This window comes from Hemiscyllium ocellatum, chromosome 4 (genome assembly GCF_020745735.1).
Source record: "Hemiscyllium ocellatum isolate sHemOce1 chromosome 4, sHemOce1.pat.X.cur, whole genome shotgun sequence".
NCBI classification, from domain to species: Eukaryota; Metazoa; Chordata; class Chondrichthyes; order Orectolobiformes; family Hemiscylliidae; genus Hemiscyllium; species Hemiscyllium ocellatum.
The window spans coordinates 140,747,437-140,891,615 of NC_083404.1; the positions used below are offsets into that span (position 1 = coordinate 140,747,437).

Sequence of the window (144,179 nt, forward strand, 5' to 3'; positions counted from 1 at the left end):
CCACTGCAACTGACAGCTGGAACTGACAACCAGAAGGGGCAGATACAAACCACTACAAATGCTGGAGGAAAGATCACAGAAGCGCTTCACAGGAGGCTCTCAAGCACTGAGAATGTCACCTAGACAGGGGACAAAACGTCTGCAACACAAATTCCCAACTCGACGAACAGAACCACAACAATGAGCACCCGAGCTACAAATCTTCTCACAAACTTGGAAACAGATCTTCTGGGTATTTCTCAGATGGATTGTGGCAGGTCAGCACCTTACAATTAGAATCATAGAGATGTACAGCATGGAAACAGACCCTTCAGTGCAACGCGTCCATGCCGACCAGATATCCCAACCCAATCTAGTCCCATCTGCCAGCACCCGGCCCATATCCCTCCAAACCCTTCCTATTCATATATCCATCAAATGCCTCTTAAATGTTGCAATTGTACCAGCCTCCACCACTTCCTCTGGCAGCTCATTCCATACACGCACCACCCTCTGCATAAAAAAGTTGCCCCTTAGGTCTCTTTTATATCTTACTCCTCTCACGCTAAACCTATGCCCTCCAGTTCTAGACTCCCTGCCCCCAGGGAAAACACTTCATCTATTTATCTTATCCTATCCATGCCCCTCATAATTTTGTAAACCTCTATAAGGTCACCCCTCAGCCTCCGCCGCTCGAGAGAAATCAGCCCCAGCCTGTTCAACCTCTCCCTGTAGCTCAGATCCTCCAACCCTGCCAACATCCTTGTAAATCTTTTCTGAACCCTTTCAAGTTTCACAACATCTTTCTGATAGAAAGGAGACCAGAATTGCACGCAATATTCCAACAGTGGCCTAACCAATGTCCTCTACAGCCACAACATGACCTCCCAACTCCTGTACTCAATACTCTGACCAATGAATGTGTTGCTGGTCAAAGCACAGCAGGTTAGGCAGCATCTCAGGAATAGAGAATTCGACGTTTCGAGCATAAGCCCTTCATCAGGAATGAAGGGCTTATGCTCGAAACGTCGAATTCTCTATTCCTGAGATGCTGCCTAACCTGCTGTGCTTTGACCAGCAACACATTTGCAGCTGTGATCTCCAGCATCTGCAGACCTCATTTTTTACTCTGACCAATAAAGGAAAGCATACCAAATGCCTTCTTCACTATCCTATCTACCTGCGACTCCACTTTCAAGGAGCTATGAACCTGCATTCCAAGGTCTCTTTGTTCAGCAACACTCCCTAGGACCTTACCATTAAGTGTATATGTCCTGCTAAGATTTGCTCTCCCAAAATGCAGCACCGCGCATTTATCTGAATTAAACTCCATCTGCCGTTTCTCAGCCCATTGGCCCATCTGGTCCAGATCCTGTTGTAATCTATGGTAACCCTCTTCGCTGTCCACTACATCTCCAATTTGGTGTCATCTGCAAACTTACTAACTGTACTTCTTATGCTCACATCCAAATCATTTATGTAAACGACAAAAACTAGAGGGCCCAGCACCGATCCTTGTAGCACTCCACCGGTCACAGGCCTCCAGTCTGAAAAACAACCCTCCACCACCACCCTCTGTCTTCTACCTTTGAGCCAGTTCTGTATCCAAATGGCTAGTTCTCCCTGTATTCCATGAGATCTAACCTTGCTAATCAGTGTCCCATGGGGAACCTTGTCGAACGCCTTACTGAAGTCCATATAGATTCTAGATTAGAGTGGTGCTAGAAAAGCACAGCAGTTCAGGCAGCATCCGAGGAGCAGGAAAATCAACGGTTCGGGCAAAAGCTCTTCATCAGGAATAGAGGATGAAGGGCTTTTGCCCGAAACGTTGATTTTCCTGCTCCTCGGATGTTGCCTGAACTGCTGCGCTTTTCCAGCACCACACTAATCTAGAATCTGGTTTCCAGCTTCTACAGTCCTTGTTTTTACCTGAATTCCATATAGATCACATCTACAGTTCTGCCCTCATCAATCTTCTTTGTTACTTCTTCAAAAACCTCAATCAAGTTTGTGAGACATGATTTCCCATGCACAACGCCATGTTGACTATCCTGAATCAGTCCTTGCCTTTCCACATACATGTACATCCTGTCCCTCAAGATTCCCTCCAACAACTTGCCCACCACTGAGGTCAGGCTCACCGGTCTATAGTTCCCTGTCCTTACCGCCCTTCTTAAACAGTGGCACCACGTTTGCCAACCTTCAGTCTTCCGGCACCTCACCTGAGATTATCGATGATACAAATATCTCAGCAAAAGGCCCAGCAATCACTTCTCTAGCTTCCCGCAGAGTTCTCGGGTACACCTGATCAGGTCCTGGGGATTTATCCACTTTTAGCCGTTTCAAGACATCCAGCACTTCCTCCTCTGTAATCTGGACATTTTGCAAGATGTCACCATCTGTTTCCCTACAGTCTATATCTTCCATATTCTTTTCCACAGTAAATACTGATGCAAAATATTCATTTAATATCTCCCCCATTTTCTGCGGCTCCACACAAAGGCCGCCTTGCTGATCTTTGAGGGGCCCTATTCTCTCCCTACTTGCCCTTTTGTCCTTAATATATTTGTAAAAACCCTTTGGATTCTCCTTCATTCTATTTGCCAAAGCTATCTCATGTCCCCGTTTTGCCCTCCTGATTTCCATCTTAAGTATACAACTATTTCCTTTATACTCTAAGGATTCACTCGATCTTTACCTGACATATGCTTCCTTCTTTTTCTTAACCAAACCCTCAATTTCTTTAGTCATCCAGCATTCCCTATCACCCTGACAGGAATATACTTTCTCTGGATTCTTGTTATCTCATTTCTGAAGGCTTCCCATTTTCCAGCCGTCCCTTTACCTGCGAACATCTGCCTCCAGTCAGCTTTTGAACGTTCTTGCCTAATACCATCAAAATTGGCCCTTCTCCAATTTAGAACTTCAACTTTTAGATCTGGTCTATCCTTTTCCACCACTATTTTAAAACAAATAGAATTATGGTCGCTGGCCCCAAAGTGCTCCCCCACTGACACCTCAGTCACCTGCCCTGCCTTATTTCCCAAGAGTAGGTTTAGTTTTACACTTTCTCTAGTAGGTACATCCACATACTGAATCAGAAAATTATCTTGTACACACTTAAGAAATTCCTCTCCAGCTAAACCTTTAACACTATGGCAGTCCCAGTCTATGTTTGGAAAGTTAAAATCCCCTACCATGGGCGGCACGGTGGTACAGTGGTTAGCACTGCTGCCTCACAGCGCCAGAGACCCGGGTTCAATTCCCGCCTCAGGCGACTGCCTGTGTGGAGTTTGCACGTTCTCCCCATGTCTGCGTGGGTTTCCTCCCACAGTCCAAAGATGTGCAGGTTAGGTGAATTGACCATGCTAAATTGCCCGTAGTGTTAGGTGAAGGGGTAAACGTAGGGGAATGGTTTGGTTGGGTCGCACTTCAGTGGATTGGTGTGGACTTGTTGGGCCAAAGTAAGTAATCTAATCTAATCATAACTACCCTATTATTCTTACAGATAGGTGAGATCTCCTTGCAAGTTTGTTCCTCAATTTCCTTCTGCCCATTGGGGGGTCTATAATACAATCTCAATAAGGTGATCATCCCTTTCTTATTTCTCAGTTACACCCAAATAACCTCCCTGGATGTATTTCCGAGAATATCTTCCCTCAGCACAGCTGTAATGCTATCCCTCCTCTCTTGCCTCCCTTTCTATCCTTCCTGTAGCATTTGTATCCTGGAACATTAAGCTGCCCATCCCTGAGCCATGTTTCTGTAATTGCTATGATATCCTAGTCCCATGTTCCTAACCATGCCCTGAGTTCATCTGCCTTCCCTGTTAGTCCCCTTGCATTGAAATAAATGCAGTTTAAATTTATTTGTCCTACCTTGTCCCTGCCTGCCCTGACTGTTTGACTCGCTTCTGTTCTCAGCTCGATCTCTTTCCTCACTATCTTCCTGGGTCCCACCCTCCACCTTACTAGTTTAAATCCTCCCAAGCAGTTCTAGCAAATCTCCCTGCCAGTATATTAGTCCCCTTCCAATTTAGGTGCAATCAGTCCTTCTTGTACACTTCTACCCCAAAATGTGAATCCTTCTCCTATACACTAGCTCCTCAGCCATGCATTCATCTGCTCTATCCTCCTATTCCTCCCCTCACTAGCTCATAGTAAATGGTGACAGGAGCAGCAGTAGGCCATTCAGCCCCTTGAGCCTCTTCCACCCTTCTATGAGATTATGCTTGATCCAAAGCTTAATTGCATATACCAGCTTTTGGTCCATAATCCTTAAAATATTTACTTTATAAAAAAAAACCTCAAGTTTAAAGCTAATGACTGAATACGAGGACATTTGTGGAAGGAAGGGATTTTCAAACCTCTATCACCCTTTGTGTGTAGAAGTGCTTCTTTACTTCCCTTCTGAGTGATCTGGTCCTAATTTTCAGACTATACCTGCAGTTCTAGAATCTTCAGCAAGTGAAAATACGTATCTTCGCCTGGTAATATATTTATCAATCACCCCTTTACCTTCTAAATTCTAAAAACCACAGACTTAATTTGAATATCTCATAACTTAACCCCTGCTGAGGTTAGGGTTACCCATGACCACACATTTGATTTGGGGAAATTAGTTAAGTTAAAGGATAAGTTTACAGTGAGAACAAACTCAACCAGGTGGAGGGTGGTGATGGATGGGGCACGTGCAGACCTCTTTTCAAGGAGTACGTGGAGAGATTCAGTCAATCCTAATGGAGGATTGATGTGATTTTTGAGAAGATTTGTAGTACAGGTTAAGCCTCTGGTTGTAAGTTTGCTCACTGAGCTGGAAGTTTTGTTTTCAGACATTTCGTCACCATACTAGGTAATACCATCAGTAGCCTCCAGTGGAGCATAGAAAAAGAACCAGAAATGATATCACCCACCTTAAGACTGGCATTCAAACCAGAACTCCATCAATAAACACTTCGATTTGGTCTCCGTCTACCATCTTCCGAGAAAAAAAACAGAAATGATATCACCCACCTTAAGAAACCAAGACACAAATAGAAAACAGGACATAACACCAGCGCTTCACCAGAGGCTCACTGAAGATGTCACCTAGTATGGTGATGAATTGTCTGAAAACAAACCTTCCAGCTCAGTGAGCAAACTTACAACCAAGAGGATTGATGCGTAGACAGATTGTACATCCAAAGTGAAGGTAGCTAGAACCAGAAAACTGGAAATTATGGAACACAAAGAATCCTGGTCTCCGATGTTCTTGAAAGTTTTGAAGAACGACTGGTGATCTCATTGAAATTTACAAAATATTTAAAGACACAGTAGATGCAGTTGTGGTGTTTTCAATGGTCGAGGACTTTAGAACTGATGATGCAACATATAAATAAGGAGGATGCCATTTAGGTACGAGACTCTTTTTACTTATTGTGGCAATTATTTAGAATTCTCAACTCCAGTGCTTGGAAGCACAGCTTATGGATATGTTTGGAGATTTGCTGGTTTGTTTATTCAACAATAATAAAGACACATGGGATAGTTTGGGAAAAAAAGCACTGAAATGGATGACCAGCAATTAAATGACAAGCTTGTTGGACTGAATGGCCTACTCCTACATCACTGTCACAGAGCTTTCTTTTGTCCTTGTCCTAATCACCAATCAAAATCGGTTGCATATTGGTTCAGGCGTTGATGCAGGGTGATCAATCTGAAACACTTAGTTTTTGTCTCAACAGACACTGCCAGTCAGTATTTTATTTCAGATTTCTAGTGTCTGCAGCAATTTGCATATTTTGTAAATTTATAAATTCTTTCCAGTGTTACAGGGAAAGGACAGCGAGATGACCATTACACTGGGGGGTATAATCAGAGCCCAACTGCACACGGTGGGAGCACAGAAAAAGACATATAGTGATAGGAGACTGCAAAGTGAGGGGTACAGATAGGAGTTTGAGGCTGCAGATGTGACTCCAAGACAATATGTTGCCTCCCTGGGGCCAGGATGTCAGTGAATAGCTGCAGCTGAAGGGGGAAGGTAAGCATTCCTGGTTCATTTTAGTACCAATGACATAGGCAGAAAAATGGAATCATAGAAACAAAAGAAAATAGCTGCAGGAGTAGACCCATTTACCTTCAAGCCTGCAACACCATTCTGTACGATGGTGGCTGATCATGCAATCTCAGCATCCCGCTTTCGTTCCTTACCCATTGATCCCATTAGCTGCAAAGGCCACGTCCAGCTCCCTCTTGAATGTCTAATGAACTGGCCCGAACAACTTCCTTTGGAGAGAATTCCACAGGTTCACACCTCTGAGTGAAGGAATTTTCCCTTACCTCAGTCCTGAATGGCCTACCCCTTATTCTTAGATTGCGACCCCTAGTTCTGGACTTCTCCAACATCAGGAACATTCTTCTCAATCTAGCCTATCCAGTCCCATCAGAATTTTATATGTTTCTATGAGAAACCCCCTCATTCTTCTAAACTCTAGCAAGTACAAGTCCAGTCGATCCCGGTCTTCTCTCACATCAGTTCTGCCATCCGGAGAATCAGTCTGGTGAACCTTTGCTGGACTCCTTCAATAACAAGACTGTCCCTCCTCAGACTGGGAGACCAAAACCACACACAACACTCAAGTGTGGCCTCACCTATGTTCTGTTTAACTGCAGTAAAACATCCTTACTTAGATACTTACATCCTCTTGCTATGAAGGTTTCCTCATTGCCTTCTGCAACTGCATGACAACCTTCAGCAACTTTCACCTTTTCCTAAACTGCCACCATTCATATAATAATCTGCCTCCTTGTTTTTCTGACCAAACTGGATAACCTCACATTTATCCCATCATATTACATCTGCCAAGTAATGTGAACATTCAGCCAATCTGTTCAAGTCATCCTGCAGCCTCTTAGCATGCTCCTCACAGCACACACTGCCACCCAGCTTCGTGTCATCTGCAAATGGCCTGTAACTAGGACAACCAACTCGGAGTTTAGTTGCAGATTGACAAGCTGGACCTCCAAGGTTGTAATCTATGGATTATTCCTTGTGCCATGTACCAAAGCAGGAAAGTGGTTTTGAAGATTATCAGATCAGACATAGTCTCATTGAACAGGAGGTGGCATGGTGGCTCAGTGGTTAGGACTGCTGCCTCACAGCACCAGGGACCCAGGTTCGATTCCAGCCTCGGGCAACTGTCTGCATGTTCTCCCAGTGTCTGCCTGGGTTTCTTCACACAATCCAAAGATGTGCAGGTTAGGTGAATTGGCTAAATTGTCCTTCGTGTCACAGGGATGTGTAGGTGAGGGGGAATGTAGGGGAATGAGTCTGGGTGGGTTACTCTTCAGAGGGTTGGTGTGAACTAGTTGGGCCAGATGGCTTGTTCCCACACACTATGGATTCTAGGATAAAGGCTGACTTTATTTCTGTTCCTAAGTCAGATGGTCTTGTTGTATTATAATTAATGGAACAATAGTATGTAGTTTCAAATTCATTTTAAACTGAATTAAAAGGCGTGTCAGCTTTGCTTCATATGACCTTCTATTGCCCTCAGTTTGTAAAGTCTCAGTGAATCTGGTTGAAACAAGTTGTACCAGGTGTTACATTGCTAGTTGCCCCTTTCACAACCCAAAGTGGCCAGTTAAAAAAAACAAACAGTAAATGTGTGCATTACACTCACTCCATTTCAATGTGAAATTTAAAACATGCAACAATTTGTAATTACACTAAACGACATTATAGATTTTACTCAAAATAAAGTTTAAAGTTGGTGTGTTATTTATTTGATTAGAAACTTTGCTAACACGAGAGAATCAGTCACAGCTCCCAGCTCAACACAGACAGTGTTGGGAGAAGGAACTGCAGCAGCATCTTCAACATTGTCACACCAGTCTCATTCCTGTCACAAATATCAATGATACAAATCTATTGATACTCTAACTTTAAATCAAATTAAATTGCACAAATTTCCATTGGTGTCAAATTACAGCTTGCAAAAAATATTTAAAAAGCATTCCTTCTTCAATTCTCTTTTGGACCATCACATTCATAGGCCATCTGCACACGCTTCCCCATCTGTCGGACATGGTCTTCATTGATTTTTTCCAAAGCTTCAATCTAGATGTTTTTGTTTGAGAAAGGCAAATACGTTTTTAGCACAAGATATATTAAACTCAATGGTTCTGCTAATCTGATTTTAAATTGTATATTTTGAAGAATTGCACCTTAGCTTTCTCAACTGAAAATTTCAAAGCCAGAATCTCTGTCTCTAGTACAACAGCTAGGATATATTCACTCATAAGTAAATATTAGATTAGATTACTTACAGTGTGGAAACAGGCCCTTCAGCCCAACAAGTCCACGCCGACCCGTCAAAGTGCAACCCACCCATACCCCTACACTTAACACTACAGGCAATTTAGAATGGCCAATTCACCTGACCCGCACATCTTTGGACTGTGGGAGGAAACTGGAGCACCCGGAGGAAACCCACACAGACACGGGGAGAATGTGCAAACTTCACACAGACAGTCGCCTGAGGCGGGAATTGAACCCGGATCTCTGGCGCTGTGAGGCAGCAGTGCTAACCACTGTGCCACCGTGCCGTCCCCAAGAGAAATAATTTCTCAACTAATCAGGATTTTACAAAACTGGGGAAAAATGGTTAAGTAACTTAATTATATTCCCCACTTTTGGAGAATACGGCAAGTTATTGGTTTATACAGTGGGATATTTACAAAGGTTAGTCATTAAAAAAGAATTTATTTGTAAATATAAAAGCAAAGTACTGTGGATGCTGGTGAAACTCAGGAGGCCTGGAAACATCTGAAAAGAGATATGGAGTTAATGTTTCACAATCAATCTGACTTCCTCTGAAATAAAGAGGGGCTGGAAAAGCAATGGTTTTTGTATTGTTAACAAAGGGAGAGGAGGAGTGAGTGGAACAGATGCTGACGGCACCCACAGCAAAAGACAGAGGAAATGCTCATGCTATATAGCTGAGATGTAGATGAAGAATAAGTCAACCAAACACATCTTCCCATCCTAACATCCCACAATTCCCATTCCATCTATGACACCCTGATCCACTCCTCAGTCACCTGTTTGCAAATACTCCTTTCCTGCCATCCTAACACACTAACACACACACACACTAACACACACACACACACACTAACACACACACACCCCTGCAGAGGTGTAACACTTGCCCTGTCACCTCAGTCCTCCATAATGTCCAAGGCCCAGAACACACATTCCAAACAAATTGAGTTCACTGTATTTGCTGCTCACATTGCAGTCTCCTCTGAATTGGCAAGACCAAATGCAGCCTGGGTGACTGCTTTTTGCCCAATCGATAAGAATGGCCCCCAATCTTCCAGTCGCTTGCCATTTCAATAAACCTTGTTCTCATGCTAGGCCTGTCACAGTGTTTCAGCAAAGCCCAGCATAAGCTGGAGAAACAACACTCATTTTCTACATAAGCACATTGTATCCAACAACTTCAGACCATGAACACTGCTCCATTTTGATTCCATCCCTCCTCTCCCCCAGCATTTTGTTTGTACTCAGCACGGCAGACCCAATTTTCTGCTATTAACAATTATTCTTCATCTCAATCTCCTCTCCTCCGTAACCATTAATACTCTTTGCTTTTTGTTCTCAGCATTTTCACCCTCAGTTCCACTCACTTCCAATCCCTCATTATCAACGGTATAAAAATTTCATTTTCTAGAGTCCTTTACATTCTGAAGGAGTTAAATCATACTTGAAACATAAACCTGATTTCTCTCTCTCTCTCTCTCTATACAGATGTTGCCAGACCTGCTGAGTTCATCCAGCACTTGCAGTTTTATTGAGTGTTCACAATTCCTTTAACATAGAAACACTGCTTAAACACTGAAAAGCCACACTTTATTCCATGAAAAGAGTTTACCTCAACAAGGAAGTCCACTTCATTATCTGCCTTAATATTTAAACCAGAGACAGCATTGAAAAGCTCCCTTTCGCCCATTGCATCAGAAACTCCTGACTTCTGGAAGAACTGCAAGAAGGGAAGCAGTATTAAGATGACTGTACATAATATTAGAAAGCCATAAATTTAACCACATAACAATTCTAATAGAATTAATTTCAAAATGTGAAACATTCATTTTGATATTTTAATATAAAAAAACACTACAGCCAGTTTCCACACACCAAGTTCCTACAGACAGTGCTGTGTTAATGACCAGACAATCTGTTTTAGTGATAAGTTAAAAATCACACAACACCAGGTTCTAGTCCAACAGGTTTAATTGGAAGCACACTAGCTTTCGGAGCAACGCTCCTTCATCAGGTGATAGACTATCACCTGATGAAGGAGTGTCACTCCGAAAGCTTGTGTGCTTCCAATTAAACCTGTTGGACTATAACCTGGTATTGTGAGATTTTTAACTTTGTACACCCCAGTCCAACACCAGCATCTCCAAATCATGTTTTAGTGATGTTGTTGAAGGATAAATATTGGGCATCAAGACACTGCATTTTGAGCAGAGCTATGAGCATGTAAATAAGGGGACCGACAGAACCTCAGTTTTATTACTTTTATTTTAAAGAACTTGAATTCAAACTGAAGATATTTTAAACTTTCACAGAACTTTGGTTATACCACACTTTGAATACTGTGAATTGTTCTAGTTTCCAAAGAACTCAAAAGATGTAAAGATACTGCAAATGGACAAGAGACTTAGGAGGATAATTTTAGAACAGGAACAAATGATAAATACTGGGAAGGCCAGAGAATTTCTGCAGAAAAGAGAAGGCTGAGGAACGTTCTGATAAAGGTCTTTAAAATTAGGAAGAGGTTTGTTAGGGCAGATGTAGAAAAGACATTTATAAATCAGAGAAATCAGCAGAAATGTTTATCCAAGACACTGCTCAAATGTAGAACTCTCAACTATCAGGAATGATTGACGTAAATTGTATTAATTCATAATCGGGGGAAGTTAAACACCATAAGTTACAGTGGAGACACCAACTCTGTCAATAGAACAACCCCAATTTACCAGCTCAAAATATCATGTGTTTGTACATACCTAGTGTAAAAGTCAACATCACCAGCATACCCCTTGCATTAGCCGTCAGACTCAATTTTTCTGCCACAAATTTATGTTTTATTTCCTGGTATCTTTTAACAAGACGCAAGGGATAAAGCAGGCAATATGGGCTATGTTGCAAATGGAGTTGGAAATTTAAGACATGGCCACTCTACTTTGGGATGCCTGAGACATTGCAAAATGGCAAGCCACACTTTTACTCTCAGTTTATAAGGTGACTGTTTTTGGATGGGATTTTGAGACTTCAAAATGTCAACTTACGTGTTGACATCTACAGTAATTACATACGGAAAAAAAGAATGGAGATGGTGAAATGGGAAAAGATTAAAATAGGTGTATGGTAGAGAACATCAGCACTAGCCTAAAACTGTTGGACCCTTAGGACCAAATAGCCTGTGTCTGGGCTGTAAATTAATATTATACATAAAAATACACAAATTCATTATAGCTAAACCAACTGAATAACGTAGCTCTGATACCTGAGAAACATTTTTACAATCCCTGAAGAGAAACTTGAGCCCATGAGGGTGAGTAGGTTCCACAGACTGACTGACATCAATCAACCAAACCTGTAAAGAAACAATAAAAAAGGGAAGGTTGTAATCATAACAACGTGGGAAAAAATAGCAGGTCTGCTCTCTATCCTACCAGAATTCCAGTTGGTGTGGTGGGAAGGGTCATCAACATGTCTATGAACATTGATTTCATAATTCATGCTATCATCTACACTGTATGGGCTTACAGTGGCATAGTGATAATGACATTGAACTGGTAATCCAGAGCCACAGGGACATGGGTTCAAATCCCACTATGGCAGGTAGTTAAACCAGAATTAAAAATCTGGAATTAAAGAAATAGTCTAATTGTGGCCATGTAAAAAGGTAAGGTCACCATAATCCTACCATATCACTGGGCTGCTCTCCTATTACAGAGAGATAACAGGGATGGTTTAAACTGAGGGTCACCACCATGAAGAACAGTTCTTCCAGGTAACCTCAGCTGTAAGGGAATTGAACTCATGCTATTGGCAATGCAAACTAGCCAGCCAGCTAACTGAGCTCACTGGCCCCAATGTAACCACTGTTGACTGTCACTAAAGCCCACCTGGTTCAGTGATGTCCTTTAGGAAAGGAAATCTGCCTACCTTACCCAGTCTGGCCTATATGTGACTCCAGAACCACAGCAATATGGTTGGCTTTTCACTGTCCTCTGGTAACTAGTGATCAGTAATATTTGCTGGTCCAGCCAGCAATACCTACATCCAAAGAACAAAGAGAGAAAGGATATCTGCTGACACCCCTAAAGCATACTCAGTTCACTTGTACAAAACACACCAGTGCTGCTAGTGACGTCAGTCCATTCCTTTCACTCATATTTATGACGACTATTTGGACACCACCATGTTTTATACTGTTAGAGCATGTCATAAAATCTGCCTTCAGAGAACATTCTGCATGAGCAATATGAACCTTTCAGGGTAAGGGAACACATCCAAAAACAAAAATCTAATAAGCTCAAGGGGCCCAGACTAATGCTCTGATGACTTGCGGAATTAAATTCAATTAATCGAAAGAAATTAGGAATTTAAACTTAGGCTCAGTAGTGACGAAAATGAATCTGGGTCAAATAAATATGTTAAAACTGTAATCACAAATCTTTGTTGGACATCATAGTTTGAAACAAGGTGGATAATCCCTACAGTATGGAAACAGGCCATTTGGCCCAACAAGTCCACACTAACCCTCTGAAGAGTATGCCATCCTGACCCATTCCACTACCCTGTTACCCTACATTTCCCCTGACTAATGCACCCAACCTACAATTCATAGACACTATGGGGCAATTTAGCATGGCCAGTTCACCTAACTTGCACATCTTTGGACTGTGGGAGGAAACCGGAGCACCGAGAGGAAACCCACGCAGACACAGGGGAGAATGTGCAATCTCCACAAACAGACAGTTGCCTGAGTTTGGAATCGAACCCGGGTCCCTGGCGCTAACCACTGAACCATTATGCCACTCCAAAAGGAGGTTAAAATACAGATCAGCCATGAACTAACTGAATGACAGAATGGGCTCAAGAGGCCGAATGGCTTCATCTCCCACATTCCTAATATGATATAAATGATGATTGTCGTTTAAGGAAATTAATTTAAAATCATACTAATTTTGAGTTTAAAATAGTTGAACTTACCTGCAGCCTTCTGAGAGACAATCTATGACTTCTTCCATGTGGAAGGACAAGGACAGCAAATACATGGGAACACCGCCCCTGCAAGTTTCCCTCCAAGCCACTCACTATCCTGACTTGGAAATATATCGCTGTTCCTTCACTGCCGCTGGGTCAAAATACTGGAATTTCCTTCCTAAGTACATTGTGGGTCTACCTACAGCACATGGAATGCAGCAGTTCAAGGAGGCAGCTCACCCCCACCTTCTCAACAGGCAACTAGGGACGGACAATAAATGCTGGCTCCCAGTGCAATAAAGTTAGGACTTTGCACTCCATTCCATTAAGTAATCTAATCTAAAAGGTAATCTTACAGTGTGGAAACAGGCCCTTCAGCCCAACAAGTCCACACCGACCCCCCCGAAGCGCAACCCACCCATTCCCCTACAGTTACCCCTTCACCTAACACTACGGGCAATTTAGCATGGCCAATTCACCTGACCTGCACATCTTTGGACTGTGGGAGGAAATCAGAGCACCCGGAGGAAACCCACGCAGACACGGGGAGAAAGTGTAAACTCCACACAGACAGTTGCCTGAGACAGGAATTTAACCCGGGTCTCTGATGCTGTGAGGCAGCAGTGCTAACCACTGTGCCACTAATGTCTGGTTATCTAGTTGTCGGTTTCTATTCCATCCTCAGCAACATTTCCAAACTTTCTTACCTCCTGCAAATGCAAAAGTATTCTCACCTTTCCCATGTGCCACAACATGTTGTATGCACTCAGATCAGCATGAACAAGCTTACATTCAGTGTACAGCTGCTGCATCATCTGCAAGAGAAGACAGACCATAACACATCACACAAAGAAACCTTTTGCCAAAAAACATTAACCAAGAGGAGGTGATCTGATGAAGGTTCTGGAAATAATGAAAGGCAGAGTTGATGTAGAGACAATGGAAATGTGTTTGTGTTGTAAACAGACAAGAACCCTACCAATGCCTGTGCAAAAAAAAAATCACTTACATCTAAAACCTGGTAGTAAGCCCGCTTCATATCTTCAGAGCTGAGTATAGCGTCCTTTAATTTAGGAGCTGGCACGTGGTCCTGGCCAATGAAGGACATCACCAGAATGTGCTTCTTGAGTACAACGACCTCTGGACAACAAATTCCAGCTTCTTGCATTCTGCAGAAAAACAAATCAGTAGAATTCATAACTGCCATTTCAACAACTGACATTCATATAGCACCTTTAGCAAAAGAAATACCCCCAGAAAGAGTTTCACAGGAGCAAAACAGAGCCACACGTACACTTGTGTCCTCAGCACCATACTGCTCAATTCGTTCACTGTCTCAAAACTTTCAAATATCCAATGTCCAGTAAAAGCTAATTACTGCAGATGCCGGAAATCTGAAACAAGCACAGAAAATGCTGAAGAAACTCAGCAGGTCTGGCAGCATCTATGGAGAGAGAAACAGTTAACATATCAAATCCAGTATGACTGTTGTTTAGAATGAGAATGTGGTCAGACAGAGAAGCAGGAATTTCTTCTCTCAGCGGGTAATGAATCTGTTGAATTCTTTACCACAAAGGGCTGTCAGCGCTGGGCTGTTAAATATATTCCGAGGCTGAGAGAAGAGTTTTAATCAGGAAGGAAATTATGAGTCATGGACAAAAGGCAGCTCGGTGAAGTGAGAATGATCAGATTAGCCATGATCTCATTGAATGGCAGAGCAGACATGATGGGATGAATGGCCAAATCTTAGATCTCATGGGTCTTAACATCTGTACAAAGCAATGCTCATCATCACAGCTACTCATTTCCCCCAACTCCCAGGCCAGGACCCACACCCCAAGTCCTCCCTGTCAGGAAGGTACTACAACAAGCAAGCTTCTGGAGAAAGACTTTTCCAGTCTAAGCTCGCCCTTGATGATCTCCTCAGTCAAACAGCAGTGCACCTTCCCTCATGCCACCCACATGATTAAAGCCACCATATCAAGGAGTAACAGCTGCAGACCAGCGGTAGGAAGACTGGCAAGGCAACATCCATCCAAAACCATGTTTCTCATCAATGACCGCACTGATTCTGGACTTGCCAACATCACTAATGGAGCCAAAAACCATCCAATTGCATCTGCAGTTAAATATGAACAATGCCTCACATTGTCAAGCAGTATTCACTGACTAAGCCTGCCTTCAAGCTTAACAAACACCACCATGAAGCTGGATCAGAGCGGTGCTGGAAAAGCACAGCAGGTCAGGCAGCATCCGAGCAGGAAAATCAACGTTTCGGGCAAAAGCCCTTCACATTAGGAAGGGAGGCAGGGAGCCTCCGGGGTGGAGAGATAAATGTGAGGGGGGTTACAACATAGGGTACACCCTCCTGCTAATTTAAACCTGTAACACAGAAAAGATTTACCCTGTGTGATAATCTGTAAACATTCAAAAGGCCAAGAACTATCCCAAGAGTAAAACTTAACAACAACTTTATTTCTTAAAGTATAACATGAAGCCACTCACAAGGCTCTTACATGACCACACACTAAATAACAAAAACTCAGCCAATTCCTGGGTTAAAAACGTCATCTGATGAGAAGGTGACAAGCAGGTAGGACCAATGCTCACTTCACTGGAGTTCAGAATATCGAGGGGTAGCCTTTTGAAATGTACAATTCTGACGGGACTTAACAGATTGAATATTGAAAAGATGTTTCATCTTGTGCAGGAGCCTAAACTGTGGAGGCATAGTTTAAAAATAAGGAGTCTCCTATATAATATTATGGTGCAGGTGTATGTTAGACCCAAACTACAATCAGTCTGGGTATCCCAGACATGAGCCAGACCTACATCCAGCCAGTCCACTGAGCTAACTGTGGATTCATCTCTCAAACCGTGGCCACTACTCTATACCACTGCAATTTTCTCCTGTAATAAACAAACAGAATTTTCAAATAAATATGCAACAGCATATACAAAATGAAAATACACAAGACATTCTGGCATCTCAAAATTAATGTAATAATTCAATTCAAAGGAAGAGATGATACCTGATCAAATTGTGCATTTCTTTCTCAGCCCACATGCGAATGATTTTTCGAGGATTCAAATGGCTAAAGCGGTCTTTGAATCTGTAATCGTCCTTGATGTACTTATCCCGGTTTTTGAATTCATTAAGCGTCGTCTTAAAAACTTTAAGGGCACACTCTGCGGGGACCATTTTATCATCCATGCTTCAGAAAGAGAGACAGAGAAACCACAACAAATTTGTTCAAATATTAATTCCAGCTTCCCAATTTAGTTAGCATGAATCAACTTGATTGTTTGGAATGTAATAGAAAGAACTGAAGTAGTTAAGTAATTCTATTGATTGTTAACAAAATAACCAGTGGTCAACATACACTTCCCAAATTTACAGACCTTCAGCAGATCGGAGGGAACTCACGTGTACCTCCACCTAAGGAACTAAACAAGGGGAGGCAACAGTGTGGTGGTGATGTCACTAGATGGTAATCCTGAGTCCCTAATTCTTCGAGGACATGGCAGCAGATGGTAATTAGTCCAAATGATTGATGATCAACTGTCAGGTGAACCCACCCTATTCAGGAGTGTCCTCTAGGGAAGGAAATCTCCCCAGCACACAATGCCTCATCTTCACCATGGATATCCAATCCCTCTACACCTCCATCCGCCATGACCAGGGCCTCCAAGCCCTCTGTTTTTTCCTCTCCAGACGTCCCCAACAGTCCCCTTCCACTGACACTCTCATTCGTTTGGCCGAACTGGTCCTCACCCTTAACAATTTCTCCTTTGAATCCTCCCACTTCCTCCAGACCAAAGGGGTAGCCATGGGCACCCCATGGGCCCCAGCTCTGCCTGTCTCTTTGTTGGCTACGTAGAACAGTCCATCTTCCGTAATTACACCGGCACCACTCCTCACCTCTTCCTCCGCTACACTGATGACTGCATTGGTGCCACCTCGTGCTCCCGCGAGGAGGTTGAGCAATTCATCAACTTCACCAACACATTCCACCCTGACCTTAAATTTACCTGGATCATCTCTGACACCTCCTTCCCCTTCCTGGACCTCTCCATCTCCATTAATGACGACCGACTTGACACTGACATTTTTTACAAACTCACCGACTCCCACAGCTACCTGGATTACACCTCTTCCCACCCTATCTCTTGCAAAAATGCCATCCCGTATTCCCAATTCCTCTGCCTCCGCCGTATCTGCTCCCAGGAGGACCAGTTCCACCATAGAACACACCAGATGGCCTCCTTCTTTAGATACCGCAATTTCCCTTCCCACGTGGTTAAAGATGCCCTCCAACGCATCTCGTCCACATCCCGCACCTCTGCCCTCAGACCACACACCTCCAACCGTAACAAGGACAGAACGCCTCTGGTGCTCACCTTCCACCCTACCAACCTTCGCATAAACCAAATCATCCACCGACATTTCCACCACCTCCAAAAAGACCCCACCACCAGGGATATATTTCCCTCCCCACCCCTTTCCGCCTTCCGCAAAGACCGTTCTCTCCGTGACTACCTGGTCAGGTCCACGCCCCCCTACGACCCACCCTCCCATCCTGGCACTTTCCCCTGCCACCACAGGAACTGTAAAACCTGTGCCCATACCTCCTCCCTCACCTCTATCCAAGGCCCTAAAGGAGCCTTCCACATCCAAAGTTTTACCTGCACATCCACTAATATCATTTATTGTATCCGTTGCTCCCGACGCGTTCTCCTCTACATTGGGGAGACTGGGCACCTCCTAGCAGAGCGCTTTAGGGAACATCTCCGAGATACCCGCACCAATCAACCACACCGCCCCCGGCCCAACATTTCAACTCCCCCTCCCACTCTGCCGAGGACATGGAGGTCCTGGGCCTCCTTCACCACCAGACGCCTGGAGGAAGAACGCCTCATCTTCCGCCTCGGAACACTTCAACCCCAGGGCATCAATGTGGACTTCAACAGCTTCCTCATTTCCCCTTCTCCCACCTCATCCTAGTTTCAAACTTCCAGCTCAGCACTGTCACCATGACTTGTCCGGACTTGTCCGACCTGCCTATCTTCTTTTCCACCTATCCACTCCACCCTCTCCTCCCTGACCTATCACCTTCATCCCCTCCCCCACTCACCCATTGTACTCTATGCTACTTTCTCCCCACCCCACCTTCTTCTAGCTTATTTCTCCACGCTTCCAGCTCACTGCCTTTATTCCTGATGAAGGGCTTTTGCCTGAAACGTCGATTTCGCTGCTCGTTGGATGCTGCCTGAACTGCTGTGCTCTTCCAACACCACTGATCCAGAATCTGGTTTCCAGCATCTGCAGTCATTGTTTTTACCAAGGAAATCTGCCAGCCTTACTCTGCCTGGCCTACATGTGATTCCAGACCCACAGCCACGTGGTTGATTCTTAATTGGTCCTCTAAAATGGCCGAGCGAGGCATTCAGTTCAACAGCAATAATGAATGGGCAAACAAATGCTGGCTTCGCCAGGGATTTCCACATCCCACAAAAGGATAAAATCAACCATTCCCTATGACAGCTAGTTCCATAGTCTCACTGTTCTCTGGTTAAAGGGATTTCTATTGGAATTTATTACAGATCATTTTACATTTATAGCCCCCAGACTCCCAACATAATCAGAAATTACTATTTATTAGGAGCTGCCCACTTACCCTCAAGCCTTTTCTTTCATTCGACGAAACCAAGACTGATCTGATAATGGTCTGAACTCTATAATACTGCACTATCGTACACCTCCATAATTTTAAAGATCTTGACCCGCTCTCAGTCTTCCCTTTTCTAATTCAGTTTCTGATAGGTGCAATTGCCAGTGGGGTGCTGGCCAGGGATGGGAGAAGCTTTATCTTTGGATGGATGGATGGATGGATACATACCTTCCGCCATTAGCATGGAAGATCACAGATTCTTTGCCTGTACTGATGCAACCATTGATGCTTTCCAACACCCCAGCATTCACCATTTTGTACAGAAGCAAGCGAGTTTTCGAATCTATGGCTTGATCCTGAAACAGTAAGAAAGAGGAAAGAATTTATCCAGTCACTGGCAAGCAAAAATAAAGATACTTATGTTTGTCACAAACAGAATGCTGTAGAAACTCAGCTTGGTCTAGCAGCATTTGTGCAGAGAGAAATGGAGTTAATGCTTTGGAGTCTGGGATGACTTTTTCAGAACTGAAGCAGGTTGGGAAATGGTGGTTTTTATACTTTTGACAGAGTCAGATGATGAGTCTTGGGAGGAGATGGTGCTGAGTGTAAATGATAGTGGCCAATTATGTTGAAAGCAAATAGAGTAAATAGGTGTAAACTAAGGTATGAAAGGGTAAAAATGAAATTTCTCAGCTGAAAGCAAATTGAACAAGGTACATATAAGTCTAGTCTGGGTTTGGGTATGGGGGTGGGGGGGGTGGGGAGGAAATGGAAGGAGACAATAAACATCATGGGCTCTGGCCTCGAAGTTGTCTTCTTAAACACCGAGTCCATCAGACCCCACCTCCAGAGTAGACCTATCACGTTTCTTTATTTACTCTCAGTCCTTTCCCACCATTGTCTCTGGATGCCCTTAACATTTGTTCCACATGCTCCTACCCCTCTATCACAAGCATTAAAACCATAACTTTCCAATCCTTTCAGTTCCGAAGAGGAGTCATAACAGACTTAAAACATTAACTGTCTCTCAGTTGCTGCCAGACCTGCTGAAACTAGGCAGAAGTGGGTACAGCAGATGATGGAGATTAGAGTGGTGCTGGAAAAGCACAGCAGGTCAGGCAGCATCCAAGAAGCAGGAAAATCAACGTTTCGAGCAAAAGACCTTCATCAGGAATGAGGCCTCGAAGAGCTTCAGGGCAGAGGAGATGGCTTGTAGGTTGCAGTGAGAGAGAGTCTCACTGAGATCCTTGTAGAGAGAGGAGAAGAACTTCTTTGAGGTAGGTATCCTTGGAAGAGGATTCGCAGTGAAGTTAAAAGCAGAAGTGAGTACTGCTGATGCTGGAGATCAGAGTCAAGATTAGAGTTGGCCTGGAAAAGCACAGCAGGTCAGGCAGCATCCGAGGAGCAGGAAAATCAACGTTTCAGGCAAAAGCCCTTCATCAGGAACGAGGCCTCATTCCTGATGAAGGGCTTTTGCCCGAAACATCAATTTTCCTGCTCCTTGGATGCTGCCAGATCTGCTGAAACTGTCCAGCGCTGTTTTTATTTCAGATCTCCAGCAACCACAGTACTTTGTTTTTATTATAAAATTACTAGCTGCTGATTTTAAACGAATTTCAAGAACTAGTCGTTTCAACAAACACCAGGTATGAGCGAGAGAATATCAACATTTCCATCGTATCCACACCAGTCATTTTGATTTCCTAATAGCTTCTCCTCAATTACTCTACTCCCAGAGACAGGAGGATGCAAAACTGGAGGGTCATCACTCCAGTGATAGGGACGAGAAGCAGATTGAACAGTAACTTTCAAAATTGGTAAATACTGGAAGAGGAAAAACTCTCAAAGTTATAGAGAAAGGAGGAGGGTGGTAGGACAAACTGGAAAGCTCTTTTCACAACCTTGCATGGTTGTGATGAACTGTGGCCTCCTGCTACATTATATCACTAAGTATAAGGGCAGAGTTAACAAAGTGCGACGTACAGAAGTAGAATGCTCTTTTTTTTCATGAATTCTAGCACTGCGCCGCTGTTCGGAATAAGAATACTGCTTCAGTTCATTGAAGACACGATTAGATAGCTTCAAGTCCATCCCGATCCCATCGCCCACTTGGAACTCTGGAGCAAACTGTGAACACAAACACATTTTATCATTCGTTCCTGTGAGATGAGTATCTATGTTAGTATTTATTGCTACCAAGAATCACCCTTATATTTATCCAGCACTACCTAGAGCATTCCTTCAGCACAATACCCATGTATCTTGATTCCTTTAGTTTAAATAAATGGAAAATTCCCTTTTCCAAAAGGATAAGCAAGTGGTGAATCCTTAATACTATTTTTCACAGCACATTTCTTAATATCCATTATTCAAAGGTAGAAAAAGCAATTAAACAAAGGTAGACACCACCACTCCTACCTGATCCCCAATATAAATTTATGATGACACTTCAGATAGGGCAGCATGGTGGCTCAGTGGTTAGCACTGCTACCTCACAGTTTAGATTAGAGTGGTGCTGGAAAAGTACAGCAGATCAGGCAGCATCTGAGGAGCAGGAAAATCAATGTTTCGGGCAAAAGGAATAAAGGCAGGAAGCCTCCAGGGCAGAGAGATAAATGAGAGGGGGGTGGGGGTGGGGAGAAGGTAGCAAAGAGTACAATAGGTGAATGGGGGAGGGGATGAAGGTGACAGGTCAGAAAGGAGGGTGGAGTGGATAGGTGGAAAGGAAGATAGGCAGGTAGGACAGGTCATGGGAACGGTGCTGAGTTGGAAGGTTGGAACTGGGGTGAGGTGGGGGAAGGGGAAATGAGGAAACTGATGAAGTCGACATTGATGCCCTGGGGTTGAAGTGTTCCGAGGCAGAAGATGAGGCGTTCTTCCTCCAGGCGTTGGATGGTGAGGGAGCGACGGAGGCAGCGGCCCAGGACCTGCATGTCCTCGGCAGAGTGGGAGGGGGAATTGAAATGTTGGACCACAGGGCGGTGTGGTTGATTGGTGCAAGTGTCCCAGAGATGTTCCCTGAAGCGCTCTGCGAGGTGGGGTCCAGTCTCCTCAATGTAGAGGAGGATGCATCAAGAGCAACGGATACAATAAATGACATTGGTGGATGTGCAGGTGAAACTTTGATGGATGTGGAAGGCCCCTTTGGGGCCTTGGATAGAGGTGAGGGAGGAGGTCCAAAGATGTGCAGATTAGATGGATTGGCCATTGTGTCTGGGCATATGTAGGCTAGGGGCATTAACCATGGAAATGTAAGGTTACAGGAATAGGGCAGGAGGGTGGGTGTGGGTGGAATGCTCTTTGGAGGATCAGTGTGGACTCGATGGGCCAAATGGCCTGCTTCCACACTGTCGGGAATTCTATAGGGAAATACTTACATTTTCCATTCGTGCAGTATTTCTTCTGCCACATGTCACCTCATCGTGCTTGGTAGTAATCTCCTTGCCCTTTCCCACAAATCCTCGCTTTGCATTTGGTGAAGGTTTATCTGCCAACATACACATTTTGAGACCTCATTTACGTTATTTAAGAAAATAAAGATACACAAGAAAAAGTCTTAATTAAAATGTAAAAAACAAAACTCATTTTAGGCTCTTGCATCAAAATTGAAACACATCTAACATGTAGCAACATGACAACATATGGTGCCTAGGTTTAATGTTTTCTCTGTATTGCTGCTGCACTCAAACCAAGGAATAGGACCTCACCCAGACTCAGGCAGCAGACCCATCCTCTAAGACACAGCTGACCCCCTCAGCCAGTGAAGTCTTTTGAAAAGGAATTAGATTCATAGATTTATGATTTTTTTTTGTAAAGGAATATTTGACACACACAGAATGAGAAGTCAGCCATTTCAAACAGCTAGCACAGCCACGATTTAAAAAACCCAAATCATTCTTGAGATGTGGGAATTGCTAAGACGACCAACAATTACCCTAAAACCGATGGCCACTTCAGAGAACAATTAAGAACAGTTAATAGCTGACCCCACATATTAATACGTGGGCTGAAAATGTGGGATTCCTGAAGAAGGGCTCATGCCCGAAACGTCGACTCTCCTGCTCCTTGGATGCTGCCTGACCTGCTGCGCTTTCCCAGCAACACATTTTTCAGCTCTGATCTCCAGGATCTGCAGTCCTCACTTTTTCCTAGAAGATTTTAACCTACTACGAATCCTCTTGCAAGGATGCCTTCCTTGAAGAAGCTCTCTTCCGCCCTCTACAAGGATTTCAGTGAGTCTCTCTCTCACTGCACACCCCCGGTCATCTCCTCTGCACAGAAGCTCTTCAGCCACGTTCTCAAACAGACTCGTTACCACAGCCACATCTCCTTCCTCAGCACCTGCCTACGGAACCAACTAATCCTGCACGGACTCCGGACTACATTCCTGAAGAAGGGCTCATGCCCGAAACGTCAACTCTCCCGCTCCTTGGATGCTGCCTGAGCTGCTGCGCTTGTCCAGCAACACACTTTCAGCCCACATATTAATATGGGACTAATGAAATGCTGGCCTTTATATCTACAGTACTGGAGTATGAGAATGTAGAAGTTATGCTTCAAACACACAAATCCCTGGTTAGACCCGTCTGTTTTCTCGAGAGTTTAGAAGGTTAAACGGTAATTTGATCATATATATTAACAGAAAAACGAGGGAAAATAAAGATAACCTATTTCCATAGGTTAGGGATTCTAGAGTGAGGGGGCATAATCAGAGAATTACAGCTAGACCATTCAGGAAAGATGTTAGGAAGCACTTCTACACACAAAGCATGGTAGATGCTTGGAACTCTCTTCCACAAACAGCAGTGGGTGCTCGTTCCGTTTTTAGTTTTAGATCTGAGAAAGATAACATGTTTGTTAAGCAAAGGTATTAAGGGATGTGGACCAAAGGCAGGTGCATAGAGTGAAGGTACAGATTAGCCGTAATCTACTGAGTGGTGGACCAGGCTCGAGGGCCTGAGTAGCTACTCCTGTTCCTAGGAGATAGGAACAGGCACAGGCAGCAGAGTAACAGCAAGATTCCTTCAGTAATAACACAAGTCAACTAACTGGATTAACAACATCCATAGATGCTTTCACTGAAAAGATTAAAAGGTGAACTCAAAAAGCGCTGCTGCAAAGTATTTTCTCTCACTTTGTGGGCAACATCAGACAATTATGATTTCTTACAGGATTTCTCAAATAGCAAAGGAGAAATGACTTCAGGTAATCTCTTTGAATCAATATCATGCGCCACATAAAAAGCGCAGAGGTTCAGGACCAGTTAATCTAGTTGGAAACATCAAGAAAGCTCTGTCACATTAAGTGAGACATTACCAGGTCCGTAGGGATCATGCCGTGTATCCTGCCAATCAACTTCATCGTCTGAGCTTTCACTGTCTTCATAAGGATGAACCATTCGATAATTCTCAAATGAAATAGATACTGAACAAGAGAGAGCAATAAACCTTAGATTTTCTACACAAACACCATAATCCCTTCCATTGATCACACCTACCGACACAATACTGTAAATGGAATTAAGTTTACAAGTCATTTCTATACATTACGATGTTTCATTATTGAGGCTAAGGAAATAAGCCTGATCAATTAAGAGACTATGCTGTGATTGTGAAGAGGAGTTCAGTTTGCTGTAGTTTAGAGAATGTGTTTAAATAAACTCTTGCTTATGATTCCTGCTGTTAGGTGCATCCACTCCAATGCTGAGGATTGATGCCTGTCAGGCAGTGACATTTTAGAAAAGATACATTGAATTATTTAGTATTCATATTGTTACACGTTTACAGAAGATTTCTTCTTTACAGGGGCAATGGCACACTACAGGAGTATTTTGACACCCTAAGGAATTACTGCACTGAACCATTTTATGAATCTCAAAGCCCAGTGTTTCCTAAATAATGAGGAGCTTAGTGCTTAATTACAGAACATCCTAAGGTTCAACTGTTATCCCAGTCTATCATCTCAGGGAGAATAAAAATAGCTTACAACTATTGGAATAAACGGTCTCAATTTCTTTGCAATACAGCAACAATTTTTTTCATTCATGGGATATGGGGATTGCTGGTCTAATTGCCATGGAGAACAAGATGGTTAGCCACTTCCTGGAAACAACTGGAAGGTGTAGGGTCAGCAACAATACCCTCAGGGAGAGAATTCCAGGTGATTAACCCAGTGACATTAAAGGAACAGTAATATATTTCCAAAGCTGGACGGTGTGGCCTGGAGGGGAACTTCCTGGTGGTAGTGTTCCCCTGTATCTGCTACTATTTTCTATCCAGATAGCGGAGGCTGTACACTTGGAAGGTGTTGTCACGGGAGTCTCAGACAGTACTTCCTAAAACAATATTAATACTGAATTATAATAAATCACATTCCTCCAGTAAACCAAAGATATTGAAACCTGAATTGGGGCAGTTCACTTTCTAAAAATGGCAGATTTTGCGTTCACCTTTGCTGTCACCATTAAATTTATTTTCTTCACGGCGAAGTTGAGCATCATATTCCCGATCAAACTCCATCTGCAACATCTGTGCTAGCAGGAGGTCACTGTCAGTATCAGCCCCCTCTCCGATCAGAGCTGTTGTATCAAGACTGAACACAAGAGAAGGGATTAATTTTTTACCCACAAATTATGAAAATTGAAATGAAAACTTTAAAAATTTTCCTATATGGAAATGTTCAATGTGCTGAAACAGGAACATAATTAGACAAATCCAGATAGTGAGCCAAACAGAAGTTTTAGGATTATAACGCTGTCTGAATCAGGTGCCACCAACAATGCAGCAAAGGGAGCAGTTTTAGGTTTCCTGGTGCTGCTCCTGGCATTCCCTTCACTGAGCCAGGATTGATCCCCTGGCTTGACGGGAATGATTGAGTGGAGGATATGCCAGACCATGAGGTTACAGATACTCTCATGGGTGACAAATCCCTCCCAGATCGTCTCAAAGCCTTCCATGCTCGCTTTGGGCAAATTTTGGCAGAGAGGCAACACCTATTCCGACAAGTCCTGGTGAACCAACAGTCACTGCATCAGAGGTCAGATCAGTTTTCCTTCATGTGAATCCAAGGAAAGCAATGGGACCAGATGGAGTACCAGGCCGTGCACTCAGAGCATGCGCGGATCAACTGGCAGAGATCTTCTCAGACACCTTCAACCTCTCCCTGCAGCAGGCCACTGTCCCTGCCTGTTTCAAGAGGACCAACATCATCCCTGTGCCTAAGAAGGCTCATGCAGCATGTCTCAACGACTACCGCCCAGTCGCCCTACCTTCAGTGGTCATGAAGTGCTTTGAAAGGCTGGTCATGGCATTAATCAACTCCAGCCTCCCCACTACTCTTAACCCACTCCAATTTGCCTATCGGACCAACAGATCCACGTCTGATGCATATCACTTACCCTTCGCTCCTCCCTAGAACATCTTGACACCAAGAATAGCTACGTAAGAATCCTACTCATTGACCAGAGTTCAGCCTTCAACATTATTTTCCCCTCGAGACTGATTACTAAACTTAGTAATCTCGGATTAAGCTCCACTCTCTGCAACTGGATCCTCAGTTACCTGACCCACGGCCACAACCAGTGAAGACTGGGTACAGTATTGCATCACCACTAACACTCAACACTAGATCCCTCAGGGGTGCGTACTCAGCCCCCTACTGTACTCACTGTATATCCATGACTGCAGTACCAAATACCAGACTAATGCCGTTTACAAATTCACTGACGACACCACCATAGTTGGTGGAATCTCAGATGGCAACAAAACAGATACAGATGGGAGATGGAAGACCTGGAAAAATGGTGCACTGAGAACAACCTAGCTCTCAATGCCAGCAAAACCAAGGAACTCATTATTGATTTTCAGCGGGATATTACTCATGTCCCCCTACACATTAACAGCACAGAGGTGGAACAAATGGAGAGTGTCAAGTTCCTGGGAGTGGTCATCCACAACAAGCTTTCTTGGACTCTTCATGTGGATGCACTGGTTACAAAGGCCCAACAATGTCTCCTCTTCCTCAGGCAGCTGAGGAAATTTAGCATGACAGCAAATACCCTTACCAACTTTTATAGGTGCACCATCGAGAGCATTCTGTCTGGATGTATCACTACCTGGTATGGCAACTGTACCATTCAAGATCGGAGACGGTTACAGAGAGTGGTGAACTCAGCCCAGACAATCACAAAGGTCAATCTCCCATCTATAGGATCCACCTACCAGGCCCATATCTAGGAAAGGCCGCCAGCATTCTCAAAGATCCATCCCACCCTGGCAATGTTTTTCTACAACCTCTATCATCGGGGAGAAGGTTCAGAAGCCAGGACACATGCACCAGCCGGTTTCGAAACAGTTTCTACCCTACTTTGTTAGAATACTGAATGGATTCTCAAACTCTTATCTATACTATTTAACTGTGATCTGCCCGTATTGCTCACAAGACAAAACTTTTCACTGTGCCCCAGTACACACAATAAATTAAATCCTAATGGAGAGATGCATCTGCATCCTACAGATTGGGAAGGATGAGGTCAAGTATTTTCAAGCTGACTATGATCACAGTTGCACAGGATCTCATGTGTGGCAGAGAGTAATCGAGCCCCTAACCAAATTACATTCTCTCCTCCTCCCCCTTTCTCCACCCTGCTCCCAACGCTAGCATTTTAAAAAAGCTGTCACATACCTAATGGCATGAGGGAATGCCGCACTCTCCTCTTGTTGCTGCAGTTCTTTGGCAAGCTCCTCACTCATTACGTCAGAAAGGGAACAGGGAGTAACGGTGGAAGGTACTGACACCCAAGGACACTGTGAACAACATCAAAAAAATGTTACAGAGAGAGGAATGACATCTCAATCACAACCAATGACACAAAGGGAGCACTCCTTCCCCTCACAACATTTATTGTGACCCATCACACAGTTGGGTGTGATTCTTTTAATGCACCACACGCTGTTATGATCCTGTTTTTTTGCTGCAATTTCGACAAAATTCTACTCTGTAGCCATATTGAGATTTGGGGAAAGAAGCTCCAAGTGCAATGTACATTGGTCTCTCAGGTTTGTAACAATTTGCAGATAACCTTCTTCCTGAATGCACTAGTAGCTTCAGGAGTATTGCACAGATCAGACATTGTATGAGTTTAATGTCCTGAAGCTGCCCTCTTTAAACAGAAAGGCTTTTCGGAAAATTCTCTGGTTTTCCAGTTCTCAGGATGACACAAAAAATTAATTGTTACACAACAGTGGGGATGTACAGGATGAGATTCAGAGCTTACTTCTCCTTCAATGGCAATGTATGAACCTTTGTACATTTCGAAACAAATTCCCATTTTACAAATTTCCAGCATTAAGCTTCACTAAGTTGCAGATTATTATAAAAGTCGTTGGCACTGGGTTCTTTCTATCTTTCATGTCATGGCTTAGAGTGCTTCCCAGCCTTTGCAGCTGTGACCCTATTCTGAAACTGAAAATTATGACCCTTCAATGACAAGACAGAAAGCAGATGTTTTTATATCTGTGCATATTTGTGATGAGAGAGAGAGATCGAGAGAAGTTGTTATGGAGCAGGAGTACCAGCGGTTATAGCTCAGTCAGAGATCCTCACTGTTGTCTGCTCGGATTTGGGACTGCAGCATGATCCCATTTGAGATTCTGATGTCCATCATGGAAGTTCTCAACTTCAGAAAACTGTTACAAAAATGCAGCTTTAATTCAGTTTGAACTTCCTGTGCTGAAGGTCTTAGATTGTATCATCAACTACATTGAGAGAAAGGTTGTGCTCTATTGAAAAGCAGAAAAGGCCCCTCTACCCTATGTTCCGTGCCCAAGCACAGAATCTGTAGTGACTATGGCTACAGGGATCTCCCCAATTTTTAAAGTATATCCTACAAAAGCTTAGATCATTCTCAGCTGAGCAAGTAGACCAGTATTAAATAGAAGGAATATGCCAAAGCTAATGCCTCTCTTTGTAAAATAATCAAATATTGCAACGTATTAAATAAAATCTGATATTCAAAACGGTGTCAGCTTTAATCAGTTTGAAGAGATTTGAATGTTATCACAGTAGCTTTAAAAACAGGAGAAACAGGAGTAACTGGAGCTCCACAAGTGGCGAGAGGGCGAACAGCATGCCCCCACCCACATCAGAATTACAAAACATCAGCTGACAGCCAGTGAGTCATGCAAAAAAAACGTTTGTAGGACTGCAGAGAATTATCGGGAGAGTAGGCCGCTCAGCCACTGCCTCTTAAATGTTGCAATTGTACCAGCCTCCACCACTTCCTCTGGCAGCTCATTCCATACACGTACCACCCTCTGTGTGAAAATGTTGCCCCTTAGGTCTCTTTTATATCTTTCCCCTCTCACCCTAAACCTATGCCCTCTAGTTCTGGACTTCCCGACTCCAGGGTCTATTTATCCTATCCATACCCCTCATGATTTTATAAACTTCTATAAGGTCACCCCTCAGCCTCCGATGCTCCAGGGAAAACAGCCCCAGCCTATTCAACCTCTCTCTATAACAAATCCTCCAACCCTGGCAACATCCTTGTAAATCTTTTCTGAACCCTTTCAAGTTTCACAATATCCTTACGATAGGAAGGAGACCAGAATTGCACCCAATATTCCAACAGTGGTCTAACCAACGTCCTGTACAGCTGGAACATGACTTCCCAATTCTAACTGTCAATGCTCTGACCAATAAAGGAAAGCATATCAAATGCCTTCTTCACTATCCTATCTACCTGCGATTCCACTTTCAAGGAGCTATGAACCTGCACTTCAAGGTCTCTTTGTTCAGCAACACTCCCTAGGACCTTACCATTAAATGTATAAGTCCTACTAAGGTTTGCTTTCCCACAATAACACCACACGTTTATTGAAGTTAAACTCCATCTGCCACTCCTCATCTGACCAGGATCCCATTGTAATCTGAGGTAACCTTCTTCACTGTCCACTACATCTCCAATTTTGGTGTCATCTGCAAACTTACTAGCTATATCTCCTATGTTCACATCCAAATCATTTATATAAATGACGAAACGTAGTGGACCCAGTACCAATCCAAGTGGCACTCCATTGGTCACAGGCCTCCAGTCTGAAAATCAACCCTCCACCATCCTCTATCTTCTACCTTTGAGCCAGTTTTGTATCCAAATGGCTAGTTCTCCCTGTATTCCATGAGATCTAACCTTGCTAACCAGTCTCTCATGGGGAACCCTGTTGAACACCTTACTGAAGTCGATATAGATCACATCTACTGCTCTGCCTTCAACAATCCTCTTTGTTACTTCTTCAAAAAACTCAAACAAGTTTGTGAGACATGTTTCCCACACACAAAGCCATGTTGACTATCCCTAATCAGTCCTTGCCTTTCCAAGTATGTGTAAATCCTATTCCTCACGATTCCCTCCAACAACTTGCCCACCAACATCAAGATCACCAATCTATTGTTCCCTGGCTTGTCCTTACCACTTTTTAAAAATAGTGGCAACACGTTAGCCAATCTCCAGTCTTCCGGCACCTCACCTGTGACTATCGATGATACAAATATCTCAGCAAGGGACCCAGCAATCACTTCCCTAGCTTCCCAGAGTTCTTGGATACACCTGATCAAGTCCTGGGGATTTATCCACTTTTATGTGTTTCAAAATATCTAGCACTTCCTCCTCTGTAATATGGACATTTTGCAAGATGTCACCATCCATTTCTCTACATTCTATACCTTCCATGTCCTTCTCCACAGTAAACAATGATGCAAAATACTCATTTAGTATCCCCCCGCATCTCCTGTGGCTCCACAAAGGCCGCCTTGCTAATCTTTGAGGGGCCTTATTCTTTCCCTCATTACCCTTTTGTCCTAATGTATTTGTAAAAACCCTCTAAATACTCCTTAACCCTAATTGCCAAAGGATCTCATGTCCCCTTTTTGCCCTTGATTTCCCTCTTAAATATACTCCTCCTGTCTTTATACTCTAAGGATTCACTTGATCCATCCTGTCTATACCTTACATATGCTTCCTTCTTTTTCTTAACCAAACCCTCAATTTCTTTAGTCAAGCAGCATTCCCTATACCTACCAGCCTTTCCTTTCACCCCAACAGGAATATATCGTCTCTGGACTCCCGTAATCTCATTTCTGAAGGCTTCCCATTTTCCAGATATCCCTTTACCTGTGAACATCTGCCCCCAATCAGCTTTTGAAAGTTCTTGCCTCATACTGTCAAAATTAGCCTTTCTCCAATTTAGAACTTCAACTTTTAGATCTGGTCTATCCCTTTCCATGACTATTTTAAAACGAATAGAATTATGGTCGCTAGCCCCAAAGTGCTCCCCCACTGACACCTCAGTCACCTGCCCTGCCTTATTTCCCAAGAGTAGGTCAAGTTTTGCACCTTCTCTTGTAGGTTCATCCACATACTGAATCAGAAAATTTTCTTACCCACACAAATTCCTCTCCATCCAAACCCTTAACACTATGGCAGTCCCAGTCAATGTTTGGAAAGTTAAAACCCCCTACCATAACCACCCTGTTATTCTTACAGATAGCTAAGATTTCCTTACAAGTTAGTTTCTCAATTTCCTGCTGACTATTAGAGGGTCTATAATACAAACCCAATAAGGTGATCATCCCTTTCTTATTTCTCAGTTCCACCCAAATAACTTCCCTGGATATATGGCTGTGAATATCCTCCCCGAGTACAGCTGTAATGCTATCCCTTATCAAAAACACCACTCCCCCTCCTCTCTTGCCTCCCTTTATATCCTTCCTATAGCATTTGTATCCTAGAACATTAAGCTGTCAGTCCTGCCCATCCCTGAGTGATGTTTCCGTAATTGCTATGACATCCCAGTCCCATGTTCCTAACCATGCCCTGAGTTCATCTATCTTCCTTGTTCGGCCTCTTGCACTGAAATAAATGCAGCTTAATTTATCAGGACATCTCCCTGGGTCCCACACTCCCACCTTACTAGTTTAAGTCCTCCTAAGCAGCTTGAGCAAATCTCCCTGCCAGTATATTAGACTCCTTCCAATTCAGTTGCAATCCAGCCTTCTTGTACAGGTCACTTCTACCCTAGAAGAGATTCCAACGATCCAAAAATATGAATCCTTCTCCCATACACCAGCTCCTCAGCCATGCATTCATCTGTTCTATCCTCCTATTCCTACCCTCACTAGCTCGTAGCACCAGGAGTAATCCAGATACTACTATCCTCAGAGACCACCTTTTTAAATTCCTGCCTAACTTTCAATATTCTCGCTTCAGAATCTCATCCTTTTCCCTTCCTATGTCGTTGGTTCCAATGTGTACAACGACCTCTTGCTGGTCCCTCTCCCTTTTCAGAACATTCTGCACCCTCTCTAAGACATCCTTGATCCTGGCACCAGGGAGGCAATACACAATTCTGATTGTTCGCTGCTGGCCTCAGAAATGGCTGTCTGTGCTGCTGACTAGAGACTCCCCTAACAAAATTGATTGCTTGGATCCCAACGTACCCCTCATTACATTAGAGCCAGTCTCAATATTGGAAACTTTGCTGTTCGTGCAACATTCCCCTGAGAGTCCATCACCCCCTACATTTCCCAAAACAGTATACTTATTTGAAATGGGGATAGTCACAGAAGACTCCTGCACTACCTGCCTACCCCTCCTACCTTTCCTGGTGGCAACCCATCTACCTGACTCCAGACTCCAGGTCTCCAGCTTTTCTGCCTTCCTATAATGCTATTTATCACACCACCTAGTTCCTGTAAATTCTTCATCACCCCGTCACGCGAACCAACCCATGTGATCTGATAGGATTCACAACCAAAGACACTTTGTGCAGACATAATCATCAGTAACACGGAAACTCTCCCTCGACTTCCACATTTGACAGGAAGAGCATATTGCTCTACTAAAGGCCATTGTTGCTCCTTCACAATCTACAGACCTAGAAAACAAAAGCATCATCTTTTTGCTCTAAACTACTGTGTTCCAAGCTAGCTTAGTACTTATGGCTTATACTTTTAAAATTTAATCAAGGGACAGATCTCAATAAAACATATAATCAAGAAAGAACCCACTCTACTCACTATTGCAGACTCACAGCAAGATTTCACGTTAAAACCTATGCACTTATCTGTTCCTGTGCCTTGAGCTCTCCCACACAGGTTCCTCCAAGGTCATCTGTGAATTTCGCTGTTCGTTAATTTTTCCTAAATGCACTCCAACGTCCAGAGATACATGAATTCAAACAGCCAAAGGCAGTAACGGTGTAGATTCACTGCTGCGTCAGTTAGCAGGGTAGGTTTCTCAGCCTCCCCCACTGACCATGTGGTCACTGCCCTTTACCTGTCTTTCTCCTTTAAAAGTGTCGTTGTTTTGATCTTTTTCCCCTCCAAAGTTCCCAAATAATGAAACAGCAAATAAAACAGCGATTGCTGCTTCTGGAATTCAAGAAAATCACCTCCAACAGCTAAAATACCTCAAAAAAGGAGCAGTTCTTACAGCCACAACTTTTTCCTGTCCTCCATCTTGAATTAATGCAGTGCACACTCAATGTATTCTTTCAAGGAAGTACATTCTGTAATGAAACTTCCAAAAACATTCCGTGTTTGTTGCTGGAACATTTAATTTTTCAAATCATGTCATTCCATTTCAAATAAGTTTCATTCAAGGTACAGTTTGTTTCAACTAAAATATCTGATATTTTGTAAACATTTTGACAAATGGGTTTACACAGGATCCAGCCCCTCAATGTAGAATGACAGGACGGAACCAAATTGTGGCCGTTCCCCATCATTATGCAGCAATAAATGTGCAATTCCAACAGTGATATCCATATAATTGGGACTGAATGGCCCCATACTGATTTGGATGATCCTGTTTATAGGGTATCACTCCTTATTTGTTGGTCCAGGATCAAAGAACAAAGAAAATGACAGCACAGCAACAGGCCCTTCAGCCCTCCTAGTCTGCACCAATCCAGATCCTCTATCTAAACCAGTTGCCTATTTTCTAAGGGTCTGTATCCCTCTGCTCCCTGCCCATTCATGTATCAGTCTAGATACATCTTAAATAACACTACCACGCCCACCTCTACCACCTCCAATGGCAACGCATTCCAAGCACCCATCACCCTGAGTAAAGAATTTTCCATGCACATCTCCCTTAAACTTTTCCCCTCTCACCCTGAATTCATGACCCCTAGTAATTGAGTCCCCCACTCTGGGAAAAAGCTTCTTGCTATCCACCCTGTCTATACCTCTCATGATTTTGTAGACCTCAACCAGGTTCCCCCATCAACCTCTGTCTTTCTAATGAAAATATTCCTAATCTACTTAATCTCTCTTCATAACTAGCGCACTCCATGCCAGGCAACATCCTGGTGAATCTCCTCTGCACTCTACCAAAAGGATGTGGATGCTTTGGAGAATGTGGCAACCAGAACTGTAGGCAGAATTCCAAACGTGGCCGAATCAAAGTCCTATACAACTGTAACGGGACCTGCCAACTCTTCTACTCGATGCCCTGTCCGACGATGGAAAGTATGCTGTATGCCTTCTTGACCACTTCCATCAACCTGCGTTGTCACCTTCAGGATACAAGGGACATGAACACCCAGGTCACCCTGTACATCAATTTTCTCCACAGCTTTTCCATTTCCCGTATAATTCACTCTACAATTGGATCTTACAAAATGCATCACCTCGCATTTGCCCAAATTGAACTCCATTGCCATTTCTCTGTCCAACTCCCCAATCTATCTATATTCTGCTGCATTCTCTGACAGTCCCCTTCACTATCTGCTACTCCACCAATCTTAGTGTTATCTGCAAACTTGCTAATCAGACCACCTATACCTTCGTTCAGATCATTTATGTATATCACAAACAAGTGGTCCAAACATGGAACACCATTGGTCACAGTTCTTCATTTTGAGAAACTCCCTTCAACTACTATGTCTCCTGCTGCCCAGCTAGGTCTCTAACCATCTAGCTAATACACTCTAGACCCCGTCTGACTTCACTTTCTCCAACAGCTTACTATGGGGAACCTTATCAAACGCTTTACTGAAGTCCATGTATATGACATTGACAACCCATCCATCAATCAACTTTGTCACTTCCTCAAAGAATTCTACCAAGTTGGTAAAACACACCCTTTCCTGTACAAAATCATGTTGCGTGCCACTGATAAGCCCATTTTCTTCCAAATGTAAATAGATCCTATCCCTCAGTATCTTCTCCAGTAGCTTCCCTACCACTGATGTCAGGTTCACCGGTGTATAATTACCTGGATCATCCCTTCTTAAACAAGGGCACAACAGTAGCAATTCTCCAATCCTCCAGGAACCTCACCAATGTTCAAGGATGCTGTAAAAATATCTGTTAAGGCCCCAGTTATTTCCTCCCTCGCTTCCCTCAGTAACCTGGGAGAGATCCCATCTGAACCTGGGGACTTGTCCACTTAATGCCTTTTATAATACCTAACACTTCCTCCCTCCTCCTGCTGACTTGACCAAAGCTAATTAAAGACCTATCCTTAACCTCAACATCCATCATGCTCCTGTCCTCAGTGAATACCAATGCAAAGTACTCATTAAGAATCTCTCCTATTTTCTTTGACTCCACGCATGGCTTTCCTCCTTTGTCCTTGAGTGGACCCACCCTTTTTCTCATCACCCTCTTGCTTTGGGATTTTCCTTAACCACGTTTGCTAAAGATATTTCATGACCCCTTTTAGCTCTCTTAATTCCTCATTTCAGATTGTAAGAATATCACGAAAGTTGGACCAAAACTGCTCTCTCTCATTCTGCGTAGATCAATTGCAGCCAGTCCATTCTATCCATCAACCATTTTCTCCTCTGCTTAACTCTCTTTGGTCAATACCATCTGCTCTAATAATGTGACAGAAGTATTACACTGTGAAATTTGATACTAATTTCCTCTAACCTCCAGTAACGTGAAGCAGTTCCTCACTAAACTCTCAGTATAGAATTTTCAGAACATTCTTCTATATATCCACATCACTTATCATTTTTAAGTGGTGTCAAAAACACTGACACTAAAACAAATCAGTACATCTATCAAATCCCTTTTAGAACAATCCAAATTATCATCAGTCTGCAACAGCATTTTTGTGGCCAGACAGAATTATAAAATGATGGCCAGAACCTCTCATTTCTTCCCTTAATATCCTGTCTAATTCAAGGCTTCTATAATTGAGACTCCAATGCTCTCAGAAGAATAGAATTCCAAGCACCAACAACCCTCAGAGAAGAAATTTCTCCTCATCCTGTCTTCATGGAAGACTCAAGATTAGAGTGGCGCTGGAAATGCAAGCAGGTCAGGCAGCATCCGAGGAGCAGGAAAATCAGGATGAAGGCTTTCCTGATGAAGGGCTGTGCCCGGAACATCGATTTTCCTCCTCCTCAGATACTGCCTGACTTGCTGTGCATTTCCAGCAGCATCTAACCTTGACTCTAATCTCCAGCATCTGCAGTCCTCACTTTTGCCTTCATGGAAGACTCACTCACTTTTAAACTACCTCCCTACTTCTAAACTCCCCACAAGGGGGGGGGGGGGGCATCTTCTCGCATTCTCACTGTCCAGGCATCTCCAGACCTACATTCTTCAGTAAACTCACCACTCATTCTTTAACACTTCAATGAAAACAGAAGCAGACTTCACATCAAGAATCAACGAACCTGCCCTAAACCGTCTCCAAGACAATGGTAAATATTTTAACATCACTCTTCACCATCTACACAACATCTCACGTTCTGATCATATGCATAGGGACAGGTTGAAGGGGAAGGAAATGGGGGTGGGGGTGAGAGGAGATGGGGGAGACAACGGTTGGGAGACAACGGTTGGGAGTCGGCGGTGGGGGGGGGAGAGACGGGGGTGGGGGGGGGAGAGACGGGGGTGGGGGGGGGAGAGACGGGGGTGGGGGGGGGAGAGACGGGGGGGGGGGGGGAGAGACGGGGGTGGGGGGGGAGAGACGGGGGTGGGGGGGGAGAGACGGGGGAGGACAGAGGCGGGGGAGACAGGGGAGGTGAGAGAGGGAGGGGGAGAGGGGGAGGAGGAGAGGGGGAGGGGGAGAGGGGGAGGAGGAGAGGGGGAGGAGGAGAGGGGGGAGGAGGGGGAGGGGGGAGGAGGGGGGAGGAGGAGGAGGGGGGGGAAGGGGAAGGGGGAGGAGGAGGAGGAGGAGGTGGGAGGGGGGGGAAGGAGGAGGTGGGAGGGGGGAAGGGGGAGGAGGTGGGAGGGGGGAAGGGGGAGGGGGGGAAGGGGGAGGGGGGAAGGGGGAGGGGGGGAAGGGGGAGGGGGGGAAGGGGGAGGGGGGAAGGGGGAAGGGGGGAAGGGGGGGAAGGGGGAGGGGGGAAGGGGGAGGGGGGAAGGGGGAGGGGGGAAGGGGGAGGGGGGAAGGGGGAGGGGGGAAGGGGGAGGGGGGAAGGAGGAGGTGGGAGGGGGGAAGGAGGAGGTGGGAGGGGGGAAGGGGGAGGAGGTGGGAGGGGGGAAGGGGGAGGGGGGGAAGGGGGAGGGGGGGAAGGGGGAGGGGGGGAAGGGGGAGGGGGGGAAGGGGGGGGGAGGGGGGGAAGGGGGGGGGGAGGGGGGGAAGGGGGGAGGGGGGGAAGGGGGGAGGGGGGGAGGGGGGAGGGGGGGGAAGTGGGAGGGGGGGAAGGAGGAGGTGGGAGGGGGGAAGGGGAGGAGGTGGGAGGGGGGAAGGGGAGGAGGTGGGAGGGGGGAAGGGGGAGGGGGGAAGGGGGAGGGGGGAAGGGGGAGGGGGGGAAGGGGGAGGGGGGGAAGGGGGAGGGGGGGAAGGGGGAGGGGGGGAAGGGGGAGGGGGGGAGGGGGGGAAGGGGGAGGGGGGGAGGGGGGGAAGGGGGGGGGGGAGGGGGGGAAGGGGGGAAGCGGGAGGGGGGAAGGGGGGAAGCGGGAGGGGGTGGGGGGAAGCGGGAGGGGGTGGGGGGAAGCGGGAGGGGGTGGGGGGAAGCGGGAGGGGGTGGGGGGAAGCGGGAGGGGGGAGGGGGGAAGCGGGAGGGGGGAGGGGGGAAGCGGGAGGGGGGAGGGGGGGGGAAGCGGGAGGGGGGAAGCGGGAGGGGGGAAGCGGGAGGGGGGAGGGGGGAAGCGGGAGGGGGGAAGGGGAGGGGGGGAGGGGGGAGGGGAGGAGGGGGGGGGGGGGGGAAGGGGGAGGGGGGTGGGGGGAAGGGGGAGGCGGGGGAGGGGGGAGGGGGGAGGGAGGGGGGGGGGGAGGGAGGGGGGGAGGGAGGGGGGGAGGGGGGGCGGAGGAGGGGAGGGGGGGAGGAGGAGGAGGAGGAGGTGGGAGGGGGGGAAGGGGGAAGGGGGAGGGGGGGGAAGGGGGGAGGGGGGGGAAGGGGGAGGGGGGGAGGGGGGGAGGGGGGGTGGGGGTGGGGGGGGGGGGGGGGGAAGCGGGAGGGGGTGGGGAAGCGGGAGGGGGGGGAGGGGGGAAGGGGGGGGGGGGGGGGGAGGGGGGGAGGGGGGGGGGGGGGGGGGGGGAGGGGGGGAGGAGGGGGGGGAGGAGGGGGGGGAGGAGGGGGGGGAGGAGGGGGGGGGGGGGGGGGGGGGGGGGGGGGGGGGGGGGAGGAGGAGGAGGAGGGAGGAGGGGGGGAGGGGGGGGAGGAGAGGGGGGGGAGAGGGGAGATGAGGTGGGGACTGGGGATGGGAATGATGGGTAAAGGGGATGGGGAAGAAGGTGACGTATGTGATGACGTGGAGGGAGGGCGGTCCGGGGGGCGGGGTCTGTAGAGATAATATGTCGGGTCCCGTGACCCAGCCTCCGGTACCTGGTTTCTCCAGGGCTGGGGTCCGGCGGCCGGATTCGGGGCCGCTACCGGCTCCATCCTCCCGGTTGACGGTGGAGATGGGGGCCGGGGCCTCGGGCTCAGGCTCGGGGCCGAGTGTCCGGGAGAATCGGGAACTTCACTCCGAGCGGAGCCACCGCTCCCGACGCAAATGTCGGCGACCGGAACCAGAAACCGGGGCGGGCCCGGTGTCAGAGGTTAAACGATCCCGTCATCCGCATAGGGGACTTTCTCATGACGTCAGAGGGGGGTGCAAGGGTCCGCCATTGTCACCTCCTTTCCCTCAGTCTCTCAGGGAGAGGAAGAGTCAAAAGGAGATTGGGAAAGCAGGATTTAGGATTTTTGGCAGGATCCTGAGATTGCCTTGCCTGGTTTAATCTAACCAAATACATCACCTGGTGTTTATCTGATTAATTGCCATTTGCCCATCTGACCAGCTGTATAGTTTTAGATTACAGAAGCTAGTCAAATAGTCTGATCAGTGGCAAATGGCATTTAAGGAAAAAACCCTTATCGCCCAAAGGGTGATGAAAATCTGGAGCTCACTACCTGAAAGATTGGAAGAGGTAGGAAACTCTCGTGGCAATTAAGAAGTTTAGTTTGAGATTGTGTTCAGCATAGACGGGTTGGACCAAAGGGTCTTTTTCCGTGCAGTATGACTTTAGATGTGCACTTGTGACATCAAATTGTACAAAGCAATGAACCCAGTGCTGAAAAATTGGATTAGAATGGTTTCCAGCATCTGCAGTCATTGTTTTTACCTAGTTAGGCTGAAGGGTCTATTTTTGTACTGTAGACCTTTATGACTCTGTGACTGGGGTCTGGTGCATTACGAGGCCATTCAGCCCATCATATCTGCAATGGCTTTGCCAATTATCATCTCATTTGATGCTGTTGCCTTCTCATCTGCCCGTAACCCTACATGCTTGTTGTGGTTCTGTTCACCGAGCTGGGAGTTTTTGTTGCAAACGTTTCATCCCCTTTCTAGGTGACATCCTCAGTGCTTGGGAGCCTCCTGTGAAGCGCTTCTGTCATGTTTCCTTTGGTATTTATAGTGGCTTGTCTCTGCCGCTTCCGGTTGTCAGTTGCTGTCCGCTGCAGTGGCCGGTATATTGGGTCCAGGTCGATGTGTTTGTTGATAGAATCAGTGGATGAATGCCATGCCTCTAGGAATTCCCTGGCTGTTCTCTGTTTGGTTTGCACTATAATATTAATGTTGTCCCAGTCGAATTCATGTTGTTTGTCATCTGTGTGTGTGGCTACTAAGGTTCGCTGGTTGTGTCGTTTCGTGGCTAGTTGGTGTTCGTGGATGTGGGTTGTTAGCTGTCTTCCTGTTTGTCCTATGTAGTGTTTTGTGCAGTCCTTGCATGGGATTTTGTACACGACGTTGATTTTGCTCATGCTGGGTATCGGGTCCTTTGTCCTGGTGAGTTGTTGTCTGAGAGTGGCTGTTGGTTTGTGTGCTGTCAGTTCGGAAATGCTCCTGATGTATGGTAGTGAGGTTAGTCCTTTGGGTTGCGGCATGTCCTCGTTTCGTTAACTTTCCCTTAGGCATCTGTTGATGAAATTGTGTGGGTATCCGTTTTTGGTGAATCAATCTGTTTTCACCAAAAACGGATACCCGCGCAATTTCATCAACAGATGCTAAGGGAAAGACAACGGAACGAGGACATGCCGCAACCCAAAGGACTAACCACACTACCATACATCAGGAGCATTTCCAAACTGACAGCCAGACTGCTGCGACCACTAGGACTCATAACAGCACACAAACCAACGGCCACTCTCAGACAACAACTCACCAGGACAAAGGACCCGATACCCAGCATGAGCAAAATCAACGTCGTGTACAAAATCCCATGCAAGGACTGCACAAAACACTACATAGGACAAACAGGAAGACAGCTAACAACCCGCATCCATGAACACCAACTAGCCACGAAACGACACGACCAGCTATCCTTAGTAGCCACACACACAGATGACAAACAACATGAGTTCGACTGGGACAACACTACTATTATAGGGCAAACCAAACAGAGAACAGCCAGGGAATTCCTAGAGGCATGGCACTCATCCACTGATTCTATCAACAAACACACCGACCTGGACCCAATATACCGGCCACTGCAGCGGACAGCAACTGACAACCAGAAGCAGCAGAGACAAGCCACTATAAATACCGAAGGAAACGTGACAGAAGCGCTTCACAGGAGGCTCCCAAGCACTGAGGATGTCACCTAGAAAGGGGATGAAACGTTTGCAACAAAAACTCCCAGCTCGGTGAACAGAACCACAACAACGAGCACCCGAGTTACAAATCTCCTCCCAAACTTTGAACCCTACTGCATTTTTTCCTTCTCAAACAATCTTGAATTCTTCAATTGAACCACTCCCCCGACCCCACTCCGAACTCTCAGGTACTGAAATCCAGACCCTAACTGCACACTGAAGTCTTTTCCTTGTGTAGCATTTCATTCTTTTATCAACTGTTTTAAATCTATGCCCACTGTTCATGATTCTTTGATGAGTAAGATCATTTCTCCTTACCTACTCTGTCCAGACTCGAGAAATCTCTGCACACTCCTATGTTATGTTCTCTCATCTCTGTCCAAAGAGGAATATAGTCTAAATTTCTCTCCTTTCCTCACTAGTTTTCATTCCTGGAACCATTCCAGCAAACTGACTCCAGGACTTTCACATCGTTCTGTAAAGATTTTGTTTTTAGTTTCTGTGTTTTAGATTGTAGACTAACATGGAAAATAACTTTTAAATTAAGTTACTTGCTGGGTGGCACAGTGGCTCAGTGGTTAGCACTGCTGCCTCACAGCACCAGGGTCCCAGGTTCGATTTCAGGCTTGGGCAACTGTCGGTGTGGAGTTTGCACTTTCTCACTGTGCCTGTGTAGGTTTCCTCCAGGTGCTCTGGCTTCCTCTCACAGTCCAAAGATGTGCAGGCCAGGTGAACTGGCTGTGCTAAATTGCCCACAGTGTCTGGGTGGGTTACTTTTCGGAGGGTCGGTGTGGACTGGTTGGGCTGAAGGGCCTGTTTCCACACTGTAGGGAATCTAATCTATGAAGGTGTGGGTGTGCTGTACCTTTAAGAGAGTTAAAAGCTAGCAGTGACAGCACCGTGTGTTCCCGATAAGAAACAATATAACTTTTGGTTCAGAACAGATACCACTGGCTGCGTTGCTATGAGACAAAAAACAGAATTGAACTGAGCCAATCAGTTTAAGTTACACCTTGAAAATACAAAATTCCAATCAAGTTTGAATTGAGTATACTGACAATCCTTAAAAGCCAATGACACAATTCGATGCTTTGGGGTTATAAGACCAGGGAAAATTGAACAGTTGAGAGGAGAACTGCCATCTACCAGCAGGTAAAGGCTGTCTGAAAAATAGCTCTCTTAAAAAGTATCTTTATCAATCAGTAACCTGTGAAGCAGAATCCCCAAGTAGAAGAAAAGAAGACAGGGATACAGAGAAAACTGAAAGCTGCCTAGTTTTGAGATAAGAAGTGTTGTTTTGTAAATCCATAATTGGGAGTTTTATTGACTAGTATTATAAAAGGACAGGTAAAAGATATGTTTAGAGAGGAGCTGTAAATAGTCATTAGTTAATTATTCTCTGTTCTACTTTTTGAAATAAAATGGTTAATTTTTATTTCAAATAGTTCTTGGCCTTTAGAATTTTCACAGATTACTGCATGAGATGTTGCTGGTTTACAGTAAGCAGGAAAGTTTACCCCATGTTGTAACATAAAATGCATTTCAGTATGTTATAGATGTTGCTGTTTTGTTCAAACAGAGGGGTTAGTCTGTAGATAGTCCCCCCCCAAGGGGATTTGTGCAGAGTGAGATTCACCTGGCAACAAGTAGCTCATCAATTTGTGCAGTTTTGAACCATCATTGATACCAGAAGTCATCTGCCTGATGACCACTCTCTGATGGGATGCTGGTTGGCTGATCAGTTTGATGGCATGAGTTTTCAGACTGCTTGAAGGGACAGATTGCATGTTTTCACTTCTGCAGTAAAAAAAAGCTTGAAGAAAGTTATTTGTCTTCTTTCTGTTGCTGTAAGCTGTTGCCTTTGACAGTGATTAAGAGACTTTGCAGTTAGTGCACTAATTGCCTCATTCCTCCTGCAAAGAAGTGAAGGGACTTGGGAACAGAAAATCCTGACAATGCAAAAGGAACATCTCAGCATGGTGCTATTGAACTGTGGTTCCCAGATTTCTTCCCACCATTTTTTTTGTTTGTTTTTATACCTGTACCTGTGCATAAGGGTTTTAAAAGAGCATTGGAGTTTTAACCTAGCACCGGATGCTGATAGTTCATAGCTGTTTGCTTGTGATTACAATTTACTAAATTACAGTAAGTAGCAAAGACAGGGAGAACTGATTAAATAGATACTTTGGTTCCATCTTCAGAAGGTGGATGAACACAATGGTCTTATGGTGCAGAAATATTCGGGATCACAGGATCTAGTGAGGGGGAGGTACTGAAGGAAATCAGCATAATAGGGAAATGGATTTGGCGAAATTGATGGGATTGAAGGCCAATAAATTCACAAGGCCTTGCCAGATGTAGTAGATGTATTGGTAAGGCCCAAGATATAGTAGATGTATTGGTGGTCATCTTTCAAAATTCCTTGCACACCAGCCAGTGAAGGTAAACATGCACTGTGGAAGGTAAGGTAAATATGAGAAAATACAGGCCCAGTCAAACCAATCCCTCCTTATAACAACACTCCTGCCATCTGTGCTATCAATCTAGTGAACCTTTGCTGCACCCCATCTATGGTACGTATATTCTTTCTTAGGTCAGGAGACCAAATTTGCACAGAATGTTCCAGGTGTGGTCTCACTAAAGCCCTGTGCAGTAAGACTTTTCAATTTCTGAACTCCAATCCTCTTGCAATGAAGGCCAATATTCCATTTGCTTTCCGAATGCTCACTGCACCTACCTGAATACGTTCATTACCTGCCATTTAGAAAAAGACTGATTTATTCCTAGTGATCCCAGTCAACCAGTTCTCAATCAATGCCAGTATATTACCCCACCCCATGTACCTTAACTTTACTCAATTGTTCCGCTCACACAGGCATCTGTGGCAATGAGTTCCTAAGGCTCAAACCCTCTGAGAGAAGAAATTCCTCCTCATCTCAGTTTTATCCTGTCTTTTGTAACAGATTCTGTCATTTTCCCCACTACCAATGCTAAACTAACTGGTCCGTCATGTGAAATCTCCTGATTCAATGATTATTGTCCGTGAGGAGGCAGGGAGGCTGCAGAAGGATTTGGACAGTTTAGGAAAGTGGGCAAAGAAGTGGCAGATGGAGTATAATGTGGGAAAGTGTGCGGTAGGAAGAATAGAGGCATGGACTATTTTCTAAATGGGGAGAAAATTCAGAAATCTGAAGTGCAAAGAGACTTGGGAGTTCCAGTCCAGGATTCTCTCAAGGTTAACTTGCAGATTGAGTCAGTCGTTAGGAAGGCAGATACAATGATGGCATTTATTTTATATAAAATATAAAAGCAGGGATATATTTCTGAGGCTCTATAAAGTTCTGGTCAGACCACATTTGGAGTATCGTATGCTGTTTTGAGTAGCATATCTCAGGAAGGATATACTGGTCCTGGAGGAGGTTCATGAGAATTGTCCCAGGAATGAAAAGCCGAACATTTGAGGAACATTTGAGGACACTGGGTCAACCCTTGATTGAGTTTCAAAGGATATGGGGAGATCTAATTGAAACATACAGAATACTGAATGGCCTGGATAGAGTAGATGTTTGGAAGGTGTTTCCATTTGTAGGAAAGACTAGGACTCGAGGGCACAGCCTTAGAGTAAAGGGAAGACCTTTTAGAACAGAAATAAGGAGAAACGTCTTCAGCCAGAGAGTGGGGAGTCTATCAAATTCACTGCCACAGAAGGCTGCAGAGGCCAGGTCATTGAGTATATTTAGAATAGTAATAGATAGAAAGGTTCTTGAGGATCAAGGGTTGCAGGGAGAATGATGTTCAGAAACTTATCAGCTGTAATTGAGTGGCAGAGCAGACTCGATGGGCTGAATGGCCTAATTTCTGCTCCTATATCTTAGTCTTAAATGCTTTCCTACTGACACCTCATTCCCAAGGACCAGGCCAGAAGCAGTGCCTCCTCTCATGATCAACTGGACACATTGGAAGGTCTCCTGAACACAAGCTAGCTTCTGACTAAAAAGGAAATTGCTAGAGAAACTCAGCAGGTCTGGCAGCATTTGTGGGAAGAAAACAGAGTTACAGTTTCAAGGCTGGTGACTCTTCACCAGAACAGAAAGCAGCTAAGGCTGGCATTTATGGTGAAGATGAGGTTGGTGGGGGAGGAAGGGTGAGACAAAACACAGACTAGGTGACCACTTTGCAGAACACCCACAGTCTGTCTGTATAAATAACCCAGAACTTCCAGTTGCCTGTCACTTTCACCACACCGATGTATTCCCACGCTAGCATTTCTGTCTCGGGGCTGTGCAATAATCCAGCAAGCCTCAGCTCGAGCTTGAAGAAGTAATGAAGAAGATTGGTGAAAGCAGAGCAGTGAACATTGTCTCTATGGATGTCAACAAGATTCCACATGGTAGACTTGTTAACAAGGTTAGATGATGTGGAATACAGGGAGAGGTAGCCATTTGGAAACAAAACTGGCTCGAAGACGGTGGTGGTGGAGGGTTGCTTTTCAGACTGAAGGCCTGTGATCAATGGTGTGCCACAAGGATCAGTGCTGCGTGTGCTGCTTTTTGTCATTTATATAAATGATTTGGATGTGATTAAAGAAGGTATAGTTAGTAAATTTGCAGATGACACTAAAATTGGAAGTGTAGTGGACAGCAAAGAAGGTTACCTCAGACTACGACAGGACCTCGAACAAATGGGCCAGTGGGCTGAGTTGTGGCAGATTGACTTTAATTTAGATAAATGTGAATTTTGGGAAGGCAAATCAGAACAGGACTTATACACTTAATGGGAAGGTCCTGGGGTTGTTGCTGAACAGAGATGTTGGAGTGCAGGTTCATACTTCATTGAAAAAGTGGAGTCAGAAGTAGACAGGGTAATGAAGAAGGTATTTGGTATGCTTGCCTTTATTGGTCAGTGCATTAAGAATAGGAGTTGGAAGGTCATGTTGTGGCTGTACAGAACATTGGTTAGGCCATTATTGGAACACTGCATTCAATTCTGGTATGGGAAAGATATTGTGAAACTTGAAAGGTTCAGAAAAGATTCACAAGGATATTGCCAGGGTTGGAGGATTTGAGCTATTTTCCCTGGAGTGTTGGAGGTTGAGGGGTGACTTTAAAGAAGTTTATAAAACCCATGAGGGGCATGGATAGGGTGAATAGCCAGGATCTTATTCCCAGGGTAGAACATAGAACAGTACAGCACAGAACAGGCCCTTCAGCCCACGATGTTGTGCCGATCACTGATCCTCATGTATACAGCCTCACATTTCTGTGATCATATACATGTCCAGTAGTCTCTTAAATGTCCCCAGTGACCTTGCCTCCACAACTGTTGCTGGTAACGCATTCCATGCTCCCACGACTCTCTGTGTAAAGAACCCGCCTCTGACATCCCCTCTATACTTTCCTCCAACCAGCTTAAAACTATGATCCCTCATGTTAGTCATTGTTGCCCTGGGAAATAGTCTCTGGCTATCGACTCTATCTATGCCTCTCATTATCTTGTATACCTCAATTAGGTCCCCTCTCCTCCTCCTTTTCTCCAATGAAAAAAGTCCGAGCTCAGTCAACCTCTGTTCATAAGATAAGCACTCCAGTCCAGGCAGCATCCTGGTAAACCTCCTCCGAACCCTCATGACTCTTAAACTCAATCCCCCTGTTAATGAAAGCCAAAACACCATCTGCTTTCTTAATAACCCTGTCCACTTGGGTGGCCATTTTAGGGGATCTATGTACCTGCACACCAAGATCCCTCTGTTCCTCCACACTGCCAAGAATCCTATCCTTAATCCTGTACTCAGCTTTCAAATTCGACCTTCCAAAATGCATCACCTCGCATTTATCCAGGTTGAACCCATCTGCCACCTCTCAGCCCATCTCTGCATCCTGTCAATGTCCCGCTGCAGCCTACAACAGCCCTCTATACTGTCAATGACACCTCCAACCTTTGTATCGTCTGCAAACTTGCTGACCCATCCTTCAATTCCCTCATCCAAGTCATTAATAAAAATTACAAACAGTAGAGGCCCAAGGACAGAGCCCTGTGGAACACCACTCACCACTGACTTCCAGGCAGAATATTTTCCTTCTATTACCACTCACTGTCTTCTGTTGGCCAGCCATACAGCTGAGTTCCCCTGTATCCCATTCCTCCTGACCTTCTGAATGAGCCTACCATGGAGAACCTTATCAAATGCCTTGCTGATGTCCATATACGCCACATCCACAGCTCGACCCTCATCAACTTTTCTAGTCACATCCTCAAAGAACTCGATAAGGTTTGTGAGGCATGACCTGCCCTTCACAAAGCCGTGTTGACTGCATTTAATCAAGCCATGCTCTTCCAGATGGTCATAAATCCTATCCCTCAGAATCCTTTCTAACACCTTGCAGATGACAGACGTGAGACTGACTGGTCTGTAATTGCCGGGGATTTCTCTATTTCCTTCCTTGAAGAGAGGAATTACATTTGTCTCTCTCCAGTCCTTGGGTACAACTCCAGTGGAGAGCGAGGATGCAAAGATCTTCACAAGTGGTGAAGCAATTACATTTCTCGTTTCCCAGAGCAGCCGAGGACAAATCTGGTCCGGGCCTGGCGACTTGTCAATCTTAATGTTTGACAAAATTTTCAGCACATCAGCTTCCTCTATCTCTATCCATTTCAGCATGCACACCTGCTCTTCAAAGGTTTCATTCACTACAAAGTTCGTTTCTTTCATAAAGACAGAAGCAAAAAATTCATTTAGGGCTTCCCCTACCTCCTGAGACTCCACACACAAATTCCCTATGCTATCCCTGATCAGCCCAACTCTTTCGGGGAGTCTAAAACTAGACAGCATTGGTTTAAGGTGAGAAGGAAAAGATATAAAAGGGACCTAAGAGGCAACTTTTTCACACAGAAGGTGGTGTTTGTTTGGAATAAACTGCCAGAGGAAGTGCTAGATGTAGATGTAATGACAACATTCAAAACACATCTGGATGGGTACGTGAAGAGGAAGGGTTTAGAGGGATATGGGCCAAATGCTGGCAAATGGGACAAGATTAATTTAGGATAGTTGGCAGGGTCTGTTTCTATGCTGTACGTCCCTATGACTCTATAACAATATTTTATTTTCTGCTGGAAACCCAGGAGCCTCTGGAACTAAGTAACAGTTGGACTAAGTTCAACTAAGTTCAACTCAGAATCGAGTTCATTAACTTTAGAGCCTGATCCCATCTTTTTTTACAAATCCTCACACTCAGACCTGTGATGACATGAGTTAATTCTAGCACAGATAACCCATTCTCTCCTACTCTCTGCTCTTATTACCATTTATTCAGTTTCTCTTCTGTTCTGGCCTGCTTTCAATACTTCCCTGGTCTACCTACCTCTTTCATCTTATCTATCTCTCTCTCTCTCTCTCTCTCTCTCGGCTCCACCTCCACCAAACTGTTTACTCCTCCCCACCCCCACCACATCACGCCCCTTGTGGGGCAGCTGATGGTCGGAGTTGCCACAAGATCACTGCCTGTGGATTTTTAGTTGGCACAAATATGGCGAAGAACATTTTTAGCAGTAACGGAAGCAATGGCCTGTTTGGTTCAGCATTCGGATGAGATCATAAATTAGAACAATGGTAGCTTTGAAAATAGAATAAACCCAGGGTAACCAGGTCTGGGCAGAACAAAGAATCTTACAAATTATAATCTAAGGAGTTTTTGTACAGCCCACAGCTGCAGATGTTTGTAATAGACAGACTGATAAGATGTCTGGGAACAGAGCAGCCAACCTGAAGTTTGTAGTTGAGCAAAATTAAAAAGAAAGTGTGATCCTACAATAATAGGTGATGGAGTATTGAGGTAGTCAGCAAAGAAATCAACACCCCGCCTGAAGAAATGTGGCTGAATTCCTTTAAACAAAGAGCTATAGGTTGGAGAGAGGAGTCCCCACCCGGTAAGTGAAGGAGAACGGCCAACAGGGAAATATAGATCCACAAAAGGACACCGGCTCAACCTCAAAAGAATAAACAATAGCAGCTTCACAGCTGAAATAATAACAATCGAGACAGCTCAAATGAAGTCATTCATCCAGGGGTCAAAGGAGAAAGGCCGGGGACAAATGATCAGCTGAAAGGAAAACAAGAATATATTTTGTAAAACCTTAGGAGTTTGGGCAAGTGATTGAGTTTCAATTTTATTAATGGAATTTGAATTGATGGTGTAAAATAATTAATAAGTAAAAGAGTTAGTATGGAAACATTTAGAGTAGGGACAGTAAATTTGATCTAAGAAGCAATCTCCTGTTTAAAATACACTTACAGACAGCACGTGAATAGAAGGAGTCATAGTTGCATCTGCAAGATAGACGAACCTGACCCTCCAAGGTCAAGTCGGACAGAAACTGCTGGCAACCCATTGGTTAAAGAATTCTAACATTAAGAATAATCATGTAACTTTATATAGTCATTGGGGATTCAGTTGTAAGGGGGAGTAGATAGGCAGTTCTGTGGTCGAAAACGAGACTCCCGAATGGTATGTTGCCTTGGTGTCCGTGGGTCAGGGATGTCTCAGATTGGCTGCAGAACATTCTGAAGGTGGAGGGTGATAATCCAGTTGACGTGGTGTATATAGAAATAGAACGTTACAGTACAGGCCCTTCGACCCTCAAGGTTGCACCGACGTGAAAATAATCTGATGCCCACCTAACCTATACCATTCCATTATTATCCATATGTATGCCCAGTGCCCATTTAAATGCCCTTAATGTTGGTGAGTCTACTACTGATGCAGTCAGGCCATTCTACGCCCCTACTATTCTGAGTGAAGAAACTACCCCTAATGTCTGTCCTAAATCTACCACCCTCAACTTAAAGTTACGTCACCTCATGTTAGCCTTCACCATCCAATGAAAAGGGCTCTCACTCTCCACCCTATCCAACCCTCTGATTATCTTGTATGTCTCAATTAAGTCACCTCTCAACCTTCTTCTAGCTGAGGAAAACAGCCTCAGTTCCCTCAGCCTTTCCTCATAAGACCTTCCCTCCATACCAGGCAACATCCCAATAAATCTCCTCTGAACCCTTTCCAAAGCTTCCACGTCCTATAATGCGGTGACCAGAACTGCATGCAATACTCCAAGTGCAGCCGCAACAGTGCCCTGTACGGCTAAAGCATGACCTTGTGGATCTGAAACTCAATCCCTCTACTAATAAACGCCAACACACCATGTGCCTTCTTAACAACCCTATCAACATGGGTCGCAACTTTCAGGGATTTATGCACCTAGACACCGAGATCTCTGTGTTCACCTACACTGCAAAGATTTTCACCATTAGCCCAGTACCCTGCATTCCTGTTATTTCTTCTGAAGTGAACTACTCACACTTTTCCGCACTAAACTCCATTTGCCACTTCTCAGCCCAGCTCTGCATCTTATCTATATCCTTCTGTAACCCACAACATCCTTCGGGACTATCCACATCGCTGCCGACCTCAGTGTCATCCGCAAATTTACTAACCCATCCTTTTATGTCCTCCTCCAGATCGTTTATTAAAAATGACAAACAGCAATGGCTCCAAAATAGGTGCTTGTGGTACCCCACTAGTAACTGAGCAGCAGGTCAAGCAGCATCAAAGGAGCAGGAGAATCGACGTTTTGGGCATAAGCCCTTCTTCAGGAATGAGGAGAGTGTGCCAAGCAGGGTAAGATAAAAGGTAGGGGGGAGGGATTTGGGGGAGGGGCATTGGGAATGCAATAGGTGGAAGGAGGTTAAGGTGAGGGTGATAGGCCGGAGAGGGGGTGGGGGCGGAGAGGTTGGGAAGAAGATTGCAGGTCAAGAAGGCGGTGCTGAGTCCGAGGGTTGGGACTGAGATAAGGTGGGGGGAGGGGAAATGAGGAAGGTGGAGAAATCTGCATGCATCCCTTGTGGTTGGAGGGTTCCTAGGCGAAAGATGAGGCGCTCTTCCTCCAGGCATCGTGTTGTTATGATCTGGCAATGGAGGAGGCCAAAGACCTGCATGTCCTTGGCAGAGTGGGAGGGGGAGTTAGTGTTCAGCCATGGGGCGGTTGGGTTGGTTGGTGCGGGTGTCCCAGAGGTGTTCTCTGAAATGTTCTGCAAGTAGGCGGCCTGTCTCCCCCAATGTATAGGAGCCAGACCATGGCAACATGATGCCTGGAGGAAGAGCACCTCATCTTCCGCTTAGGAACCCTCCAACCCCAAGGGATGAATGCAGATTTCTCCAGCTTCCTCATTTCCCCTCCCCCCACCTTATCTCAGTCCCAACCCTCAGACTCAGCACCACCTTCTTGACCTGCAATCTTCTTCCCGACCTCTCTGCCTCCAATCCCTCTCCGGCCTATCACCCTTAACTTAACCTCCTTCCACCTATCGCATTCCCAACGCCCCTCCCCCAAAACCCTCCTCCCTATCTTTTATCTTAGCCTGCTTGGCACACTCTCCTCATTCCTGAAGAAGGGCTTATGCCTGAAACGTCGATTCTCCTGCTCCTTTGCTGCCTGACCTGCTGCGCTTTTCCAGCAACACATTTTTCAGCTCTAATCTTACTCTAGTCATTCTTTTATTCCTGATATATTTATAGAAGGCCTCAGGGTTTTCCTTGATCCTATCCACCAACATCTTCTCATGTCCCCTCCTGGCTCTTCTTAGTCCTCTCTTTAGATCTTTTCTGGCTAACTTATAACTCTCAAGCCCCCTAACTGAGCCTTCATGCTTCATCATCACATGAGCCTTCTTCTTCCTTGTGACAAGAGTTTCAACTTCTTCAGTAAACCATAGCTCCCTCCCTTGTCAATTACCTCCCTGCCTGATAGGTAGACCGCAGCAGCTGTTCCTTGAATAAGCTCCACATTTCAAGTGTGTCCATCCTCTGCAGTTTCTTTCCCCAGCCTACGCATCCTAAGTCTTGCCTAATTGCATCCTAGGAGAAAGTGAGGACTGCAGATGCTGGAGATCAGAGCTGAAAATGTGTTGCTGGAAAAGCGCAGCAGGTCAGGTAGCATCCCAGGAATGCTGGAAAAGCGCAGCAGGTCAGGCAGCATCGCAAGATGCTTTTCCAGTAATCGCATCATAACTGCCTTTCACCCAGTTATACCTCTTTCCCTGCGGTATATACCTATCCCTGCCCATTGCTATTGTAAACATAACAGAATTGTGATCACTATCACCAAAGTGCTCACCTATCTCCAAATCTTAACATCTGACGGTGTTCATTCCCCAGTATCAAATTCAATATGGCATCACCCCGATTGGCCTGTACACATATTGCGTCAGAAAACTCTCCTGATCCATCTAAACTACTTGAACTATAGTATTCCCAGTCAATATTGAGGAAATTAAGGCCCTCATAACTACTACTGTTACTCTCATTCCTATCGAGAATCATCTTTGCTATCCTTTCCTCTACATCCCTGGAATAATTCGGAGGCCTATAGAAAACTCCCAACAGGGTGACCTCTCCTGTTTCTAACCTCAGCCCAAACTACCTCAGTAGATGAGTCCTCACATGTTATCTCAGCTGCTGTAATACTACCCTCGAGTAACAATGCCACACAAACCCCCCACCCCCATCCTCCCGCTTCAACTTTTACCATCTTCTATGTCCTTACTGAAACCTCTAAATCCCAGAAGTTGCAACAACCATTCCTGTCCCTGCTCTAGCCATGTCTCTGAAATGGCCACAACATTGAAATCCCAGGTGCCAACCCATGCTGCAAGTTCACCCACCTTATTCCGGATGCTCCTTCCATTGAAGTAAACACATTTCAAACCAACATCCCAATTGCTGGTGCCCTCTTGCGACCATGTAAACCTATCCCTGACCTCACTACCCTCAACCTCCTGTACACTGGAACTGCAATTCAGGTTCCTATCCCCCTGCTGCATTAGTTTAAACCCCACCCGCTCATCCCCAAAGAACATTAGCAAATTCCACCCCCCCAGGATATTGGTACCCCTCTGGTTCAGGTGAAGACCATCCTGTCTGTAGAAGTCCCACCTTCCCCAGAAAGAGCTTGAATTATCCAAGAATCCAAAACCCTCCCTCCTGCACCATCCCTGCAGCCACGTGTTCAGCTCTGCTCTCTCCCTGTTCCTCACTTCACTAGCACGTGGCATGGGAAACAAACCAGACATAACAAGTCTATTTGTTCTAGCTCTAAGCTTCCAACCTAGCTCCAATTGTATTGGCACCAATGATACAGGTAAAAAACGGGATATGGTTCTACAAGCAGAATTTAGGGAGTTAGGAGCCAAGTTTAAAAAGTAGGACCTCAGGTAGTAATCTCAGGATAGCTACCAGTGCCATGTGCTAGTCAGAGTAGAAATGAAACAGTAGGCAGGATGAAGGTGCAGTGTGAGATGGTGCAGAGAGAGGGGTTCAGACATTTGGATCAGTTCTGGGAGAGGTAGGACTGTTACAAATTGGACAGTCTACTTCTGGGCAGGACTGGAACCAATGTCCTTGGGGGTGCTTTTGCTAATGCTGTTGGGGAGGGTCTAAACTAATGTGGCAGGGGGATGGGAACCAAACGAGGAGGTTAGTGGACAGTAAGGAGGCAGTAACTAAAGCCTGTAAGGAACTAGATCATGAAGTCAGCGTGACTAAGGGGAAGAGTAGGCAGGGAGGAGATGATGAACACAAAGGGACAGCTGGTCTCAGATGTATTAGTTTTAATGTGAGAAGTGTAGTCGGTATGGCAGATGAACTTAGGGGTTGGATTAGTATCTGGGAGTATGATGTTATTGCTATTACTGAGGCATGGTTGAGGGAAAGGCATGATTGGCAACTAAATATCCCAGGATATAGATACTTCAGGTGGGATAGAAAGGGAGGTAAAAGGAGTGGAGGAGTTGCAATACTGGTCAGAGAGACTATCACAGCTGTGCTGAAGGAGGGCACTATGGAGGACTCGAGCAGTGAGGCAATATGGGCAGAACTCAGAAATAGGAAGGGTGCGGTAACAATGTTGGGGCTATACTACAGACCTCCCAATAGCGAGCGTGAACAGAGGTACAAATTTGTAAACAGATTGTGGAAAGATGTAGGAACAGCAGGGTGGTGGTGATAGGAGATTTTAATTTTCCCAACATTGACTCATTGTTAGAGGTCTAGATGGAGCAGAATTTGTAAGGAGCATCCAGGAGGGCTTTCTACAACAGTATGTAAATAGTCCAACTCGGGAAGGGGCCATACCGGACCTGGTGTTAGGGAATGAGCCAGTTAGGTGGTTGAAATTTCAGTAGGTGCTTACTTCGGGAATAGTGACCACAATTCCATAAGTTTTAGCATATTCATGGACAAAGGTGAAAGTGGTCCTAAAGGAAGAGCTAAATTGGGGGAAGGCCAACGATACCAAAATTAGGCAGGAGCTGAGAAATGTGGATTTGGAGGGAAATCTACATTCGATGTGTGGGAGACTTTTAAAGAGAGATTTATTAGAATACAGGACAGACATGTTGCTCTGAAATTGAGGGACAGAAATGGCAAGATTAGGGAACCATGGATGACAGGTGAAATTGTGAGACTAGCTAAGAGGAAAAAGGAAGTGTACGTAAGGTCTAGGTGACTGAAGACAGACGAAGCTTTGGACGAATATCGGGAAAGTAGGACCAATCTGAAATGAGGAATTAAGAGGGCTAAAAGGAGTCATGAGATATCTTTAGCAAACAGGGTTAAGGAAAATCCCAAAACCTTTAATTCGTATTTAAGGAGCAATAGGGTAACAAGAGAAAGGGTTGGCCCACTCAACAGAGGAAAGTTATGCGTGGAGTCAGAGAGAATGGGGGAGATTTGTAACCAGTACTTTGCATCAGTATTCACAGAGGAGAGGGTCATGATAGACATTAAGGTTAGGGATAGATATTTGATTAGTCTAGGTCAAAGAGGCATAAGGAGTGAGGAAGTGTTGGGTATTCTGAAAGGCATCAAGGTGGACAAGTCCCCAGGTCTGGATGGGATCTGTCCCAGGTTACTGAGGGAAATGAGAGAGGAAATAGCTGGGTCCTTAACAGATATCTATGCAGCATCCTTGAACATGTGTGACGTCCCAAAGGACTGGAGAATTGCTTATGTTGTCCCTTGTTTAAGAAGGGTAACCGGGATGATCCAGGTAATTGTAGAGTGCTGAGCCTGGTATCAGTGGTAGGGAAGCTGCTGGAGAAAATACTGAGTGATAGGATCTATTTACAGTTGGAAGAAAATGGACTTATCAGTGATAGGCAACATAGTTTTGTGCAGGACATGTCATGTTTACCAACTTAATAGAATTCTTTGAGGAAGTGACAAAGTTGTTTGATGAGGGAAGTGCTGTAGATGTCATATACATGGACTTCAGATTGGCATCTGATAAGGTTCCCCCTGGTAGGCTGATGGAGAAAGTGAAGTCACATGGAGTCCAGGGTGTCCTAATTAGATAGAGAACTGGCTGGGCAGCGGGAGACAGAGTAGTAGTGGAAAGGAGTTTCCCAACATAGAGACCTGTGCCCAGTGGTGTTCCACAGGGATCCGTGCTGGGACCACTGTTGTTTATGATACACATAAATGATCTGGAGGAAGGTATAGGTGGTCAGATTAGTATGTTTTCAGATACACTAAGATTGGTGGAGTAGCAGATAGTGAAGGGGTCTGTCAGAATGCAGCAGAATATAGATAGATTGGAGAGTTGGGCAGAGAAATGGCAGATGGAGCTCAATCCGGGCAAATGCGAGATGATACATTTTGGAAGATCCAATTCAAGAGCAAACTGTACGGTAAATGGAAAAGCCCTGGGGAAAATTGATGTACAGATGGGTGTTCAGGTCCATTGTACCCTGAAGGTGGTAATACATGTCAATAGAACAGTTAAGAAGGCATACAGCAGGCTTTCCTTCATCAGACAGGATATTGAGTACAAGAGTTACCTCCACACTCACTTCCCTCCAAGGCCCCAAGGGATCCTTCCATATCCGCCACAAGTTCACCTGTACCTCCACACACATCATCTATTGCATCCGCTGCACCCGATGTGGCCTCCTCTATATTGGTGAGACAGGCCGCTTACTTGCGGAACGCTTCAGAGAACACCTCTGGGCCGCCCGAACCAACCAACCCAATCACCCCGTGGCTCAACACTTTAACTCCCCCTCCCACTCCACCGAGGACATGCAGGTCCTTGGACTCCTCCACCGGCAGAACACAACTACACGACGGCTGGAGGAGGAGCGCCTCATCTTCCGCCTGGGAACCCTCCAACCACAAGGTATGAATTCAGATTTCTCCAGCTTCCTCATTTCCCCTCCCCCCACCTTGTCTCAGTCGGTTCCCTCAACTCAGCACCGCCCTCCTAACCTGCAATCCTCTTCCTGACCTCTCCGCCCCCACCCCACTCCGGCCTATCACCCTCACCTTGACCTCCTTCCACCTATCCCACCTCCATCGCCCCTCCCCTAGTCCCTCCTCCCTACCTTTTATCTCAGCCGGCTTGGCTCTCTCTCTCTTATTCCTGATGAAGGGCTTATGCTCGAAACGTCGAATTCTCTATTCCTGAGATGCTGCCTAACCTGCTGTGCTTTGACCAGCAACACATTTGCAGCTGTACAAGAGTTGGCAGGTCATGTTATAGTTGTATAAGACTTTGGTTCAGCCACATTTGGAATACTGCGTACAGTTCTGGTCACCACGTTACCAAAAGGATGTGGATGCTTTGTAGAGGGTGCAGAGGAGGTTCACCAGGATGTTGCCTGGTATGGAGGGTGCTAGCTATGAAGAGAGATTGAGTAGGTTAGGATTATTTTCATTAGGAAGATAAAGGTTAAAGGGGCATCTAATTGAGGTCTACAAAATCATGGGGGTATAGATAGGGTGGGTTATGACATAGGGTAAACCCTCCGCTCAATTTAACCCAGCAACACAGAAAAGATTTATCCCATGCAGTAATCTGTGAAAATTCGAGAGGCCAAAAACTATTTAAAGTAAAAATTAACAACTTTATTTCTTAAAGTAGAACAGTGAAGAATTGACTAGCAACTATTTACAACTCCTTCCTCTAACCTATCTTTTATACAATAAAACCCTCCGATTATGATTTACAAAACAGAACATCTTATCTCAAACCCAGGCAGCTTTCAGTTTTCTCTGTATTCCTGTCTTCTTTTCTTCTTCTTGGAGATTCTGCTTCACAAGTTACTGATCGATAAAGATACCTTGAAGAGAGCTATTTTTGAGGCAGTGTTTTTATATGCTGGGATCTTGACAGTTCTCCTCTCAACTGTTCAATTTTCCCCGGTCTTATACTCCCCAAGCATCGGATTGTGTCATTGGCTTTGAAGATTGTCAATATATTCAGTTCAAACTAGATGGAGTTTGGTATTTTTTGGGGAGTATAATTTAAACTGGCCTAATTCAAATCTATTTTTGTCTCCAGGCAACTAGCTACACCAGTAGCTGGAGCACGTTACATTGTATTTTATTGAGAACACTTGGTGCTGTTACTGCTAGCTTTTAACTCTCTTGAAGGTACAGTACACGCACATCTTCATAACACCTCCCCCCTTATGAAAAAAATGAGCCATCATAATGAAAAGATGGCTTCATTTTTTCTATATTTTTAAACACATTACCTGAACATACCCAAAACATTAAATACAAATCTCATCTAAACTCTATCAGTTAAATCCGCAATAACACATCTGCGATTACATTCTTACAACCTGTAACATGTACAATTTTTAAATTAAAACTCTGTGGCATAAGACTTCAATGAAATAGTCTCATATTCTTGTCTTTAAAGCATTTTAAGACTATAAGCAGATTGTAATCAGTGTACACAACTGTCTCTGACACATTTTTCGGGACATACACATCAAAATGCTATAAGGCCGGGACCAAACTCAACAGTTCCTTTTCGATGGTGGAGTATTTCCTCTGGTGGATGTTGATCGTCTTCAAAAAGTAACCAACTGGCAGTTCAACTCTACCCTCACCTTCCTGTAGGAGGACAGCTCCAACTCCTACGTCACTAGCATCGATGGCGACTTTATAAGATTTTGAAAGGCGACGTATAGTTAAAACTGGTTTGGTGGTTGATATTGATTCTAAATGGTCGAATGTCTCCTGGAATGGTTTTGTCCACCAAAACGTTGTGTTTGTCTCCAGCCAATCGGTTACTGGTGCCACTACCCCGCTGAAATTTGGAACAAACTTCTGATAGAATCCGCTGAGTCCTAAGAATCGATGCACCTCTTTCCTCGAGGTTAGTTGTAGAAATTCCGCGATAGCCTTCGTCTTTGTGTTCCATGGGATCAATCTTCCGTGTCCCAAGAACGTCACCTCTGCTTTCACACATTCTGTTTTATTTAAGTTTATCATCAATTTTGCTTCCCATAGTCATTCAAAGAGCTCTGCCAACTGTACCATGTGATCTTTCCAGAACTTACTAAAGATCACTACATCGTCCAAATAGACTGCACAGTTTGTTAACCCAGCCTCAATTCTGTTCATGAGGCTTTGGAATGTGGCCGGTGTGTTCTTCATTCCAGACAGCATCACTTTAAACTGATATCGTCCATTTGGGGTTACAAACGCAGACATTTCTTTCACTGTCTCTGATAAAGGTACCTGCCAGTTACCACGCAGTAAGTTCAACTTGGTGATGTAACTGGTTTGTCTCACTTTCTCAATACAGTCCTCCAATCTTGGAATTGATTATGAGTCCAATTTTGTGACAGTGTTAACCTTCCGATAATCCATACAGAATCATCGAATTCCGTCCGGTTTGGGAACTAAGACGATTGGTGAACCCCACTCGCTTTGGTTGGTTTAATGATGTTCTCGTTGAGCATGGCCTCCACCTCCACCTGGACCTGTCTGGCTTTGAGAGGATTAAGCCGATAGGGGTGTTGTTTTATCAGGAGCAGTATTCCCGATGTCTACTTCATGGACAATAGTGTTAGTCCTCCCCATCTGATTCTCACATATATCCTTGTACTGCAATAACAAATCTTTCAACTCCATTCTATGCTCCTAAGACAGATAACTTCCTAACCCATTCCACTCTTTATTTTTTAATCTATTTTGAGACATCTCAAAATCCATATCATCTGGATTTGATTCCTCACTCTGCAGGGCAGGAACTAACACCTGTTTCTCCAGTTCTTTCTCTCTAATGTAATATGGTTTCAGCATGTTCACATGATGAATATCTGATATCTCTTTTTCCTATCTGGCATCTTCACTAAATAGTTCACCTGACTCCACTTTTTCTCAATTTGATAAGGACCACTAAACCTGGCTTTGAAGGGACCTCCTATCACTGGTAACAGTACTAACATGTCATCCCCTCAGGAAAATGTCCGAGTCTCAGAGCGTTTATCTGCCACCTGCTTCATTCTACACTGTGCCCTCTTTAGATGCTGTTTAGCTAACTCACCTCCTTGATTAAGTGTGAGATCTCCGACTTCAGTCCTGTCAATTTTTCTTTAATTAATTTCAAAGGGCCTCTCACTGCATGACCGAATATTAACTTGAAGGGAGTGAACTGAGTAGATTAATTTCTAATGGCAAACAATACGAATGTGGTACCTTTATCCCAATCATTCAGGTAGTCTTGACAGTACACTCTCAACATGGTGTTCAGGGTCTGATACCACCTTTCTAAAGCTCCCTGGGATTCAGGACGATACACACTGGGTTTAAATCGCTGTATACCTAATCTATCCGTAACCTCCTTAAACCGCCCAGCAGTAAAATGTGACCCTTGGTCTGACTGAGGCTCTCTGGGTAGCCCACACTGTGTGAAGAAAGATACTAACTCCTCTACCACCCTTTTTGCCGTGATACTCCGGAATGGATTGCCTCCGGAAATCTGGGAGACACATCCGTAATGGTTAACATGTACTGGTTCCCACTTTTAGTTCTTGGGCGGGGACCTACCCGATCAATTATAACCCGTGTGAAAGGCCCTTCAAATGTGGGAGTTGGTAACTAAGGGGCTGGGTTTATTACAGCCTGAGGCCTACCCACCATTTGGCATGTATGACACGTACAGCAAAAGGTTAACCACATCCTTGTGCGTTCCAGGCCAATAAAAATGTTTTTGTACCTCAGCGTGAATCTTTCATACCCTGAGGTGACCTCCTACAGGTAGTTCATGTGCTCCCCATAATCCCTCCTGTCTGTGTGCTACCGGCAACACAATCTGGTGCACTTCGGCCCGTTCCTCCTCTGCACTAACCTGCTGTGGTCTCCCTTTTCCGTCTGAGGATTCTATCTTTCAGATATTAACCCTCCGGAATATTCTCTGCCTCCTTTTCGGAATACACATCCACATATATGTCTTTTATCGTCTTGTCTTGCTGTTGTACGTCCCTTAGCCTTTCAGGACTAAACACTTCTGTCTGACCCTCTGCCTGTTTAGACTTTTCCTGCACCATTACGTCAAACAAGGTCTCCGCTAACTGAACCTCAACTCCTTCATCTTTCTCTTTACTTTTCACTTCGTGTTGTGATTTATGATAATGGGATCTGGTTACCACACAGGCTGGGAAAATACCAGGATATTTCTGTTTTAACTCCTCAGTTTCTTGGTCTTCCTTAGGCTTCTCCACAAGGGGTGTCACTCCCACCTTGGATCCTGCCAAATTATTCCCAAGAACAAACTGAATTCCGGGAACTGACACTCACTCCCACTGTAACTTCCCCAGTCTTGAGTTGACACTCCAACTGAGTGATTCTGAGGGATAGGATTTATGACCATCTGGAAGATCATGGCTTGATTAAATGCAGTCAACATGGCTTTGTGAGGGGCAGGTCATGCCTCACAAACCTTATCGAGTTCTTTGAGGATGTGACTAGAAAAGCTGATGAGGGTCGAGCTGTGGATGTGGTGTATGTGGACTTCAGCAAGGCATTTGATAAGGTTCCCCATGGTAGGCTCATTCAGAAGGTCAGGAGGGATGGGATACAGGGGAACTTAGCTGCCTGGATACAGAATTGGCTGGCCAATGGAAGACAGTGAGTGGTAGTAGAAGGAAAATATTCTGGCTGGAAGTCTGTGGTGAGTGGTGTTCCACAGGGCTCTGTCCTTGGGCCTCTACTGTTTGTCATTTTTATTAATGACTTGGATGAGGGGATTGAAGGATGGATCAGCAAGTTTGCAGATGACACAAAGGTTGGAGGTGTCGTTGACAGTATAGAGGGCTGTTGTAGGCTGCAGCGGGACATTGACAGGATGCAGAGATGGGCTGAGAGGTGGCAGATGGTGTTCAACCTGGATAAATGCGAGGTGATGCATTTTGGAAGGTCGAATTTGAAAGTTGAGTACAGGATTAAGGAGAGGATTCTTGGCAGTGTCGAGGAACAGAGGGATCTTGGGGTGCAGGTACATAGATCCCTTAAAATGGCCACCCAAGTGGACAGATTGTTAAGAAAGCATATGGTGTTTTGGCTTTCATTAACAGGGGGATTGAGTTTAAGAGTCGTGAGATCTTGTTGCAGCTCTATAAAACTTTGGTTAGACCGCACTTGGAATATTGCGTCCAGTTCTGGTCGCCTTATTATAGGAAAGATGTGGATGCTTTGGAGAGGGTTCAGAGGAGGTTTACCAGGATGCTGCCTGGACTGGAGTGCTTATCTTATGAGGAGAGGTTGACTGAGCTTGGACTTTTTACATTGGAGAAAAGGAAGAGGAGAGGGGACCTAATTGAGTATACAAGATAATGAGAGGCATAGATAGTCTCTGGCTATTGACTCTATGTCCTGGGGCAGAAATGACTAACACGAGGGATCATAGTTATAAGCTGGTTGGAGGAAAGTATAGAGGGGATGTCAGAGGCGGGTTCTTTACACAGAGAGTTGTGAGAGCATGGAATGTGTTGCCAGCAGCAGTTGTGGAAGTGAAGTCATTGGGGACATTTAAGAGACTACTGGACATGCATATGGGCACAGAAATGTGAGGGTGCATACAGGAGGATCAGTGGTTGGCACAACATCGTGGGCTGAAGGGCCTGTTCTGTGCTGTACTGTTCTATGTTCTATGTTAACCTGATCTTACACAGGGGAATGCTAAATTTCTGTCCGTCTATCCCACAAATTACCACACTGTCGGGTAACAGATCAGAAAAAGTACATATTTGCTCATCCCTTACTATCAGCGACAGGTTAGACCCTGTATCTCTCAAAATTATAACTTCTTGTCCATCTCCACCTGTTTTTTCTGAGTAAACTTTGCCCACGGAGGGGAATTGTTTACAGAGATCAGGTACTAACACCATACCCAGCCCCAGCCTGGGCTGTGCACTTTCCTGCAGCTCCTCAGCCCTTCTTGAGATTTCCTTTATTATCTTCACTAGTGCCACTGGCTCAGCTTCTCTCACCACAGCTTTTCCCGCAGTGCCTTTAATGACCAGCACTGTTTCTGTACGTGTGCCACCTTCTGGCAGTGAAAACACCTTTTCCCAGTGCCCTTCTGAAACCATGGCACTGTCATTTTCTGTGTCCCACACCATTACAGTGATAACACCTGAGGCCTTTCACCTCCTGTCCTCCCTCTGGGACTTCTTTTTAATCCTGTAGTAAATTTTTACCAGTGCTCTCCACTCTTGGTTTCGTAGTGTAGGACCTCCCCTTCTCCCAACTTCTATCCCTCACAGGATGAAATTCTGGCCGTAAGCTTGTCTTATGCACCAACATGAGCTCATCTGCTAATCCTGCTGCCCCTTCTCACTTCCTGAACTTTCTGTTCCTTCGTGTGAATTCTTATCATCTCTGGAAATGAGTTTTTAAACTCCTCCTGCAGAATAATCTCTCTTAAAGCCTCTAAGGTTCGATCTAGTTTCAAAGCACGCACCCATCAATTAAAATGATTATGTTTAATTCTTTCCAACTCAGCATAAGTCAGACCTGGTTCCATCTTCTGTTGCTGAATCGCTGTCTACGTGCTTCTGGTACAACACACACAAAACAGCCTGTTTAACCTCTTCATAATCTCTTGACCCCTCATCTGACAGCACGACAAATACCTCACTAGCTCTGCCTGTCAGCTTAGTCTGAACAGACATTACCCATCAATCCTTAGACCACTCCCTCTGCCTAGCCAATTTTTCAAATGAAATAAAGAAGGCTTCAATATCTTTCTCATCAAAATGTGGGAGAGTTTTGACATATTTATATACATCACCACCTTCTCTTTTAATCTCCATCCTATTAACTTGACTTTGCTGACTAAGTCACAACTTCTCAAGTTCAAATTCTCTGTCTTTTTGGTCAGATAAGAACTTTCTCTCTCTTTTTCCTCTCTCTTCTCTCTGTTTCCCTCTCCCTTTGTTCTCTCTCTCTTTGCTCAGCCAAGAACCTGCTCTCTCTTTTGTCCCTTTCTCCTTCTCTCTTTCCTCTCTCTCTGTTTATCTTCTAACTCCATTTTCCTCAATTGTAATTTAAGTTTTTCCACCTCTACTGCACTTGTCTGTTTTTCTGACACACCTAAGTGTTTCAGTAGCTCCCTTACAATTTCAGCTTTACTTTTGTCCTCGGTTAAACCCAAATTTAATTTCTTTGCTAATTCCAGAAGTCTGGCCTTTTTCTTTCCTTCTAAACTTTCTTGGCAAATCTGAGAATCATCTTCAAATCCCAGAAACTCTTTAGCAATTTTAACAGCCATTTCTCTCACTTCTAATTTAATCAATCACAAGTCACCGAAATTAAACAAATTGTCTCACCTTCAGTTTATTTAAACATCTAGGACACTAACCTGCAGGTGTTTAAATCTGCCGGGCCTTTTCGTATCCCCAAATCTATTCAAATCTGTCTAAACCAGTTTAAATCCCAGACCCGAGCCCCCAAATTATGACACAGGGTAAACCCTCACCCAGCAACACAGAAAAGATTTAACCCGTGCAGTAATCTGTGAAAATTCAAGAGGCCAAGAACTGGGCGGCACGGTGGGTCAGTGGTTAGCACTGCTGCCTCACAGCACCAGGGTCCCAGGTTCAATTCAAACCTTGGGCGACTCTCTGTGTGGAGTTTGCACGTTCTCCCTGTGTTTGTGTTGGTTTGCTCCGGTTTCCTCCCACAGTCCAAACCTGTGCAGGTCAGGTGAATTGGCCGTGCTAAAATTGCCTATAGTGTGAGGTGTGTTAGTCAGAGGGAAATGGGTCTGGGTGGGTTACTCTTTGGTGGGTCGGTGTGGGCTGGTTGAGCCAAAGGATAGGGAATCTAATCTAACTATTTAAAGTAAAAATTAACAATTTTATTTCTTAAAGTATAACAGAGAATAATTAACAACTATTAACAACTTCCTCTAACCTATCTTTTACATTTCCCTTCTACAATACTAGTCTAATAACCCCCCAATTAAAGATTTACAAAACAAAACGTCTTATCTCAAAACCAGGCAGCTTTTGGTTTTCTCTGTCTTCCTGTCTTCTGTTCTACTTGGGGATTTTACTTCACAGGTTACTGATCGATAAAGGTACCTTTAAGAGAGCTATTTTTGGGCTGTGTTTTTATATGCTGGGAGCTTGGTAGTTCTCCTCCAAACTATTCAATTTTCTATTGGATTTTAAGATTATCAAACTGGATTGGAATTTGGTATTTTTCAGGGTATAATTTAACTGATTGGCCTAATTCCAATCTGTTTTGTCATTTCCAGGCAACCAGCTACCCGAGCTACGTCAGTAGCTGGAGCACATGTTACATTGTATCTTTTTCAGGACACTTGGTGCTGTCGCTGCTTGCTTTTAGCTCTCTTAATGTTAGAGTATACCCACACCTTCATAACAAAAGCAAGAAGCTTTTTTTCCCAGAGTGGGGGACTCAATTACTAAGGGTCACGAGTTCCAGGTGAGCGGGGAAAAGTCTAAGGGAGATATGTGTGGAAAGTTCTTTACGCAGAGGGTGGTGGGTGCCTTTTACACGTTGCCAGCGGAGGTGGTAGAGAAAGACACAATTGTGTCATTTAAGATATATCTAGACAGATACATGAATGGGCAGGGAGCAGAGGGATACAGATCCTTAGAAAGGTTTAGATAGAGGATCTGGATCGGCACAGGCTTGGAGGGCTGAAGGGCCTGTTCCTGTGCTGTCATTTTCTTTGTTCTTTATATATGACTAACTTTATTTTAGATCTGATCTTATGAATTTTATTGCAGTTATAGAGTCTCAAGTCATAGAGATGTACAATATGGAAACAGAACCTTCAGTCCAACTTGTCTATGTCAACCACACATCCTAACCTAATCTAGTCCCATTTGCCAGCACTTTTCTTTCCAAACCCTTCCTATTCATATACCCATTCAGCTGCCTTTTAGATGTTGTAATTGTACCAGCCTCCACCACTTCCTCTGGCAGCTCATTCCATACACATACCACCCTCTGTGTGAAAAAATTTCCCTCTATGTCTCTTTTATATCTTTCCCCTCTCACCCTAAACCTATGCCCTCTAGTTCTGGACTCCCCGACCCCAGGGAAAAGACTTTGACTGTTTATCCTATCCAAGTCCCTCATGATTTTATAAACCTCTATAAGGTCACCCCTCAGCCTCCGACGCTCCAGGGAAAACAGCCCCAGCCTGTTCAACATCTCCCTATAGCTCAGATCCTCCAACCCTGGCAACGTCCTTGTAAATCTTTTCTGAACCTTTTCAAGTTTCACAACATCCTTCCGATAAAAAGGAGACCAGAATTGCATGCAATATTCCAACAGTGGCCTAACCAATGTCCTGTACAGCCGCAACATGACTTCCTAACTCCTATATTCAATGCACTGACCAATAAAGAAATGCATACCAAACGCCTTCTTCATTACCCTGTCTACCTCTTCACTATCCTATCTACCTACGATTCCACCTTCAAGGAACTTTCTTTGAACAGATGACAAAACAGGTAGATGAAAGTAAAGTGGTTGATGTGGTGTATATGGACTTCAGTAAGGTGTTTGATAAGGTTCCACACGAGAGGCTATTGCACAAAATATGGAGCTTCGGGATTGAAGGTGATTTAGCAATTTGGATCAGAAATTGGCTTGCTGAAAGAAGACTGAGGGTGGTGGTTGATGGGAAATGTTCTGTTTTGAGGCCACTGCTGTTTGTCATTTTCATAAATGATCTGGATGTGGGTGTAGAAGGATGGGTTAGTAAATTTGCGAATGACACTGAGGCAGGCAGAGTTGTGGATAGTGCTGAAGGATGTAGTAGGTTACAGAGGGACATGGATAAGATGCAGAACTGGGCTGAGAGGAGGCAAATGGAGTTTAAAGTGGAAAAGTGTGAGTTCACTTTGGAAGAAGTAACAGGAATGCAGGATACTGGGCTAATGGTAAAATTCTTGGCAGTGTAGGTGAACAGAGAGATCTTGGTGTCCAGGTGCATAAATCCCTGAAAGTTGCCACCCAGGCTGATAGGGTTGTTAAGAAGGCACATGGTGTGTTGGCGTTTATTGGTAGGGGGATTGAGTTTCAGATCCACGAGGTCATGCTTCAGCTGTACAAGGCACTGATTTGATTAAATGTTTGAAGAAGTTATAAGCAGGATGCAGAGTATAGTGAAGTCGATGTGGTGTCGATGGGTTTTAGAAAGGCTTTTGACAAGGTCTCATATGGAAGACTGGTGAAAAAATGCTCCTATGAATGCAGGATATAGGAGCAAACGGGGAACAGATTGGCAGAACATAGAGGGTAATTGTTAGATATTCTTGTGCCTGGAATTTTGTTTCTCAAGGTGGTCTACAGATCTCAGTACCAGGTTCCTGTTTGTGGTATATGTTAATAATTTGGATGTAAATATGAGAGCATGATCAACACATTTACAAATGACACAAAAACTGTGCACATGGGTAAAAGTGAAGAGGGAGGCTGTACACCGTGGGAAGATATCAATGGACTGGGTCAGCTGAACAAACAAGCGGCAAATGGAATTTAACCTGGAGAAGTGTGAGGTGATGCATTTGGGAAGATATTCCCAAAACCAGTTGAGGTTGGAGGATGATTGAAAGTTTGAAGATTGAAATTAATAATTTATTTTCAACAGAGTTAGTCAGGTTAGGGAGTCAGATTTTAGAATCCCTACAGTGTGGAAACAGGCCCTTCAGCCCAACTAGTTCACACCGACCCTCCAAAGAGTAACCCATCCAGTCCCATTCCTCTACATTTAACCCCTGACTAATGCACCCAATCTACACATCCCTGAACACTACAATTTCCAATGGCCAATTCACCTGACCCGCACATCTTTGGACTGTGGGAGGAAACTGGAGCACCCGGAGGAACCCACGCAGACACGGGGAGAATGTGCAAACTCCACACAGACAGTCGTCCGAGGCTGGAATTGAACCTGGGACCCTGCTGCTGTGAGGTAAAAGGAACCTCGGATGCTGCCTGACCTGCTGTGCTTTTCCAGCACCACTCTAATCTAGACTCTGATTTCCAGCATCTGCAGTCCTCACTTTTGCCAAAAGGAATGAAGAAATATGTCAGCCACAACCACACTGAATGATGCAGAAAAACACAAGGACCTCCTTCTGCTCCTACCTGTTTGTCAGAGTTACCAAATCACACCAACACAGCAGCTAACCCTGATTCAGACAAACATCAGCGAAACACTTAAACTAGCTACTTATCTGATCTTTCTTACCCATTTGGTGAAATGAACTGAAAACGGAGAGAATGATTATTTCATAAAGAAAGTACTTCAGCACAAGTTGGGAAACTGGAATACTATAGTGAGTAACTCACCTCCTGACTCCCCAGAGCCTGTTCACCATCTACAAGGAGAAAGTGAGGACTGCAGATGCTGGAGATCAGAGCTGAAAATGTGTTGCTGGAAAAGCGCAGCAGGTCAGGCATCATCCAAGGAGCAGGAGAATCGACGTTTCTGAAGAAGGGCTCATGCCCGAAATGTCGATTCTCCTGCGCCTTTCCAGCAACATATCTTCAGCACCATCTACAAGGCATAAGTCAGGCGTGTGATGGAACACTCCCCACTTGCCTGGGCGTGTGCAGCCCCTACAACACTCAAGAAGCTTGTGACACCATCCAGGGCAAAGCAAAGGCATCATACCCTTCAATATTCACTCCCCCTCCTCCCCCCCAGCAATGGTCAGTAGCAGCAGTGTGTATAATCTACACGATGTACTGCAGAACGTCACTAAGGCAAGAACCTTTCAAACTCATGACCACTTCTATCTAGAAGGTCAAAGGCAGCAGATACAGGAAACACGACCCCCTGCAGGTTCCCCTCCAACCCCATCCTGACTTGGAAATATATCGCCATTCCTTCACTGTCGCTGGGTCAAAATCCTGGAATTCCCTCCCTAAGGGCATTGTGGGTCTACCTACAGCAGATGGACTGCAGCGGTTCAAGAAGGCAGCTCACCCCCACCTTCTCAAAGGGGCAACTAGGGACGGGGAATAAATGCTGGACCAGTCAGTGACACTGACATCGCATGAATTAACTTTTTTTAAAAAAATCAAATTCAACAGAGATTTACTTTTGGCCTTAATCTGTAAAAGATCACCATTCTTAGGAAAACAGGCTGTGTCAACAACTGACTGACAATGATTGCAAGATCATTAACCTCATGAACAAACATGCCCCAGAAAACAAATTTCTGCAATGTTGTGGACAGGCAGAAGGGAGTTGTTCAGAAGGGGTTTGCAGGACAGAGCTTACTGGTGAGTATTGGTGTGTTTAATTTGGAATAGTTTTATCAAATGCATTCATGTCTGATCTACAGGAAGAGAGAGGAAATAATTTTATCTGTAATCCATTGGGGACATCAATTAAGTTGGATCGAGTCTTTTTTTTCATTTTTAATGTTCAATACAGGTAAGAAGTAAAATTGCCATAGTTGTACCACACCATAGGGCTGTTCTCAGGAGAAAGGAATAACTGGTGATGGGTTAACCTGAGGGTCATCACACCTCAGTCCAGGGCACACCTTGAGAAAGACAAGCTTTGCAATAACCTCAGCTGGAATCAAACCCACTCTGCATCACAAACCAGCTGTCCAGCCAACTGACCCATCTCCGTACATCAGTGTGAGCAGTTCATTAAGTTGTTCATTTCAATAGCACCTTTCACAATGTCAGGCCAAGCATAAAGCCTTTCACAGCCAATGAAGAACTCTGGAAGTCTAGTTACCGTTGTAAGGTAGGAATCTGTACACAGCAAACTCCCACAACCTGGAAAGTGACACTTTGTTAGTTTTTGTGATGTTGCTGAGCATAAAACTGTGGGGAGAACTCCCCTCCTCTCCTTCAAATTTACTTCACATTCAACTGATACTTCAATTCTCAAATGTTGTTAGGAAAGCCTTTGATTAGAATCCTCATTCCAACATTTCTCCAATCATATCTGCAACTTCCAATTAAACACATTTCTGAATATGTCTAAGATCCATCAGTTTTCTGTGCCTTTGTCACATTTTCAGAAGATTAATTGATCAGGGTGTCTGGGAAGGAACATGTAGAGGGTGACGTAGAAAGGACTTAGTGTCGATGTTGTTTGTTATTCTAACATAGTCATCAAAATGCCTAACTTCACTGTCAGGGGTAATTGGAAAAGCCTTGTGCTGACAAAGGGAGGTGCTGAGAAGCAACTGAGGAGGACTCAGGGAGGAGTTGGCTCAGTCACCGTGACAACCCAGGAGTAAAACAAGGAAGGCAGGCTCGAGCAGAGCGGCCATTTTTGGAACGGCCATTTTGAGAAGGACTGCTTTGTGGTTAGAGAGCTGCTGGAGGTTTAAGTGTGAGCTTTGGTGAATACCAGGCTTCAGTGAGGAGGGCGATCAGCAACGAGGCAAGGGTAATATTTTCTTATTTGTCTTAGTGTAAAAGGGGCAGTGATGAAAGTTTGGGCAGTGGTATACTCATCCTACCAGATGTGGGAGACCAGGGAGCAGTCTGATGTCCCTGGGGACTGTGTCTGCAGGAAGTGTGACTGGCTGCAGACTGCGTGGTTCATTTGGAGCAGCAGTTGGACACACTGAGGAGCAGACAGGGGCAGAGAGTGTGACAGACAATAGTTATAGGGAGGTGGTCACACCACAGGTTCAGGCATGTAGATGGGTGACTGACAGGAGAAGCAGGTGGTGCAGGAATCTCCTGTGACTATTCCCTTCTCTAACAGTTATATTCTTTTGGATACTGTTGTAGGGATAGCCCCTCAGGAGAATATAACAGCAGCAGCTGGGCCTATAGCACCACAACTGGCTCTGCCATAGAGATGGGGTGGGCAACATCCAAGTGACCGATGCTCGGAGACTCACTAGTTGGAGCAAGGACAGGCCTTTCTGTGGCTATGTTGGACACTCCAGGATGGTGTGTTGCCTCCCCTGGTGCCAGGCTGAAGAACATCTCTGAGCGGATGCTTGATATTCTGGTGAGCAGTCGGAGATCATTGTACACAGTTGGTAGGAAAAGGGATAAGGTCCTGAAGCGTGATTATAGGGAGTTAGGCAGAAGGTCAAAGTGCAGGACATCAAAGAAAGTAATTTCTGGACTACTTCCAGTGCCACGTGTTAGTGAGGGTAAGAATAGGAGGATTTGGCAGATGAACACATGGATTGAGAGCTGGCGCAGGGGGCAGGGTTTCAGATTCTTGGATCCTTGGGATCTCTTCTGGGGTAGAGGTGACCTGTACAAGAGGGAAGGGTTTCTCCTAAACTGGAGGGGAACCAATGTCCTGGTGGGGGCATTTGGTAGAGTCAATCACCAGGGTTGAACTAATCTGGGGAGGAGGCTGGGGGGGTGTGGGAAGATCTAAAGTGGAGACGAAAGAGAGCTTGAGGATAGCAGAGCAAGGCAGTGCGGGTAATCCTAGCAGTAGACAGGAAGCATGGGAAGTCTAAGTTACACTGCATTTATTTCAATGTAAGAAGCCTGACAGGTAAGGGAAATTAACAGGAGTATGGGACTGGGATATCATAGCTATTACAGAGACATGGCTGAGGGAGCGACAGGGTATAGATGCTATAGGAAGGATAGAGGAGAGGCAAGAGAGGAGGGAGAATTGTGTTTTTGATTTGGGAGAACATCATAGCAATACGAAAAGAGAATATTCTTGAGGGTTACATTCACTGAGTCGATATGGTGGAACTGAAAAATAAGAAGGAAGAAATCCCTGATAGCATTGTACTTTAGGCCCCCCAGTTGTCAGCAGGAGATTGAGGAGCAAATTGGTAGGGAGATCACAGAGAGCTGCAAGAATAATACAGTTGCAATAGTAGGGGATTTTAGCTTTCCAAAACCCAGACTGGGACTGGTGTAGTGTTAAGGGCTTGGATGGGGATAAATTTGTTGAGTGTGTTCAGGAAGAATTTCTGATATAACATGTAGATGGTCCGACTATAGAAGGGGCAAAACCTGACCTCCTCTTGATAAATAAGGCAGGGCAAGTGACTGATGTGTTAGTAAGGGAGCACTTTGGGACCAGTGACCATAATTCCTTTAGTTTTAAAGTAGCTATGGAAAAGGATAGGTTTGGTCCACAAGTTAAAGTTCTAAATTGGGGCAAAGCCAATTTTGATGGTCTTAGAGAGGAACTTCCAGAAGTTGACTGGGAGGGGGGGGCTGTTTGCAGGCAAAGGGACTTATGGGAAGTGGGAGGCATTTAAAAGTGAGTTAATGAGAGTTCAAAGCCAACACATTCCTGTTAAAGTGAAGGGTAAGGCAGGCAGGAGTGGGGAAGCCTGAAGGACTAGAGGTATGGAGGCCCTGGTCAAGAAAAAGAAGGAGACATGTGTCAGGTAGAGATAGCTGGGATCAAATGAATCCCTTGAGAAGTATACAGGGTTTTGAAGTACACTTCAGAGAGAAATCAGGAGGGCTAAAAGGGGACACAAGATGGCTTTGAAGATAGGGTAAAGGAAAATCCAAAGGAATTCTACAAATGCATGAAGAGCAAAAGAGTAACTAAGGAGAGAATAGGGCCCCTTAAAGATCAACAAGGTCATCTATGTGCCGAGTGTTCTAGGTGAGATCCTAAATGAATATTTCTTGTCAGTATTTACCATCATGAATACTGGGGACCTTGGGGAAACTAATGATGTTGTCTTGAAGAAAGTCCATATTCCAGAGGAGGAGGTGCTGGAAGTCTTTAAAACTCATTATGGTGGATCAATCCACAGGAATCTAATGAAGTGTATCCCAGGACTTGGTGGGAAGCTAGGGAGGGAATTGTGGGGCCCCTAGAGGAGATATTTGTATCATCGATAGCCATGGGTGAAGTGCCCGAAGCTTAGAGGGTGGCAAATGTTGTGCCACTATTTAAGAAAGGCTGCAGGGAAATGCCTGGGAACTGCAGACCAGTGAGCCCAAAGTTTGTGGTGGGTAAGTTGTTAGAGAGGATTCTGAGAGACAGCATTGACACGCATTGGAGAGGCAAGGACTTTTTGGGATAGTCAGCATGGCTTTGTGCATGAGAAATTATTTCTCATGAATTTGATTGAGCTTTTTGAAGGGGTGACCAAGGAAGCAGATGAGGGCAGTGTGGTAGACATGGACTGTAGCAAGGCCTTTCACAAGGTACCGCATGGTGGGGTGTTGAGTAAAATTAAATCTCATGGGCTTCAGAGAGAGCTAGCCAATTAGATACAAAATTGGCTTGAAAGGATAACATGATGGGGAGGTGCCAGTGTTGGACTGGCTGGACAAGGTCAGAGGTCATTTGACACCATGCTATTTAAAATCACAAGCTATCGGAACGCTGCTCCTTCATCAAGTGACCAGTGTGACTTATGACCTTGAAAAGAGAAAGCAGAAGGTGGTGGTAGAGGGTTGTTTTTCAGATAGGAAGCCTGTGACCAGCAGTGTGTCACAGGAATTGGTGCTGGGTTCACTGTCATTCATCATTTATATAAATGATTTGGATGAGAATTTAGGAGGTATGTTTAGTAAGGTGGTATATGACAACAAGATTGGTGGTATAGTGGAAAGTGAAGAAGGTTATTTAAGATTGCAAAGGGATCTTGATCAACTGGGTCAATTAGCCAGGGAATTGCAGATGGAGTTTAATTTGGAAAAATGCAAGGTGTTGCATTTTGGTAAAGCAAACTAGGACAGGCCTTACACAGTCAGTGAGAGTGGTTCAGAGTGCGGTGCTGGAAAAGCACAGCAGGTCAGGCAGTATCTGAGGAGCAGGAGAATCAATGTTTCATCAGGAATCAGTGGTAGAGCCCTGGGAGAGTTAAAGAACAAAGAAATCAAGGTGTATTGGTTCATAGCGCCTTGAAAATTGAGTCACAGGGGTTGGACAGGGTGGTGAAGGTGACATTGCTTTCATCGGTGACAGCATTGAGTCTAGGTTCAAAGCTTGGGAGAGGATTTGTAGCTCGGGTGCTCGTTGTTGTGGTTCTGTTCGCTGAGCTGGGAATTTGTGTTGCAGACGTTTCGTCCCCTGTCGAGGTGACATCCTCAGTGCTTGGGAGCCTCCTGTGAAGCTTCACTGAGGATGTCACCTAGACAGGGGACGAAACGTCTGCAACACAAATTCCCAGCTCGGCAAACAGAACCACAACATTGAGTCCCGGAGTTGGGATGTCTTATTGCAGCTGGATAAGACACCAGTGAGGCCACATTTAGCATACTGTGTGCAGTTCTGCACATTCTACCATGTAAGGATAATATTAAACTAGAAAGATGCAGAGATGATTTATGAGGATGTTACCTGGACCGGAAGGTCTGAGTTATAAGGAGAAGCTGAATAGACTGGGATTTTTTTATCCCCCTGGAGCATAGGAGACCTTACAGAGGTCTATAAAATCCTGACCGGCATCAATAAGGTAGATAGCCAACAGCTTTTCCCCATGTTTGGGGAGTCTGAAACTACAGGGCACAGGTTGAAGATGAGAGGAAAGAGGTACAAAAGGGTCCAAAGGGACATTTTTTTTCACACAGAGAGTGGTGCGTATCTGGAACAGGCTGCCAGCAGTAGTGGTGGAGGTCACTGAGAAACATTTGAACAGATCCATGGATGGGTAGGTGTGGAGGGATGTGGACCAAACGCAGGCAAATGGGACTCGATGTGCAAACTGGCGACATGGACAGTTGGGTCAAAGGGCCTGTTTGCCCATGCTGTAAACCGCTATGACCCTATGACACATGTAGATCAGTGCCATCATGATTTCCTCACTTTCACTACTAGCAGTGTAATTCCATCTTGGGGACACCATCCTGTCGAAACGGTTCTTTCACGTAGTTTGTTAGATCCAGAGCAGAGTTCCATGCCATCAGTGAATGTGAAATCTTTGTGGAGGACAACTCCAATGTCCTGTGGCCAATGTTTATCCCTGAACCAGGATGACCCAGAACAGATTATCTATTCATTGAGCACTGTGCCATTGATGGGAGCGTGCTGTCACAGCTACAGTGACACATCATTGGTGTGAAATGTCTTGGAACATCTTGAGACTGAGTAAGGCTCGGTATGAATGCAGGTGGTTGAATTTTGTTTTGTTTGTCTGAAGGGGTTAAGCACTGAAGGATAATTTCCATCCAACTGGGAGTTTGCGAGGATGCAGCCACAAAACTAATGAGATATGGGGTGGAATATTAATTCTGAAATTGAATATTAATTCTGTTTCTCTCCTCTCTCAGGTGCTGTCAGACTTGCTGAGTTTCTCCAGCAATAGTTGTTTTATTTCAGATTTCCAACATCTGCAGTTTTTGCTTTTGTAAGATATGGGTGAAAATTAAATGCCATCACATGTTTCCTGGAAGCTGCCTGGCAATAACTGAGCTTCACCTCTCCACTGTAGGCACCATGGGGAGAATCCTAGAGTTGCTGGTTGTTCTCATTGGGTCTGGGGCTCTCTCTGCCTGTCCGGAGAAATGTTTTTGCCATTTAAAACTTGTCGATTGTCGAGACACTGCCCTGCAGAGCATCCCAGTGGACATCAATCCCAGCACACAGACATTATTCCTGGATGGTAACTCTCTGACTGGAATCCCTCTCAATTCCTTCAGCAACTTGGGACAGCTGAACTATCTCGGTTTATCTGATAACCGTCTCATCCTTCAGAATGACATCTTTGATCCTCTTCCAAGACTGCAGGCTCTGGATCTCTCTGCAAACCACCTATCAGAACTCCCAGCGGATCTATTTGAAAACCTCTCCAATCTCACTTGGTTAAATCTAGCCAACAATAACTTATGCAGCATTCACCTAGAGAAGTCACTCACTAAACTGACCTACCTGGATCTGTCCAACAATAACCTCACAGTGCTCCGAGAAACATTTGAACATTTTCCTCAACTCAACACGCTGTATCTTAAGAGTAACCAACTCAAGACACTCCCAGAGACAGGTTTTAGTCAACTGCTTCTCCTCAAAGTCCTTGACTTGTCAAACAACGAACTTACCTCCCTACCTCCCCAGTTCCTCAGTCACCATCACAAACTGACCGACCTGCGATTAGATCACAACCAGTTCACAAACCTCACAGCAACTCTATTCTCTGAGCTGCATCATCTCCAGCATCTGACCATCTCGGGAAATGTCATCAGTAATTTTCCACCTGAGGTGTTCGCGAACTTAACAAAACTATTGAAGCTCGACCTGTCCAACAACTCATTAACATTTCTCCCACTGAACTTCCTTTCCAATCTCAGAGAGCTGCAACTGTTAAAACTGTCTGACAATTTCATTGACACCCTGGCAGCTGACGCATTCAAATATAACCCGAAACTCCTTTATCTGTATTTAGATAGCAACAACCTGAGGTACGTGCCGGTATTTGATGGACTTTCACAGTTAGAAGAGTTGATCCTTTCCTTTAACAGCCTGCAGGGTTTTCCAAAGGGATTTGCTGATAACCTGGTAAAGCTGAACTGCCTTCAGGTCACTGACAACCTCATCGGGCAATGGGACATCAGAGAGTTTGCAAATGTGTACTCTGTGCTCCTGAGGAACAATCCAATCTGCACAGCCAAGGGCTCAGGAGGACAACCCTCCAACGTCGACTGTACAAAGACACAATGCTAATCAGCTTGAAAATGATTTTGAAAAGAATCCCCTTTCAGTTTTACATATTAAAATATCTGCTGATTTACACAAAAGCCTCCTGGCAGTGTGAGAACTTGGGTATTGCTAAATAGAGAAACATTTTCAAAACCGGAGCTACTTGCTGAGCAGCTGTTTCACATTGCTGTATGCTGAAGCCCCACTTGTAGGATGTAGCTATCAGGTCACATGGGAGCAAGGTCCCCACATGATGTCAGGGTCACGCGCCATAGACTGTCGGTGATTGGCTGATCGAATCAAACAGGAGTTTCCTCCACAGCAAGGTCTGACCCAATCAGAGCCAACTTGTCAACCAATCAGCAGCTTTTTGTCCTGCAGTGTAAGTTGTTGTGATGGTTTGAAATTTGGTATTCTTGCACTGGTCCTGATGAGGACAAAGCAAGAAGCTCAGAAACACACTTGTCTTTTCAATAATATCGACTATTAGAAGGAAGCAACTGAATTTGACTATCTATGAGTACATTGCATTATTTTAATAAACGCTGTTATTTCCAGATCAAAGTCTTGGCATATTAGCCCCTGCATTCTCATCTTCAATTTATACAGTTAATGCGAACTCTGTAAATACCCCATAAATGATTGTCCCTAATGTGGCCTTAGTCTATTTTCCCCAATCAACCTTCTCTAGATCAATTAGGAGTGGGTAATAAATACTGACCCAGCTAATGGCACCCACATCCCTTTAACAAAAAAAGAGATTTGTTTATTCTGAAGAATGAAATATACAGAAAAATGTGTAATCATGGTGTTTGCATCCCTAAGAAGTCCCTGAGATGAGGGGAAATATTGGGGAGCCTGTGGAACTCTCCGCCACAGGAAGTGGTTGAGGCCAAAACATTGAATGTTTTCAGGAATGAGTTAGATATAGTTATTGATGCCAAAGGGATTACAGGTTAGGGGGAGAAATTGGGAACGGGACTGAGGCAGATGGTCAGCCATGATTGTATTGAAGGGAGGATAGGCTCGAAGGGCCGAATGGCTACCTGCTGCTCCTATTTTTCATGCTGCACAGCAGCTTACAGCTAACAAAGTACTTTTGAGTTCAGTTCCCTGTTGGAATAAAAGAAGCATAAGGCACTGATAGGCACACAGCAAAATCCCCAGAAGCAGCAATGTGATTTCTTTAATAATCTGTTACATTTATGTGCTGCAGAAGCAATTTCAAGTCAAGTAGCTTCCAGTTATCATCTGAGAAAGTGCAACACATTCAGCCCCTCATAAGAATCCTTGCTATTGGGGGGTTATATGTTAGCATTAATAGAGGATTGGCTAACTGATGGAAGACATAGTTAGGATAAGGATACATTTTCAGGATGGCAACCTGTAACTAGTGGAGTATCACAGGGATCAATGCTTGACCCACAATTATTTTCAATATATATTGATGTCTAATGAGCTTCGGTGCATTTCTGATTACAAGCCAACGGCACTATCACTTCACCACGCTCCCCCCTCCCCCACCACCCCCCACCCCCGAGGACTGGTCTTGAAGGCCACATGTGACCAAATATGAAGGAGCCCAATCAAAACTGGAGCCAATGGGAATCATGTGCAAACCTATCCAGTGGATGGAGTCAGATCTGACACACAGGAAGATGGTTGAGTAGAAACAAAACCAGAAATTCCTGATGAAACTTGGCAGATCTAACAGCATCTGTGCAGAGGGAAACAGAGTTAATGTTTTCAGTGGAGTGACCTTTCCGCAGAACGTTCGGAACTGAACTGAAGGATTAATGGACTCATGAAGGATGAATGTTAATTCTGTACAGTTTTCACAAATGCTCCTTGATCTGCTGAGCTTCTCCAGCAATTGCTGCTTTCGCTTGTTTTAGATCTCCAGCACATGCAAGTGTTTTGTTTTATTTTAACATGGTCGCGGATGTTGGAGGTCAGTCCTGTCAGCTCCAGGACATCTCTGCAGGAGTTCCTCAGGGGAGTGTCCTAGGCCCAACCATCTTCAGCTGCTTCATCAATAACTTTCCCTCCATTATAAGGTCAGCAGTTTGCCGATGATTACACAATGTTCAGCACCATTCACGACTCCTCAGATACTGAAGCAGTCCGTGTTCAAATGCAATAAGACCTGGACACTATCCCGGTTTGGGCCAAACACAACTGAACCACACAAGTGCCAGGGAATGACCATCACGTGTAAGAGAGATTCCAACCATCTCCCCTTCGCGTTTCATCACAATCCCCAACTATCAACATTCTGGGGGTTACCATTGATCAAAACAACAGTGCCTACAAGGACAGGTCAGCGGGGAGGAATATTGCAGCACATAACTCACCTCTTAACTCCCCAAAGCCTGTCCATCATCAGCAAGAATCTGAAATGTGACGGAAATACTCCCAACTTGCCTGGATGGGGGCAGCTCCAACAAGAAGCTGCACACCATCCAAGACAACTAATTAGATTAGATTACTTACAGATTAGATTACTTACAGTGTGGAAACAGGACCTTCGGCCCAACAAGTCCACACCGACCCACCAAAGTGCAACCCACCCATACCCCTACATTTACCCCTTACCTAACACTATGGGCAATTTAGCATGGCCAATTCACCTGACCCGCACATCTTTGGACTGTGGGAGGAAACCAGAGCACCCGGAGGAAACCCACGCAGACACGGGGAGAACATGCAAACTCCACACAGTCAGTCGCCTGAGTCGGGAATTGAACCCGGGTCTCAGGCGCTGTGAGGCAGCAGTGCAGCACTGTGCCACCGTGCCGCCCACAAAGCAGTCCCCACTTGATTAGCATCCACAATATCAACTCCCTTCACCCCCGACACTCAGTAGCAGCAGTGTGTACCATCTACAAGATGCACTGCAGATATTCACCAAAGATCCTCAGACAGCACCTTTCAATCCCATGACAACTTACATCTAGAAGGACAAGGGCAGCAGATACATGGGAACACCACTCCCTTCCAGTTCCCCTCCGAGCCATTTATGTTCCTAACTTGGAAATATATCGCCGGTCCTTCAGTGTCACTGGGTCAAAGCCCTGGAATTCCCTCCCTAAGGGCATTGTGGGTTTATCTACAGCACATGGACTGCAGTGGTTCAAGAAGGCAGCTCACCCCCACTTTCTCAAGGGGCAACTAGGGACGGGGTAATAAATGGTGGCCAATGAGCCATACCCCATGAATGAACTTTAAAAAAAAATGACTTGGGTGAGGGAAGTGAATGCACGGCAGCTACGTTTACCAATGACACAAAAATCGTTGGGAGGCAAGTGATGAAAGTGAAACGAAGAGTCTACAGAGGGATATAGATAGGTTCAGGAGCGCACACCAACTTAGAGGTAGAATATAATGTGGGGAAATATGAGGTTATGCACTTTGGCAGGAAGAAGAGAAGCTGAATATTACTTAAATGGAGAGAGTCTGCAGAAAGCTATGGAACAGAGAGAATAGGGAGTTCCTGCATTGGCACTGAAGATTATAGGGAAAGTAAATTGAATGTTGTTCTTTATTTCAAAGGGAATGGAATATAATAGAGGGAGAATTTGCTAAAACAATCCAAGGCAGTAGTCAGACTGCAGCTGGAATACTGGGAACAGTTTGGGAACCCTTACCTAAGAAAAGATTGGATGTAATCTAGAGAAAGTTCACTTGGCTGGGGGAGGGACTGTCTAATGAGGAAAGAATGAGTCCGTTGGGCCTATATTCATTGGAGTTTATGAGAATGAGAGGTAACTGTATTGAAACATATAAGGTTCTAAGGGGGCTGGACAGAGAACATTTGGAGAGTTTATTTCCTCATGTGAGAGAGTCTACTATCAGAGTTCTTATGTAGAGGGCACAATTTCAGAATAGCAGGTCACCTAGTTAAGACAGATGGGGATTTCTTTTCTCTCAGTGGGGAGTGAATCTGTGGGATTATTTACCAGAGGGCTGTCGAGGCTGGGACGTCAAGTATATTCAAGGCTGAGATAAACAGATTTTTCATCAGGAAGAGAATCAAGTGTAATGGGGAAAAGTGTTGAGGATTATCAGATTAGACATGATCTCATTGAATGGTACAACAGACTCGATGGGCTGAATTGCCTCCTTCGGTTGTATGTCTTAATTGTGTAACTGCAAGTTGTAGGTTGAGCTGTGAACTAAAACAATGTGAGCTTTACAAGTAAACTGAATCCCATGCTGACCATGGCAAGAAAATACATCAGCCGATGAGAAATTGTATACAATACTGGCTTAGCCGCATTTTCACACTTTTGAAAGGATATGAACATGTCAGAGAGAAAGTTGACATGAATGGTTTTGGGAATGATCAATCATTGTTGGAAGGGTCAACAAAACAACAACCCGACTTAGAGATTTAAGTCAATTTCTCAAAGAAACAACCGTGAGACGAAGAGAAGGTGGTAACGGTCTGGGCTGGACTGTCTGAGAGTGTGCTGGGGTCTGGTTCATTTGAGGCTTTTAAAATGGAATGAGATTATTATGTAAAAAGGAACATGGAATTACGGACAGAAGGCAGGAGAGTGACAATCAATGAAATCCTCAGTTGGAAAGCTGGTCCAAACGTGACGGGGCAAATGCCCTCCATTTCCACAGTGGGATGTTACAATTCCAGCTGCTGTTAATCCTGGTCAAGTCAGTTCCCAGACTGAAACCCAGTTAGTTTTATCCTAACTTTTTGTTCAACCATGGAGGTCAGCTATTGAACACGTTCACAAGAGGCTGTTGTTATACTTTGAACACAAAGAAAAAATGTTTATTGAGGAAATGGAAACATGAAATATATTCCACTGGAGAAAACAGCTATAAAGATATCATTACAAATACTAAAAAAAAATTCAGATTCATTGTTATTGCTTCTATCTCTACAATATCTTTACAGCCAACCCTCACCTAAGATTTATCAGCATCTCCACACTCCAGTTGGCACAGTGTAATTAGTTTCATTCCAGTGAATTTCTATGCTGCCACAAGGAGTTATTTCCCTTTGGCTGGTATCTCTGAGATAATAAACTGTAAACTAATTAATTTAATTCAGAGCAAATACAAGACTCCACCAACTCCACTTCCAGCAGCTCCTTTGCCAGATTCTTACTGGAGAGTTTAACACTTCAGCCTCCAGTCTGTAGCACACCTATACAGACTCATTGCTTTCTGCATTGTTCTGACTCTCGGTGTGGGCTTGGAACCCTGCACATTTTATTTTCTTTTGCCATTCTTTCATGCAGTAACCTTTTAACCCCCAGCTTCTCGAGTCATGGTTGTAAAGTCTTATTAAAATGCAGATAAACACCATGCTTCCAGACACTTCAACAAAATGTTAAGAAACCATGTCTCCTTGTTAACTCACAAAATACAACATATAAAGATATCCTTAACAAACATCTCTGTGATTCCTGTTTCTATCTTAAATGGCTATCTGAAGTGTGACTGTGTCCTGGACTCTCCAAACAGGGAACCCTGTCCTCAGTAACTAATCCGCTGGTAAAAGAACAAAGGGTGAGGGGGTGTAGATTTAAAGAGACGTGCAAACGAAGTGAGGGTAATGAGAGGTTATCACACAGTAAGCAGTTAGGGTGTGGAATGCACAGTCTGGGATTATGGTGGAGGCAGGTTGAATTGAGGCATTGAAGTGGGACATTGGATGTCATCGAGTCATAGAGATGTACAGCACAGAGACAGACCCTTCGGTCCAACTCATCCATGCTGATCAGATATTCTAACCTAATATAATCCACAACCACCTGATGAAGGAACAACAAGCTAGTGCTTCCAATTAAACTTGCTGGACTATGACCTGGTGTTGTGTGATGTTTAACCTTATCTAGTCCCTATGCAGGGACATGGGGAAAAGGGAAGAGGTTGGTGCTGACAAATGATGCTCATTTGAAGAGCTGGTATTGCCATAATGGGCTGAATGGCTTCCTTCTGCAATTCCAGTACAATTCTAGATTCTGTGAAAACCTGAGTATTGTGGGGAAGAAAAGACCCATTCTCGGACTGATCTGACCAGTTTACCAGAATGCCGATGTCAGCGGAAACTAACATTGACAGATATTTTAATCAACATGTTCTGCAATTTAATGTGGTCACCTGATCTTAGTCTTCAACTCCATTCTCCTGCTCACTCCCTTATCCCTCTATTCGCTAGAGACCAGGAATCTGTCTGGACCAGCCTTAAATATATTCAATAATGGAGCACCCCCAACTCTCTGAGAATGCTCTACTCTCTGAGTGAAGACATTTCTTCCCATCTCAGTGTGAAATCATTGTCTCCTTACTCTGAGACTGGGACCCTACTCCAGACCCAGATTTCTCGACCAGTGGAGACTATCTCAACACTGACCCCATCAAGTCCCTTCAGAATCTTGCCTGTCTCAATGATGTCACCTCTCATTTTGCCAAACTCCACAGAATGTGGTCCCAGTTTACTCATTATCTGATCCCAGGACCCTTCACCTTCTGTGTCAGTACAGCGCTCACTAAATGCGGGGACCAAAACTGCACACAGTCCAGGAGAGATCTCACTAAAGCCCTGTACAGTTGTATCAAAACTTCCTTATTCTTGCCTTATTCCTGAAGCCCCATTGCAATAAAGACCAAATGCAATCTGCCTTCCTCATTACTTGCTGTAGCAAGTAACTAAAGGTTGTTGCAACTGTTCCAGTAATCCCATGAACATATGTTGAAATCTCATAACGTTTCATCAATGTGTTTTAGGGAAGGAAACCAGATCTCTGCTGACCTGTGACTGCACCTTTACTGCAAAATTAACTCTTAACTTCCATCCGAAATGACCCATCAATGAAACTCAGCCAGAATAGGCACTGATGCCAAACAATCCCCACACATCAATGCCCAGAATGAAAAACATTAATACAACCACAAAAACAGAGTGTGCTGGAAAAGCTCAGCAGGTCTGACAGTATCTACAGAGAGGGAAACGGAATTTGTGACAAAATTCTGAAGAAGGTTTCAAAATGTTAACTGTTTTTCTCTCTGCTGATGCTGCCAGACCTGCTGAGTTTCTTCAACCATTTCTGCTTTTGTTTCAGATCTCTAACATCCAGAGTTCTGTATCTGACAACTTGATTTAATTTAACAACTTGGAATATCATTTCTTTTTGCCTCCTCAAATGGGAAACTGGCAGGTCCAGGCGCAGATCCGATCGGTTTAAATCCAGTTATGGTCAACCTTTGTCTCTGTTCCCATCCATCGAAGTTGCTCATTACTGCCCACTGTCTTTGAAATTTAAAGGCAACTTCATATATTTTACAAATAAGTGTGTGTCTTCAATCTGAAATACGAACAGAAATCTCCGAATGCCGATATGGAATCTAATCTGGAGATGTTAACCAAGTTATCTCGATGGTAGATGAACTTTGTGCTTTGTGATTATTTTCTGGGAAGGGGGAAGTTGGTAACAGGAGCCTGCGATCAGCTGAAATGATGCAAGCAGAGCAGACTGCGCAACCCATCATTGATCTCGACTCCATTTGAACCCATCAACACAGAGAGAGACTTGCAGCTACCCACTACCTCACTGCCCCCTACAACCCCCTCAAACCCAGTGATTCGATCTGTACATCGCACAAATACCACATTGCTGCGCGATGCTGGGAAAAGATTGCTGGGATTTCTGCTTTGTGACTGAAGGAGGTTGGATAAAGGAAACAGAGTTTTGCAGCACAGAGAGTGTATCACAAATGCCAAACAGGGAACTACCCTGCCCTAACCCCAACAGAATTACAAAGATATTCAAAGATTGATTTGGGCTTGGGGAAGGAGCAAGGGATTGTGAATTACCAGACAACATTTCCAAAGGGTCAGCATTGACATAACGGCAGTCCATTGTTGGACAGCTGGTTTGTGATGTAGAGTGATGCCAACAGCATGGGTTCAAGCCATAGATCCAAGATGGCGGCGACCCAGCAAGACTGAGTCTATAGTGCTCCTCCCAAGACTTGGGCAAAGTGGGTCACTTGCCTCCACCACACTCACCAAATCATTTAATATAGTTTTTACTTCATGTAATTAGTTGCTCGGTACTAAATTTAAACAGTCTAGTCTCCTGTAAAAATGACTAAAGGAAAGGAGCCCGCAGCTCTCAGCAGGCAGGAACCCCTCACTCACCCTCCCCAGTTGCAACAGAGGCATCCGCAGCTGCCCCGGGGGACTTACCTACGGTGGCAAGCCTCGTGGAAGTAATTTCCAAACTTGACGTGAACATCGACGCCTTCATCGAAGAGCATAGGTTCAATTCCTGCACCAGCTGAGGTGACCATGAAGGACTCTCCTTCTCAACCTCTCTGCTCGCCTGAGGCATGGTCATCCTCAGGTGAAAATACCACCCATCATCTCTCTATCTCTAATGAGAGAGCAGCCCAATGATTGGGTAGGACTATGGTGACTTTATCCTTTAATGGCCTGAATGGTCTTTTTCACTGTTGTAAGATTCTAATTATTGTTAATTTTTCTTCTTACGTGGGCCGTAGACCTGGCTGTCAAGGCCAATGTTTGTCATCCATGTCTTTGAACTGAGTGACACACTGGGGCATTCCAGAGGGGAACTATGACTCAACAATGTTGCCTTGTGCCTGGAGTCACATGTAGATCAGATTGGGTAAGGATAGCAGATTTCCTTCTCTAAAGGGAAAAAGTAAGGCCGATTCCTTTTCTGAAAGACATCATGAGGCCAACTTTTAATTCCTGAGTTTATCGGATTTCAAATTTCACCAGGTACCACAGAAGGATTCAACCCACTGTCCCCAGAACATTAATCTGGGGTTCAGGACAATTAGCACATTACCATATGTCACTGCCTCTCCTCAGCTGTTGCATCATGTTTTAACAGTGGAACTGCTGACACATTAACAAGATCAACCAGACCCACACACTCTAGATAAACCCCCAGTTACTGACAGTGAACCATTCTTAGGTGTTCTTTAGCTGTGATTTAATGATTCTGCAAAACTTGTCCAACAATCCTGGGAATGCAATGGCTTCACTAATAATCAGGTTGAGATATCTGCAGCTCCTGGGTTACAGACACAGTCCTGTTCTTGAGTATGTTTGCAAAGTCATCCGTATGCAAGTTGGAACAAAACTGAAAATAGCTATTTGCAAATACAATGTTTGCGTAATGAATCTTTAAAACTAATATTGAGAGGTCTAGTTCAAGTTCAGTAACACTGATACTCCCTATGGTGTTTCTGCTAATTGACCTGCTAATCAATCATCACCCTGTTCTCCTGATGTGTCAATGGTTGTGAATCATTCTGAAGGGTCACTGGCCCAGAAACATTAACTCTGCTTTCTCTCCACAACTGTCCAACCTGAGCTTTTCCAGCAATTTCTGTTTTTGCTGTTGTGTAAATTGCTGCAATGGCTTGACATTTTGCATTCTTATATTTGTCCTCATGAGTGCAAAGCAACACTCTTAAACAGTTTCTTTTCAGTGATATTCACGTTGTGACCAAGTGAGTGACTAGCCGGTCTGCTGACCTCGTTCATTAATGAACTGAAAGCTGACAACAAGATGGCGTGAGAGGTTGTCCGATACAGGAATGGTTTATTAAAGTGTTCCAAACCCCACAGGACGCCACCAGAAACATAAAACCAGCAGATTTTTCTCCTGAATCAGTCAGATCCTATGTCTCTTAGACAAACAGGCTGTGTCCATAAGAGATTGACAATGATTGTAGGAATATTAACCCCCTGGGTAAATACGCCAAGATTTCTGCAATTGTGTTGGAAGCTAAAAACAGCTTGTTCTGACAATGTATTCCACTAAAGGCAAGACTCGTGTCCATGATGAGTATTGGTGCATTCAACGTGGGTGAGAAAAGCTGAATAGGATCGATGAATTTCCAATACTTGGAAACTGAGGAATGATAACTTTATAGTGACAGGAATTAGCCCCAGGGATGTACAGGCCCTGAGAATCACAACCGTCCTATGCAGTTCCAACTGAGGGAAAAAAGCTGACAGATTTTGATATTAAGATGTACTTAGATGCATCCTTCTCCTATCGTTTGAATAAACAACAAAGTTTGTTGTGTGTGCAACATCGGGAAGTGTTGCATTTATATAGCACCCTTTTGATGTTTGTACAAGTTATTGTAAAGTCACCCAGAGAATTTCATGGAGATAGGCATCTGGAAACTGAGCAGCTGGAGGGTGTGATGTCCCTCCCTCCCTCCCACAGGGACCAGGCAACACAGCTGGAGTCAGTGTGGCCAATCTGCCTCTTTACGAGAGCTATCCAACTTGAGCAGGAGCTGCAGAGCGGTGGCCGGGAACGAGCAGTGGGTGATGTCCTTGTCTCTGGGAAATACGCTGTGGGTTTGGGGCCAAGGAACCATGTGCTGGGAGTTGGTTGAGCCTCAATTTGCCAATGGCAATGCCTGAAACAGAACTGAGCCAAACCGAGACACCCGGTATGCTACTGCTTTCATTTCTGTCACAATCCCACAGTGTGTTTCGATTTAAGAGAGGCTTTTAGCAGACTGACATGATATTAAAGCGCTAAAATCGACATTGGTTACTGTTAAACAGAACATATTAATCAATGATCATTAATTTAATTAATCATGAAACGTCCTTACAATAACCCTGCAATGTTATCCTTTTCCTGCATTGATCCAACACCTTTTGGAAAGTTCCTGTTAAATCAGATAGGCAGGTTATTCTCTGAATAGCAACAGATTGGGAAAGGGAGAGGTGCAATGAGACTTGGGTGTCCTTGTACACCCATTACAAATCAGCATGAGAGTGCAGTGGGTAAACAGGATTCAATAACAGGAGGGGGGATCAAGTCAGAGTGATTGACAGCACAGTGAAAAGCCCTTTGGCCCAAGGGATAGCTTGCTGCAACTGTAAAGATCTTGGTGAGACCATAGGATGATGGGGGAATCTCATTCTAACACAGGATGTTCCTGATGACCAGGGAGTCCAGAACCATAGGTTACAGTCTAAGGACACGGGATAGGACGGAGGTGGGGAGAAATGTCTTCACCCAGAGAGTGCGGGGACAGTGGAACGTTCTGCCACAGATAGTAGTTGAGGCCAAAACATTGAATGTTTTCAAGGAGGATTTAGATATAATTCTTATGGTTAAAGGTATCAAAGGATATGGGGAGGAAGTAGGAACAGGGGACTGAGTTGGATGATCCGTCGACATCATCATGAATAGTGCAGCAGATTCAAAGGGCTGAATAGCCTCCTCCTATTTTCTATGTGACTATATTTAGTAAATCATTTCCACCACCAGAAAAGCATCGATACCATTCCATCTCATCAGGTACTGAAACCGTCATCTTACCTCCAGACTCGACTGCACCAACCTGTTGCTATTTGGCCTTCATTAGACTCCCCTGATAAAGTTTGAGCTCATCCAAAACTCTGCTGCTGACGCAGCAACTCTCACCAATTCCTGTTCACCTTTCACACTCGATGTTTACTGACCTTAGAGCCCAGTTCAGCAATGTCTCAATTTTAAAATGCTGATCCCTGAATCAAATCTTTCCTTAGCATCTCTATCCCCAGCACCTCCTCCAGTTCGATAAGCCTCTGTGATCCCTACATTCCTTTGAACTTGTCATTCTCATTCCTTCACTCCAACACTGGCAGCTATATCTTCAAGTGCCTGTCTGTTGTCACCTCAGGAATTTATTTTCAAGACTTTCTGGGGTGGTACGGTGGCTCAGTGGTTAGCACTGCTGCCTCACAGCAACAGGGTCCCAGGTTCGATTCCAGCCTCAGGTGACTGTCTATGTGTGGTTTGCACGTTCTCCCCGTGTCTGTGTGGGTTTCCTCCGGGTGCTCCGGTTTCCTCCCACAGTAAATTGGCCAGGCTAAATTGCCGATAGTGTTAGGTGCATCAGTCAGAAGGAAATGTGTCTGGATGGGTTACTCTTCAGAGGGTCGATTTGGGCTGAAGGGCCTGGTTCCACACTGTCGGGAATCTAATCATTTCACTTCACTGCTTTCTCCTCCGAAGCAAGGGTTGACCAATGGATGGTATGGGGCCTCAGTGGTTAGTACTGCTACTTCAGAATACCAGGAACCCAAGTTCCATTCCACCCACGTGCAACTAGGTGAAGCTTGGACATTCTCCCCATGTCTGTGTGGGTTTCTTCTCCATAGTCCAAAGGATGTACAGGTTAGATTGATCAGCCATGGTGGGAGAGTCAGTGTGGACTTGACGGGCGAGATGACCTGCTTCCACACTGTAGGGATTCACTCCCATCCCATGAAATAAATAACAATGAGCTCCTTTAAGGTTTCCTCTTTATTAGTCACCTCGCATTTTTTAAGCTTTATGTCAGATTGATGCCACCCCTTTATAAACACAACCTGCATACTTGGCACTGATTCCTCCCGCACTATAAACATTGGAGTGTAAAAATACAAATCAGTAAATACCAAGATTAATGTCAGGAATCTCCCTCTCTACAGCTGCTCACAGTTGGGATTTATCCCAGCTCCACAAATTCAGCTGAAGATGAAGTGACCTGGGAGTTGTGACTCTCATTGTGGGCTGGCAGGGTTCCCTGGGGTAACAGGGGAGGCTGCTGAGGGCAGCGATCACCCTGCACACTGGCACAGTACTGAAAGAATCATACCCCCATCCAAAGGCAAACCAACCTCTTCCATAGGTGTAGGAGGAAGTGAGGACTGCAGATGCTGGAGATCAGAGTCAAGAGTGTCGTACTGGAAAAGCACAGCAGGTCAGGCTGCATCCGAGGAGCAGGAGATGATATGTCTTGGGCATAAGCCCTTACGTTGATTCTCCTGCTCCTCAGATGCTGCCTGACCTGCTGTGCTTTTCCAGTACGACACTCTCAACTCTTCAATAGATGTCCCAGGCTATCTAGACAGACACTTGTTAATCAGGGGACCCAGATAATGTGCTGGGGATCCAGGTTTGAATCCCACCACAGCAGATGGGGAATTTGAATTCAATCCAAACAAATCTGGAATTAAGAGTCTATTGGTGCTCATGAATCCATTATCAATTGTCAGGAAAAACCCCATCTGGGTCACAAATGTCCTTTAGGGAAAGAAACAGCCCTCCTTACCTGGGCTGGAATACAGGTGACTCCAGACCCACAGCAAGGTGGTTGCTCAGAGGGCAGTTATGAGTCAATCAGGTACATGCCATAAATGCTGCCCTAGCCAGTGACAGCCTCAGTCCATGAATCAATAAGGAAAGAAGAAGAAATAGGAGGCACTGTCCTTAGCAGAATGACCCCTGGCTTTTAGCCACACCCACCATGATAGAGAGACGCTCTATTGAAAATCCTGGCCCGAGCCTTAGTGTGAAACATTCACAAGGTATTGTTCATGGAGAACAGACCACACTGAAGATATAGTCTGTAAAGGAGATGGGATTGAATGTCAGACATGGACTCCTCAGAGGCTGCTCTGTGACCCTCCCAGTATATAAACCGCGGCTTCATAGGGGAGGTTATGTACAGTTTCTGGTTCCTGATCTTTGATGTGTTGAGTCCAGAGATTCACTTGTGGCCCAAATGTCGTTGGACAGTAATGCTCACTGCACCCATTCTCTCCTGAGCCTGGGATGAGTGGTAAGGGGGAAGGGGTGGGTACAGAGTCCTCGTGATCACTGAGTCGATGCTCTCTGTTTGCCAGCTGCATTGTGTACTGCCACCTGAAGTACCAGAGAGTTCCTGCCAGGTAAGGTCAGGGGAGGTTCTTAACCCCCCAGGACATTAAAATCCTTGCACTTGGCTCACTCAACAACCTGACAGCTATACAGTCATAGAGTCATAGCTCCTGGGTTTTCTAAAACTAAATTCTAATTCAAACTGCTCCCAGTGGGAGTTGAACTTGATCAACAGATTATTGGTCGAGTGACTAGATCACCGTGATTCTAAAAGCCACAGTACCCCACCATCATCCACCCCCCACAAACTCTCCATCCATGGTAAATATGCTGCTGAGACAATACCTCTAAAAACCAGCAAATTGCTGCCACCTCCTCCGCTGAATTCGGTTTCTAGTCTCAGTTAGCCAGAGAGATGCCAGCAGCCTGGGTTCAATTCCCACACTGGCTGAGGATACCAGGAAGCTCCTGAAGCACAGCTGGTTTACCTGGACACGGTGCAGCTGTTCACAGAGAGGAAATTAGGAATGGGCAAAACCAGCCTGCCAAAGAATGCAACGCCCTCCCACTCAGGTCAGGTACTATGAACTGAATCCTTCAAGGACCTGAGGCCTGAAAGTATTTCAGGATGAAAGGCCCTAACAATATTTAATTGGATTTATCTGCTGGCAAAAAGAGCCACACTCACCACGCACCTGCAGGCAGAGCGAGCAGGTATTATCCGGACTCCCGTGTGTGCTCTACCTCTCTTCATCTTGCCCCACCCACCAACCAGTTGAACTGGTGTTTGTTTGTTCAAATGCTTTGGAGGGGCCAGTGTTGGACAGGAGTGGCCAAAGTTAAAAATCACACAATGCCAAGTTATAGTCCAACAGGTTTATTTGGAAACACTAGCTTTCACAGCACTGCTCCACACTTGCCCTTCCCCAGGCTGCACCACAGATATGGGATTGGTTTTGATTAATTTATTAAAATAACTGCACTACAATCACACAGGGCTCTGCCCCAGGATGTACTTTCCTTAAAATGAATGTTAACTCCTGCTGTTACAAACAGAGGCACTGACAGCTAAAGCTGGGACTCAGTTTAAAGGTTTCACCAAAAAAAGACGACGCAACACTCCTTCAGCACTGACCCTCTGACAGTGTGGCACTCCCTCAACACTGAGGATCCAACAGAGCGCACTCTCTCAGCACTGACCCTCCTACAGTGCGGCACTCCCTCAACACTGACAATCCAACAGAGCGCACTCTCTCAGCACTGACCCTCCGGCACTGTGACACTCCCAGTGTACTGACCCTTCCACACGGTAGCGCTCCCTCGACAGTGGATTGGAATTTTGCTCCAGTGTCTGGACTGGGGCTTGAACATGTGACGCTCTGACTCTGAGATGAGAAGACTCCTCACTGAGTCATTGGTTAAAGCATTAATTACATCCAAACATTGTGGAAAATCCCTCCAGAGAATTGTTGCACCATCAAGGAAAAAACTAGTCTTAAGTTGTCCCATTTAATGAGTACTTTCCCTGACTTCCTGGGATTGCTGAGCCTTAGCCTGCAGTTCCTCCATTCCATTGCGAATATGTTGAATGACTGGTTTGTCAGCACTTGACTCTGCTAGTGTCAATGCCTCTTCATAAACACATCTGGCTTCATGATAGTCCCCTGTTGGTAAAGCAGAAAGAAATCAGAGGTTCAATGTTGAAAAAGACACTTGCAGTTTTCTGAAGCACAGGAGGAAATTATTTGGCACACCAAGTCTATAACGGTTCCCAATGCAGCATATCAGCAAGCCTCACACATCGGCCTATCCCCAAAATCCCGCACGGTCATTGCTTTTCAAAATCCTTCTTCCTTGCTGCTTCCAGCTCACTCTCAAACAACTTGTTTCATGGCATTACCGCTCACTGTATTGAAACCTTTTCTTCACACCTTCCCCACCAACCCCTCACACTTGACCCACCATCTCTTTCCCAAAACGTTCCATCAGTGTCATCCTGTACCTTCAGTGAATGGTTATAGTGCAAGAAGAGGCCATTCAACTAGCGGGTCTGTACTGGCTCTCCAATGGAGTAACATAACTCAAATTAATTTTCTGCCCCTTCTCCATAAAACCTTGCACACTTGTCCTGGCTATGAGATAATAATTGAAGCAGCCTACAGCACACACACAGGTAGTGCAGTCCACAGGGCTCTTGTCCGAAACGTCGATTTTACTGCTCCTCGGGTGCTGCCTGAACTGCTGTGCTCTTCCAGCATCACTGATCCAGAATCTGGTTTCCAGCATCTGCAGTCATTGATTTTACCTAGTGCAGTCCATAATCCAACCACTCGCTGTGTGGAAACACAACTCCTCACTTTCACTGCTTCTTTTGCCAACTCCTTAAACCTGGATTCTCTGGTTTTCAGCAGTTTCTTCCTGTGCCCTGTGCCGTAGCTAAACCGGTCACAGTGTTGCCCAGCTTTGACCACGTCCCCCTTCCAACTTGTTGCAGTAAAGAGAACAGGCCCAGCTCCTCCACCACTGTCTTGTTCATCACCACTTTCAGCCAGCTGGCTCCTGAGGCTCTGAGATTTGGGGGAATTTTCTCAGAGGGTTCTGGGTGCTCCATTAAGAACACCGAAGATCAAAATCCAAACTAGTCTGGTATCCCAGAGAATCAAGAGCTACTTGGAGCCAGTGGGAGTGAAGTAGTGGTAGATGATCAGCACTGATTGTATACAACAGAGAAACAGCTGAGGGGCCAGCAGGCCTTCTGTTTGTTATGTTATGGTCTTAAATCCCCTTACTCAGCCTCCCACTTGGAAAATGCTTCTTTTAGTCACCTGTCCCAATATCTCCTGTATGTGCATGTCTCAGTGTCAAAATGTTCTTTATTCAGACTTCCTGTGAAGCAGGTTAATGTGATTTCCTAGTTTACTGGCATTACTGAAATGCAGAAAATGCTCTTCACTTGCCTGGATGACAGTAGCTCCAACATTGAAGACAAAACAGCCCATTTAGTTGTATACCATCAGCAGGGTGTACCATCGACAAGATGCACTGCAGAAACTTGCCAACGTTTCTTCAAGCAGCACCTTCCAAGCCTGTGCTTACCACCAACCAGAAGGACCAGGGCAGTAGGTAGCTGGAAACACCATCCTCTGCAAGTTAATCTTACTCGCTACAGGAATCCCAGCCTCTGACTATAGCCACTGTTCATTTGGGGAGTCCAGTTCAGGTTTTGGTCAAGGATTGTGATAGTGGAGGATTTAGTGATGGTAACACCATTGAATGTCAAGGGGCAGTGGTTAAATTGTCTTCATTGGTGATGGTCATACTTGCCACTTATGAGCCTAAGCCGAGATAATTTCCAGATCTTGGTGCATTTGAACATGGACTGCTTCAGTATCTGAGTCGTGAATGGTGCTGTACACTGTGCACTCATCGGCGAATATCTGCACTTCTGACCTTATTAATGAAGACGATTGGGCTGAGGACACTACCCTGAGGAACACATGTGGAGGAGACCTGGAGCTGAGATGACTGACCTCCAACAAACACAGCTGAAAATGTGTTGCTGGTTAAAGCACAGCAGGTCAGGCAGCATCCAAGGAATAGGAAATTCGACGTTTCGGGCATAAGCCCTTCATCAGGAAGGCTTTTGCCCGAAATGTCGAATTTCATATTCCTTAGATGCTGCCTGACCTGCTGTGCTTTAACCAGCAACACATTTTCAGCTGTGATCTCCAGCATCTGCAGACCTCACTTTTTACTCCAACAAACACAACCATCTTCCTGTGTGCCTGGTATGACAGTTGGGCTCGGGTCCTGTTGCTTACACAGCATTCAGAGAGAGAACAGCACGATTGAATGTGAGGCCAGTAAAGGGACAGCAGGGGCAGAATGTAAAATCCATGGAAATATTCTTACTGCTGAGCAGAGCTCTGAGCTCATACACGATCGCAGATTCACGAACGCCTGCACTGCGATGGTTTTCAGTCACTGATGGACAGCCATGTAACAGGAAGCACACCGCAGTCTGGGGCACTTGTACAAGACCAAGGCAGAGCATCCATGGTTTATGAAAGAGAAACCCTGTTGATGACAGTTCTTTGAGAAGGTGACACATGCGATGGACCAAGGGGAACCGGTGGATTTACTTAGATTTCCAGAAACATTTCATCAGGTGCTGTGTAAGATTATTGTGGGAAATGTAAGCTCAATGTAGGTGCTGTTACTGTGGTGGGACTAGAAAAAGAAAAGTGACCCTTCCCCCTTTTCTCATGGTAATGGAGTGTGTGAACCCGTTTCCCCCCCCACCCCCCATATCAGGGCGGTTCAGCACTGCCGTTACCTCTGTGCATGAGCACTCTGGCCAGGTTACTGAGAATCACACATTGGTCTGGGTGGCTGGTCTCTCGCGCCAGGTTTGAGGCTCTTGTGGCATATTCATAGGCTCGGTCCTGATGGCCCGTCATATCCAGTACAGTGGCCAGATCGTTCATCAGGACAACGGTCTGTGAGAGACAGCACGGGGTGGGGGTGGGGGTGGGGGGGGGGTGGGAAGAGAGAGAGCGAGCGCGCGTGGGTGGGTGGAGAGAGAGACAGCGCAGAGGGAGGGAAGGAGAGTGAACACATAATGAGGAGGAGAGACAGCACAGAGGGAGGGAGAGGGTGAGTGCAGGGGGGGAATGGAAGAGAGAGAGAGAGCACGCAAGCAAGCAAGCAGTGGGAGGTAGGGAGAAAGAGGCGGAGGGGGAACAGACAGAGAGAGAGGACAGAGTCAGGGGCAGAAACACAAGTATCTTTGCAAGTTAATGGATGGGAGTGGAATGATACAACTTCATATCAAAGATTTAGACTGCTAGCCTCTGATCTCAGGAGTCATCAAATAGCAAGACCATCACAGGTGGATATTCTGCCCATTGAGATTGTGCTGGCTCATTCAATGAATGGTTCTTTTGCCTCACTCACCCAATTCTGTCCCATATCTCACAACATTTTCTTCATCTTCAAGTACTCAGCCAATTCCCTTTTGGAAGTTACTCCTGAATTGTGAACTCGCAGCAGATGGTGAATTCGAATTGAAAGCCAGCCTAATGGTGAGCTGGAAACACCGTCGATCACCATAAAAACCCTGCTGCTTCCCAAGCACCTTTTAGTCATCCTTCCCCTCTCTATAAGTTCGATCATTACCAGTTTCCAATCTGGCCTGACTGTGGCTATAGACATACATTAGTGTGGCTGACTCTTTACTGCCTTCTGAAACGGCCAAGCAAATCACTCAATTAGGGGCAGGCAACAGACAGCAACACCCCCATCCCAAGGATGAATTTTGAAAACAAAGACTCCAGCTGAGAGCTAGATAAAGGTTTGGTCCAACTCTTTGGATTTAGTCTGTGCCTCCATTGATAATGGCCAGATTCCCAAATGCTAACGTGAGTAATTTACTGACAACCTTGTAAACAATGAATACTCCATTTCTCTCTTCATATCGGCAGAGTATTTCCAGCATTTTCTCTTCCTCCTTGCCAGGTTTCACAGGCCTTGCACCAGTTTGGTTAGTGCTACTCAGGGTTAAACAAGGTGGCTCTGCAGTACCTACTGATAGGCAGCAAACACCAGGTGGTGGAAGCAGAGTCATTGGGGACATTTAAGCGACTGTTGGACATGCACATGGATAGCAGGGAGCTGAGGGGTGCACAGGTTAAGTTACTATATTTTACATGAGGATTAAATCTCGGCACAACATCATGGGCCTAAGGGCCTGTTCTGTGCTGGACTTCTGTATGTTCTATCATTCTGTGTATCTGTCAGATGGTAACAGGAGAAATCAGAGAGGGGACAGGAGATATTTCAGAGGCTGACAGTGAGACAGCAGGTATGTGCAGACAGACAGAGTGGACAGACAGGGCAGGGGAGAGCCACTGTAGCCCCCCCTACCATCAGGTTCTTTCTTACCTGTGGGTGAGTCTCCCCCTGCACTTGCTGAGAGATTGCCAGTGCCTGCTGATACATACTCTCTGCTAACACCAGCTGCTTCTGGCTTGTCATGTAGCGAGCACACGAGTCCAGGCACATCCCCAACAGCAGACGGGTATTGGCCTTCTCAGCAGCTAGAAAACAAGCACACATGGGTCACACTGCAGCAACCACTGCATTGCAGAACCTCCCAATGCACCTACCTGCAGCTCCAAGCACATCACCTACATCACGTGGGAAAAGCAGCAACTGTTTTCTGCACAGTAGGTTCCCACAAACCGTGACGTAATAACGATCGAATAACCAAATTTACTGCTATCAATAGACTTGAAATGTGGGCCCCACAGCACAGGAACATTTGCTGCCTTTTTAAATATGCCAACAAACCTGTTGGCCACTCCGACAGTGCGGCGCTCCCTCAGCGCTGACCCGCCGGCAGTGCGGCGCTCCCTCAGCGCTGACCCGCCGGCAGTGCGGCGCTCCCTCAGCGCTGACCCGCCGGCAGTGCGGCGCTCCCTCAGCGCTGACCCGCCGGCAGTGCGGCGCTCCCTCAGCGCTGACCCGCCGGCAGTCTTATTTTAGTTTTGCTGTGGTTTGTTCCTCCTGTGACTATATGTACAAAGCCGGGCCCAGTTCTAGCGCCTAGAGCCAGCACACTTGCAGGAAGTGTCTTCAGCTGCAGCTCCAGGAAGCCTGATTTGCAGAGTTGGTGCAGCACCTGAGGACTGTGGAGAATCCATGAGGCTGAGAGCAGCATGGTGAGCACATCCAGAGAGGTGCTCCCTCCACAGACAGCAGAGGAATGGATGACCACCTGCAAGAGTAAAAGGAGGAGGCAAAAAGTGCAGGAATCGCCAGTGGCCATCTCCCCCTAAAACAGTTATAACACTTTAGATAATGCTGGGGGCTTGGTCTCAGAGGAAGCATGTAGCAGCCAAACCCACTGACCATAGTCAGCTCTGCTGCAGTGGAAAGCAAGATGCTGAGTGGGAATGCCGCAGTAACATGGGATTCAATATCAGGGGAACAGACAGGGAGTTCTGCAGAGGTAAAAACAATGACTGCAGAAGCTGGAAACCAGATATTGGATCAGTGGTGTTGGAAGAGCACAGCAGTTCAGGCAGCATCCAAGGAGCAGTGAAATCGACGTTTCGGGCAAAAGCCCTTCATCAGGAATAAAGGCAGTGAGCCTGAAGCATGGAGAGATAAGCCCTCCACACTTCAGGCTCACTGCCTTTATTCCTGATGAAGGGCTTTTGCCTGAAACATCAATTTTGCTGCACTAAGGTAGTTCTGCAGATGCAATCGACACTCCAGGATAACAGGGGCTAGGATCAAGGGGGTCTCCGTGTGGCTACAGGACATTCTGAAGTGGGACAATTGACAACGGTTTTCATGGTTATCATTAGACTCTTAATTCCAGATATTTATTGAATTCAAATTCCACCATCTGCCACAGCAGGATTCGCTTCCATATCCTCAGAATATTACCCGGGTCTCCGGAATAATAGTTTAATAATAATGCCATTAGACCATTACCTCCCTACCCACCACTGACACTCAGGAACAACAATGTGTACTACCCACAAGATGCACTGCACAAATTCACTCAGGCTCGTGAGACACCGCTTTCCAACCCCCCGGCCAAAGGCAGCAGATACATGGGAACACCACCACCTTCAGTTCCCCTCCAAGCCACTCACCAACCTGACTCGGAAATATATCACCATTCCTCACTGTTCCTGGGTCAAAATCCCAGAATTCCCTGCCCAACAGCATTGTGGGTCTACCCAAAGCAGGGACTGCAACAGTTCAAGGCGGCAGCTCACCCCCACCTTCTCAAGGGGCAACTTGGAGTAGGAGCCAGCAAGTCTCACATACCATAAACAGATAAATACAAAGTCAGTCCAAGTATTTCTGGTATATCGCGCCCTGGGCTAATCTCAGAGCACAGGGGTAATATAGAGATTCTCAGAATACTAACAGACAAATGATGATAATTCTCCACCCAGATTTCTTGACATCACTCTAGCAAACCCTCACTCGCTGTACTGGGATTAAACAGCAGAGGGCAGCTTTAGCTACCAATCATTTTTGAGCCAGGGTCAGCATTTATTACTCACTTAGCCCTAACTACCCTGGAGGTGGTGATGGTGGTGTGCTGCCTTCCCAAGCTGCTACAGCCCATGGGATGTGCAGGTGGTGACAACCCAGACTGAAGTGCAGTGATGGTTTCAATCCCATCAATGGACAATCTTACCCGATAAGGATACTTCAGGAACATCCTTCTCTCTCTGGACCTTCTCCTCTAACGTTTCAATGCACCACTTGTAGCCCTCCACAGCCAGGCCGTGCCTGTAAAAGCAGAAAGGAACATCACATGGTATGATCCAGGTGAGCAGGTAACAGTAATGATGGGGGTGACACCGGACAGTGCTGGGTTAACAAAGTCAGCACTGATACTGGGGAGGAAGAATTCATAGTGTGTGTATAAGGTGGGTTTCTAGAGCAGCACATTGAGCTGTCAGGCTGGATCAGAGGAGATTCAGTATTAATTAATAAAAAAAGTTAACTAATAACTTTACTGTAAAAAAAATCCCCTCGGAAAACAATGACGATAATAGGACAGAATTTCATATTCATTCTGAGCCTAGGATCTTAAAATCGGAGCGAATTAGCAATAGTGGACGCGCTGCTAGGCAATAGTTAGCATTTAAAGAAACATTACTTTGTCTACAGCAGACCCAATGAAATTGGATGTAATACAGGGTGACCTCTGTATCTGCAGAATCGTTTTCCATGGTTTCAGTTACCCACAGTTTCCCACCGTCCAACTATACTATAGGGAACCTTCTGGAACCAGGGACCAGGAGGGTAAATTTCCCACTGAAATGAATGGGATCGCTTCTATCCGCGGATTCAAGCTTCCACTGTAGGTCATGTCAGTATGGGGGGGATTACTGTACTCAACAAAGAGATTGACCTACTTTTAGACTTTAAAGCCATCAGGAATATGGGGAGAAAGTGGGAATATGGTGTTGAAAAGGATGAACCATGAACACACGAATGGTCGAGCAAGTTCAAAGGGCAAAATTACCTCTACGCCCTCCTGTTTGTTAGGACACAAAGGGAAAGGTGAATCAATCACGGCTCATCAAAGAAGTGAGGGATTTCATCAGATCAAAGGACGTGAAATATTGGGCTACTGGAGGTAAGGTCAGCAGTCATCATGGAGTGACTTTAATCTATATATTAGATGGAATTCATAGAGTGCTTTCCTCCTGGAACCAACCAGACTGCAGGTTATGTTAGACTTGATGGTGCATGTGTGACAAGGTCAGTGAGTGACCTGAGAGGCAGACAACCCTAGGTAGTTGTAACCAGCACTAAGAGTGAATTGTACTCCCAGTTTGAAAGAGAGAAGACTGATTTAAGGGCAATTATATAGGCAAGAAAGCTGGGCTAGCTGAAGCAAACTGGGATTCTGGGGTTGTTCATAGATCAATAGAGACTCAGTGGCAGGCATTGAAAAGGACATTTCTGTTAAGGGTAGCTCAGCGGTTAGCACTGCTGCCTCACAGTGCCAGGAACCAGGTTTAATTCCAGCCTTGGGTGACTGTGTGGAGTTTGCACATTCTCTCTGTGTCTGTGCAAAATTCCTCTGGGTGCTCTGGTTTCGTTCTACAATCCAAAGTTGTGTAGTTAGATGGACTGACCATGCTAAATTACCCATAGTGTCCAGGCCTAGTGCAGGTTAGGTGGGGTAACTCTAGTACACATGGGTCTAGGTGGGATCCCCTTCAGAGGGCTGGTGCCAGATGGGCCTCTATCTGCACTGAAGGGATTCTGTGATTCCACAACTTCAGATGCTCAGAATAAACATTTTCCTACTAGAAAGATAAATTCTAAGGGAGAAACTGCCACCTGAGATTAACTAAAGAAGTTAAGGAAAGCATCAGGCTTAAGGAAAAAACATATAAATGCACAAAGGTATGTGGCAGGTCAGGTAGCTGGACAGAACATAAAGAACCACAGATAGCAGTTAAGAGATTAATCAGGAGAAAGAAAACAGAGTAGGAGAGAAAGCTAATTAGAAACGTAAAACTGACAGCAAAAGCTCCTGCAAGTATTTAAAACGGGAGTGACAGGGCTAGGCGAGCTGTCAGTGGCTCAAGCCACTCTTGCCTCTCCCATGGATGCTGTATCCTGAGCAGAGGCACCGGCCTGGCAGGGGGCAAGGGTTAAGTGCCCACAGCAAGAGTCTGTGCCTGTGGACTCCAGCTACAGCCCATGAATCATGTACACCAGTGCCTGTGGGAATGAGGGGGGAGGGCTGGGAAATGGAGTGCCAATGTTTGAGGCGTCAGGTTTACTCACTGCTCAGTGCTCACGTAGATGTTGCACAATTTGAGGGACATCTCAATCATTGCATTGTCATCCTGTGAGAGGGAAAGAGTTACAAATCACATCTACATTTTCTACTCCTTACTGTGCTTTGTTAAAGGATTCAGCGATCTCACAACAGCGACAGTGGCCACAGGCAGCAGCCAAGCACTGACCATTCTGCACAAGTACACAGCACAAGAAGCTCAATACCGTTCAGGACAAAGTATCCACTCTCTCCATCACCAACGCCCAGCAGCAGCAGCAGCAGCGTGTACTATCTACAAGATGCACTGCAGAAATTCATCAAGGTTTAGAAAGCGCCTTTCAAACCCACAAACACTTCCATCGAGGACAAGGACATCAGATTCATGGGGACACCACCCCCTGCAGATTGCCCTCCAAGGGACGCATCTCCTGACTTGGAAATGTATCACCATTCCTTGAATGTCACTGGGTCAGAATCCTGGAATTCCCTCCCTAAGGGCATTGGGGGTCTTTCAAGGAGGCAGCTCACCCCCATGTTCTCAACGGGCAACTCGGGCTGGGCAATAAATGCCTGCCCCCACATCCCACCCTTTTTCTGATCTGGCACATTTACCTCTGGAGTTCCAGATTGTAAGAGCTGGCTCATTGCTGCTTTGAAAAGTTTCTCAGCCTAAAGAGATGGAGAGAGAGAGAAAAAGAAAGAGGTGGTGAGAACTGACTGTTTAACAAAACAAGGTAGATCCAGGGCCAGGGTGGGAGGAGGAGGAGGAGGAGGAATAGAAGGGTTAGTGGGGAGATGAGCTGGAGGGCGAGTAGGAGGGGGAGACAGTGGAGGAGACAGGGTTGCACAACATGCCAGGGACATTTCAAGCTTGGGTAAGAGCAACCATTCCAATCACTTACATTAAGGAGATCTCCCCGGAGAAACGCCAGGTTGGCCATCTGCAGAACATCAGGACAAGGGATTGGGTGGTGGTGGGGGGGGGGGGGGGGGGGGGGGGTTTGTACAGAGAGACAGAGAGCGAGTGAGAGAATGTGAAAGAGTGAGAGAGAGGAGACAGTGAGAGACAGACAGTGAATGAGAGAGAGAGCGCGAGAGAATGAGAGAGAGAGCGAGAGAATGAGAGAGAGAGCGAGAGAATGAGAGAGAGAGCGAGAGAATGAGAGAGAGAGCGCGAGAGAATGAGAGAGAGAGCGCGAGAGAATGAGAGAGAGCGCGAGAGAATGAGAGAGAGCGCGAGAGAATGAGAGAGAGCGCGAGAGAATGAGAGAGAGCGCGAGAGAATGAGAGAGAGCGCGAGAATGTGAGAGAGCGAGAGAGAGAGAGAGAGAGACAGACAGACAGAGACAGAGAAAGAGAGACAGACAGAGAGAGAGGGAGAGAGACAGACAGACAGACAGAGAGAGAGACAGACAGACAGAGACAGACAGACAGACAGATAGAGAGAGACAGACAGACAGACAGAGAGAGAGAAAGAGAGAGAGAGAGAACAGAGAGGATGAGAGAGAGAGAGACAGAGACAGAGAGAGAGAGAGAAAACAAGTTAAGAGTGAGAGACAAAGAACGAGACAATAAGAGGGAGACAGAGAGATGGAGGCAGAGTCAGAGGGACAGGGAAGGGAGGAGAGACAAGGAGAGAAAATATGCATCAGAGAAACATGACCCACTCAAAGTATAGACTACATGCACAGTAATCAGCTTCCAGGATGGAGGGAAACCAATATTGCTTAATGAGACGTGAATCGGAGTTTTTTACCTCGCTCCTCAGGACTATCAATAGACAATAGGTGCAGGAGTAGGCCTTTCAGCCCTTCGAGCCTGCACCACCATTCAATATGATCATGGCTGATCATCCTCAATCAGTATCCTGTTCCTGCCTTATCCCCATAACCCTTGATTCCACTATCTCTAAGAGTTCTATCCATCTCTTTCTTGAAAGTATCCAGAGACTGGGCCTCCACTGCCCCCTGGGGAAGAGCATTCCACACACTCACCACTTTCTGGGTGATGAAGTTTCTCCTCAACTCTGTTCTAAATGGCCTATCCCCTATTTTTAAACTGTGTCCTCTGGTTCGGGTCTCAGCCATCAGCGGAAACATGTTTCCTGCCTCCTGAGGTCCAATCCTTTTATAATCGTATACGTCTCAATCAGATCTCAGCCTTCTAAACACAAGGGTATACAAGCCCAGTCGCTCCAGTCTTTCAACATATGATAGCCCTGCCATTCCAGGAATTGACCTCGTGAACCTACGCTGCACTCCCTCAATAGCCAGAATGGCCTTTCCTCAAATTTGGAGACCAGAACTGCACACAGTACTCCAGGTGTGGTCTCACCAGGGCCCTGTACAGCTGCAGAAGCACCTCTTTGCTTCTATACTCAATCCCTCTTGTTATGAAGGCCAGTATGCTATTAGCCTTCTTCACTACCTGCTGTACCTGCATGCTTGCCTTCATTGACTGGTGTACAAGAACACCTAGATCTCGTTGTACTGCCCCTTTACCTAAATTGATTCCATTTAGGTAGTAATCTGCCTTCCTGTTCTTGCCACCAAAGTGGATAACCATACATTTATCCACATTAAACTGCATCTGCCATGCATCCGTCCACTCACCTAACCTGTCCAAGTCACTCTGTAATCTCCTAACATCCTCCTCACATTTCACCCTGCCACCCAGCTTTGTATCATCAGCAAATTTGCTAATGTTATTTTTAATATCTTCATCTATATCATTAATATATATTGTAAACAGCTGCGGTCCCAGCACCGAACCTTGTGGTACCCACTGGTCACTGCCTGCCATTCCGAAAGGGAGCCGTTTATCACTTCACTTTGCTTCCTGTCAGCCAGCCAGTTTTCAATCCAAGTCAGTATTTTGCCCCCAATACCATGTGCCCTAACTTTGCTCACTAATCTCATATGTAGGACTTTATCAAAGGCTTTCTGAAAGTCCAGGTACACTACATCCACTGGCTCTCCATTGTCCAACTTCATAGTTACATCCTCAAAATATTCCACAATTTCCCCTTTGTAAATCCATGCTGACTCTGACCTATCCTGTCACTACTATCCAAATGAGTCGTAATTTCATCTTTTATACTTAACTCCAGCATCTTTCCCACCACTGAGGTCAGGCTAACTGGTCTGTAATTCTGTTTTCTCTCTCCCTCTCCTCTTGAAAGGAGGGACAACATTAGCCACACTCCAATCCGCAGGAACTGATCCTGTATTTATAGAACATTAGAAACTGATTACCAATGTGTTCACTATTTCTAGAGCCACCTCCTTAAGTCCCCTGGGATACAGACCATCAGATCCCAGGGATCTATCAGCCTTCAGACCCAACAGTCTATCCAACACCATTTCCTGCCTAATATAAATTCCCTTCAGTTTATCCATTACCCTGGGTCCTTCAGCCACTATTACATCTGGGAGATTGCTCGAGTCTTCCCCAGTGGTCGAAAGTACCTATTCAACTCTTCTGCCATTTCCTTGTTCCTCATAATAAATTCACCTGTTTCTGTCTTCAAGGGCCCAACTTTAGTCTTAACCATTTTTTTTTCCTTTGCACACACCTAAAAAGGTTTTACTATCCTCCTTTATATTTTTGGCCAGTTTGCCTTGATATTTAATGTTTTCTCCACATATTGCCTTTTTCGTTATCCTCTGTTGCTCTTTAAAAGTTTCCCAATCCTCTGGCTTCCTGTTCATCTTTGCGATGTTATACTTCTTCTCTTCGATCTTTATTCAGTCCTTAACTTCCCTCGTCATCCACAGCCTCCCCTGCCTCCCCTTAGGATCTTTCTTCCTTTTTGGAATGAACTGATCCTGCACCTTCTGCATTATTCCCAGAAATACCTGCCATGCTTGTTCCACTGCCATCCCAGCTAAGGTATTGCACCATTGAAAACTGGCCAGCTCCTCCCTCAGAGCCCCATAGCTCCCTTTGTTCAACTACAATACTGACACTTCTGATTCTCCCTTCTCCCTCTCAAATTGCAGATAAATACTTATCATATTCTGGTCACTACCTCCTAATGGCTCCTTTATTTTGAGGTCCCTGATCAAATTGAGTTCGTTGCACAACACCAGATCCAGAATTGCCTTCTCCCTGGTAGGGCTCCAGCACCAGCTGTTCTAAGAATCCATCGCGGAGGCACTCCACAAACTCCCTTTCTTGGAGTCCAATACCATCCTGATTCTCCCAGTCTACCTGCATGTTGAAATCCCCCAGAACAACTGTAGTAATATCTTTGTGACAGGCCAATTTCAACTCCTTATTCAACTTACACCCTACAAACAGACTACTGTTTGTGGACCTGTAGATAACTCCCATTAGGGTCGTTCTACCCTTAGGATTTCTCATACTGAGTCTACACCTCCTGATTCTATGAGCCCCTCGCAAAGGACTGAATATCATTCCTCACTAACAGGGCCACCCTATCCCCTCTGCCCGTCAATCTGTTCTTTCGATAGCACATCGATAGCTATAGATGAAGTGCCGAAAGACTAGAGGTGGGCTAACATGGTGCCACTGTTTAAGAAGGGTGGTAAGGACAAGCCAGGGAACTATAGACCAGTGAGCCTGACGTCGGTGGTAGGCAAGTTGTTGGAGAGAATCATAAGGGACAGGATGTACACGTATATGGAAAGGCAAAGACTGATTAGGGATAGTCAACATGGCTTTGTGCGTGGGAAACCATGTCTCACAAATTTGATTGAGGTTTTTGAAGAAGTAACAAAGAGGATTGATGAGGGTAGAGCAGTAAATGTAATCTATATGGACTTCAGTAAGGTGTTCAACGAGGTTCCCCATGGGAGACTGATTAGCAAGGTTAGTTCTCACGGAATACAGGGAGAACTCGCCATTTAGATACAGAACTGGCTCAAAGGTAGAAGACAGAGATTGGTGGTGGAGGGTTGTTTTTCAGACTGGAGGCCTGAGACCAGTAGTGTACCACAAAGATCAGTGCTAGGTCCACTACTTTTCATCATTTACATAAATGATTTGGATATTAACATAAGAAATATAGTGAATAAGTTTGCAGATGACACCAAAATTGGAGGTGTAGTGGACAGCGAAGGAGATCATTTTAGATTACAATGGGATCTTGATCAGATGGGCTAATGGGCTGAGGAATGGCAGATGGAGTTTAATTCAGATAAATGTGAGGTGCTGCATTTTGGGAAAGAAACTCTTAGCAGGCCTTATACACTTAAGGGAGTGTTGCTGAACAAAGGGACCTTGGAGTGCAGGTTCATAGCTCCTTGAAAGTGGAGTCACAGGTAGATAGGATAGTGAAGGCGGCGTTTGGTATGCTTTCCTTTATTGGTCAGAGTACCGAGTACAAGAGTTATGAGGTCATGTTGCGGCTGTACAGGACATTGGTTAGGCCACTGTTGGAATATTATGTGCAATTCTGGTCTCCTTCCTATAGGAAAGATGTTGTGAAACTGGAAAGGACTTACAAGGATGTTGGCAGGGTTGGAGGATCTGAGCTATAGGGAGAGATTGATTAGACTGGGGCTGTTTTCCCTAGAACGTCGGAGGCTGAGGGTTGACCTTATAGAGGTTTATAAAATCATGAGGGGCATGGATAAGATAAATAGACAAAAATTTTTCCCTGGGGTCAGGGAGTCCAGATCTAGAGGGCATTGGTTTAGGGTGAGAGGGGAAAGAGATAAGAGAGATCTAAGGGGCAACTTTTTCACACAGAGGGTGGTATGTGTATAGAATGAGCTGTCAGAGGAAGGGGTGGAAGCTGGTACAATTGCAACATTTAAGAGGCATTTGGATGGGTATATGAATAGGAAGGGTTTGGAGGGATATGGGCTGGGTGCTGGTAGGCGGGACTAGATTGGGTTGGAATATCTGCTCGGCATGGATGAGTTGGACAGAAGGGTCTGTTTCCATGCTGTACACCTGTTTGACTCCATGACTCTCTATAGCCTTGAATATTCATTTCCCAGGCTCTGTCCACTTGAAGCCAAGTCTCAATTATCCCCACAACATCGTACCTGCCAATTTCCAACTGAGCCTCAAGCTCATCCACCTTATTTCTTATGGTTCATGTATACATATGTATAATTCTTAATTTGTTACTCCCCTCACCCTTGCTATCAATCCCTATTTCACTTGACCATACTGTATGATCCCTTCTTGAGTTTTCTGCTCTGTTGATTCGGTTGTCTTTTTTAACTTCTCTTATCCTTACTTTCCCTTTAACTTCCTTCTTGAATTTCTAGTTTGTCCCCTCCCCCTCACACACACACCTTAGTTTAAACACCCCTGTGTTGCAGTGGCAAACCTGCCTGCCAGAATGCTGGTCCCCCACCTATTAAGGTGCAACCCGTCCCTTTTGTATAATTTATCCTTACCACAAAACATACCCCAGTGATCCAACAATTTAAATCCTTGCTTCCTGCACCAGTTCCGCAGCCCCACGTTCAAGTCCATTATCCCCCGTTCCTGACCGAGGAACTGGAAGCAAACCGTAGGTAACTTCCCTGGAAGTCCTGTTTTTCAGCCTTCTTCCGAGTTCTCTGAGGTCCCGTTGTGGAATGGCCCTCCTCTTCTTCCCGACGTCATTTACACCATCACCTCTGGCTCCTCACCTTCGCCCTTGAGGGTTCCCTGCACTCTGTCGGTGATGTCCTGGATCCTGGCACCAGGAAGGCAGCACACCATCCTTAAATCCCGCCTGTTATTGCAGAAACCCCGGTCAGTCCCTCTCACTATGGAGTCCCCTATTACCACGGCTCTGTGTGACATCTGACTCCTTGGCTCTGCCTCCATTGGCAGACCTGTCTGCCTCTCGGACTGGCAGTGTCGTCTGTCTCGACAGTTTCCAAGAGAGTCAACCTGCTCATGAGAGGCATTTCCCCCGGGGATCTCTTGTACAGGAATCTCTTCCTTCCTTATTGTCATCTCCCTGCTCTGTGTAATGACCTCACTGAAGATTCTCGCTCATGTAAGAAAACCCAACTTCAGAAAGGAAGCAAGAGAGCTTTGCTGTGCAGTCACAGTGCCCCTACCTCCAGTCTCTCGTGCCTCTGAACAGTTTCATAGCAAATCTGAGCAGACTGATTAAACAGCAGGAAGCAATGATTTCTACAGTATGCAAAAGAGGGTGCTGATTGATCACTCTAGAGTTGGCCCTGAAGGAACTCTTCACTCTTGTTAACTGATTAAATTCAAGCCAGGCAAGTGAGTAAAACCGTCGGAGTGGGGACGTAGTAGGGATCAACTGTACCAATTATGCTTCTTTTGATCACTGAGGAAAGGGCTGTGTACACACTGAATACTGTTCAGGGCTAATGCGGCAGAGTTAATCAGTGCATGAGCATCCAAAGCCTGCAAAACTGTGCACACAGTCAACAATAACAGATGTGATTCTGTTTTGGACAACACTTGACTGCACTAAGAATTCACCTTTAAACTCTATGGAAGGAATAAATTAGAGAAATTAGGCTTATTCTTCATGAAGCAGAGGAGATTAAGAGGAGACCTTTTTGAGATGTTCAAAATGATGAAGGATAGGGTGCAGAACGATATTCTGTTTGCACTGGCTGGTATGTCAGTAACAAGGGATCACAATTTCAAAATTGTCAGCAAAAGTGAGAAAGAAATTGTCTTTATTCAGAGAGTGATAAATGTGTGGAATTCATTGCCGCAGAAGCCTGTGGAGGCCTGGTCATTGAGTATATTTAAAACAGAGATAGATAAGTTCTTGATTGCCAAGGGGATCCAAGGATACCGGGAGAAATCAGGAAAATGAGTTTGAAAAACCTATCAGCCACGATTGAATGGTGGGGCAGACTGGCCTAATTTCAGCTCCTATGTCTTATGGTCTTGATAGGATTTGGAATGTGTTGCCTGGGAAATGCTGCAGGCAGATTCCGCAGAAGGTTTCAAAAACAAAGAGCTGCATGTCGCTTTGACAGGGATGATTCTGGATATCAGGTTGGAGAACGGGACTAGCTGGGGAGCTCATTCAGGAGCTGGTACAGACATAATGGGTTTAATGGCTTCCTTCTGTTCTGTAAACTTGATGATTAACAGTCAGGCTCATTACTTGCTTTATTTGCTTGTGCAAGAAGATACATTTATTCAAAAAAGGACCCAGTCTGCAGGCAAAATAAATACCCTTGTGTTTCAGTCGCGATTAGCGACAAACAGACAGCGTACATTTTTCTAAGAATAGACATTAAGTTGAAGTTGTATGCCGCACTGACCCTCCGACAGCGCGGCGCTCCCTCAGCACTGACCCTCCGACAGCGCGGCGCTCCCTCAGCACTGACCCTCCGACAGCGCGGCGCTCCCTCAGCACTGACCCTCCGACAGCGCGGCGCTCCCTCAGCACTGACCCTCCGACAGCGCGGCGCTCCCTCAGCACTGACCCTCCGACAGCGCGGCGCTCCCTCAGCACTGACCCTCCGACAGCGCGGCGCTCCCTCAGCACTGACCCTCCGACAGCGCGGCGCTCCCTCAGCACTGACCCTCCGACAGTGCCCACTCCCTCAGCACTGACCCTCCGACAGTGCGGCACTCCCTCAGCACTGACCCTCCGACAGTGCGGTGTCCCCTCAGCACTGACCCTCCGACAGTGCGGTGCTCCCTCCGTATGGCAATTGAAGTGGCAGCCTGGATAATATATCCATGTCGCCACTACATACCTTGACCAAGCATTGGGGTGAGTTCCAGGTTAGCTGGCTACCTACATGCCTGCCCATAAAATACAACGTACAGACTGTCACTCACACCCTATGGCTGCAGCCTCTGGTTATGTCTGACAAAGCTGTTCTAAAACTGAAGCAAACAAATGCTCAGCAGGCGATGGCTTGTCTGCACTGGCAGATGTGTCCACAAAACACAAAGAACCCAGCTCCCATTCAGCTCCTGGGCATGAAAACAGGCACACTGTGAAACAACATCAACGAGAACAGAGTCACAGCATTGGGAGGACCTGAGATGGGCTAGAGATCACTCAGGCACCCCACTCCCCAGGACAGCACCCCAATCCCCACAGGAACCACATTCCCCAGTACAGCACCCCACTCCCCGGGACAGCACCCCACTCCCAACAGGCTCCACACCCCCCGGGACAGCACCCCACTCCCTGGGACAGCACCCCACTCCCAACAGGCTCCACACTCCCCAGGACAGCACCCCACTCCCCGGGACAGCACCCCAATCCCCACAGGAACCACATTCCCCAGTACAGCACCCCACTCCCCGGGACAGCACCCCACTCCCAACAGGCTCCACACCCCCCGGGACAGCACCCCACTCCCTGGGACAGCACCCCACTCCCAACAGGCTCCACACTCCCCAGGACAGCACCCCACTCCCCGGGACAGCACCCCAATCCCCACAGGAACCACATTCCCCAGTACAGCACCCCACTCCCCGGGACAGCACCCCACTCCCAACAGGTTCCACACTCCCCGGGACAGCACCCCACTCCCAACAGGCTCCACACTCCCCAGGACAGCACCCCACTTCCAACAGGCACCCCACTCCCAACAGGAACCACACTCCCCGGGACAGCACCCCACTCCACACAGGAACCATACTCCCCAGAACAGCACCCCACTCCCCGGGACAGCGCCCCACTCCCCGGGACAGCGCCCCACTCCCCACAGGGTCCACACTCCCCAGGAGAGCATCCCACTCCCCACAGGCACCACACTCCCCGGGACGGCACCACACTCCCCGGGACGGCACCACACTCCCCGGGACGGCACCACACTCCCAACAGGCACCCCACTCCCTGGGACAGCACCCCACTCCCAACAGGGTCCACATTCCCAGAGACAGCACCCCACTCCCCACCAGCACTCCACTCCCAACAGGCATCACAGTCACAACAGGCACCACAGTCCCCGAGACAGCACTCCCGGGACAGCACCCCACTCCCCGGGACAGCACCCCACTCCCAACAGGCTCCATGTCCCTGCAAACCTCTCAAGTTGGACCCTGCCCCACCCCCCCCCACCCCTCTGTGGCCTTTGAACCCTAGGCCCGTGCTGTTTACCTGTATGAAGGTGTAGGTGACAGCCTGGCTATTCTGTGACTGCTGGGCGAGCTTTAGGGCCTGGTGTAAATAACGGTCAGCATCTTCCAGCTCCATCATCATGGCACTCAGCTGTTGAGAGTCAGCACAGGTTAACAGGAGCCAACCAACCTCCCTCCGCGATACAGGAACAGTGTCTTACCCGGGGCAACCCAAGAACTGTCCAGCCCCGAAAAGCAGCTTGGAAACTGCTCCAACCTCTGCTGTGGGGTTCACAAACTGGACAGTAGAGAGAGAGCATGAGTTTAGTTGTTCAATGGCCTTCCTCTCATTCTCTCCACACCTGGTATAGTGACACCCGCACAATCTCTTATTTCTAATTATGTCCTCTGGTTCTAGACTCTCTCAGAAGGGGAAACAATCTCTCCGCATCTACCCTGTTAAGTCCCTAAGAACCATGTATGTTCCAATAGGTCACCTCTCAAATTCTTCTCAACTCCAATGAGTCCATGCCCAGCCTACTCAATCTATCTCACAAAACAGTCTGCCTTTACACAGGATCAAACGAGTGAACCTTTCCTAAAACGCTTCCAAGACCAGTATGTCTTTCATTAGTTAAGGGGCTCAGAACTGCTCACAGTATTCCAGCTGTGGTCTGACTAGTGCCTTGAATAGTCATAGAGATATACAGCATGGAAACAGACCCTTCGGTCCAACCTGTCCATGCCAACCAGATTCCCAACCCAATTTAGTCCCACCTGCCAGCACCAGCCCATATCCCTCTAACTCTTCCTATTCATATATCCAACCACATTCCTTTTAAATGTTGCAATTGTACCAGCCTCCACTAAATCCTCTGGCAGCTCATTCCATGCACGCACCACTCTGAGTGAAAAAGTTGCCCCTTAGATTGTCTTATACATCTTTCCCCTCCCACCCTAAAGTTTAAGAAAAATATCTCCCACTTTTACACTCCCCTCTCTTTGTTAAAAAAGGCTAAGATTGCATTTGCTTTCCCTATTACCGATTGATTGGATGCTAGCAATTTGAAATTCATGCGGGAGGAATCAAAAATTCTCTGTGCTGTAGCTTTCTGCAGCCTCTCTCCATTTAAATAATATTCATCTCCTTTACTCTTCCTGCCAACGTGGATAACCTCACCTTTCCTCACATAATATTCCACCTGTCAGCTTTTTGCCCACTTGCTTCACCTGTCTATATGTCTCTGCAGACTCTGCATCATCCTCCCAACTAGCCTTCCCACCTACTTTTGTGCTGTCCACAAATTTGGCCACAGTACATTACTTTCTTCATCCAAGCAATTAATACTAGAATAATATCATGAAAGGGCTGGACAGAGTGGATAGTCAGAAGTCCCTTCCACTCGTAAAAGGAACAAAAATTAGACAACATAAATTTAAAAATCACACAACACTAGGTTATAGTCCAACAGCTTTATTTGGAAGCACTAGCTTTCAGAGTGTTGCTCCTTCATCAGATAGCTGTGGAACAGGACCATAAGACACAGAATTTATAGCAAAAGATCAGTGTCATAAAACGACATATTGAACAAACCCATCTTTTAGAATAGGCTGCAGGTTTTGGTTCATTAATAAGTAAATCCTAGAACTTCTTTTAAGCCACATTCTCAAGATAACTTAAGGTTTCATATATAAAAAAAGTGACATCTCAGCTCAGACAATGCATAAAAGGTGTGAGGTCAGAGTCTGTCTGTATCCCAATCTTGAGTCAGACTGGTTCCATTTCCAAAGTAGGAATTACACACATACATGCCACACACACACACACACACACACACACACACACACACACACACACACACACACACACACATCTATGGGGTGAATTTGCATTTGTAGATACATCTGTTTTTGCTTAAAAAGCACACAAAAGTCAATCCATACAACATTTTATTAATTCCTACTTTGGAAATAGAACCATTCTAACTCAAGATTGGGATACAGACAGACTCTAACCTCACACCTTTAAGACATTGTCTGAACTGAGATGTCACTTTCTTTTTATAAAACCTTAAGTTATCACGAGAATGTGACTTAAAAGTAGTTCTGGGATTTACATATTAATGAATTGATACTGCAACCCCTTCTAAAAGATGAAAGACTTAACAACAATCTAGGTTTGTTCAATATGTCACTTTAATTGCACAATGATTTTTTTGCTATAAATTTTGTGTCGTATGATCTTGCCCCACTAGCCACCTGATGAAGCTGCAGTGCTTTGAAAGCTAGTGCTTCAAAACAGACCTGTAGGACTATAACCTGGTGTTGTGAGATTTTTAACTTAGTCCACCCCAGTCCAACACCAGCTCCCCCACATCATAAATTTAGTGACATACAAAATGTGATATGTGATGGGAGTTAATTCTTTTTCACACAGTGAGAAGTTAAGGTTTGGAATGCACAGCCTGGAAATGTGGTGGAGGCAGATTCAATTGGATTAGATTACTTATAGTGAGGAAACAGTCCCTTCGGCCCAACAAGTCCACACCGACCCGCCGAAGAGCAACCACCCAGACCCATCCCCCTACATTTAACCCTTCACCTAACACTACGGGCAATTTAGCATGGCCAATTCACCTAACCTGCACATCTTTGGACTGTGGGAGGAAACCGGAGCACCCGGAGGAAACCCACACAGATACGGGGAGAACGTGCAAACTCCACACAGAGTCGCCTGAGGCGGGAATTGAACCCGGATCTCTGGCGCTGTGAGGCAGCAGTGCTAACCACTGTGGCACCATGCCGCCCACGGTGAGGCATTAAAGTCAGCATTTGATGATTACTTGCAAAAAAGTAGTGTGCAAGAGTATGGAGGAGAACGTGGGGGATCAGCACTAGATGACACCCATTTCAGGAGGTGACGCAGACATGACGGGCCCAATGGCATCCGCCTGCACCATAACCATTTTGTGATATATCGTAAATAATTACAGGGCCAGCATTGATCCCTGTGGCACTCCACCAGTTAAAATTTGCCATTTGAAAATGCTCCCTTATCCAAACTGTCTGTCTTCTGTTAGTTAGCCAGTTCTCTATCCACAGCATTAAACTGTCTCCTCTTAAGTAGGAGAAAGTGAAGACTGCAGATGCTGGAGATTGGAATCCAAACGTGTGGTGCTAGAAAAGCACAGCAGGTTAGCACCTTCTGAATAGATCACATTTACAATTTTCCCTTTACTTCATTCTGCTCATCACTTTTTTAGAATTCTTCGAGGAAGTAATCGGGTCGGACTTCTCTTTAATTGAAACCATCTTACTGCTGCTTGGTCATATTTCTAAATTATCTGCTATTACATCCTTTATAACAGGTCCTAACATTTTCTCAATAACAGATGTTAAGGTAACAGAGTTACAGATACCATTTTTTTGTTTTCTCCCCTTTCTAAATTCAGGGGTGACATTAGCAGTTGTATTATACATTGGGGTTAGTTACCAGCTAGAAGGCTGGTGCTGGTTTATTCCTCCTAGTGAAGGTGGGGGTGTCATTTGGGCCAGAATGGAGATCCAGATGACTGACTGCTGCTTTGAGACAGGGAGCGGAAAGATTGCCCTTTGACTCGCACACAGGCTGTTGTCGATGAGATGACAACGTTTGAATTGACACAGGGAGGAAGAAAGAGAAAGAAACAGACAATTCCGAACCTTGGCCTTTTTGATCAGCAGGATGATCTCATCCTCAGGGTTCTCTTGCTCACTCTCATGGCGGGAGAACAACTGGATGGCAGCGATAAATGCTGGAGAGAAGGAAATCAGAAAACAGCATCTCAGAGAGAGTAAGGAAATCAGTGGCAATCCCAATCATGAGAGAGTCCAGAATCAGCTAAATGGGGTCCCATGTGGAGTAGAATGAGGCAGATTGGTGGGAATGGAGGGTCAGATTGCAGAGGCAGACTGGGGGCAAGGTCACACTGGGGGGGAAAGGTCACACTGGGGGGGAAAGGTCACACTGGGGGGGAAAGGTCACACGGGGGGGAAAGGTCACACGGGGGGGGAAGGTCACACGGGGGGGGAAGGTCACACGGGGGGGAAGGTCACACGGGGGGGAAAGGTCACACGGGGGGGAAAGGTCACACGGGGGGGGGGAAGGTCACACGGGGGGGAAGGTCACACGGGGAGGGCAAGGTCACACTGAGGGGGAGGGCAAGGTCACACTGAGGGGGCAAGGTCACACTGAGGGGGGCAAGGTCACACTGGGGGGGGCAAGGTCACACTGGGGGGGGCAAGGTCACACTGGGGGGGGCAAGGTCACACTGAGGGGGGGCAAGGTCACACTGAGGGGGAAGGTCACACTGGGGGGGGGAAGGTCACACTGGGGGGGGGAAGGTCACACGGGGGGGAAGGTCACACTGGGGGGGCAAGATCACACTGAGGGAGGGAAGGTCACACGGGGGGGCAAGGTCACACTGAGGGGGGGCAAGGTCACACTGGTGGGGGGGCAAGATCACACTGGGGGGGCAAGATCACACTGGGGGGGCAAGATCACACTGGGGGGGGGGCAAGATCACACTGAGGGGGGGAAGGTCACGAGGGGGGGCAAGGTCACACTGGGGGGGGGCAAGGTCACACTGAGGGGGGAATGGTCACACTGAGGGGGAGGGCAAGGTCACACTGGGGGGGGCAAGATCACACTGGGGGGGGCAAGATCACACTGGGGGGGGGCAAGATCACACTGGGGGGGGCAAGGTCACACTGGGGGGGGCAAGGTCACACTGGGGGGGGGGAAGGTCACTGAGGGGGGGGCAAGGTCACACTGAGGGGGGGGCAAGGTCACACTGAGGGGGGAATGGTCACACTGAGGGGGAGGGCAAGGTCACACTGAGGGGGCAAGGTCACACTGGGGGAGGGCAAGGTCACACTGGGGGGGCAAGGTCACACTGGGGGGGGGGCAAGGTCACACTGAGGGGGGGGCAAGGTCACACTGAGGGGGGTCAAGGTCACACTGAGGGGGGTCAAGGTCACACTGAGGGGGGGGCAAGCTCACACTGGGGGGGCAAGCTCACACTGGGGGGGGCAAGCTCACACTGAGGGGGGGCAAGATCACACTGGGGGGGGCAAGATCACACTGGGGGGGCAAGATCACACTGGGGGGGGCAAGATCACACTGGGGGGGGGCAAGATCACACTGAGGGGGGGAAGGTCACACGGGGGGGCAAGATCACACTGAGGGGGGGACAAGATCACACTGAGGGGGGCAAGGTCACACTGGGGGGGCAAGGTCACACTGGGGGGGAATGGTCACACTGAGGGGGAATGGTCACACTGAGGGGGAGGGCAAGGTCACACTGAGGGGGCAAGGTCACACTGGGGGAGGGCAAGGTCACACTGGGGGGGGGCAAGGTCACACTGGGGGGGGGGCAAGGTCACACTGGGGGGGGGCAAGGTCACACTGGGGGGGGCAAGCTCACACTGAGGGGGGGGCAAGCTCACACTGAGGGGGGCAAGCTCACACTGGGGGGGCAAGCTCACACTGGGGGGGCAAGCTCACACTGGGGGGGCAAGCTTACACTGGTGGGGGGGCAAGATCACACTGGGGGGGCAAGATCACACTGGTGGGGGGGCAAGATCACACTGAGGGGGGGAAGGTCACACGGGGGGGCAAGATCACACTGAGGGGGGGACAAGATCACACTGAGGGGGGGACAAGATCACACTGAGGGGGGGCAAGGTCACACTGGGGGGGGGCAAGGTCACACTGAGGGGGGGGCAAGGTCACACTGAGGGGGGGGCAAGGTCACACTGAGAGGGGGGGCAAGCTCACACTGAGGGGCAAGGTCACACTGAGGGGGGGAAGGTCACGAGGGGGGGCAAGCTCACACTGGGGGGGGCAAGCTCACACTGGGGGGGCAAGATCACACTGGGGGGGCAAGATCACACTGGTGGGGGGGCAAGATCACACTGGGGGGGCAAGATCACACTGGTGGGGGGGCAAGATCACACTGAGGGGGGGACAAGATCACACTGAGGGGGGGGCAAGGTCACACTGGGGGGGGGCAAGGTCACACTGAGAGGGGGGGCAAGGTCACACTGAGGGGGGGGGCAAGGTCACACTGAGGGGGGGGCAAGGTCACACTGAGAGGGGGGGCAAGGTCACACTGAGAGGGGGGGCAAGGTCACACTGAGGGGGGGGCAAGGTCACACTGAGGGGGGTCAAGGTCACACTGAGGAGGGGGCAAGCTCACACTGGGGGGGCAAGCTCACACTGGGGGGGGCAAGCTCACACTGAGGGGGGGCAAGATCACACTGAGGGGGGCAAGATCACACTGGGGGGGGCAAGATCACACTGGGGGGGGCAAGATCACACGGAGGGGGGGGGAAGGTCACACGGGGGGGCAAGATCACACTGAGGGGGGGACAAGATCACACTGAGGGGGGGACAAGATCACACTGGGGGGGGCAAGGTCACACTGGGGGGGGGCAAGGTCACACTGAGGGGGGGGCAAGGTCACACTGAGGGGGGGCAAGGTCACACTGAGGGGGGGGCAAGGTCACACTGAGAGGGGGGGCAAGGTCACACTGAGAGGGGGGGCAAGGTCACACTGAGGGGCAAGCTCACACTGAGGGGGGGAAGGTCACACGGGGGGGCAAGATCACACTGAGGGGGGGCAAGGTCACACTGAGGGGGGGGCAAGGTCACACTGAGAGGGGGGGCAAGGTCACACTGAGAGGGGGGGCAAGGTCACACTGAGGGGGGGGCAAGGTCACACTGAGAGGGGGGGCAAGGTCACACTGAGGGGGGGGCAAGGTCACACTGAGGGGGGGGCAAGGTCACACTGAGAGGGGGGGCAAGGTCACACTGAGGGGGGGAAAGGTCACACTGAGAGGGGGGGCAAGGTCACACTGAGGGGTGGCAAGGTCACACTGAGAGGGGGGGCAAGGTCACACTGAGAGGGGGGGCAAGGTCACACTGAGAGGGGGGGCAAGGTCACACTGAGAGGGGGGGCAAGGTCACACTGAGGGGGGGGAAAGATCAGAGGCAGGGCACAGCGGGTCAGGTTTGGATTACTCCCTGCGTGGACCCCACGACCCCGCTGTGCACCCTGACCCTGACCCTGACGGTGACCCCGGGTGGTGGGGATCCGCACGGGGCTCGGAGGGAGGGGGGTATCGGGGTCCCCTCTTACCCAGGGTGGCCGCGCTGGGGATGCCGTTCCCGGGGCGGGCTCCGCGGCTCGGGGCAGGGGCAGGGGCAGGGACCGGGGTCGGGGCCGGGGCCGGGGCCGGGGCCGGAGTCGGGGTCGGGGTCGGGGCCGGGGCCGGGGCCGGGGAGCCCCACGCCCCGCGGATCCTGATCCTCCGGCCGCAGCTCAAGCCCCGGGAGCCCACCGACAGCAGCATCACCACAGCAACGGGCCGGAAACACGTCAACGCCGGAAATACGTCACCAACATGACCATTTTAGGGAAGTCGGCCCCCGTGTTCTTAAAGGGACAGGCACCCACGTTCTCTTAAAGGGACCCGGTGTCTGGACCCAAAGGGTGTCGGGGCAAACTGTCCACGTCGCGGGGGGGTAGAGGGGAGTCATACCTGATTTTGTGGGAACATAGTCTCTGCCTCTTCCTGGTGGACTCTGACTTTATAAAGGAGAAAGGCTGAAATACATCAACTCTCCTGCTGCTCATAGAGATGTACAGCATGGAAACAGACCCTTCGGCCCAACCCGGCCATGCCGACCAGATATCCCAACCCAATCTAGTCCCACCTGCCAGCACCCGGCCCGTATCCCTCCAAACCCTTCCTATTCATATACCCATCCAAATGCCTCTTAAATGTTGCAATTGTACCAGCCTCCACCACTTCCTCTGGCAGCTCATTCCATACACGTACCACCCTCTGTGTGAAAAAGTTGCCCCTTAGGTCTCTTTTATATTTCTCCCCTCTCACCCTAAACCTATGTCCTCTAGTTCTGGGCTCCCCCACCCCAGGTAAAAGACTTTGTCTATTTATCCTATCCATGACCCTCATGATTTTGTAAACCTCTATAAGGTCACCCCTCAGCCTCCGATGCTCTAGGGAAAACAGCCCCAGCCTGTTCAGCCTCTCCCTGTAGCTCAGATCCTCCAATCCTGACAACATTCTTGTAAATCTTTTCTGAACCCTTTCAAGTTTCACAACATCTTTCCGATAGGAAGGAGACCAGAATTGCATGCAATATTCCAACAGTGGCCTAACCAATGTCCTGTACAGCCGCAACGTGACCTCCCAACTCCTGTACTCAATACTCTGACCAATAAAGGAAAGCTTACAAAATGCATTCCTCACTATCCTAGCTAACTGCGGTTGATTAAGTATCATTTTGGGGTGTGTTGTAATGGGCATATGCTTTTCCCTGGGATATTTAGTCTAGGTCAAGATGGATTCTATAGATGAAAGGTTGGCCTTTGTGTTCACCACTCTCTGTAACTGTCTCCAATCTTGAATGGTACAGTTGCCATACCAGGTAGTGATACATCCAGACAGAATGCTCTTGATGGCACACCTATAAAAGTTGGCAAGGGTATTCACCATCATGGAGGAGAAAGTGAGGACTACAGATGCTGAAGAAGGGCTTATGCCGAAACGTCGATTCTCCTGTTCCTTGGATGCTGCCTGACCTGCTGCGCTTTTCCAGCAACACATTTTCAGCTATTCACCATCATGCCAAATGTCCTCAGCTGCCTGAGGAAGAGGAGACGTTGTTGGGCCTTTGTAACCAGTGCGTCCACATGAAGAGTCCAAGAAAGCTTGTTGTGGATGACCACTCCCAGGGGCTTAACACTCTCCACTCATTCCATCTCTGTGCTGTTAATGTATAGGGGGGCATGAGTAACATCCAGCTGAAAGTCAATAATGAGTTCCTTGGTTTTGCCGGCATTGAGAGCTTGGTTGTTTGCAGTGCACCATTTTTCCAGGTCTTCCACCTCCCGTCTGTAGTCTGTTTTATCACCATCTGAGATTCGACTGACTATGGTGGTGTCATCAGCGAACTCGTAAATAGCATTAGTCTTGTATTTGGCGACGCAGTCATGGGTATACAGTGAGTACAGGGGGGGCTGAGTACGCACTGGGGGGGCTCCAGTGTTGAGTTCCGCCGGTAATAAGATTTCAGCTTTGTATTGCAAATTGAAAGTGAGTATTATGGTCTAGAAAATCATTTGCTGTCGGATGATGCTGGAGTCTGTATCTTATCTTTCCTCATCTTTACTTATCTACACGTGTGTACCTCCTAACACAACTATATTCAAGTTTTTGTAAATGCTTCATTAAAAGTGTACATTTACCTTTGTGGTTAGTGGGACTTGATCTTGACTTAATATCCCAGAGAAAAGCATATGCCCATTACTAGGATGCTGTCTGACCTGCTGTGCTTTTCCAGCAGCACACTTTTCAACTCTGACTTTAAAAGTTAAGTTGTAAAGTTAGCCAGAAGTAGCGTTCATTTCACACATTCTCAGGTGTAGAGGTGGGGAATACTTTACAACAGAGACATGCTGACATGGACTCACAAGGAGAGATTAAACTGAAAAGGATAAGGGGATTATTTAGTTAGAAAAATCTAAATGCAAACTAACCGAGAGTTACCAGTTTATCAATGTCGTTGGTTTTAAAATGGAGTCCAAAAGTGCAAGGCTGGAGTTAACAGCATGATATCCCTTGGACAGGCTGATTGATTGGCTAACTGGCTGTTCAGAAGTTGAAGATAATTTCAAACCTCTAAAAATTTGACTGAAGAATATTCATAGAATCCCGACATCGTGGAAGCAGGCCATTCAGCCCAAACCGATCCTCTAAAGAACATCCCACTCAAACTCACTCCCACTACACTATCCCCATAATCCTACATTTCCCATTGCTAACCTACCTAACCTGCACATCTTTGGACTACGGGAGGAAACTGGAACACCCGGAGGGAATCCACGCAGACACAGGAAGAATGTGCAAGCTCCACACAGGCCCAAGGCCGACATTGAGCCTGGGTCCCTAGCACTGTCAGGCAGCAGTGCTAACCACTGTGCCACCCAATATTGCTGAAATGTTATTTTTATATCACTACTTTAACGAAAGAAGGGTGATTACTTTGAGAGATATGATGTGGAGATGTCAATGTTGGACTGGGATGGACGAAGTTAAAAATCACACAACACCAGGTTATAGTCCAAACAAACCTGATGGATCATAACCTGGTGTTTTGTATTTTTTTTTTGCTTTGAGAGAGTATCACATACAGGTTCTGAGGAGTTAGACCTGACCCAAAGTGTTAATGGTTTCTTCCTCCACAGAAGCTGCTAAACCTGCTGGGATTCTCCACCAATTTCTGTGTATTTAAAATTTCAGATTGCCAGATACCACAGTATTTGCTTTTTAACTGCTTTGTACAGGGCAGAGGCTTCTTTTTTATAGTCTGGAATTAGGGGTTTCAATATCATCAAATATGGCTGTAAATAAATACATATAGCAGAATTAAAAGATTCAAAACTGAAGGAACCATGTGAAGGAGCCTCCAGGGTTGGGGGGACTGTGTAGTGGAGAGAGATGGAACCAGTTCTATTGAGACAAACGGTTGCATTCCACATAAATATATCAGCTTACAGGACAGGCCTACCTTCTAATTTTATTGACGAAAGTATTTTTTCTAAGGAACAAACAGTCTCTGTGGCACTTTATAACACAATAGTTAGAATTTCAGTCCCATTGTTAGATGTTGATTATCCAACTGACCCTGACTTCTGCAAAGTTTGACATTATGACTCTCTAAGATTGTGCTTTTACATTCTCCCTGCCAAAGTCAACAGTTTATAGTTTTTCCACATTATACACCATAAGCCAAATTTTTGTCACTCATAGAGTCATAGAGATGTACAGCACGGAAACAGACCCTTCAGTCCAATTTGTTCATACCAATCAGATATCCTAAATGAATCTAGTCCCATTTCCCAGTATCTGGCCCATATCCCTCTAAACCCATCCAGATGCCTTTTAAATGCTGCAATCGTACCAGCCTCCACCACTTCCTCTGGCAGCTCATTCTGTACATGCAGCACCCTCTGCATGAAAACGTTGCCACTTAGATCTCTTCTAAATCATTCCCCTCTCACTCTAAATCTATGCCCTCTACCTCTGGATTCCGCCACCACAAGGAAAAGACCATGTCTATTTACCCTATCATTGCCCCTCATGATTTTATAAACCTCTGTAAGGTCACCCCTTCAGCCTCCAACACTCCAGGGAAAACAGCCCCGACCTATTCAGCCTCTCCCTACAGCTCAAACCCTCCAACCCTAGCAACATCCTTGTAGATCTTTTCTGAACCCTTTCAAGTTTCTTTCCTATAGGAGGGAGAAGAGAACTGCACATAATATTCCAAAACTGGACTATCCAATGTCCTGTACAGCTGCAACATGACCTCCCAACTCCTGTACTCAATACTCTGACCAATAAAGGAAAACACAACAATCTGCTTCCTGCTGCATGTCGTCTTCACAAAATATTTTACTGCCTATCTTTATAACATCTGCAAATTTAGCCACCTTGCCTTTGCTCCTCTCATCTAAGACATCGATATAAATTGCAAAAAGTTGAGGCTCCTTGTGATAGTAAACTATTATTTTTAAAAAAGGGAGACAGAAAGGGAAGGGGGAAGGCTGCAGAATGATTTGGACAGGCTAGAAGAGTGGGCAAAGACGTGGCAGATGGAAATAAAATGTGGGAAAGTGTGAGGTTATGCACTTTGTTGCATAATAGAGGCCTAGACCATTTTCTAAATGGGGAAAGGCTTCAGAAGTCTGAAGCACAAAGGGACTTAGGGATGTACAACATGGAAACAGATCTTTTGGTCCAAGTCATCCACACTGGCCAGGTATCCTAAATTAATCTAGTCCCATCTGTCAGAATGTGGCCCATATCCTGACAAACCGTTCCTATTCATATACCCATCCAAACTGAAGACTAAGGAACCTTCAGGATTAGTAACGTTCCAGCAGCAAATCAGAATACAAGGGATCTTCTAATTCTTTCACTCTTTGCCCAATTTTAGTTCAGTTATTAATTTTAAATCTGAAATAGATAATTGTTTGTTAAAGTTATTAAGGGGCAAGACAGATCTATGCAGCCAAGCCACAGATCAGCCATGGTCTCATTGAATTTGCAGGACAGCATCGAGGGGCTGAACGGCCTCCTGTTCCTATAGCAACAGGTATAATTATTCTAGCCAGCTTTCTGCGGGTATTATTGCTAGTGACTAATAAACATTTATTATTATTTAAAAGTATTTTAACAGGCAGAATACATTTTAATAAGGCTTAGTCACAAGGTAGATATTCAACCTCTTGTAGAATTGGGACTCTAATGATAAAAGATAGAATTATTGTAGTTGATACAAAGTGGCAGTGTAGTGGTAATGTTGCTGAACTAATAAATTGAGAATCCAGAACTAATGTTCTGGGGATGTGGGTTCAAATCACACTATGGCAGATGGTGAACTCAATAAAAGTCTGTTAAAAATGCTGGTATACTGGGAACTATTGTCATGAGTTGTACAAGCTCATCTGGTTCATTAATGTGCCCCAGGGAAGGAAATCTGCCATCCTTACCTGGTCTGGTCCACATGTGACCTCAGGCCCACAGCAACACGGTTGACTCACAACTGCCCTCTGAATAGGATCGAGCGAGCCAATCAGTTCAAGGGTAGTTAGGCTTGGGAAATAAATGTTGTGGTTCTGTTCGCCGAGCTGGGCGTTTTTGTTGCAAACGTTTCGTCCCCTGTCAAGGTGACATCCTCAGTGCTTGGGAGCCTCCTGTGAAGCGCTTCTGTGATCTTTCCTCTGGCATTTGTAGTGGTTTGAATCTGCCACTTCCGGTTGTCAGTTGCTGTCCGCTGCAGTGGCCGGTATATAGGGTCTAGATCGATGTGGCTATTATACTATTATAGGGCAAGCCAAACAGAGAACAGCCAGGGAATTCCTAGAGGCATGGCACTCATCCACAAATTCTATCAACAGACACATCGACCTAGACCCTATATACCGGCCACTGCAGCGGACAGCAACTGACAACCGGAAGCGGCAGATTCAAACCAGTATAAATGCCGGAGGAATCAGCACAGAAGCGCTTCACAGGAGGCTCCCAAGCACTGAAGATGTCACCTAGAAAGGGGACGAAATGTTTGCAACAAAACTCCCAGCTCGGCAAACAGAACCACAACAACGAGCACCCGAGCTACAAATCTTCTCACAAACTTTGAATGGGAAATAAATGCTGACCTAGACAGACAATGATAGCCAGATCCAATTAATGAATGAAAAAAAATTAGTTCTATTATCAAGTAGAATGACTTGAAATGCAGTTCCAATGACTCATCACAGTTTCCTAAAACCTTTTGTCCCACTCCTACTATCTAGTTGGAAATTTTACTTTGGCATTGGGCCTCCCAAACAATGCCTCCCAACCACTGAGGGGTTGGAATTTCTGAGGATACAACTGAGCTCCAACAAGGAGCTAAAAACTGCACTGCCCCTTTAAATTGGAAATTCTTTTACAGTAGCCGTGACCTTTGCTGGGTTGAAAAGCCCCTGTGAAGAAGTAGCTGCTCTGTGAATTTGAATTATGCATATGAGATGAATGCTCCCACAGGACTCTAACCTCCTCATCTTTCCCACAGGTCTGAGGACACATCTATTGCATCAACAACAGGGAACAAATAATCTGAGAAGCATTGCTGATCAGAGCATTTTCTTGCATCATCCTCACTTGTCTGTTGGAGGAGGACTAAATAAAGGTAGCTCAATAATAGTTACCTGCAGTTGAACAGTGTAAGAAAACAAATCCCACATAAATGAATAAGCCTCATATCTAATACAATGAACAACAACAATTGCTTAGTTACTCAGAGGAATGCCGGTAACTGAGGAACCACTTACCCAAGTAAGAGTTGCACAATCTACGCCAATGACGCAAACCCAAAAGTACCTCAAGTGTTATCATAAGTTACTCCACCTCTTTCTTCCATCTTTAAAAATCTCCTTAAGATTTACATAATCAACATTTTGGCCTCACCTTCTCTCTTTGCTGCTCATTTGTCTGTAGCTGAGCCACTAGGGAGCTCCTTGGGTCATTTTCTTGATGGCAAACAGGGAATATCACTATTAAAAATCACACGAGACCAGGTTATAGTCCCACCAGGTTTATTTGGAAGCATTAGCTTTTGGAGCGCTGCTTCTTCATCACAACCACCTGATGAAGGAGCAGCACTCCGAAAGAAAGTGCTTTCAAATAAACCTGGTGGACTATAGCCTGATGTTGTGTGATTTTTAACTTTGTCCACCCCAGTCCAACACCAGCCCCTCCAAATCGTTGGGAATATCACTGCAAGTCCTTGTTGTTGAACAAACCTTTCCACAGGGAGAAAGTGAGGACTGCAGATGCTGGAGTACCAGAGTTGAAAAATGTGGTGCTGGAAAAACAGGTCAGGCAGCGTCCGAGGAGTAGGAGAATCGATGTTACGGGCATAAGCCCTTCTTCAGGAATGAGGCTGGTGTGCCAAGCGGGCTGAGATAAAAAGTGGGAGGAGGGAACTTGGGGGAATGGCGTTGGGAATACAATAGGTGGAAGAAGGTGGGGGTGAGGGTGATAGGCCGGACAGGGGGTGGGGCGGAGAGGTCGGGAAGAAGATTGCAGGTCAAGAGGGTGGTGCTGAATCCGAGGGTTGGGACTGAGATAAGGTGGGGGGGGGGGAATGAGGAAGCTGAAGAAATCTACATTCATCCCGTGTGGTTGGAGGGTTCCGAGGCAGAATATGAGGCGCTCTTCCTCCAGGCGTCGTGTGGCTACGACCCCACTGGACTCTCTCTGCATACCTCGACACGGTCCTGTCCCCCTTAGTCTAAGAACTCCCCACCTACATTCGGGATACCACCCACGCCCTTCACCTCCTCCATGATTTCCGCTTCCCCAGCCCCAACACCTTATCTTCACGATGGACATCTAGTCTCTATACACTTCCATCCCCCATCATGAAGGCCTCCAAGCCCTCCGCTTCTTCCTCTCCTGCCGACCCAACCACACCCTCCTTTGACTGACTGACCTGGTCCTCACTCTTAACAACTTCTCTTTCCAATCCTCCCACTTCCTCCAAACCAAAGGTGTAGCCATGGGCACCTGCATGGGCCCCAGCTGTGCCTGCCTCTTCGTCGGATATGTGGAACAGTCCATCTTCCACAGCTACACTGGCACCACCCCCCACCTTTTCCTGCGCTACATCGATGATTGGATTGGCGCTACCTCGTGATCCCACGAGGAGGTTGAACAGTTCATCCACTTTACCAACACCTTCCACCCCGACCTCAAATTTATCTGGAGTGTCTCAGACTCCTCCCTCCCCTTCCTAGACCTGTCCATTTCTATCTCACTCAACACAGACATTTACTACAAACCGACAGACTCCCAAAGCTACCCAGATTACACCTCCTCCCACCCTGCCTCCTGTAAAAACGCCATCTCATATTCCCAATTCCTTCCCCTCTGCCACATCTGGTCCCAGGAGGACCAGTTCCAATACCGTACAGCCCAGATGGCCTCCTTCTTCAAAGACCGCAATTTCCCCTCCGACTTGGTTGACGATGCTCTCCACCACATCTCCTCCACTTCCCGCACCTCTGCCCTTGAACCCCGCCCCTCCAATCCCCACCAGGACAGAACCCCACTGGTACTCACCTTCCACCCCACCAACCTCTGGATACATCGTAGCATCCTCTATCATTTCCGCCACCTCCAGACAGACCCTACCACCAGAGATATATTTCTCTCCCCTCCCCTATCAGCATTCAGGAGAGACCACTACCTTCGCAACTCCCTCGTCAGATCCACACCCCCCACCAACCCAACCTCCACTCCCGGCACCTTCCCCTGCAACCGCAAGAAATGCAAAACTTGCGCCCACACCTCCCCCTCCCCTCCCTCCAAGGCCCCAATGGATCCTTCTATATCCTTCGCAAATTCACCTGCACCTCCACACACATCATTTACTGTATCCGCTGCACCCGATGTGGTCTCCTCTACACTGGGGAGACAGGCCGCCTACTTGCGGAACATTTCAGGGAACACCTCTGGGACACCCGCACCAACCAACCCAACCGCCCCGTGGTTGAACACTTTAACTCCCCCTCCCACTCCGCCAATGACATGCAGGTCCTTGGCCTCCTCCATCGCCAGACCCTGGTCACACGACGCCTAGAGGAAGAGCACTTCATCTTCCGCCTAGGAACCCTCCAACCACATGAGATGAATGTAGATTTCTCCAGCTTCCTCACTTCTCCTCCCCCCACCTTATCTCAGTCCTATTCCCAGATTCAGCACTGCCTTCTTGACCTGCAATCTTCTTCTCAACCTCTCCGCCCCCACCCCCTCTCCGGCCTATCACCCTCACCCTCACCTCCTTCCACCTATCGTATTCCCAGTGCCCCCTCCCCCAAGTTCCGCGCCCCCCTACCTTTTATCTCAACCCACTTGGCACACCAGCCTCATTCCTGAAGAAAGGCTTATGCCCTAAAAAATCTATTCTCCTGCTCCTTGGATGCTGCCTGGCCTGCTGCGCTTTTCCAGCAACACATTTTTTAAGCCTTTCCACACACTGTACAGCTCTGGCTGGAAACAACTACAGGGAATTTTTTTTGGTCTCATTATAATTGCAGACATTCAACAGATTGCTGGATAACCTTTTTCCTCAGACTATAAACACTGTATTTTGGTATTTCCTCAAATGAAAGCTAAAGCAAATGTGTAGTTATGAAATAAAAGACAGTGTTTTCACTTCACCTGGTAAAAGAGTTCAAGACCATATGGGAGATTTAAGCGAGAAGGGAAATGCATCATCAGATTGATTGGATCGGTTGGAGTGACAGTTAGAGGCAATGAGAATTTTACAAGAGCTGGGGGTGTGATGGATGACAATTATAGGAAGAGAGAAAAGCTGCAGATAGAGTCAAGTAGATGGGTTAACCCCAAGAAAGGTAGGAGGGGTAGGCAGGTGGTGCTGGAGTCTTCTGTGGCAATCCCCATTTCAAACAAATATGCTGTTTTGGAAAAGGTAGGGGTTGATGGACTCTCAGGGGAATGTAGCATGAACAGCCAAGCTTCTGGTACCAAGACAGGCCCTAATGTAATGAGGGGTACGTCAGGTTCCAAACGATCGATTATGTTAGGGGATTCTCTAGTCAGAGGCACAGACAGATGTTTCTGCAGCCAGCAGTAATAAATCAGAATGGTGTGTTCCCTCTCTGGTGTCAGGATCAAGGATTTCCACAAGTAAGAGTGGTTTGGGGGGAGTGGGGGCAAGGGAAATACTGAGGAAAGAGATCAATCTGACACTAGTACAGTTGAGAAAAGAAACGAGTCAAACAGTCAGGCAGGCAGGGACAAAGCAGAGAACAAGGTTAACATTTAAGTTGTCATTGGACAAGCATATGGACGTACATGGAATAGTGTGGGTTAGATGGGCTTCAGATTGGTATGACAGGTCGGTGCAACATCGAGGGCTGAAGGGCCTGTACTGCGCTGTAATGTTCTATGTTAAGGTAGGACTGATAAATTCAACTGCCTTTATTTCAATAAAAGTGGCCTAATAGGGAAGGCAGATGAATTCAGGCCATGGTTAGGAACATGGGACTGGGATATCATAGCAATTACAGAAACACAGCTCAGGGATGGGCAGCTTAATGTTCCAGGATACAAATGCTACAGGAAGGATAGAAAGGGAGGCAAGAGAGGAGGAAGAGTGGTGTTTTTGATAAGGGATAGCATTACAGCTGTGCTGAGGGAGGATATTACCAGAAATCTATCAAGGGAAGTTATTTGGGTGGAACTGAGAAATAAGAAAGGGATGATCACCTTATTGGGATTGTATTATAGATCCCCTAATAGTCAGCGGGAAATTGAGAAGCAAATTTATAAGGAGATTTCAGATTATCAGTAAGAAAAATAGAGTGGTTATGGTCGGGGATTTTAACTTTCCAAATATAGACTGGGACTGCCATAGTGTTAAGGGTTTGGATGGGGAGGAATTTGTTAAGTGTGTACAAGACAATTTTCTGATTCAGTATGTGGATGTACCTACCAGAGAAGGTGGAAAACTTGACCTACTCTTCAGAAATAAGGCAGGGCAGGTGACTGAGGTGTCACTGAGGGAGCACTTTGGGGCCAGCGACCATAGTTCTATTAGTTTTAAAATAGTGGTGGAAAAGGATAGGCCAGATCAAACAGTTGAATTTCCAAATTGGAGAAAGGCCAATTTTGATGGTATTAGGCCAGAACTTTCGAAAGCTAATAGGGGGCAGATGTTCGCAGATAAAGGGACAGCTGGAAAATGGGAAGCCTTCAGAAATGAAATAATGAGAGTCTAGAGACAGTATATTCCTGTTAGGATGAAAGGAAAGACTGGTAAGTGTAGGAAATGCTGCATGACTAGACAAATTGAGAGTTTATTAAGATAAAGAAGGAAGCATATTAGATTAGATTAGATTACTTACAGTGTGGAAACAGGCTCTTCGGCCCAACAAGTCCACAACGACCCACTGAAGTGTAACCCACCCATACCCCTACATTTACCCCCTACCTAACACTACGGACAATTTAGCATGACCAATTCACCTGACCCGCACATCTTTGGAATGTGGGAGGAAACCGGAGCACCCGGAGGAAACCCACGCAGACACGGGGAGAACGTGCAAACTCCACACAGACAGTCGCCTGAGGTGGGAACTGAACCCGGGTCTCTGGCGCTGTGAGGCAGCAGTGCTAACCACTGTGCCACCGTACCGCCCACCATGTGAGGTATAGACAGATAGAATCCTTAGAAGAGTATAAAGGCAGTAGGAGTATACTTAAGAGGGAAATCAGGAGAGAAAAAGGGGACATGAGATAGCTTTGGTAAATAGGGTTAAGGAGAATCCAAAGGGTTTTAAATAATTCATTAAGGACAAAAGGGTAACAAGGGAGCGAATAGGGTCGCTCAAAGATCAGTAAGGCAGCCTTTCTGGGGAGCTACAGGAGATGGGGGGAGATACTAAATGAGTATTTGGTATCAAAGGAAGATATAGAACGTGGGGCCATTGATGGGGACATCTTGAAAAATGTCTATGTTACAGAGACGAAAGTGCTGGATGTCTTAGAACATAGAACATAGAAAAATACAGCACAGTACAGGCCCTTCGGCCCTCGATGTTGCACCGACCAAAGCCTACCTAACCTACACTAGCCCAATAACCTCCATATGCTTATCCAATGCCCGCTTAAATGACTATAAAGAGGGAGAGTCCACCACTGCTACTGGCAGGGCATTCCATGAACTCACAACCCGCTGAGTAAAGAATCTACCCCTAACATCTTGAGACACATAAAGGTGATTAATTCCCAGAAACTGGTCAGGTATACCCATGAACTCTGTGGGAAGCTAGGGAAGTGATTGCTGGGCCTCTTGCTGAGATATTTGTATCATTGATAGTCACAGGTGAGGTGCCAGAGGACTGGAGGTTGGCTAATGTGGTGCCACTATTTAAGAAGGGTGGTAAGGACAAGCCAGGGAATTATAGACCAGTGAGCCTGACATCGGTAGTGGGCAAGTTGTTGGAGGGGATTCTGAGGGACAAGACGTACGTGTATTTGGAAAGGCAAGGACTGATTTGGGATAGTCAACATGGCTTTAGATTAGATTACTTACAGTGTGGAAACAGGCCCTTCGGCCCAACAAGTCCACACCGACCACCGAAGCGCAACCCACCCATACCCCTACATTTGCCCCTTACCTAACACTACGGGCAATTTAGCATGGCCAATTCACCTGACCCGCACATCTTTGGACTGTGGGAGGAAACCGGAGCACCCGGAGGAAACCCACGCAGACACGGGGAAACTCCACACAGTCGGTCGCTGAGGCGGGAATTGAACCCGGTCTCTGGCGCTGTGAGGCAGCAGTACTAACCACTGTGCTACCGTGCTGCCCACTTTGTGCATGGGAAATCATGTCTCACAAACTTGATTGCATTTTTTGAAAAAGTAACAAGGAGGACTTTTGAGGGCAGAGTGGTAGATGTGATCTCTATGGACTTCACTAAGGCGTTAGACAAGGTTCCCAATAGGAAACTGGTTAGCAAGGTTAGATCTCATAGAATACACGGAGAATTAGTCATTTGGATACAGAACTGGCTTGAAGGTAGAAGACAGAGGGTAGTGGTGGAGGGTTGCTTTTCAGACTGGAGGCCTGTGCCCAGTGGAGTGCTGGGTCAGCAGGAGTATGCTTCAGAGGGAAGTCAGGAGGGCAAAAAGGGACATGAGATAGCTTTGGCAAATATGGTTAAAGAGAATCCAAAGGGTTTTTACAAATGCATTAAGGACAAAAGCGTAACTCGGGAGTGAATAAGGTACCTCACAGATCAGCAAGGCGGCCTTTGTGTGGAGCTTTGGAGATGGGGGCGATACTAAGCGAGTATTTTGCATTAATGGAAGATATACAACATGGGGAAATAGATGGTGTCATCTTCAAAAGTGTCCATATTTTTAAATACAGATCGGTGCTGGGTGTACAATTTTTCATCATTTATATAAATGATTTGGATGTGAACATCGGAGGTATAGTTAGTAAGTTTGCAGATGACACCAAAATTGGAGGTGCAGTGGACAGTGAAGATGGTTACCTCAGATTACAACAGGATCTTGATCAGATGGGCCAATGGGCTGAGAAGTGGCAGATAAATAATCTAGATAATTTAATCTAGATAAATACGAGGTGTTGCATTTTGGGAAAGCAAATCAGAGCAGGACTTATACACTTCATGGTAAGGTCCTGGGGAGTGTTGCTGAACAAAGAGACCTTGGGCTGCAGATTTGTAGCTCCTTGAAAGTAGAGTCGCAGGCAGATAGGATAGTGAAGAAGGTGTTTGGTATGCTTTCCTTTATTGGTCAGAACACTGAGTATAGGATTGGGAGGTCATTTTGTGGCTGTACAGGATGTTGGTTAGATCACTGTTGGAATACTGTGTGCGATTCTGGTCTCCTTCCTATTGGAAGGATGTTGTGAAACTTAAAAGGGTTCAGAAAAGATTTACAAGGATGTTGCCAGGGTTGGAGGATTTGAGAAAAAAGCAAATTACTGCGGATGCTGGAATCTGAAACCAAAAGAGAAAATGCTGGAAAATCTCAGCAAGTCTGGCAGCATCTGTAAGGAGAGAAAAGAGCTGATGTTTCGAGTCTAACTGACCCTTTGTCAACGCTTAAAAAAAGGGAGAAATGGCTGAGAGAAGGTGAGTCATGGCTCTAGAAGCAAAGGTAGCAATAAAGAGGTGATAATGGCAGTGCATAGAGAGATTATAGGGAGATTAGGAGCTGTGAATGACCAAGGCTGAAGCCAGTGCTATGTGACAAAATGTGTGGGGGACGGGGGGGAGGGGTGAAGCAGAGGCAAAATGGGAAAGAGGGGAGAAGGGTAGCAAAGGGGGAAGAGGAGAGGGAAAAGGTGATGAGAGAGTGGGGAGCGAGAGAAAGAGAGACAATCAAGAAATAAGAGGTACAGAACAGTGAAAAATATTTTAAAAAGAAATAAAATAAATGAACTAGAATTACGGAGCAGATTGAAAACAGAGGGATCGAGGGTGGTGCATGTATAGAATGAGCTGCCAGAGGAAGTAGTGGAGTCTGGTACAATGGCAACATTTAAGAGGCAGTTGGATGGGTATATGGATAGGAAGGGTTTGGAGGGATATGGGCCGGGTGCTGGCAAATGGCACTAGATTAGTTTGGGATATCTGGGCAGCATGGACGAGTGACCGAAGGGTCTGTTTCCGTGCTGTACATTTCTATGATTCTCTGACTCTAAGGAGACATTCAGGGTGACTCCTTTTTTGGGATCAGCACAAACAGCTGCACCTTTGGTTTTCTGTCAACTGATGATGTGATGGCATTTGCTCCATACAGTCTGAAAACCATCAAAATAATAATATTTCTTTATACAACACCGACTTTTCACAGTTAGTCAGAAATGCACACAAAGAGGTGTAAGAAACATTCACAGTCCCCACTTTCTCCTGAGAAGCACTTCCGTCTGCTGTCCCATTGCAGTCCCACTGCCTCAAGTGGATCAGCCAGATCATTTTGTCACGGTTGGAACAATTAGCATCAATCACTGATTACTTACAGTGTGGAAACAGACCCTTCGGCCCAACAAGTCCACACCGACCCTCCGAAGAGCAACCCACCCAGACACATTCCCCTACATTTACCCCTTCATCTAACATTACGGGCAATTTAGTATGGCCAATTCACCTAACCTGCACATCTTTAGACTGTGGGAGGAAACCGGAGCACCCGGAGAAAACCCACGCAGACATGGGGAGAATGTGCAAACTCCACACAGATAGTTGCCAGAGGTGGGATTTGAACCTGGGTCTCTGGCGCTGTGAGGCAGCAGTGCCACCATGCCGCCCATCTTGGTGAGCACAACGTGGGTTTTAAAATGATTATTCTTTCATGGATTTGGAACATCACTCGCAAGACCAGCATTTGTTGTCCATCACTAACTGTTCTGGTACAGAGTGGCTCACTTGGCCCATCTCAGAGAGTGATCCAGAGTCAACAATACTCCTATTGCTCTGGAGACACATACAGGTCAAACCAGGCAACAATGGCAGATTTCATGCCCCAAAGCGCATTAGTGAACCAGTTGAATTACTTTCAACAATCAATAGTCTCATGGTTATCATCATTAGTTTAATAATTTCAGTTTTTATTAAACAAATTCCAAGTTTCACCAGCTGCAGTTTTGGGACTTGAAGCCCAGTCCTCACACACAGGGGTGGGTTTCTGGATTACTAGCCCAGTGACAGTACCACAGTCTTACACACATACATGCCACAATTCAAAATTGTTAATTGTACTTGCGTTCTTTGGGACATTTTTAAAGGAGCTTTAAATATCAAGCCTTCAGCACGATTCTCCCACATGTCCTTATGGGCAAAAGGCTACCATTTATTGTTTTTATTAAGGGCAGGAAATTATATTTCTTTTGTTGTGATCAGTAACTTAGAAGTGTTTAAACATCAGTAAAGTCAGAATTCGTGCTGGCAGCATTACAATATTCAAATTTGGTTGAATACAATGCAAACTGCCACAAGCAAAGTACACAATCTCCAACAGCTTTCTGCCAATGCTTCATTCCTATCGGAACAGCGATAAGCAGTTGGATAGAGTCGATATCAGTATTCATCGGTCATTTCCCCTTCCCTGCCTGCCTGAAAAGAGCTGATAACCAGCTGTATTCATGTGGCTAGAAAATAAAACAAAATTCTTCAAATGTCTCGAAAAAAGTTTGCATGTGGGGATTTAGAATGATGACCAAAAGGTTGGTTTGTAGGGGTATGTTTTGGAAGTGGAGGCATGGGGAAGTGAGGGGGAGGGACTCAGACACAAGACAAATTATACAGGTGGAAGCTTTACCACTGGTAGCAGAATGGAGAGGGTCTTCAGGACATAGACGGCCTGTTAGACGTACACAGGCTCAGGACAGAACATCTGCTTGGAGGCAGGTCACAGAGCAATAGGAAAGAAGAAGGGGGTTGCTAGTTGGCACACACAAGCCAGCAAGGAGGGTACTCCAGAAATATCTGGAGTCTGAGAAGGTTAGGGTTAGTTTGCAATAGAAGTAAAGGAAAGTAGGAAGACGTATTAGGTATAAGAGGAGAAGTAAACAAACAATATTCTAGCAGGATATCCCATTTGGAACTGAGCAAGACACAAAGGTTGTCGAGGATCCGATCAAGGGAGGAGATATTCAGCAACAAGCAACTCACCACAACCACATCCTTCATTCAGTCTACTATTACACTGTGACCAGAGTTTTGTCAACATCACCTGAAAACATTCCACAGTCACATGGATCAGATCACAGTCTGGCATCCTAGGGAGATTGTCCAAATAGGGCGATTTCATGGAATGATTTCATCCACTCTTAAAGTGCCACAATTCCTTTGAGACTGCATTGTACAGTAAAACAGACCAACAGGTTGGCAACATGATACAGCAGGAGGTGTCCATTACTGGATTAGTGGTGCTGGAAGAGCACAGCAGTTCAGGCAGCATCCAAAGTGCAGCGAAATCGACAAAAGCTTTCATTGCATTGGTGGTTCAGTGGTAGAATTCTTGCCTGATCTGTCTCCATTACTGGCCTGCTGGTGAAACATGTCATTATCAATTGCAAGCAGGGTCAATGTGGTCCTGAGACTTTGTTGATGTAATTATGAAATGGCCAAAAGTGGCAAGTACATCAGTCAATAGCTTTAATTTACAGAGCAAAGAAGCAGATGCAAATGTAATAGCTGATGACAGCAGCAATTGTTTCGATATAGAGTTTGACACAGAGGAAACAGAATCAGTGGTGCTGTACTGCAATTTCCATGTAACTTGATGTACAGGGTGTGAGCCAAATGTTCAGCTCCTGTGGGAAATGGGAAACTTCAAGGCACTGTGAAAGATTTATCTATGGATAACTCATGAGATAAATAGTTCAGGCTAGTTGTCATAGCAGACCAGATGCATTGTACAATGGCTTGAGCCCACACCTTTAAAGAGGCAATGTCATGAGGAAATAGTGGAGAAGACCCTTGAGTTAGTTTTGAAATCCCCAATAGCGGGAATGGGGTCAGTGGCAAAGTGACCAGATCACATCAGCTAACTGCTTTAAAATAAACTGCAGCAAAGGAGGGCGGTGCCAATCAATGACAGCATGTAAGCAGGACCCCATGACTGACTGCAGTCAGGCTTGACCAAATGCTAACTATACTCCATTTCAAAACTGCATGCAACCACACCTCACTGTCTCACAAGCTCCACGCATAGGGTACAATGAGCCCAGATAATCTGGCCACCTACAATCTTGTGGAACAGACAATTAAGCAATCCAACATTCCCACATTCCTGCAATTCCATTTTGTTATTCGTTCTTCACTCTTAAAACCACCAGTGGCAGCAGTGCCTTCTGCTATCGTCCCAGTACATCCCAGTAGAATGTCCTTCTTAAGCTGGTCTCTCTGAATCTTTGTCCTTGTGGAAAGTGCTTTCTAATAACCATTACCTCTTACCAAGGTTTTAGTAACACATGCCAAAATCTCCTCTCTTATTGGAGTCAGTTTTAATCGGCTTACACACTTACCAAAGCACTTGGTTATTATAGATATGTGAGGTATTTTCGTTGCATGCAGTCAAGAAACTGCACCATCCACATTCCATCCCTTTGGCCAGAACTGTCGTCTCACTGGGGAAAGGGAGAAAGTGTCCAGTTGTCCAGCTTTGGCAACTCAACCCTTGTAAGCAGATCACAGGCAAAAAGGTACTGACAACTTATTTTCAATATCGTCCATCAGAATGAGGAAAATATAATTGCTACTCACGTTGACGGTCAGAGATTCGATCAATACCTGTAAAAGCAACATCTAATGACACATTTTGATTCCAGTCAAACCCACGCACAGAGTGGACTTCCTGTTGGAGCCAACTGGGAGTTTCTCCAATTTCAACACTCAGACAACTAGCAAATCCCTCAGTTAGTATTTCACAGGCAGTACATCAAGTTAGGGCTTTCTGGATCCAAACCATGGAAGCATGTGGCTTTCTGAAAATTCAAGTTACATGGCACCAGCAGTTTCAGACCCTCACTAGTGAACTTTTTGAAACATTTAAACAAGAGCAAACCAATGCAGATGATGGAAATCTATATCAAAATGAAAGTCAGGGAGTGTGTGTGGAGAGGGAAACAGAACTAACATTCCAGGTTATCAGTCTTTTCAGCAGATCTGAAACTGAAACAAATGATTTTGCAAAATATCAAATAAATCCTTGAAATGGAGAATGAACCTTGCATTTATCTAGCATCAGTCATGACCCTCAGGATTGTGAATGCTAGTTCAGGATTCTGTTAAGGTTAATAACAGGTTCAGTTGATGGTTAGGAAGATAAATGGCGCCCATTTGGCAACTCAACCCTGATTGGTTCGAATTCAGTTCAAGAGTTCAAAAGGTTTGGACTCGGTGGCACAGTGGTTAGCACTGCTGCCTCACAGCGCTAGAGACCCAGGTTCAATTCCCGCCTCAGGCGACTTTCTGTGTGGAGTTTGCAAATTCTCCCCGTGTCTGCATGGGTTTGCTCCGGGTGCTCCGGTTTCCTCCCACAGTCCAAAAATATGCAGGTTAGGTGAATTGGCCATGCTAAATTGCCTATAGTGTTAGGTGAAGGGTTAATTGTAGGAGTATAGGTCTGGGTGGTATACGCTTCGATGGGTTGGTGTGGACTTGTTGGGCCGAAGGGCCTGTTTCCACGCTGTAAATAATCTAATCTAAACTCCCTATCTAAGGAAGGATATGCTGGCCTTGGAGAGGGTCCAGAGGAGGTTTACAAGAATGATCCTGGGGATGAAAGGCTTCTCAATATGAAGAAGGTTGAGGACTCTGGGGTGTGCACTCAATAGAGTTTAGAAGAATGAAGGGGACTGGCTTGAAGCTTACAAAATGCTGAGTGGCCTGGATAGAGAAGAGATTAGGGCCCAAGGGCACAGCCTCAGAATGAAAGGACAATGAAAGAACTGAAATGAGGAGGAATTTCTTCAGCTAGAGGGTGGTAGTCTGGAATTCATTGCCGCAGAGAGCTGTGGAGACCAAGGCACTCAATTTAAGACAGAGATAGATAGATAAGGGGATCAAGGATTATGGGGAGAAGGCAGGAGAATGGGGTTGAGAAACATGTCCGACATAATCAAATAGCGGAGTAGATGTGATGGACCGAATGGTCCTTAAACTGCAGACCGATTAACTTCAGTTTCTGTTGGGGAATGGGATTGAGAAACATATCAGCCATGATGAAATGGTAGAGCCATTGATGGGCCAAATGGCCTAATTCTGCTCCTATGTCTCATGGGTTTATCATATGTTTGTATGTACTCTATGATCTTCAAGGAACAGGAACTTAAAGGAGACATGCAGGCATGTCCTTAAAGGTATAGGCACCCTTAGATTCAGTTTAGTTCCATTCAGTCTTTGTCTCTTGTCATTTCTCCCACTAACATGGTTCAGGCAACACCAACTCCTCACACCTCTTCCCATCCAACTAACTCCACTCAATCTTTCCTTAGCAAACCCCCACCCCTGTTTCTCATCTCCCTCAATACCTCCTCCAATCCCAGCAAACCGACCACTCCGGAACAATTGTAAAAACAGTCAGAGGCACACGCTGAAAAGTTGGAGAGTCTGAGACAAGCCTGAGCACGGGCCAGTGAGACACACAGGAAGGCAGAGTGTGTGAGGCAGAGAGAACCCTGAGGGCAGGAACCTGCCCCAACGGAAACTGCAGAGACACTCCACATTCCATACCTTATATGGAAGAAAACTCCAGCACATGAGTGTGTCGGTTATAGGAGTGGCAGGCGAGAGAACGAGTAAATGACATGTAATGTCAAAAAGAGATCTTAATCAGGAGCCTCAATGTCCCTCCCAGAGAAGGGGTTCAGTGGGTGAGAACCTGCAACTCCGAGCAGGTGGGAATACAGCAGTGATTAACTCATTACTTGTCTCCCCATTTACAAGACACAAGTCTGACATGTCCAAGGTAATAATAATGGTTTTGTCACTTGACCAGAAATCTGGAGATCAACTCTAATGCACCAGAAACCCAGATCGAATCCTAACAGGGCACCTGATGGGGTTTAATAATCGCCACTTCCAGTTCTCCTCCAAGGCACACGCCATGTTGACTGGGAAGTGGATCACTGTTTCTTCATTGTTATGGTACAAAATTCTGCAACTTCCTCCATGACAGTAGTGTGGACATCTTTAGATGACATGGACTGCAGCAGCTCACCATCACCGTCTCAGGGCATTTAGGGATGGCCCAGACTGCGACCCTGCCATGTCCGATTAATACATAATAAGAAATCTATAAGATTGGACTTTAAAGCTGGAGCCAGCCTTGGCCACCACGAATTGATTGTTGTAAAAACCTACCTGGTCCACCAATGCCCTTTAGGAAAGCAAATCTGCCCCCTTAACTGGTCTGGACCTACATATGACTCCAGACCCACAGCAACGTGATTTAGTCTTAACTGTACCCTGAAATGGGCGAAAGTGAGGACTGCAGATGCTGGAGATTAGAGTCGAGATTGTGGTGCTGGAAAAGCACAGCAGGTCAGGCAGCATCCGAGGGGCAGGAGAATCGATCTTTCAGGTTTTTCCTGTCCTCTGAACTGGCAGAGCAAGACACTGAAAGAAAATCCAAAGGGGTTTGGTTTGGAGAGTGGGGGGCAGGAGAATGGGAGGGAGGGAAAGTGTCATTTAAGAGATTGAGGAGCGAGAGGAGAAACCAGGAAATGGAATTGGACAAAAGAAGAATGGGGAATAGAGTGGATTTGGGCACTGTGAAGAGAAGTGTGAACTGATTCATTTTAGTAGGAAGAACTTGGACTGACCATACAAAATAAACAGTAACAGAGGGAAGCTTCAATGGGTTCAGAAAAGATTTATAAGGATGTTGCCAGGGTTGGAGGGTTTCAGTTATGGGGAGAGGCTGAACAGGCGGCACGGTGGCACAGTGGTTAGCGCTGCTGCCTCACTGCACCTGAGACCCAGGTTCAATTCCCGACTCAGGCGACTGACTGTGTGGAATTTGCACGTTCTCCCCGTGTCTGCGTGGGTTTCCTCCGGGTGCTCCGGTTTCCTCCCACAGTCCAAAGATGTGCGGGTCAGGTGAATTAGCCATGCTGAATTGCCCGTAGTGTTAGGTAAAGGGGTAAATGTAGGGGTATGGGTGGGTTGCGCTTCGGCGGGTCGGTGTGGACTTGGGCCGAAGGGCCTGTTTCCACAATGTAAGTAATCTAATTACAGGCAGGGAGTGTTATTCCCTGCAGCATCAGAGGCTGAGGGGTGACCTTATAGAGGTTTATACAATCATGAAGAGCATGGTCAGGTCCTAAAGGGCACGGCTGCTAAACTCCATCTGTGGCAGGTGGTGAGGGAACCAACAAGAGGAAAATCCCAAAAGGTAGTTGGGGTCTGGGGTGTACTGACTGGGAGGATAGATGAGGCAGAAAACCTCACAACCTTTAAAATGTGTTTGGATGAGCATTTGAAGTGTTTTAACATTCAAGGCTACGGGCACAGTGCAGGAAAGTGGGACTAGTGGTATACTTTTGGCAATACACATTTGATTGGTCAAAGGGCAGCTTCTCTATGGCAGGATTTTATGTATCTATAAGGCTGAAGCATTTCTAACAATTTTCAAGCAGAAGTGCCAAGTGGATGATTCAGCTCAGTCTGCTCCAGTGGTTCCCAGCATCACAGATACCAGTCTTCAGTCAATTCAATTTACGCCACATGATACCAAGAAACTGTTAAAGACACTGGATACTGCAAAGACTATGGGCCCTGACAACATTCTGGCAATAGTATTGAAGACTTGTGCTCCAGTACTTGCTGCTCCCCTAATCAAACTGTTCCAGTACAATCACAACACTAGCATCTGCCTGACAATGTGGAAAATTGTCCAGATACATCTAAAGTGATAAACTCGTATTTATTGTCCACTCCTCATAACCCAGCAAGCAGTTACAAGTCAACTGCATTGCTGTGTGGCTGGAGCCCCATATTGGACAGATTTCCTTCCCTAAAGGTCATTAGTGAACCAGATGGATTTTTACATCAATCAGGCTAGATTTTAATGCCATATTTCTTTTGTGTTGAATTCAAATTTCAGCAGCTGGCATGTTGGGATTTGAAGCTATTCCCCAGAGAAGAGTGAGCATGGTGTTCTGGAATACTAGTCCCAGTGACATTACCACTACGCCACCAGCTCCAGGAGATGGCTGGAGTTTGGAGCTCCAGTTCAGGAATGAATAATGATACCTGGTAATGTGCTAAACAATAATCTCATTCAATACACTGGTGAAGTTAATATACTCATTCGAAAAACAATTTAAATGACAATATTAGTGATAATATTTAAAGAAGAGAATATCTTTTATTGACAGTGACGAGGTTGTGTATAAAAGAAGAAAGGAAGGAAAAGCAACTTTATTACACACAAACAATAAGCCCAGATTCATCTTCGATCTGTGGGAACAGCAGTTATTCTTTGGAAATAGAAACTGACAGGGATCCATCTCTGGCAGCCAAATTGTTTCATGTCAAATGACTTTGACAACGTAGTGGAATTTCAAAAGCAGCTCACAATCTCCACGTCGAATTCTCTATTCCTGAGATGCTGCCTGGCCTGCTGTGCTTTGACCAGCAACACATTTTCAGCCACAATCTCCATATACCCAGCTCAATTTCAGAACGATAGGATGAAATAAAGTCAGCTACAGTAGTCACCTGTGTCCTGAACCCCCCCCCCAAACAACTTAATGCCATATTAGTGGGCGGCACGGTGGCACAGTGGTTAGCACTGCTGCCTCACAGCGCCTGAGACCCAGGTTCAATTCCCGACTCAGGCGACTGACTGTGTGGAGTTTGCACGTTCTCCCTGTGTCTGCGTGGGTTTCCTCCGGGTGCTCTGGTTTCCTCCCACAGTCCAAAGATGTGCGGGTCAGGTGAATTGGCCATGCTAAATTGCCCGTAGTGTTAGGTAAGAGGTAAATGTAGGGGTATGGGTGGGTTGTGCTTTGGTGAGTCGGTGTGGACTTGTTGGGCCGAAGGGCCTGTTTCCACACTGTAAGTAATCTAATCTAATATCCCAGAGACAAAACTGGAAGAGAAAAGGGGAAACAAAAGGGCAATGCAACAGGAAGCTTACCAGCCTGGGTGTTGAAGCTGTGGTCTCTGGCACTGAGCCTGGCTCTGTGGCTCAAAAGGAAAGGGGGGAGAACAGAAAAGTGTTAGTAGCAAGAGACTTAATAGTTGGAGAAACGGACAGGAGATTCTGTGTTTGCTAACGAGACTCCCAGAAGGTATATTGCCTCCCTGTTGCCAGGGTCCAGGATGTGTCTGATCGAATCTACACGATTCTGAAGAGGGAGGGTGAGCAGCCTAAAGTCGTGAAGCACATTAGTACCAATGACATAGCTAGGAAAAGGGATGAGGATCTAAAAGGTGATTTCAGGGAGTGAGATTGGAAGCTAAAAAGCAGGTCAAGCAGAGTAGTAATCTCAGGATTATTACTGGTGTCACATGCTAGTGAAGCGAGGAACAGGGAGCAAGTGCAGCTAAACACGTGGCTACAGGGCTGGTGCAGGAGGGAGGGCTTCAGGTACCTAGACCATCTGGGGAAGGTGGGACCTGTACATGAAGAATGGGTTACACTTAAACTGGAGGGGTACCAATATCCTGGGCGGGAGATTTGCGAGAACATTTCAGGAGGGTTTAAACTAGTTCGGCAGTGGGTTGGGAACCACAGGTACAGATCAGAGGAGGAGGGTAGTTATCAGGAAGAATACACAGTTGATAGAGCAAAGAGAATGGTTAAAATATGTCTGTTGCAATGTAAGGAGTGTCAGGAATAAAAGTGATGAACTTGGAGCATGGATTAGCACTTGGAACTACGATGTTGTGACCATAACAGAGACATGGATTTCACAGGGGCAGGAATGGTTGCTGGATGTTTGAGGGTTTAGATCTTTTAAAAAAAACAGGGAGGGGGAAAAGAGGAGGGGGAGTAGCACTGTTAATTAGGGAGGGCATCACAATTGCAGAAAAGGAGGTTGTTGAGGGGGGGTTTGTTTACTGAGTCAGTATGGGTGGAAGTCAGTAACAGGAAAGGAGCAGTCACTTTATTGGGTGTTTTCTATAGACCCCCGAATAGCAGCAGAGAGATGGAAGAACAGATTAGACAGCAGATCTTGGAAAGGTGCAGATGTAACAGAGTTGTTGTTATGGGTGACTTCAACCTCCCCAGTATTGATTGGAATCTCCTTAATGCAGACGGTCTGGATGGAGTGTCCAGAAAGGATTCCTGACTCAATATGTCAATAGGCCAATTAGGGGGGAGGCCATATGGGATTTGGTGCTCGGCAATGAACTAGGCCAGGTGTCAGATCTCTCAGCATTTCGGTGACAGTGACCACAACTGCCTCACCTTCCCCATAGCCATGGAGAGGGTTAGGAATAGACAGTATGGGAAGGTAGTTAACAGAGGGAGGGGAAATTATACAGTTATTAGGCAGGAGCTGTGGTGTATAAATTATAGAGTATAAACTGGGAACAACTGTTGTACGGGAAATGCACAACTGAAATGTGGAGGCTGTTTAGGAGCAATTGTTGTGAGTTTTGGGTAACTTTGTCCCACCGAAACAGGCAAGGAATGGTAAGGTGAAGGAGCCATGGATGACAAAAGAAGAAGAGCTTCTTGTCAAGAGGAAGAAGGAAGCTTACTTAAGGGTAAGGAAGCAAGAATCTGGCACAGCTTTAGAGGGTTACAGGGTAGCTCGGAAAGAATTCAAAAATGAACTGAGGAGAGCTAGGACGGGGCATGAGAAAACCTTGGTGGAAAGGATTAGGTAAAAACAAGGATGGCCAATGCTGGAAACCAGAGTCTAGACTAGAGTGGTGCTGCAAAAGCACAGCAGGTTAGGCAGCATCCGAGGAGCAGGAAAATCGACATTTCGGGCAAAAGCTAAAACTACCTGGTCAGGTCCACGCCCCCCTACAACCCACCCTCAAATCCTGCCACCCTGCCACCGCAGGAATTGCAAAACCTGTCCCCACACCTCCTCCCTCACCTCCATCCAAGGCCCTAAAGGGGCCTTCCACATCCATCAGAGTTTCACCTGCACATCCACCAATATCATTTATTGTATCTGTTGCTCCTGATGCGGTCTCCTCTACATTGGGGAGACTGGACGCCTCCTCACAGAGCACTTTAGGGGACACCCGCACCAATCAACCACAGCGCCCTGTGGCCCAACTTATCAACTCCCCCTCCCACTCTGCCGAGGACAGGGAGGTCCTGGGCCTCTTCACTGCTGCTCCCTCTTCACCAGACGCCTGGAGGAAGAACGACTCATCTTCTGCCTTGGAACACTTCAACCCCAGGGCATCAATGCGGACTCCAATAGTTTCCTCATTTCCCCTTCCCTCATCTCACCCCAGTTCCAAACTTCCAAAATGGGGACAGCGCTGTCTCCATGACTTGTCCTACCTGCCTATCTTCCTTTCTACCTATCCACTCCACCCTCCTCTCTGACCTATCACCTTCATCCCCTCCCCCACTCACCTATTGTACTCTATGCTACTTTCTCCCTACCCCCACCCTCCTCTCATTTATCTCTCCACCCGTCAGGCTCTCTGCCTTTATTCCTGATGAAGGGCTTTTGCCCGAAACATCGATTTTACTGCGCCTCGGATGCTGCCTGAACTGCTGTGCCTTTCCAGCACCACTCTAATCTAGACTCTGGGAAGGATTAGGGAAAACCCAAAGGCTTTCTACACTTATGTAAGGAATAACAGAATGATCAGAGAGAGGATAGAGCCAATAAGGGATAGTGGAGGGAACTTGTGCCTGGGGTCTGAAGAGATAGGAGAGGCCCTAAATTAATTTTTAGCTTCGGTATTCAATAGAGAGAGGGACCATGTTGATAGTGAGAACATTGTGGATCAAGTTAATAGGCTTGAACAAATTGATATTAAGGAACTGGATGTGTTGGAAATTCTGGCAAGTATCAAGAAAGATAAGTCCCCAGGACTGAGCCAGATATATCCAAGGGCACTACAGGAAGTGAGGAATGAGATTCCTGTGCCTCTGGCAATGATCTTTGCATCCTCACTCTCCACTGGAGTAGTACTGGATGATTGGAGGGAGGTGAATTTTGTTCCTCCATTTAAGAAAGGGAATAGGGAAATCCCCGGGAATTACAGACCAGTCAGTCTTACATCTGTGGTAAACAAGGTACTGGAAAGGATTCTGAGATTTATGACTATTTGGAAAAGCATAGTTTGATTAAAGATAGTCACCATGGCTTTGTGAGGTGCAGGTCATGCCTCATAAACCTCATTGAGTTCTTTGAGGATGCGATGAGACAAATTGACGAAGGTCGAGCAGTGATGTGGTGTATGTGGATTTCAGTGAGGCATTTGATAAGGTTCCCCACAGTAGGCTCATTCAGAAAGTTAGGAGGTATGGGATACAGGGAAATGTGCCTGTCTGATACAGGATTGGCTGGCCGAAAGAAGACAGCGAGTGGTACTGGATGGAAAATATTCAGCATGGAGGTCAGTGACCAGTGGTGTCCCGTAGGGATCTGTTCTTGGGCCTCTGCTCTTTGTAG

The 144,179-nt window shown here is 46.0% G+C and overlaps 3 protein-coding genes across 5 annotated transcripts; 1 reads left to right on the forward strand and 2 right to left on the reverse strand.

The window, feature by feature from the left end:
* Positions 1–7,717: 7,717 nt before the first annotated feature.
* On the reverse strand, positions 7,718–38,911 carry riok3 (RIO kinase 3 (yeast)). 2 transcript variants are annotated; one of them, XM_060823925.1, is made up of 13 exons: positions 38,711–38,911; positions 27,603–27,724; positions 25,369–25,511; positions 24,237–24,344; positions 22,298–22,407; positions 20,904–21,047; positions 19,149–19,276; positions 16,281–16,463; positions 14,258–14,417; positions 13,983–14,063; positions 11,540–11,629; positions 9,899–10,006; positions 7,718–8,079 (listed from the first exon to the last, which is right to left on the reverse strand). In XM_060823925.1, the coding sequence occupies exons 1-13, from the start codon at positions 38,765–38,767 to the stop codon at positions 7,984–7,986; spliced, it is 1,530 nt and encodes a 509-aa protein (XP_060679908.1). In that variant the 5' UTR covers positions 38,768–38,911; the 3' UTR covers positions 7,718–7,983. The 2 variants fall into 2 exon arrangements, with proteins under 2 accessions (XP_060679908.1, XP_060679907.1); XM_060823924.1 differs by lacking the exon at positions 38,711–38,911 and adding an exon at positions 35,197–35,574.
* Positions 38,912–38,979: 68 nt separating this feature from the next.
* Positions 38,980–76,376, forward strand: LOC132815130 (leucine-rich repeat-containing protein 15-like). 2 transcript variants are annotated; one of them, XM_060823927.1, is made up of 2 exons: positions 38,980–39,294; positions 74,670–76,376. In XM_060823927.1, the coding sequence occupies exon 2, from the start codon at positions 74,675–74,677 to the stop codon at positions 75,893–75,895; it is 1,221 nt and encodes a 406-aa protein (XP_060679910.1). In that variant the 5' UTR covers positions 38,980–39,294; positions 74,670–74,674; the 3' UTR covers positions 75,896–76,376. The 2 variants fall into 2 exon arrangements, with proteins under 2 accessions (XP_060679910.1, XP_060679909.1); XM_060823926.1 differs by lacking the exon at positions 38,980–39,294 and adding an exon at positions 68,487–68,586.
* A 14,023-nt stretch (positions 76,377–90,399) lies between these two features.
* ttc19 (tetratricopeptide repeat domain 19) lies at positions 90,400–117,285 on the reverse strand. The gene is made up of 10 exons (XM_060823933.1): positions 117,052–117,285; positions 113,573–113,664; positions 109,911–110,021; positions 100,777–100,815; positions 100,487–100,543; positions 99,880–99,941; positions 97,763–97,857; positions 95,482–95,636; positions 93,875–94,037; positions 90,400–91,202 (listed from the first exon to the last, which is right to left on the reverse strand). Exons 1-10 carry the CDS (start codon positions 117,263–117,265, stop codon positions 91,048–91,050), a joined length of 1,143 nt encoding a protein of 380 aa, XP_060679916.1. The 5' UTR covers positions 117,266–117,285; the 3' UTR covers positions 90,400–91,047.
* Positions 117,286–144,179: the final 26,894 nt, after the last annotated feature.

Excerpts from the sequence above, each read along its gene's own strand:
- riok3 (XM_060823925.1), bottom strand. The coding sequence starts at position 38,767 with ATGGAGCCGGTAGCGGCCCCGAATCCGGCCGCCGGACCCCAGCCCTGG. Across the intron at positions 21,048-22,297 it reads ATACTGCACGAATGGAAAAT|TTTGCTCCAGAGTTCCAAGT; the intron begins GTAAGTATTTCC and ends TTGTGTTCACAG. Across the intron at positions 14,064-14,257 it reads CTTACTACCAGGTTTTAGAT|ATGATGCAGCAGCTGTACAC; the intron begins GTAAGTGATTTT and ends CTTCTCTTGCAG.
- LOC132815130 (XM_060823926.1), top strand. The coding sequence starts at position 68,493 with ATGAACAAACATGCCCCAGAAAACAAATTTCTGCAATGTTGTGGACAG. Across the intron at positions 68,587-74,669 it reads TTGCAGGACAGAGCTTACTG|GCACCATGGGGAGAATCCTA; the intron begins GTGAGTATTGGT and ends TCTCCACTGTAG.
- ttc19 (XM_060823933.1), bottom strand. The coding sequence starts at position 117,265 with ATGCTGCTGTCGGTGGGCTCCCGGGGCTTGAGCTGCGGCCGGAGGATC. Across the intron at positions 100,816-109,910 it reads TCACCTACACCTTCATACAG|ATGGCCAACCTGGCGTTTCT; the intron begins GTAAACAGCACG and ends GATGTTCTGCAG. Across the intron at positions 97,858-99,879 it reads ATCTACGTGAGCACTGAGCA|GCACGGCCTGGCTGTGGAGG; the intron begins GTGAGTAAACCT and ends CTGCTTTTACAG.